Source organism: Copadichromis virginalis, linkage group LG5, assembly GCF_057382275.1.
Source record: "Copadichromis virginalis isolate Kocher_CV1m ecotype Utaka linkage group LG5, C_Virginalis_male_GT1.1, whole genome shotgun sequence".
NCBI classification, from domain to species: domain Eukaryota; kingdom Metazoa; phylum Chordata; class Actinopteri; order Cichliformes; family Cichlidae; genus Copadichromis; species Copadichromis virginalis.
This window is the reverse complement of record NC_140622.1, coordinates 38,461,392-38,605,570: the sequence shown is the minus strand read 5'-3', so window position 1 is coordinate 38,605,570 and position 144,179 is coordinate 38,461,392. Positions and strand designations below refer to the sequence as shown.

At 40.1% G+C, this 144,179-nt stretch overlaps 7 protein-coding genes and 1 long non-coding RNA gene across 13 annotated transcripts in view; all 8 read left to right on the top strand.

Annotated features, from left to right (window-relative positions):
* The window catches only part of LOC146710317 (E3 ubiquitin-protein ligase TRIM35-like), a 3,483-nt gene extending 73 nt beyond the window's left edge, over positions 1-3,410 (top strand). The window contains exon 1 of the mRNA XM_085457726.1: positions 1-3,410. This exon is cut by the window's left edge and continues 73 nt beyond it. Within this exon, the coding sequence (XP_085313852.1) occupies positions 118-1,560 (1,443 nt within the window). The 5' untranslated portion in view covers positions 1-117 and the 3' untranslated portion in view covers positions 1,561-3,410.
* Positions 3,411-23,761: 20,351 nt separating this feature from the next.
* Positions 23,762-28,212, top strand: LOC146710316 (uncharacterized). Of its 2 annotated transcripts, XR_014920588.1 has the most exons (3): positions 23,762-24,453; positions 26,473-27,966; positions 28,060-28,212. It is a non-coding gene; the product is annotated as an uncharacterized LOC146710316 (long non-coding RNA). The 2 variants fall into 2 exon arrangements; XR_014920587.1 differs by lacking the exon at positions 23,762-24,453 and having other exon boundaries at positions 25,874-27,966.
* A 9,361-nt stretch (positions 28,213-37,573) lies between these two features.
* Positions 37,574-51,892, top strand: LOC146710315 (protein shisa-4-like). Of its 2 annotated transcripts, none has more exons than XM_085457725.1 (5): positions 37,574-37,928; positions 38,605-38,731; positions 39,272-39,432; positions 47,381-47,572; positions 50,295-51,892. In XM_085457725.1, exons 1-5 carry the CDS (start codon positions 37,862-37,864, stop codon positions 50,462-50,464), a joined length of 717 nt encoding a protein of 238 aa, XP_085313851.1. In that variant the 5' UTR covers positions 37,574-37,861; the 3' UTR covers positions 50,465-51,892. The 2 variants fall into 2 exon arrangements, with proteins under 2 accessions (XP_085313851.1, XP_085313850.1); XM_085457724.1 differs by having other exon boundaries at positions 39,269-39,432.
* Positions 51,893-61,055: 9,163 nt separating this feature from the next.
* On the top strand, positions 61,056-71,453 carry LOC146710314 (uncharacterized). Its single transcript, XM_085457723.1, has 5 exons — positions 61,056-61,301; positions 61,985-62,120; positions 62,791-62,957; positions 67,917-68,210; positions 68,913-71,453. The coding sequence occupies exons 1-5, from the start codon at positions 61,235-61,237 to the stop codon at positions 69,086-69,088; spliced, it is 840 nt and encodes a 279-aa protein (XP_085313849.1). The 5' UTR covers positions 61,056-61,234; the 3' UTR covers positions 69,089-71,453.
* Positions 71,454-73,494: 2,041 nt separating this feature from the next.
* LOC146710313 (uncharacterized) lies at positions 73,495-76,669 on the top strand. Its single transcript, XM_085457722.1, has 5 exons — positions 73,495-73,634; positions 73,783-73,936; positions 74,016-74,158; positions 74,481-74,588; positions 75,819-76,669. The coding sequence occupies exons 1-5, from the start codon at positions 73,559-73,561 to the stop codon at positions 75,956-75,958; spliced, it is 621 nt and encodes a 206-aa protein (XP_085313848.1). The 5' UTR covers positions 73,495-73,558; the 3' UTR covers positions 75,959-76,669.
* A 5,755-nt stretch (positions 76,670-82,424) lies between these two features.
* Positions 82,425-91,470, top strand: LOC146710312 (uncharacterized; the record flags this gene model as incomplete). Its single annotated transcript, XM_085457986.1, has 5 exons — positions 82,425-82,617; positions 89,289-89,442; positions 89,524-89,684; positions 90,048-90,137; positions 90,984-91,470. Coding segments are annotated over 5 exons (759 nt in total), but the record flags the coding sequence as incomplete, so codon positions are not given.
* Positions 91,471-96,112: 4,642 nt separating this feature from the next.
* On the top strand, positions 96,113-136,879 carry itga7 (integrin, alpha 7). 4 transcript variants are annotated; one of them, XM_085457721.1, is made up of 25 exons: positions 96,113-96,605; positions 114,115-114,242; positions 114,685-114,764; positions 115,001-115,256; positions 116,760-116,867; positions 122,493-122,700; positions 123,653-123,849; positions 124,188-124,276; positions 124,392-124,519; positions 124,637-124,732; positions 124,875-124,936; positions 125,242-125,411; positions 125,591-125,737; positions 126,251-126,366; positions 126,783-126,969; positions 127,058-127,132; positions 127,223-127,302; positions 127,404-127,481; positions 127,975-128,077; positions 128,455-128,661; positions 129,257-129,373; positions 129,534-129,647; positions 130,329-130,427; positions 130,531-130,656; positions 135,162-136,879. In XM_085457721.1, the coding sequence occupies exons 1-25, from the start codon at positions 96,388-96,390 to the stop codon at positions 135,315-135,317; spliced, it is 3,345 nt and encodes a 1,114-aa protein (XP_085313847.1). In that variant the 5' UTR covers positions 96,113-96,387; the 3' UTR covers positions 135,318-136,879. The 4 variants fall into 4 exon arrangements, with proteins under 4 accessions (XP_085313847.1, XP_085313846.1, XP_085313845.1 ...); XM_085457720.1 differs by having other exon boundaries at positions 129,254-129,373; XM_085457719.1 differs by lacking the exon at positions 116,760-116,867 and adding an exon at positions 115,996-116,127.
* Positions 136,880-139,342: 2,463 nt separating this feature from the next.
* Positions 139,343-141,380, top strand: npffl (neuropeptide FF-amide peptide precursor like). Its single transcript, XM_085458106.1, has 3 exons — positions 139,343-139,598; positions 140,260-140,375; positions 140,945-141,380. Exons 1-3 carry the CDS (start codon positions 139,449-139,451, stop codon positions 141,063-141,065), a joined length of 387 nt encoding a protein of 128 aa, XP_085314232.1. The 5' UTR covers positions 139,343-139,448; the 3' UTR covers positions 141,066-141,380.
* The last annotated feature ends 2,799 nt before the right edge of the window (positions 141,381-144,179 follow it).

The following is a 144,179-nucleotide window of genomic DNA, read 5'->3' as shown; positions in this document are numbered from 1 at the left end:
TGATTCCATGTTACAAACAGAAGTTTTACAGAAGTCACAGCTAAAAGGGAAAGTAAGTTTGAAGAAACTTCTTGAGTGGACGCCTCATTGTTTTCATTGTTGTTACTCAAGGACAAAATGGCTTCTCAGTCGGAAAAGGATCTCTCCTGTCCCGTCTGCCATGACATCTATAGAGATCCTGTCATCCTGTCATGCAGCCACAGCTTCTGTCGATTGTGTTTGCAGACGTGGTGGACAGAAAGAGATATAAAAACCTGCCCACTTTGTAAGAAGACAAACCTGTCAAATGATCCGCCCCGTAACTTGGTGTTAAAGAACCTGTGTGAGGCTTTCTTACTGCAGAGAGATAAAAAACCTTCTGCAGTGTCTGAGCCTCTCTGCCGTCTGCACCATGAGAAACTCAAACTTTTTTGTTTGGATCATCAGCAGCCGGTGTGTGTCATCTGTCGAGATTCAAAAGCACACAAAGACCACAGATTCAACCCAACTGAAGAAGCCGCCCAGGATCACAGAGAGGAGCTTCAGAAACACCTGAAGCCCTTACAAGATAAAATGAAGGTGTTTGAACAAGTCAAAGGAAAGTTTGATCAAACAGCAGAACATATAAAGGTCCAGGCACAGCAGACGGAGAAGCAGATAAAGGAGGAGTTTAAAAAGCTTCAGCAGTTTCTACAAAATGAAGAGAAGGCCAGGCTGGCTGCTCTGAGGACAGAAGAGAAAAAGAAGAGTCAGATGATGAAGAAAAAGACTGAGGATCTGAACAGAAAAATGGAAACTCTTTCAGAAACAATCAGAGCCACAGAGGAGCAACTGAGAGCTGAAGACGTCTCATTTCTGCACAACTACAAGGCTGCAGTCAACAGAGTCAAGCAGCGCCCCCTGTTGGATGCTCCACAGCTGGACTCAGGAGCCCTGATGGATGTGGCCAAACACCTGGGCAACCTGACCTACAACATCTGGAATAAGATGAAGAAGATGGTCTCCTACACTCCTGTGATTCTGGATCCAAACACAGCTCATCCACAACTCATCCTATCTGACGATCTGACCAGTGTGACATTTGGAGGGAGACAGAAGGTTCCTGATAATCCAGAGAGGTGTCACTGTTGTAAAGTTGTTCTGGGCTCTGAGGGCTTCGACTCAGGGACTCACATTTGGGATGTTGAGGTTGGAGAAGAGGGATTTTGGGCCTTTGGTGTTGTAAATGAGTCTTATGAGAGAAAGGTACAAGCACTGTCAGGATACTGGCAATTATGTTTCCACGATGAAAAGTACATAGTAACAACAGTACCAGGTACATATGAAGTTTTGTCAGTAAAGAAGCTGCAGAGGGTCAGAGTTCAGCTGGAGTATGACAGAGGGAAGCTCTCATTCTTTGATCTGGATGCCAACACACTCATACACACCTTCGAACACAATTTCACTGAGAAGCTGTTTCCTTATCTTTTGACTGAGAAGAAACCACTGAAGATATTACCAGTGATCTTGAAAGTGGACAAGCATATAACTCCTCTATCAACAGGTTTTTGGTCTTATTTTGATACCAGTAAAAAGTCCTAGCATTAATAGTTCCAAGATACTAAGAAAGAGCAAAAAAAGAATCCACACACATCCTCCTCATCCTGTATATATTTGTTTCCAGGCTTTAACAACATGAAGATCCAGTTACAGAAATATTCAGCTACGGTATTTGCTGCTGAGATTTTAACAATATAATATAAAATACACCCAACAAACTCACATACACAACTTTATCTGGGAATAAGAAAAAAAAAACATGTAGGTGGTTCCACCTACATGTTTATGCCTAACAAGCACTGAGTTTAAAGCCTCCACAATTATTTTAAAAAGTGATTTTGCCAAACTGGGAAATTGAAAAACAAATGTCAGTTTTATTCAACTACTAAACTGTCTTCAATAATCTGTTGTGTGTAAAGACTTTTATTTTTGGCCTCTTCAGCTCAACTTCAGCTTTTTGTTTTCCTTTCCAAGAAGTAAGTAAGTAAGTAAAATTTATTTATATAGCACATTTCACAGATAAAAATCACAAAGTGCTTTACAATAAGATCAGACATACAAGTTAAAATTAATTAAAAGCCCGTTTGTATAAAAGAAAATGTCTTCAGCTGCTTTTTAAAGGAGTCAGTAGAGTCTAGACAGCGTAAAGACAACGGCAGAGAGTTCCACAGCCTAGGTGCCTGAAAAGCTCGATCCCCACGTGTTTTAAACCTAGTACGTGGGACCACCAGTAGCCTCTGACCTGAAGACCTAAGTGCTCGGGATGAAGCATGAGGTTTCAACAGGTCAGAGATATACTGGGGAGCTTCACCGTGCAGAGCTCTAAAAGTTACAACTAAAATTTTAAAATGAACCCTAAAATTTACAGGCAACCAATGAAGAGAAGCCAAAACTGGAGTAATGTGTGACCTCTTCTTTGTACCAGTTAAAAGTCTTGCCGCTGCATTCTGTACAGACTGAAGGTGAACCAGAGCTGATTTGTTGAGACACGACACAGACTGTCAGCTGTTCACTTGTGCTGGGCTCTGAGGGCTTTGACTCAGAGATTGTGATCTTGAAGTCAGAAATGATGAGGACTGAACCCTTGGGCTGGTGACAGGGTCTTTTCTAAGAAAGGGACAAACACAGACTGGATTCTGGGAAATATATTTGTTTGAAGGAACTAACGCGGCAGCCTCTTCATCACTTCCATGTAAAGTTGTTTCAGTGAAGAAGGTCCCGAGGGTGGGAGGTTAGCTGGACTGTAACAGAGAGATGCTCTCATTCTTTGATGTGAACATTAACACACACCTAGTTGTTTCCACACTGTTGTGATTGAAAATGTTTGATTTATTTTACTAAATTAGGTGGTTATAATCATTTTCATACATTTACTGCAAATGTGCTCATAATGAGTTGGCGCTCAGTCTTCTGAAGGTCAGAAGCTTTGTTCGGCTTTACTGTCCGGACTGATATATTGTAGGAAATGACTTAGAGTGCAGAGGGGTAACTGCAAACACGCTTACACACATAGATTATGTTTAGAATAAGTCTTTGGATCAGAGAGTTCTGAATATGATATTCTAAACCAACTTTGAATCACTAGAAGAACAATGGATAATAGCATTAGATTATCAAGGATAGGCAGAGAGGTGTTTCGCTTTTCTGTCTCTTACAGAGGAGGGAGCAGATACCAGACGAGGTCATGGAGATATGAGGATGCTTCGGAGCAGACACCAAGACTGCGTCCATGCGGGAGGAAGTTAGCTGTTATAATCTATGTTTTTGTCTCACTATATAATGTACAGCCTGTTTGGGGGTCATCCTTTTTGTCAAACATGCTGTTGGTTCACATAGAAGTCCGCAGCACTGTGTAAACTTTCAACTGCAAAAAGCAAAATAAATCCTTTTTAAAGAGACATACCTTTTTTCTGAGATTCCTTCCAAAATTATGAACACAACAATACACAGAAACCAAAGCATGAACCACAGAAGAAATCACCCCTCACTCAGAGTCTCATGACCCCTTTATCATCAGGTTTTGGGTTTAGTTTCAAAACCAGCAAAACGTTGCTTCATTCTTCTCAGGAGAAAACAGAAATATAACATGTTCCATGTTTAAAAAAGTGCCCGAAGATACAATTTATTTATACTATGTTGTCTGTTATGTGCAAACACACCTCTGGGCAATCCCTTGAGTTAGGGGACTTGTTATGCTTGAATAAATAATTTACGATTTGTCACAATGAGGAACATTTTGGATTTTATGTCTTTCATCTATTTTTTATTCAAAAAAGAAAAGAAAAAAAGAAAACTGAGGTCAGAGCAGTGAAAAAAATGCTGATTGACTACATTAAGGAAAACATAACATGAGACAGCTGCACAATAAAAGCATAAAAACCCCACAGTGCTTGGGTTGTGTTACTTTGCTTAACAAAGAACAAAGTACATTATCAGATATATCCAATAAAAGCTGATTTTTACAAAACAGCTAAATTAAGCTGCAGTGTTTTTTTAAACTGACCAATAACACAATACAAATAGTCTAATGTTACAACAATGTTAAACAGCTGACTTCAGACAACAAGAAAAAAAAATCATTTTGTCTCATTCCCTTATTGACCCTAGAACTGAAGCTTTGAGTCTCCAAGCGACATAAAGAGATCCAGACGCTTTTTTCTTTCCAAGCTCCTTAGATAATTTTGTCTTATTCCGTTTTTTATTGGACTTTAGATCCCTGGTTAAGTCTCAGGAGACAGGTGGAGTTACTCACTGTAGCGACCTCTTTTTACATTAACAATCAGTCAAAATATGTTTTCATGCTGTGGTAAACAAAGTACAAAAACAATACAATTATTATAAAAAGAAGAAATGAAAACTGTACAATAGGGAAGCTTTAAAATGAAATTTAAAAATAGAGACAAACAGTTTAACTAATCCAAACATATTTACCAGCGTATTTCATTCTTGTGCAGGTTCATTTACAGAGGAACTGCAGGCATCATGAAAAGCAAATTAAACATCAGGAGAAAAGTGTAACAAGCACAAGCAGAAATTATTTGTTTTGACTAAACAATTCATCCACATTTGAGAAAACTTTAAAACAATGCAAAAATCCCGTCCTGCTGATATTAAGCTGCACAGAAAACAAAAGCTGTAAAAATAACATAATTTTATCCATCTGTGGGATTTAGAGCATAAATGCACCAAAATAATTGTTATTTTGTATAATCTTTGAGGTGTTGGTGTTGCTTACAGTCACAAAAATTCTGTCATGTATATAAAGATGAAAAGTTCCACTCAGAAAACTGTTTGATCCGCTTTCTTTGGGGTATTTTCTCGATTGCATGAGTGTTACGTTTTTTAAATACTTTTTTCTGGAAAGTGTAACAGAGTGCTGAAACACACCACTGTCACTGAAGGAAACTTGGGAGTAAACAAAGTAATTTCCCTCCTTCGGAATGGTAAGCCCTCCATCTTTGTCGATCATTCCATGTAGAGGGTCAGATACATCCCTGCGCATCACTGCCTTTTCATGAACTGCAGCTGATCCAGCTGTAGAGATTAAGAAAAAAAACCACACATAAATAGACAGTTTGTCACTGTACTGGGTCGTGTGACCCAGTGTGTGGGTTTTAATGTATTCGTTCAATTTTATTTATGTAGCGCCAAATCACAAAAACAGTCACCTCAAGGCGCTTTATATTGTACAGTAGATCGTACAATAACAGATACAGAGAAAAACCCATCAATCATATGACCCCCTATGCGACAGTGGGAAGGAAAAACTCCCTTTTAACAGGAAGAAACCTCCAGCAGAATCAGGCTCAGGGAGGGGCGGGGCCATCTGCTGCGACCGGTTGGGGTGAGAGAAGGAAGACAGGATAAAGACATGCTGTGGAAGAGAGACAGAGGTTAATAACAGATATAATTCGATGCAGAGAGGTCTATTAGTCTCATAGTAAGTGAGAAAGGTGACTGGAAAGGAAAAACTCAATGCATCATGGGAATCCCCCGGCAGCCTACGTCTATTGCAGCATAACTAAGGGAGGATTCAGGGCCACCTGGTCCAGCCCTAACTATATGCTTTAGCAAAAAGGAAAGTTTGAAGCCTAATCTTGAAAGTAGAGATAGTGTCTGTCTCCCGAATCCAAACTGGAAGCTGGTTCCACAGAAGAGGGGCCTGAAAACTGAAGGCTCTGCCTCCCATTCTACTTTTAAATACTCTAGGAACAACAAGTAGGCCTGCAGAGCGAGAGCGAAGTGCTCTAATAGGGTGATATGGTACTACAAGGTCATTAAGATAAGATGGGGCCTGATTATTTAAGACCTTGTATGTGAGGAGCAGGATTTTGAATTCAATTCTGGATTTAACAGGAAGCCAATGAAGGGAAGCCAAAACAGGAGAAATCTGCTCTCTCTTTCTAGTCCCTGTCAGGACTCTTGCTGCAGCATTTTGGATTAGCTGAAGGCTTTTCAGTGAGTTTTTTGGACATCCTGATAATAATGAATTACAGTCGTCCAGCCTGGAAGTAATAAATGCATGAACTAGTTTTTCAGCGTCACTCTGAGACAGGATATTTCTAATTTTAGAGATGTTGCGCAAATGGAAGAAAGCAGTCTTACATATTTGTTTAATATGTGCTTTGAAGGACATGTCCTGGTCAAAAATGACTCCAAGGTTCCTCACAGCGTTACTGGAGGCCAAGGTAATGCCATCCAGAGTAAGAATCTGGTTAGATACCATATTTCTAAGCTTTTCAGGGCCGAGTACAATAACCTCAGTTTGATCTGAATTAAGAAGCAGAAAGTTAGCGGCCATCCAGGTCTTTATGTCTTTAAGACATTCCTGCAGTTTAAGTAATTGATGTGTGTTATCTGGCTTCATGGACAGATAGAGCTGGGTGTCATCTGCATATGCTATGTCTTCTAATGATGCTGCCTAGGGCAGGGATCGCATGTGGCTCTTTAGTCCTTAAAGTGCGGCGCCGCGTGGTTTGAGAAAATAAATTAGTAATAAACAAGTATTTAGCTGAAGTATATTTTATTTATGTTAGTTCTTTTTTTTAACTTGTAGTTCTAAATTGGAAGATTATTGTGATATTGAAATATAAAAATTAAATTATATTCTATTATTTTTTCATCGCTCAAAATAAGCGTCACACTTGCGGAAGCCGGTGTACCCGCCGAAACGCTGTATATTTATCGAGACTTTCAACCCCAGGTAGGCCAATTATGGATCTTCGGATCCACGTTATGTCAGCAGCTCCACTGTGAACTATGTTAAAAACAAACACCGCTCACGCCTCACAGATGACAGCTTACAGACCTGCTGTTCAAAGGTTCAGGAGCAGAAGTCCCATTGTAAACATATCACGGCAGACCCGACGATGTTTGCATGAAGATGCTTTTCAGCATCTCTTTATTGACCACTTTTCACACACGGTTGCTGTACGCATACAGCCGGCTGTAGCTTTTCAGCTCACAGCCCGACATATACCAACAACAACACAACAGCATAGATGGCACAGACGTTAAGGCGGCGAGGCGTGATTGCGGGTGCCGCTCAAGTGTGTCCGCCTTCCCTGCAGCGGCGCTGCAGACCACACCCCGCCACACACATTAACCAGGTTAGATACATATTTAGGAAGAAATTTCAAATATCTATTTTTCTTTTTTCAGCAGCATAGTGCTTTTCTTTTAAATTATTTTTTAAAAGTCAGGTCAAGGCTCCAAAAGCCCAAAGGCGATATGAGGGTGGCGGCTCACAACAGTTTTTGTTTGCTACATGGATCATTTTAGTTCAGCTGGGTGTCTTTGCTTTTGTTATATTTCTTTAACAGTTCAAAATGTGTTAATTACATAAATAAAATGTAATTTTCTCTGTAGCACTTCATGGATTTCATAAGCAACACACCTTAGTTGTTCCCACAAAGCATAAAGGTAAAAAACAATACATACAGTGTTATCTTCATTTTAGATGTTAAAAAGTATTTGCGGCTCCCAGTGTTTTCTTTTTCGTGGGAACCGGGTCCAAATGGCTCTTTGGGTCCTAAAGGTTGCAGACCCCTGGCCTAGGGGAAGCATGTATAATGTAAACAGAATCGGTCCTAGCACTGAACCCTGTGGAACTCCACAATTAACCTCAGTGTGTGAAGAGGACTCTCCATTTACATGCACAAATTGGAGTCTATTAGATAGATATGATACAAACCACTGCAGTGCAGTACCTGTAATACCTACAGCATGTTCTAATCGCTCTAATAGGATATTATGGTCAACAGTATCGAACGCTGCACTGAGGTCTAGCAGGACAAGCACAGAGATGAGTCCACTGTCAGAGGCCATAAGAAGATCATTTGTAACCTTCACTAAAGCTGTTTCTGTGCTGTGATGAGCTCTGAAACCTGACTGAAACTCTTCAAATAAACCATTCCTCTGCAGATGATCTGTTAGCTGTTTGACAACTACTCTTTCAAGGATGTTTGATATGAAAGGAAGGTTGGAGATTGGCCTATAATTAGCTAAGACTGCTGGGTCTAGAGATGCTTTTTGAGTAAAGGTTTAACTACAGCCAGCTTGAAGGCCTGTGGTACATAGCTGATTATTAGAGATAGGTTGATCATATTTAAGATTGAAGCATTAATTAATGGCAGGACTTCTTTGAGCATTTTCACCGGAGCTACAGCTACAGAGTCGTACATAGTGAGGAGGTAAAATTATTAACAAGATAATCGACCTCTGTTGGGGTAGCGTTCAGGTAGCTTCTCTGCTCTATGTTGGTACAGGGCATTGAAGATGATAACAGTGGGTGGATTATATTCTTAAACTTAGTTACAGCGCTTTCAGAAAGACATCTACTTTGATAAAGTCTACTCCCCACTGCTGTGTAATCAATTATTGTAAATGTTATCAGGAAATGATCAGACAGGAGAGGGTTTTCAGGAAACACTGTTAAATGTTCAGTTTCTATGCCATATGTTAAAACAAGATCTAGAGTGTGATTAAAGTGGTGGGTGGGTTCTTTTACATTTTGAGAGAAACCAATTGAGTCTAATAACAGATTAAATGCCATGTTGAGGCTGTCATTTTTAGCATCTACATGGATGTTAAAATCACCCACAATAATTATTTTATCTGAGCTCAGAACTAAATCAGACAAACTCTGTAAGGCCCAGGTGGACGATAAATGATAACAAGTAAGACTGGTTTCTGAGTTTTACAGCTGGGGTGGACGAGGCTAAGCATCAGGCTTTCAAATGAATTAAAAGTCTGTCTTGGTCTTTCATTAATTAATAGGCTGGTGTGAAAAATTGCTGCCACACCGCCCCCTCGGCCTGTGCTTCGAGGTTTCTGGTAGTTAGAATGACTCGGGGGTGTTGATTCATTTAAACTAACATAATCATCCTGCTGCAACCAGGTTTCTGTAAGACAGAGTAAATCGATTTGTTGATCAATTATTAAGTCATGTACTAACAGAGACTTGGAGGAGAGAGACCTAATATTTAATAATCCACATTTCACTGTTTTACTCTTTGGTTCAGATGTGGATACTGTATTGCTCTTTCTTTGTGATTGTTTATGTTTAAGTTGTTTGTTGCTGGTTTTTAGTTTGTTTTTTGTCTGTTCGGGAGCTGACACAGTCTGTGTGGAGATTTTATTTTTTTTTTGGGGGGGGTAGCAGGAGGAGAGAAGCCGCACAGAGGCGTGTAAGACTGCAACTCTGCTTCCTGGTCCCAACTCTGGATAGTCATATTTTGGGGGGGGCTTAATAAATTTGTCTATATTTCCAGAAATGAGAGCTGCTCCATCCAAAGTGGGATGGATGCGGTCTCTCCTAACAAGACCAGGTTTCCTCCAGAAGGTTTGCCAATTATCTACGAAGCCCACATCGTTTCTGGGACACCACTCACACAGCCAGCAATTTAAGAAGAATATCCGTCTAACATGTCACTCCTGGTCTGATTGAGGAGGGGATTAGAGAAAACTACAGAGTCCAACATCGTTTTGGCAAAGTTACACACCGATTCAATACTGATTGTGTCATTAATGCTGACGTGAATTTTGATTTTAATGAATTTATGTTTACCCTTAGCCAGCAGTTTTAAATTTCCTTCAATGTCGCCTGCTCTGGCCCCTGGAAGACAATTGACTATGGTTGCTGGTGTCTCTAGCTTCACGTCTGAGAACAGAATCACCAATTATCGTGGCTTAAGAGTTGGGAGTTCGCCTTGTAATCGGAAGGTTGCCGGTTCGAGCCCCGGCTTGGACAGTCTCGGTCGTTGTGTCCTTGGGCAAGACACTTCACCCGTTGCCTACTGGTGGTGGTCAGAGGGCCCGGTGGCGCCAGTGTCCGGCAGCCTCGCCTCTGTCAGTGCGCCCCAGGGTGGCTGTGGCTACACTGTAGCTTGCCATCACCAGTGTGTGAATGTGTGTGTGAATGGGTGGATGACTGGATATGTAAAGCGCTTTGGGGTCCTTAGGGACTAGTAAAAGCGCTATATAAATACAGGCCATTTACCATTTTACCAATTACCAGAGTTTGACCCCCGGCGGGTGTGTCGCCGAGTGGGGAAAAACGGTTAGACACATGAACAGGTTGGTGGTGTACCTGGGGCTTCTGTTTAGGACTATGCTTCCTCCTCACCGTTACCCTGCCACCCTCTTTCACCAACTGCTTGGGGTCTGCCGGGGAACAGCTAGCGGGGCCTACGCCATATTCGGCTGCACCAACTACAGGGGCCTGGCTAGCTACGGGTGAATGAAGGGTGCGAAGCAGAGTCTCCAATTCAGTAATCCTGGCCTCCAGAGCTGCAAATATACTACATTTGTTACAAGTATCAATACTGCTAAAAGAGACCAAGGAGTAACTAAACATCTGACACAATGCGCAGGAAAGTGCAGGAGGGACAGGTGAAGTAGCCATGGTGCTAACGAGTCGGCTACGAGCTAAGCTAAGCTAGCAAAACAGTAAAGAGTGAGTGAATACTTTGGCTATAAATTAGGTAGTGGGTACACAGAAAGTGTGCTTCGAATGAAGCACGTGAAGATTATATTATGAAAAAGAATGTAAAAGTTTTTAATTAATTTGCTAAGCAGATAAGCTACTCAAAAACACCACTGTGTTTGAACAGGAAGTAATACTCTACCGCAGAGAGAGCAAACACCAAGTGACAGCACCACCAAAACACCTCTCAGTAATTGCCATGGCATCATTTTGTATTCACTGGTGTTCTAGTTTCAGTTTAGCTAGTGATGTGTCCTGTATGTCGAAGCTGCGAAGCGTGCGTGGGGTAATCTCGGGGGAGGCTTGCGTTGATTACGTATGCAGTGACGTTAGAGGCCTCGCGGGCAGTCCGTACCATGTGACTGATTCAGGAAGTGGCTCGCCGGTTCGCGCCAGATGCAAAATAAAATGGGCAGCAAAACACAGCTGATTTCCCCCATCACATTGTGTCGTGGAATTGGATTGCGTACGTGCTACATAGTTACTTGAGCATTTCTTCTTCGGTGGAACCAGCAAGGAAGATTTTTTTTAAATCTCATCTCTCCTAATAAAGTATGCACACAGTAATAAATGTCACAAATGATAAGTACCATAATATAAATAAACAACACTGCAGATCCTATAATCTGATTTCTGTCTTTTAGTTTATTAAAAAGTGAAGCACCACACACTAGTTTGTGTTATTTCCCAGATGTACATAAGCATGATTACACAGTTACACAATCATACCAAAACTCTGTCCTGATAGTTTCCACTTTCTCTTTTGTATCAGACATACTGAGACAATATTCGGGATAAATAAACATGAAAATTTTTATTTATTCAGTTTAGAGGTTTTTACATCACATCATTATAATCAAAGGGCCTGTTTCACTTGAATCATCCACTTGATGGCGCAGTACAGCAAATGAATCATCACAATGCTTCACACCATGAGTCGACGAGTTGGATGGAAAGCTTCAGTTCATCATGAGGCTTCATCTCACCATCAATAGGTTTAGCTCATTTAGTTAATTTCCAGGTTTCTGTTTAGGCCTTTGTTTCTTAATTTCTTTTGTCAACTCCCCTGTACTCAGTCTCCCTGGTTCATGCACTTACCTGACATGTGTCATGTCTGTGTGGTCTTTGGCCGTACCTGTTGTCTCTGTGGTGAGATGACCTTTGCCTTAGTAGAAAGGATTTGTGTTTGGAAGTGGACAGAAAAGCCAACTGAAGGTCATTCACCTGACGACTTTGTCATACTTCCTAAATCATCACTATTCATCTGTTTTTAATCAATAAATTTTAACTTTTATTCTTTGCCTGTCTTGATTCTTCTTTATTCTTCCTGACTATAGTTTTCCATCCCCCCCTGCATGCATGTTGTGGGTTTTTATCTTATTTACACCCAACTACTATTCTGTCTTTATTTTTTGCTCTCAATAAACATGCTACTTCTTGCTATTTTCACTCACAAGCTCAAAATCTATTAGTTGTCCTTTATGTAAGACTGAAGACAAAAGGGGACCTATCCTTTCAGCCTGGGGCACTAAGGCTCTGGAACAGTAATAAAATCAAGCAGATTAGCTCTGCAGCAGTATTATTACAACAGGTACTGAAATGCATTCAATTATTTTAAATTTAAAGACAAATTACTGTACTGTTGGAAATAAACACAGTATAATTAAAAACATCAAGCACTCTACTCGAAAATCTTTTATTTACTTTAAGCTTCATATATGAACTTTGAACATTTTTCAACAAACCAAGTTGACTAAATATTTGGTTAAGTAAATATTTCAATAAAGGAATTCCTGTAACACATTTTGCATAGACAAACAGAAAAAATGCATTTCGTAGAAAGAGGATGATAACAATGTACCTACATTTTGGTTATATAACCAGACTTTCCTCTTCCAGTCCACAGAGCAGCAGGATGATTGTGAAGATCCTGCTGGGTGTCTTGTATCTCTCAGGTCAGTTATTTATTTTGTCTCCCTTTACTAGTCCTTATTGCTGTGATATGTTGTAATACAGTCAGCTTACATGTTGAGAGATGTTTATGATTTATATTTTCCTCACAGGGTGGCTCGTCCTCTCCAAATGCCGTCGGTACCACTTTGTTAATAAGTCTTTTACTTGGTATGAGGCTCAGAGCTACTGCAGAAAGAACTATGTAGGCCTGGCCTGCATTGAAAACAGTGAAGAAATGAACCAGTTTATCAATACAGTTTCATCTGCTGGTTACAACTCTGAGGTCTGGATTGGTGTTTACATTCATTTACAACGGCGTTCTGCATCTCAGAATGATGATGATTCCTGGAACTGGAAAAAACAAATTCAAAGTGAACCTTTCTTAGTTTCCTATTTTTGTAAAAGCATTTCAGTGAGTGGACAGTGGTATACCAACTGCTCAGTGGAACATCCATTCATCTGTTACAATGGTGAGAAAATAGCAAAGCGCTGTCTTTTCCAATAAAGACTGTTTTGATTCATTTTCATTTACCCAGAAAACTCAACATGACCTGTTCCTCTACCATTTCTAATTGCAGGAACTTCGCAGAGTCCTCAATATGTTCTTGTTAATGAAAGCATGGACTGGTTCCGAGCTCTGAGGTACTGCAGAGAGAACTTCACAGACATAGCCAGTTATTCGATATCTGACAGTCAGTTGCAAATACTGCTGCCAAATGGGGATCGAGCGTGGATAGGCGTCATTTCACATCCTGAAATTCGCCAGAGAGATTGTGGCAACTCCTCATTCAGATACTGGGATGACTCTGGAATCATTCCCAGCATTTTTCGCTCATTGTTTGGTGTTGCAGATTTGCAGAGGTCAGGAAAATGGAGGTTCATTGAGTATTTCACAAAAATCCCATTTGTCTGCTTTGACAACCTGCCAGCTCCTGGAAAGGAAAATGTTCAGAAAAAAGGTACGTACATATTAAGAAAATTTTGCTTTAGTTTTAGTGATAATTTAGTTATTTTTTTGTCATAATTTAAGCATCAATATTATTTTGTTAGTCTAGATTTAACTGAGTAAATATCATAAGATTACAGTAGACTAAATCAAAAGTTGTTTTAGTTCTCTAACATATAAAGTGTTAAAGCTTGCTGTGTTTTTACTGTTGAGAGTTGCTTCACAGGGTTTACAAAGAATCTCATTTTTTTTACATGAGATGCAAAATGTGTCCATATGTCTGCTCTTCTCTTCCTCCAAACATTAGCATTTTATCATATCTTTTTGAGAAACTGTGAGCAGGGGAGTTAGTGGTACTGCTTACAGTGGGCAATCAAATGTACTCCTCGATGTCATGGTCCCAGGACTTCTACTTGGTATTTTGTGTTTCATTTGATGTTATTATGTTTTAGGTCCACCGTTTATTCTAAGGGTCCCTAGGTTGTTCTGTTAAGGTTATTCGATTTCCCCACGTATCTGTGAGTCCCCGTGCCACGTTTCTCCTCCTTGTGTTTTATTCCACGTTTTCCCCAGCCCGTTATGTCTGTGCTCTCCCCGTGTTCTCTCCTCCCCTCCTGTCGGCGCCTCTGTGTACTTCCTGTTTAACTTTGACAGTCTCCCGTCAGTATGAGTCATGTTGTGTTTGCTCCTGGCCTGTCTCGTTATGATTATCTGTGTCAGCTGTGTGTTCCCATGTCCCTCGTTATCCTTCTGTGTATTTATGTCCACGTCTCCCTCCATTCCGTGTCGCATCCTCCCTCATGACTGTGAGCCCCGCCGTGTGATTCCTCATGAGTCAGTTCCTTTAGAATCTCCCAGTTTAGTTTTATATTATTTTGTCTCGCCTTAGTCTTCTGTTAGCAATGAAGCTGTATTTAGAGTTCAGTCCTGTTTCCTGTGAGTTTGCGTTTGGGTCCAATTCCTGCCTGCACACGGCCTGATCGTGACACTCGAAACTTATTGCAGATTATTTCTGATTGGATCACTTCCAAACTTTACGTGTCATTATAATTTTGTCCTTGCGCATTCGTTTTTTGTTTTGGTAATGTTTTCTTTTTGTCAGAAAAAATGTTATTGATTAAAAACTATTTTGAAAATTATTGGTCAACAAACATTTTGAGACCCAAAAATAAAACTGAAAACTCGTCATGATTTCTTTTGTCTTCTCTTTCTCAGTAATAAAAATGAGCTTGAATCTGGAGGACTTGTCTGTGGATCTGAATGACAGAGCTGTCAAAGCAAACCTCCTAACAAAGGCAAGTCTCTGCAAGTTCTATAAGTGACAAAAATATTGTTAGGACTTCGCTGTAATAATGCAATATGATTTTGTGCCTTATCTAAATGCTGAGAGCTGATAATTTTGATAAATCCTTCAGTCTTCAGGACCTTTGCTGTCAGAAGCAGCCTTTGTGTGAGGTAAAAGCCTTTTTTGTGTGTTTTTAGTCACCTGGAGGCTTTAAATTGTTTACTGTTTGTGTTTCAGCTGCAGGACAAACTGGAGGAAAAAGGAGTGAATGGAGTCAATCTGAAGTGGAGAAAGCTGCCTGATGGAGCAGTCTTCCATAAAGAGGAGAAAAATACTAAGAAGGAAGAAAAGAAGAAAACTGAGCTGTGAAATTTAAAACCAACTTTACTGCCACTTACAGCTTAACAAATTTATCAGAGCCCCATCCAGTGTAAGGTTGCTGATTCTCATTCCCACTGCTTCTCGACAGGGCCATTTACCAAGAGCTACGTCAGAAAACATTCTGTAAAGAAAAACATTTACTGATGTTACTGAACGACGAGGACCCAGTGTTGAGAAAACTGACGGTCGATATCATTAAAAATCACCTGATCGACACTATGCAGAATCCAGCCGTGTGTAGCTGAAGAGGCTGAAAATTACAGGTTATCTGTGGAAACCTCTATCAAGAAGGTGGTGACGCGTGTCATTAAAAATGCCAGTTCACCTTGCTGTACTGAAAAAGTTGATGCCATCACCCAACGGCTGTTCATAAAACTCTGGCCTAGACTTAAAAAAATCAAAATCGACAATGTGATATTCCTCAGTGATATGGTTTACAGCTCTTTAATAGAGAAATGGAAAGAGCCAGATGTCATACTGACATTCATGGAATTAGGCCACAAACATACAGATGATGTAATTGTAAAGGTTTTCAAGGAGGATGCCATCACTGTATTGGAAAGAGAACATTTCATCACAAGCTTCTTTCTCTCTGCGGGTCATGCTGTATGGATCGCAGGCAGAAAATACTTGGTTAGTGTTTTGTAAGTCCCTAAAAGTAGATTCTGTTCATCTGGACGTAGCATTTTCAGTTTCAATTTATTTAACATCTAATCGATTCAGGGTTTTAGAGTGCTTTGTAATGATGTGCGTCCTGTGACGTGACAATATTTAGTCGCTTTGAAGCATGCCTATAGCATAGCCCATCAGTGGTGTCAGTTTATGTGTGGGTATATAAAATATTTTTATATTGTTAAAAAAGTACATCAATGTAAAAAATTTAAAATGATAAATGTGTAAACTAAAGTCAAAAGCTGTGCGGTTTATGATGTCAGTGTGGCCCCCCGCTCCTTTTAATATTATCAGTTATAGCCAAAACAACGAATAGGAGCAGTACTATATGGTACTATTTGAGGTGCTAGTACTAGGGCTGGGCGATATGACCCAAAATTCATATCTCGATATTTTTTAGCTGGATGGCGATATAAGATGTATATCTCGATATTTTTTTAAAGCCATAAGGTAAGAACAAAAAGAGAGTTCTTAGTCAAAGCTGTGTCCCAGATGTCACATGTGCACTTGTATTAACATACAGCATAGATGTACATGAAAAAAACTACTCAAAAATAAATTATGAGCATTTATTTATTTATTTATTTATTTATTTATTTATTTTTTCCTGTCCCGTTTGGCTCTTTTGCATCAGAATTGTTGTCTAAAGGCAAAGAAAGATGCCCAACGGATTTACTTTACCAAATTGACCATCCCAGCCTTGCCGTAATGGTCCATTTGATTCACCTTTTATTGTTTATTTTATTTTCACTTGCTGAATACGGGACAGACTTGACTGGGGGAAAGAAGGGGAGAAAGAAAGAGGGAAAGAGAAACAGCTGAGAAGAGGGACGGGGGAGAAGGGCAAAAGACAAAAACCAACAGAATGGGCAGAGAAAAAAAAAAAGCATATATCAATCACCTGGATCACCTGCTGAGAAAGAAAAAAGAAAACAAGCAGAAGAGAACAAGAGTAATAGAATAAACAGCATCACAATGATATATGGGAATATGACAGTAAATACTAAATGTTAAACATTATTGTGCAGCACATAAGATCAACAGAACACAGTATGCTTTGAGGTAGGAGCCAAAAAGGGTGTAGTTTGTGGGTGTGATCACCCGTGTGTACACCTGTGAGCATGGACATGCTTGTTTTTTGTTTTTTAAAAGGTTCCTTCATGTAATAATCTGCTAGAGGGTGTGGGGGGGCCACAGCCCCGTCCTCCAGGGCATGAAGCAGGTATGGAGGAGATCAAAACTCCAGACATCCAGAGGCCCCCAGAACACAAGAGACCAAGGAAGACCAACAGAGGGGCAGCCGCGCCACTGTCCCAGAAAGAGCTGAGGAGAGTCCCAGATGAGGGCTCACTCAGCAGCCGCGGAGCAGAAGCCAGGGGGAGTTGCAGTGACGCACTCGTGAGCTCCGCCGGCAGCCAGCCGTGGCTGAGTGACCGAGCCCCAGGCCGAGAGGCCGGGGGCACCCCACCTCCGAAGTGGCCCGAGCGAGCCCCAGGCTCCAGGCCCCGATAAGCGGCCGCCAAGGAGTGAGCCGGTGTGTACCTGGACGCCCATCCCCGGACACAAAGAACCACCAACGCACCGATGTCTGAGGGAGTCCACCACTGGCAGGGGAAGTGGTGGTAGGGGGAGATAGGCCTCCAAACCTTGGAGGGCCTGAGATGTCCCCAGAGAGGTGGCGCCTGACACCCAACCTGACATATAGACACAGACATACAGGCACACACAGTTACAAACATCCATTCCCACCCTCATGCTCTCATATGCACTTACTCCACACTCAACCAACGTGGAGACAGACATAAAGAGACGCTGTACACACGATCACACTCCCCAATCGTACTCTACAAACCGGGTCTAGGTACCCTTGCCCCTGGAGGGGGGAACTGCACCCAGACCCAGGTGGTGTTACCCTTTTCCCTGCGGTGGGAGGAGGCAGACCGCCCCGACTCCGCAGCAGCAGGAAGGCCCCACACTCCAGACCAGATATGAGCATTCATTAAATAATAATGCTCCATAAATAAAAGAAAACGATGTTGTTTTTGTGCATAACAAAGAGCTCACAATTGTGCAGTCAAAATGTAAACTAAAAGACGCTGAGCATAATAACAAAGACAGATTTCACAGCTGCTCTCTTTCCAAGTTCGTGACTGACAGCCTGGAGTTTGAAATCCGCTTCATAACCGTGTCTCTTAACAGGTGCCATTTATGGTCCTTATACACACACAATACGGTAATATTACGTTGAAGCACAGTACGTATCACTCCGCGAGGCTCCTCGGTAGCAGTGTTGCCAACGTAGCGACTTTGTCGCTATATTTAGCGAGTTTTCAGACTCCCTAGCGACAAATCTGGCGACTTTTTCTGGTATTATTGGAGACTTGTTTATGACGACTTTTTGACGTGAAAACGCGTATCGCTCTAGATCTCACCCTGGGTCAACACACCTGAATCACATGATTAGTTCGTTACCAGGCCTCTGGAGAACTTCAAGACGTGTTGAGAAGGTAATTTATCCATTTAAATCAGCTGTGGTGCATCAAGGACACATCTAAAACCTGCAGGAAACCAGCCCTCTTGGACTGGGATTGGGGACCCCTGCTGTAGCTCAAACAGCATATGAAGCATTTAAATTCAGACCAACCTTATAAGCGTATAACACCGATGGGGAACAATGTGTTCTGCAGAATACTCTTGATACTTTAAGAGCAATTTGCCAATAATACAGATTCATGTGTAGTAAGGTGGTCTCATTGCTACTTTTATTAAAGGAGTGCTTCTAAAAATTGAGGTGGTCATCTCCGCTTGCATTTCTGTAAAAGCCACAGCATGCCACCTTGGGTAAGAATATGTATTCTTAACATTTTGCTGTCACAGTTTAGCTGTTTTCATTTCCACTGACACATCAGCTCCTAAGACCACAATACTACTACCAAAGTACTACAAGGATCCGGAGAAAAGGACAGAGGGGGGATATAAAATATACCAAATGTTTCTTGAATTGTTAGCACAAGTGTATATGTGTATGTATCTAGTCGGGTTTCTATGCAGTAGTGCTCACTTGTTTTCTTTCATTTTATTACTTAACTGTATTTCATGTAAGTCATTGATATTAAATATTGACTTTACAGAGGGGTGGTAAGAGTTTGGTTTGAGATTTTCCTGTTAATATTTGGATATTTTTCTTGCATTAACAATTTTTTGATTAGAAAAGCAGAATAAAAACGTGCAAATTAGCTTCATTTATAGTTTGTTATACTCCTTCCCTCTAATACAAATATTTCATTTCTAACTCTGAGTGTAAGTGCATAATTTAATAATAAGTGTTTCTGCTCACAAATGTCCACGAGCACAGACATGCACGCAAAAACTGCGTGACTCCTCGCTGGCTGTAACTCACCGCGCGTGTTCACCTGGAACGTCCTCTAAGAAGACGTGTGACCATTCTGATAGCCGTCTGTGTCTGCAGGTGAATGAGTGAAGCTACATAAACAGTTAAATTAGCATAGCTTACCAGCCGTAAACCCGACAACAACACAGTGGGTGAGGGTCGGAGGGGGGGTCGCTTGGCATTCTAACTTTAAAGGAAGGATTTTAAAGAGCTAATAAATGCTGTTATTACACGTGCCTCCAAAGAGGCAAAGGTGTCGCCGTCTGACATGATTCAGCAGCGCCTCTTCACAGCTCTGTGGGCACAAGTTGAGCAAAAGCCTCTCAAAATCACACAAAGGGGGATTAAAAAACTTGAAAAGGGGATTTTTAAAGACATCACCAAGCGGCTGGACATTAGCCCTGATCTCGTGATCATTGCGCTAGCCGTAGGTCAGCCGTACCTAGAGGTGATCATTTCCATATTTGAAGATCACCTCTTCCGTAAAAACCTACTGGCAAGGTTCTTCTCGTGGTGCGTTAGAGCCGAGGATGACGAGGACGAACAAACTAAAGCCATTTCTCAAACACTTTTAGAAGAATTTAAAAGTAATATATTTCCAATAGTGGAGAAAAAATCATCATCTGGCATTACTGTCAGCGATTATGATGATGATGAAGAAGAATGTGTGAGCGCACTCATTGATGCTGTGCTCACACGGGCTGCGAAGAATTCGCACTACAAACCTTCTAAAAAACTCCACAGGTACCTGTTAAAACACGTGTTGTCTGACAACAGGATCAAAGATCTGCATATACATGAAAAAAAAACTGAAAGATCTCGACAGGGCCATTTACCAAGAGCTACGTCAGAAAACATTCTGTAAAGAAAAACATTTACTGATGTTACTGAACGACGAGGACCCAGTGTTGAGAAAACTGACGGTCGATATCATTAAAAATCACCTGATCGACACTATGCAGAATCCAGCCCTGTGTGATGCTGAAGAGGCTGAAAATTACAGGTTATCTGTGGAAACCTCTATCAAGAAGGTGGTGACACGTGTCAATAAAAATGCCAGTTCACCTTCCTCTACTGAAAAAGTTGATGCCATCACCCAACGGCTGTTCATAAAACTCTGGCCTAGACTTAAAAAGATCAAAGTTGATAATGTGATGTTCATCAGTGATATGGTTTACAGCTCTTTAATAGAGAAATGGAAAGAGCCAGATGTCATACTGACATTCATGGAATTAGGCCACAAACATACAGATGATGTAATTGTAAAGGTTTTCAAGGAGCATGCCATCACTGTATTGGAAAGTGAACATTTCATCACAAGCTTCTTTCTCTGTGCGGGTCATGCTGTATGGATCGCAGGCAGAAAATACTTGGTTACTGTTATGTAAGACCCTAAAAGTAGATTCTGTTCATCTGGACGTAGCATTTTCAGTTTCAATTTATTTAACATCTAATCGAGTCATTTTAAAAACCCTTGACCGGTCGAGGCAGATGGCCGTTCCTCACTGAGCCTGGTTCTGCCGGAGTTTTCTCCCTGTTAAAAGGAAGTTTTTACTCCCCACCGTCGCCTAGTGCTTGCTCAGAGGCAATTGTCAAATTATTGGGGTTTTGTTTTGTGCCATCTAATACACAACTTATCGTATTGGGCACTCTAAATGTATTTTTCATCAATAAAAAGATCCAAAAAAGATTATATTGTGAATTCTGCGTGTTTTCATTGTCACACAAATGTATACATTTTCAGCTTAGACTGAACGTGTTTGTTTGTCATTCCTTTCAAATCAAAGATTTTAGTAGCAACTATTGTATTAAAACATTGCACAGGCGTTTTACTCTGATTACACAAACCTTATGTAGGAGTAGGTCACAGATAAGAGGTATTCATTTGTAAATTTGACCTCTGACCTCTATTTGTACTCTAATTTTCAGACCATAAGGCGCACTCAAAATCCTTTAATTTTCTCAAAAACTGACAGTGCGCCTTATAATCCGGTGCGCCTTATGTATGAATTCTGGTTGTGCTTATTGACCTGGAACCGATTTTATGTGCTACACGGTGCTCAAAAATCTGTCAAAAATTGTTTTAATACGACTTTGGATCTCGTGATCATTGCGCTAGCCGTAGGTCAGCCGTACCTAGAGATGATCATTTCCATATTTGAAGATCACCTCTTCCCTAAAAAAAAGAAATCTACTGCCAAGGTTCTTCTCGTGGTGCGTTAGAGCCGAGGATGATGAAGACGCAGAGGCTAAAGCGGTTTCTGAAACACGTTTAGACGAATTTAAAAGTAATATATTTCCAATACTGGAGAAAAAAATCATCATCTGGCATTAGTGTCAGCACACTCATTGATGCTGTGCTCACACGGGCTGCAAAGAAATCGCACTACAAACCTTCTAAAAAAACTCCACAGGTATCTTTTAAAACACGTGTTGTCTGACGACACAATCAAAGATCTGTACATCCATGAAAAAAACCCTGAAAGATCTCGAAAGGGCCATTTACCAAGAGCTACGTCAGAAAACATTCTGTAAAGAAAAACATTTACTGATGTTACTGAACGACGAGGACCCAGTGTTGAGAAAACTGACGGTCGATATCATTAAAAATCACCTGATCGACACTATGCAGAATCCAGCCCTGTGTGATGCTGAAGAGGCTGAAAATTACAGGTTATCTGTGGAAGCCTGTATCAAGAAGGTGGTGACCGAAAATGCCAGTTCACTTTCCTGTTTTGAAAAAGTTGATGCCATGATTTTTATAGATTTTCAAAATGTTTTTTAAAAAACTTCATTATTTGAAAAACAGTTGTTTGTTTTTTTTGAAGGGTCAGTGTGAGGCATGAAAATGTGGTTTGTTGCCTCAGGGACACGCTATTCCGTAGAGGATTATTAAACTAATTTTCAAAATGCTTTTTAAAAATTATTAGTTCAAGGATTAACATTTGGATTAGCAGCTGGATTAACAACTTCATTTTAAAAATCCTGTTTTCAAAATAACCAGTCATCACATTACTCTAGCAGTACAATTCATTTTGCTAACAATACTATATACGTTACTTTCTTCAACCAAACTTTAATGCCAAGAGTTTAAATACACACACGTGTACGTGTACGTGTATGTATGTGTGTATATATATATATATATATATATACACACACATATATATACACACACACATATAATTTCTGCTTGTTTAAAGAGCTAATAAATGCTGTTATTGCACGTGCCTCAAAAGAGGCAAAGGTGTCGCCATCTGACATGATTCAGCAGCGCCTCTTCACAGCTCTGTGGGCACAGGTTGAACAGAAAATTCCAAAAGTTACACAAACAGGGTTAGTAAAACTTGAAAAGATGATTTTTAAAGACATCACAAAGCGGCTGGACATTAACTCTGATCTCGTGATCATTGCGCTAGCCGTAGGTCAGCCATACCTAGAAGTGATCATTTCCATATTTGAAGATCACCTCTTCCGTAAAAACCTACTGGCAAGGTTCTTCTCGTGGTGCGTTAGAGCCGAGGATGACGAGGACGAACAAACTAAAGCCATTTCTCAAACACGTTTAGAAGAATTTAAAAGTAATATATTTCCAATAGTGGAGAAAAAATCATCATCTGGTATTACTGTCAGCGATTATGATGATGATGAAGAAGAATGTGTGAGCGCACTCATTGATGCTGTGCTCACACGGCTGCGAAGAATTCGCACTACAAACCACCTAAAAAAACTCCACAGGTACCTGTTAAAACACGTGTTGTCTGACAACAGGATCAAAGATCTGCATATACATGAAAAAAACTGAAAGATCTCGACAGGGCCATTTACCAAGAGCTACGTCAGAAAACATTCTGTTAAGAAAAAACATTTACTGATGTTACTGAACGACGAGGACCCAGTGTTGAGAAAACTGACGGTCGATATCATTAAAAATCACCTGATCGACACTATGCAGAATCCAGCCCTGTGTGATGCTGAAGAGGCTGAAAATTACAGGTTATCTGTGGAAGCCTGTATCAAGAAGGTGGTGACCGAAAATGCCAGTTCACTTTCCTGTTTTGAAAAAGTTGATGCCATGATTTTTATAGATTTTCAAAATGTCTTTTAAAAAACTTCATTATTTGAAAAACAGTTGTTTTTTTTTTTTTGAAGGGTCAGTGTGAGGCATGAAAATGTGGTTTGTTGCCTCAGGGACATGCTATTTCGTAGAGGATTATTAAACTGATTTTCAAAATGCTTTTTAAAAATTATTAGCTCAAGGATTGCCATTTGGATTAGCAGCTGGATTAACAACTTCATTTTAAAAATCCTGCTTTCAAAATAACCAGTCATCACATTACTCTAGGAGTACAATGCATTTTGCTAACAATACTATATACGTTACTTTCTTCAACCAAACTTTAAGAATGCCAAGAGTATATATATATATATATATATATATATATATGTATATATATATATATATATATATATATATATACACACACATATAATTTCTGCTTGTTTAAAGAGCTAATAAATGCTGTTATTGCACGTGCCTCAAAAGAGGCAAAGGTGTTGCCATCTGACATGATTCAGCAGCGCCTCTTCACAGCTCTGTGGGCACAGGTTGAACAGAAAATTCTAAAAGTTACACAAACAGGGTTAATAAAACTTGAAAAGGTGATTTTTAAAGACATCACAAAGCGGCTGGACATTAGCCCTGATCTCGTGATCATTGCGCTAGCCGTAGGTCAGCCGTACCTAGAGGTGATCATTTCCATATTTGAAGATCACCTCTTCCGTAAAAAAAGCCTACTGGCAAGGTTCTTTTCATGGTGCGTTAGAGCCGAGGATGATGAAGACGCAGAAGCTAAAGCAATTTCTGAAACACGTTTAGAAGAATTTAAAAGTAATATATTTCCAATACTGGAGAAAAAATCATCATCTGGCATTAGTGTCAGCACACTCATTCAGTGTGAAAAATCAAACTTGCTTACAGTCATTTCTTTCACAATTCAACAATAAAAGCTGAGTTGCCCCATAAACTCAAATACATTAAGGGTTTCAACTAATCCTTTAACGTTTTGGAGCAAAGGTTGGTCTCAGATTAACTTTATTGCTGGCAAAATGAATGAATTCAAGTTTTACATGAGTTGAAGCTGTTGGCGCCTTTCTGTGCCTGAGCACGCATGCGCATGTCATATTTTTGGATACTACGGGGTCTACAATGCACTTTTGCAAGGACTGAAAGCCACCTGGCCGTCTGCCTTAATGCGAACACGAGGCTTTTTACGCCAGGAGCTGGATCCAGCTAAGGTGTTCATCTCAACTTTCTGAAGGCAAGTACTGTTTCTTTTAATGTGTATTTATATGTGTTTACTACCTCATTTAAGATCCCCCCTAGACTGTTTTACTCAATCGTGCTGCTTGAATGCCCTCGTGAGCAACTTTAATGTTTTCCATCATGAAATAGTGCTTTAAAGTTTTCGTATAAAAATCGCCATGTCACAAAATAATGTAAATCCGACAAGCATCCCTTCCAAACAGGCGCGCTCATGTCTGACAAGCCTCCGCGACACCCCCTACGTGTATTTCATGTAGGGGGTGTTCGCCATACCACCGAACGAAAGAAACCCGACAAAATAAGCTAGCTCGCTCATGGCTGACGACCAACAGCGGCAACCCCCCCCCCCCCCTTTTATTTTTTATTCTTAAATAAATAAATAATTTCGGGGGCCCCCGCTGCCATGTTGTTTAATTTGTTCAAATCATATTTAGCCAAAAAAATGTGGTTTAGTTTCTGTGTGAACGGGGTGGTGGAGTCCTCCACCGAGAACACTCACGTTAACTTTATCGAGTGGGGAAAAAAAAGTTAGCTTGTTTATATTATGCTAACATAGCTGTGTCGCTAGCGGTCACGTAGCACATCATTATATACCAGCTAGCCCAACTTCAGTAACCCTACAAACGTCACTGCTGTTTAGTTTCCTGTCTTCATTTATGCTGGAAGTGATAACAGCTGTAGGGTTTAATTTGTTTCCAAAACCCCGCAGTCAGGACATGCTATATTGTATTTAGATAGAAGTTAGCAGGGAGTTAGCTTGCTAGCTTCTAACCCCGTTAAATGTCATAAATTCCGTTTTCATGGGTGCCTGGATGTTAAACTCAATTGTTACACCTGGTAGAACAGAACGCTGATCATTTTATTAAAGATGAAAGACTTTAGACAGTTTTTCAACTCTCAATAATGCCATAGTGATCGTTTGATATGTGAACCTGCAGCGGAGTTTAGGTCCAGACACGGCTAGTGACGTCAGACTGAACAACCGGATTGGTGTTAGAATTTACCATGTCAGCCAATCAAAAAAATGATATGGCAACATGCGGCACTTGGTTGTTTAGGGAGAAGGTGCAGTTTTAGGAGTGACACCCGCGACGGAAAGCGGCGAGCAAAAGAAAGAGCGCAAGTTTTCATATGTGAGACATTAGTGATGTTTAGCGTTTTTGGAGGCTAGAGTTGGTGTGTAGTGTAGTTATTGTTTTGTATTGTGTCAGTTATACTGCTGAATGTCACATTTGCTCCAAAAAAGCCATCAAAAGCAGATTCTAGTGTAAATGCTGTTCCCACAGGGAAAACAGGACTGATACACCTCCTGTTGTCAGACCTGCAGGGTTTAGGCCTGTGCTGTTCTCTTCTGTCTTATACTGAACACAAACTTTTTTTTCCTTTTTTTTTTTTAATTTTTTTATTTTTAGGGTTACTGAGGTTGGACTAGCTGGTACATAATGATGTACTACGAGATCACTAGCGATACAGCTATGTTAGCATAACATAAACACAGTGAAGCTGGAGGATGAAAGCTAACCTTTTTCCATTCGATAAAATTTATGTGAGGGTTCCCAAAGGTTAGGGACGAATTCAATCGCATGGCAGGATGCTGTTGCAGATTAAACAGCGCCTCTTCACAGCTCTGTGGGCACAAAATAGAAGTACTACAAGGACATAGGGAAAAGGGACAAAGAGGGGAGGGATATAAAATATTCCAAATGTTTCTTGAATTGTTAGCACAGTGTATATGTGTATGTATCTATCCATCGATTCACTTACGCCAGGGGTGGGCAAATCCAGGCCCCGAGGGCCGGTGTCCTGCAGGTTTTAGATCTCGCCTTGGGTCAACACACCTGAATTGCATGATTAGTTCGTTACCAGGCCTCTGGAGAACTTCAGGACATTTTCAGGAGCTAATTTAGCCATTTATATCAGCTGTGTTGGTTCAAGGACACATCTAAAACCTGCAGGGACACCGGCCCTCGAGGCCTGGAGTTGCCCACCCCTAACTTCCGCTTTTCCTTTTCAGGGTCGCAGGGGGTGCTGGAGCCTATGGCAGCTATCTCAGGGCGAGAGGCAGGGTACGCCCTGGACAGGTCGCTAGTCTGTCACAGGGCTAAACATTCGTACTCACATTCACTCATACCTATGGGCAATTTAGATTTTTCCAAAAACAATGGGCAATTAAGATTTTTCACGTGCCTCCAAAGACGCAAAGGTGTCGCCGTCTGACATGATTCAGCAGCGCCTCTTCACAGCTCTGTGGTCACAAGTTGAGCAAAAGCCTCTCAAAATCACACACAGGGGGATTAAAAAACTTGAAAAGGTGATTTTTAAAGACATCAAAGCGGCTGGACATTAGCCCTGATCTCGTGATCATTGCGCTAGCCGTAGGTCAGCCGTACCTAGAGGTGATCATTTCCATATTTGAAGATCACCACTTCGGTAAAAACCTGCTGGCAAGGTTCTTCTCGTGGTGCGTTAGAGCCGAGGATGACGAGGACAAAGAAACTAAAGCCATGTCTGAAACACGTTTAGAAGAATTTAAAAGTAATATATTTCCAATAGTGGAGGAAAAAATCATCATCTGGCATTAGTGTCAGCGATTATGATGATGATAAAGAGGAACATGTGAGCGCACTCATTGATGCTGTGCTCACACGTGTTGAAAATAATTCGCACTACAGACCTTCTAAAAAACTCCACAGGTACCTGTTAAAACACGTGTTGTAATTATAATAAAGGTCAATCAAATGGACCAATATGGCAAGGCCATGATGATCCACTTGGTAAAATAAATCCGCTTGGCATCTTTCTTGGCCTTAAGACAACAATTCTTATGGCTAAAGATCCAAACGGGACACACAAAAAAACACATGTTGTCTGACAACAGTATCAAAGATCTGCATATACATGTATATAAACTGAAAGATCTCGACCGGGCCATTTACCAAGAGCTACGTCAGAAAACATTCTGTTAAGAAAAAACATTTACTGATGTTACTGAACGACGAGGACCCAGTGTTGAGAAAACTGACGGTCGATATCATTAAAAATCACCTGATCGACACTATGCAGAATCCAGCCCTGTGTGATGCTGAAGAGGCTGAAAATTACAGGTTATCTGTGGAAGCCTGTATCAAGAAGGTGGTGACCGAAAATGCCAGTTCACTTTCCTGTTTTGAAAAAGTTGATGCCATCACCCAACGGCTGTTCATAAAACTCTGGCCTAGACTTAAAAAGATCAAAGTTGATAATGTGATATTCATCAGTGATTGTCAGGGTCCCTGAGCAGTTATGAATTTTATTATTATTATTATTGTAGTATGTATATTTGGTGTTGCTGTCCTTCTCCCTGTTTGCGTGTGTGTATATGTGTTTCAGTGGGCGCCTTCAGGCCTGGTGGGTGTGGCCCTGCTGATGGTCTGGCCACACCCGAAGCCACACACCTGCTGCTGGTCAGGCCTCGTCGGGGGTGCTACTTAGGAGAGTCTTGGAGCTCCCACCGACGCGGGATCATTGCGTGAGTCTCCACGTTAGTCATCCATTTGAACTGAGTTAGTGTATGTATGCCCGCGGTTATGTGTCCTGACGGCTGCGTCTATTGTGTCCCCAGGAGAAGTGTGGAGCGCCAGACAGCAGCCAGCACGAGGAGTGCTGAGACACGGACTGGTCACGGAGAGACACGACACGGGAGTCAGGGGAAACCACGGGGATTTATTGTTGTTATTTCCACACACTGTAAATAAACGTACTGCTTGTACATAGAGCACCGCGCCTGGGTCCTCCTTCCCCACACCCCCCACGGTTTGCCATGCCAAACCGTGACAGTGATATGGTTTACAGCTCTTTAATACAGAAATGGAACAGAAATTATTCACTGTCTACTTTAGCAGAAGGTTTTTAGCTGAAGATAGTTTAACCAGCTGTTTTGCCAACACCTTCATTTTTATCATTTAGCATCATTTTAGAATATAATACATTACTGTAGATCAGGGGTCCCCAATCCCAGTCCGCGAGGGCCGGTGTCCCTGCAGGTTTCAGATCTCACCCTGGGTCAACACACCTGAATCACATGATTAGTTTGTTACCAGGCCTCTGGAGAACTTCAAGACGTGTTGAGAAGGTAATTTATCCATTTAAATCAGCTGTGGTGGATCAAGGACACATCTAAAAGCTGCAGGAAACCAGCCCTCGCGGACTGGGATTGGGGACCCCTGCTGTAGCTCAAACAGCATATGAAGCATTTAAATTCAGACCAACCTTAACCGTATAACACCGATGGGGAACAATGTGTTCTGCAGAATACTCTTGATACTTTAAGAGCAATTTGCCAATAATACAGATTCATGTGTAGTAAGGTGGTTTCATTGCTACTTTTATTAAAGGAGTGCTTCTAAAAATTGAGGTGGTCATCTCCGCTTGCATTTCTGTAAAAGCCACAGCATGCCACCTTGGGTAAGAATATGTATTCTTAACATTTTGCTGTCACAGTTTAGCTGTTTTCATTTCCACTGACACATCAGCTCCTAAGACCACAATACTACTACCAAAGTACTACAAGGATCTGGAGAAAAGGACAGAGGGGGGATATAAAATATACCAAATGTTTCTTGAATTGTTAGCACAAGTGTATATGTGTATGTATCTAGTCGGGTTTCTATGCAGTAGTGCTCACTTGTTTTCTTTCATTTTATTAACTGTATTTCATGTAAGTCATTGATATTAAATATTGACTTTACAGAGGGGTGGTAAGAGTTTGGTTTGAGATTTTCCTGTTAATATTTGGATATTTTTCTTGCATTAACAATTTTTTGATTAGAAAAGCAGAATAAAAACGTGCAAATTAGCTTCATTTATAGTTTGTTATACTCCTTCCCTCTAATACAAATATTTCATTTCTAACTCTGAGTGTAAGTGCATAATTTAATAATAAGTGTTTCTGCTCACAAATGTCCACGAGCACAGACATGCACGCAAAAACTGCGTGACTCCTCGCTGGCTGTAACTCACCGCGCGTGTTCACCTGGAACGTCCTCTAAGAAGACGTGTGACCATTCTGATAGCCGTCTGTGTCTGCAGGTGAATGAGTGAAGCTACATAAACAGTTAAATTAGCATAGCTTACCAGCCGTAAACCCGACAACAACACAGTGGGTGAGGGTCGGAGGGGGGGTCGCTTGGCATTCTAACTTTAAAGGAAGGATTTTAACAGTATTTGCTGTGGGTTACAGCAGTGGACCAGCAGGCTACATGTTTGAATCCAAACAAGTTTCACTCAATCCCAACAACTGAGGATCGCCATTGTATAGCGGTCGCTAGGGTAACGTCACGTCGCCGTCATATCGGATGTGGGCGGGGCTTAGCGCTAGAATCCCTTTGATCCTTTCATGTCTTGTGTGACATCACCTTGGTAAAAGTCTATAAATAGAACCATTTGCACAGGGTTAGTCACAAGGTAAGTTTAGTAAGAGGGAGTAAGAGGCATTAATGTCTGAGACACAAACTCAGCAACTTACACAAAATTCAGAATCAAGTCCAGATTGTAAAAAAGTTGTATCATTTGAAAATATGAATTCTGCCATTGAAACAACCGATGCGATTCAAAGCTGCGCCACTGAAGACGACTCTGAATGTAGTGTCGTCCCTGGCGTAAACATTTTACGGAGCGACGAGGGGAAATCGAAGCACTGTGTGTGCTGCCCTCAGTCATGCAACCAGCAACAGAATCCGGGGGATCCAGAGTCAGTTGATCTCCAGGAACCTCCGGTGTCAGAAGAACAGCTGCTCGTTAAAGAGCTAATAAATGCTGTTATTACACGTGCCTCCAAAGAGGCAAAGGTGTCGCCATCGGAAATGATTCAGCAGCGCCTCTTCACAGCTCTGTGGGCACAAGTTGAGCAAAAGCCTCTCAAAATCACACACAGGGGGATTAAAAAACTTGAAAAGGGGATTTTTAAAGACATCACCAAGCGGCTGGACATTAGCCCTGATCTCGTGATCATTGCGCTAGCCGTAGGTCAGCCGTACCTAGAGGTGATCATCTCCATATTTGAAGATCACCTCTTCCGTAAAAACCTACTGGCAAGGTTCTTCTCGTGGTGCGTTAGAGCCGAGGATGACGAGGACGAACAAACTAAAGCCATTTCTCAAACACTTTTAGAAGAATTTAAAAGTAATATATTTCCAATAGTGGAGAAAAAATCATCATCTGGCATTACTGTCAGCGATTATGATGATGATGAAGAAGAATGTGTGAGCGCACTCATTGATGCTGTGCTCACACGGGCTGCGAAGAATTCGCACTACAAACCTTCTAAAAAACTCCACAGCTACCTGTTAAAACACGTGTTGTCTGACAACAGGACCAAAGATCTGCATATACATGAAAAAAAACTGAAAGATCTCGACAGGGCCATTTACCAAGAGCTACGTCAGAAAACATTCTGTAAAGAAAAACATTTACTGATGTTACTGAACGACGAGGACCCAGTGTTGAGAAAACTGACGGTCGATATCATTAAAAATCACCTGATCGACACTATGCAGAATCCAGCCCTGTGTGATGCTGAAGAGGCTGAAAATTACAGGTTATCTGTAGAAGCCTGTATCAAGAAGGTGGTGACACGTGTCAATAACAATGCCAGTTCACCTTCCTCTACTGAAAAAGTTGATGCCATCACCCAACGGCTGTTCATAAAACTCTGGCCTAGACTTAAAAAGATCAAAGTTGATAATGTGATGTTCATCAGTGATATGGTTTACAGCTCTTTAATACAGAAATGGAAAGAGCCAGATGTCATACTGACATTCATGGAATTAGACCATGAATATGCAGATGATATAATTGTAAAGGTTTTCAAGGAGCATGCCATCACTGTATTGGAAAGTGAACATTTCATCACAAGCTTCTTTCTCTGTGCGGGTCATGCTGTATGGATCGCAGGCAGAAAATACTTGGTTACTGTTATGTAAGACCCTAAAAGTAGATTCTGTTCATCTGGACGTAGCATTTTCAGTTTCAATTTATTTAACATCTAATCGAGTCATTTTAAAAACCCTTGACCGGTCGAGGCAGATGGCCGTTCCTCACTGAGCCTGGTTCTGCCGGAGTTTTCTCCCTGTTAAAAGGAAGTTTTTACTCCCCACCGTCGCCTAGTGCTTGCTCAGAGGGAATTGTCAAATTATTGGGGTTTTGTTTTGTGCCATCTAATACACAACTTATCGTATTGGGCACTCTAAATGTATTTTTCATCAATAAAAAGATCCAAAAAAGATTATATTGTGAATTCTGCGTGTTTTCATTGTCACACAAATGTATACATTTTCAGCTTAGACTGAACGTGTTTGTTTGTCATTCCTTTCAAATCAAAGATTTTAGTAGCAACTATTGTATTAAAACATTGCACAGACGTTTTACTCTGATTACACAAACCTTATGTAGGAGTAGGTCACAGATAAGAGGTATTCATTTGTAAATTTGACCTCTGACCTCACAGAGATCAAATGTGACAGGATATTTGTACTGTCATTTTCAGACCATAAGGCGCACTCAAAATCCTTTTATTTTCGCCTTATAATCCGGTGCGCCTTATGTATGAATTCTGGTTGTGCTTATTGACCTCGAACCGATTTTATGTGCTACACGGTGCACATAACATTATGGCTACCGTAGTCAGGAGCCTCGTGGAGTAATCTGGGTTCAAACCTTCGTCTGCTTCAGGTCCCGAAGTCAAAGGAACACTGCGGCATCACTGAGAGGTAAAAACGGTCGAAATTCTTTCATATTTAATAAAATGATCCAGGGGCGATTTCAGCCCATTTTTGGGGGTGCTTCAGCACCCCCAAAGATTTCTTACTTTGTTGACAATATTTGCTGTTCGTGTGACACACTACTAAAAATATAAAAGCACACAGTACTTGGTTGAGACGTAACACTTTAACAACAAAAGTATAGATAACCCCCCCTCCCCCCTCCCAAAGTGGTTTGTTCCAGCTCGTCTCTCCCCTGCTCTGGCTCTAGCGCTCTTGCTGCCAGAGCGATGGTGGCTGAGACGCAGCGGAGGTGTTAGTGCCTGGCTTAAAACAGGACATGTTAGCTGCATTTAACCTTCAGTTACTCTTTATATAGTTGGTAGGAGTCAGACCATGTTTCTTTTTAGCTGAAAAACATTACACCAGGTAACCTGCAGTGTTGAAAACGTGTTTTCCAACGATGTTGCTACCCTACAATCTGTCCTGCTCTGTAGTAAAATCAGCAACATTTGACCTTTCTGTTGCTCCTATTGAAATTTATATAGCTTATTTAAAATCTAAAACATAAAATTGTCCGTAGCCTACTGTTGTTACCACCCTGTTTGAAATGGATACTAACTAGCTGACTGACTGAATGCCCATTAACCTTATAACTCCTGTTGTGTGTGTGTGTACAGAGACAGCCAGGTTCATAATGGATATGAGGAAGTTTTTTCAGAAAAAAGGAGCCACATTCAGGTAAAAGTGTAAAATCAAATGATCCGTCAATCAAGAATAATGTTGGATCAGTGTTTCAATATTTATCTTTCATTAGATGTTCGTGTGGTTTGGTTATTTGCCTTTTGGTTGAAAGTACACTGAGAGAGGACTTTTTGTTAGTGATCTTAATAGTATTTTTTTTTATATTAATTTAATTTGTCATCTAATTGAATACAATCTATTTGTGTATGATTGTCAGTCCAAAGAGGGAGAGAGGAAAGAGGGAACGTGAGGAGAAAGTACAAGGTCAGGAAGAACCAGGTAAGAAAACAGACAGGGAACAGTGACAGGCACAACAGAAACTGTTAAACTGACAAAGAGAAAAAACCTGATTTTACTCACACAATCTGGAAGTTGTGTTCTCCCTATATTAAAGCTGCTGTACAGAATCTGCAAAACAAACTGGGTTGAAACATTTTTATCCTCTTTAACAACATTCCAACATAACATTATCATTGATTGGGGAGATTAAAATTAATGTTATATTTTTATGTGGTTCAGCCACAACTCTTCTAAAACCTCAGCCAGTAATAGGTCGGCCAACTTTTGGACCATCCAGTTGTCTGTATGACTGCTGCAGTACGTACATCACATTTGCACACAGAAAGAGCCAAACAGCCCTGGTGGAGTGAGGAGCTGTAAAGAGAAGCAGATGCTCTGTTTATATTCTAAAAATGTTTTAAGCTTCTTTCAAAGATTCTGTACTGCAGCTTTAAATGTTTTCCAAAAGCACACATACACTTATCAGTGTTTCTCAAACCTTTTACAGTGTGGACCACCTGATAAAAATGTTAAGCTCTCCTAAGTACCACTATGAAAGCATGAAACTCATAAATCTTACAACACAAAATTAGTATCTGCAGTAAAGATTTTTTCATACATTGTATACATGCTACCACAGGCAAAGGTGCCTCCATTTTTATAGTTTTTATTAATATGTTGTAATAATTTATTTGTAATAATTTATTCTTTTTTGGGAGTGTTTTTTATGTGTTTGCATTATATTAAACATACACATTAAAAGTGAATCTCTGTCCAAAAAATGAACTCAGTTTACTTTTTACTCACTATGAGCATCGTTCATTATTCTTCCCCAGTAATTAAGGTTAGGAAATGTTTTTCCATTCCATTCAGAATCCATTCTTCTTTAGCAGCATTTAAATAACCTTTATCAGATTTGATGGTTTTGTTACAGACTTTTCAAAAAAGTGTTTTGCTTTTCTTTCACAAATGTGGGGATTAAATTGTTAAAATGTACAAAACAGTGATGTCATGTTTTGTGATGAGGACCCAGGCACATAGAGATTGATGAATTTAAGAATCTTATGATTTAATAAAGAAATTTGCAGACTTGCACAGAGATGGTAAAATTATGATGACTGATAACGGAGACGAAGACAACAGACGATGAGGACAGGGAGGATGCAGGATGAGTAAAGTGTATCTTAGCTGGCTGGGCAGCTCTCTGGGTGCTCAGCACCCCTAAAGCTCTGATCCTAGAATCGCCCCCGAAATGATCAGCGTTGCTGCTTTACAAGGTGTAACAATTAAGTTACACAACAATTAAGTCTCACTGCACTGGAACTTTAAAATCTTCACTATTAACTATTTTGCTGCTCAAAGCTAAAGCTACACATGACACAATGCATTTAGGTTATCTCGTGGAAATTAAACTTTCAGTTAATTTTTTGTTGTTACATTGATTTATTTTATCATCCAACATAACTCTAATACAAATAAATATTTTTCTTTTAAACGTTGAGGGGCTTTGTGAACTTAAAGTGCTGTTCAGTCTGCACTGAACACATAACCTGATCCAGAGCAAGTTTTGCTCAGAGTTTAGGTTGAAATCACATTTTCACAGCAGCTCTAAGCATGATACTAAATGAAAAAACGGTTAATGCTTATACTTTTGAGTCACACCTGACTGAAACCATAAACCTAACTCATGTGGTTAAGTTACATCAGTACAAAATGCGTTGCATAGTTACAGGAATTTGCATACTGCCAGGACTGATTTACATAACTGGAATTACAGTAAACAGAACGATTTATCAGTACTGTGTCTTTTTATCAACACAAATATTCAGTCAAATAATTTCACTTTGATCTGGCAACAAACTAAAGAGATTTCCTTCATGAGACTATTGTAAAGCACCAATCAGTGGCCTGAATACAGCGAGTAATGTTAAAGTTGAAATGTTCAGAGAGTTAAACGAGCGGCTGAAATAAAAAAACCCCAAAACATTTATTTATATATACATTCAGAAAATTAAGAGTCTACAGGATTTCTCTCGTTTTGTTTGGAGCCACCAGTGTTTTCATTCATTTGTTTATCTAGTTTTTTATGTTCTTTACAAATTTCTAACTACATGTTCATTTGATATGACTGAAGTAGAACACATTCAGTTATTCCATTTTGTAAAGAGTGAAAGGTGTCAAACACCTCCTTTTCATCCAGCACCTGTTATTTCTACTCAGGGTTTTATGTTTTCTTGAAGCAGCTAACACAAAGAAAGCCTCTCTATGTAAAACGTGTGCCACGCCTCGAGGCTTGCTTGCGTCACAGTATTGTCTCTGTCCGAAGCCACATCGGTGTTTGTTTTCTTGTCTTTATATGGAGTTTGTCTTGGAGTCTGTGTTGTGCCGGGAGGCAGGCATTTGATGACGTTGGACTCCATTGCTAAGGTAACATTGGCCAAAGTGACCCACCTTTTTCAATAGGAGCAAGAGAGAGGTCTTGAGCCTCAAAGTAGTTAGAATAGTCCCGTCGTAGAGTCAACAAGAGTCTGTTACATAGAAGTTAAACGACAAGCTATTAAAGACAACCAAGATAGTTAAGGAAGATTGATAAATGATAGGTGGACTCTACAGTTGGCTACAAAAGCAATAATCAGTAACATCTACAAGTAGTTTATGTTGTTGACATGACATGCAGTTATGCAGTAACAGCTACTGCATAATAAAAGCCTAGTAAACCATTTAAACAAAAACACAAAAGACAAAACAGTCACTCATCCACCTACTGGCTAAGAATGGTGGCAATAGCTGCTGCTTCTCATTCTGCATGTGACCATGTGCAACAGTTGGAGAAAGGAATCCATTGCTCGTCGCCACGGCCTTGAATACCAGCCATCGAATATAACAAACATCAACATCGTTGTCTAAACATGACTTGTAAACAGCCATGTGAAACCGTTGATCTATACATTATTCACTGCAAATGGATGTAGCCATGGCTACATTTGAGACATTGTGACTCATACTGAGTTATTTGAGCCGTTTAAAGTGTTCCTCTGTTCCATCTGCACTTAGCCTGCCAACTGTAAGAAATGTCCAACCCCTGTACTGCACACAGGCGTTTCTCCACAAAGCACTAAGTCATGTTTTGCTTGGGGATCTTATTTATTTCACTCAGTGACTTGCAGATTCATTTTTAAGTTTTATGTGATGCATACTTTTTTCTGGATTCGTTTGGTTAATATTCTGTCTCAATGAAAGCACAACACCATTAGAGACTAAGCTATTGCCTCATTAAATATGGTCTCAGTGGAAAGGTGGCTGTCAAGAAGCCATTTTTAAGGAAGGGAAATGTGGGCAAAGAGTCCGAGTTATGTTCATCACACATAAAACCGGACAGAAAGTCAGTGGCAACAGGTTTTGTGGAGTGCTGAATCCAAATTTAAAATTGTCAGTATGTATGCAGGATGTCAGGAGAGAGGTACAACAGTGAATGTAAAACACATCTGTAAAACATGGTGGAGGCTCTTTCATGCTTTGGGCTGCATTTCAGCAGGTGGTGCAGGGGATCGTGTCAAACTGACGGAATAACAAGTGCAGAAAAAACACATTTTGAGACAAAACACAATATTCAGGTGTCTCATTGGCAGTATTTTCATTATGTAGTATGACAATGATGGCAGGTACACTGTCAAGGCAGTAAAAGCATTCCTGGTTAGCAGTGTGGGAGCAGTATGGGACCATCTTGACTGAGAACAGAACAAAAAGCACCAACATGCAAATAAAAGCTTTGAATGTCCTTCAAAAAGCCTGCAGAGCTTTACATGAAAGCTGCCTTATTTTAGGCTGTACTGAAGAATAATTAGAATTATACAGACATTATTTTTGCCTTATATACTGTATACTTGCACATGTGTAAGCACTTTTTCCAAAAACATCACTACACCCATTTCCCCAACATAATGAAATGACAAGTGGCTCAAAACATTTACACTGTACTATAAAAATACGACTACAGGCAAAATATTAAATTTTAAAAACAGCTTGTCCAAAATGTAATGTCTTATGATTTAACTGTTAGGTAAAAATGCATTTCACTGTGGTGGTTTGTCAGAAACAGCAAAGAGTTAAATGTACAATATTTCTGAAATATTGCGAATTACAAGTCTGTAAACTACTTTTTAAAATGCATAGTAATAAGATAGTGTAAAATAATTCACTGGTATTCAAGCTAGTTAGCACTGGGTAATATTACTATTCGGATACCCGAATAAATAAAATACGCAATAATTTTTACATTAGTATAAATTGTAAAAAAAGAGGGAAAAAGTATTTTTTTCATCTGCTCAATAACTCACCGGAAAAAGACGACAAGAGGGAAGAATAACTTCCGCTCGTGTCTGCAGCCTCGTCTCTTTAAACATTTCTGTTAACAATTTCTTAAAAGACTTTTTGTTCGCAGCTCGTAACCGTGTGTAATGATGTGTTTACAGACCCGTGATTCTGCACAGTCCGTGGAATAAGTGTGTCAGTGGGCTGGAACACGACCTGAGTGAGGCGGCTTCGTGTATAGACGATCTGTGCAGCAGTCCGTGCGGAGCAGAGTAACTGTCGGGGAAGATTCCCGGGTCCGTGAGTGAATCCGGGAAAGTTTTACACACGGACATGGCGTCAGGCCTGTGTTCTGCTGCCGTGTTGGCTCTGTTTGTGATCCTGTCCCCTTGTGTATCCGGTAAGTTTAATTATGTTCATCCTTAAACGGCCGCTGTGTTTTCTTGTAGCCGCTGACCATCAAGCAGTCTGTGATGTTACTTCAGACCACGTTTAGGGCGAAGTCAGTGACGTAGCGTCTAATTATCCGAAAACTTTTCATTTTTATGACAGGCCATAAAACTCATCAAGACATGTTTTCTTTTGTTTTTTTTAAGTTACAGCTTGTGTTTTAAACCTTTTAATAACACTGTAGGATTAGTTTGTTACAGACCCATAAAAAAAGAAATGAAAGTCATTTAAAAATAATATACAATCAGTCAGTGTCAGTGGCTATTTTCACATGTTTTAGGTTATAGTTTTTATCCACTATATTCTGGTCACTCGAGCTGCCCGCTAATTAACAAGAAACGCGTGAACGATCATTTAGCAGCAGTACAAACTACATCCTTCAGAGTGACCACCAAGTGGAAGCAGCAGGGTTTCAAACTCAGGGCTGAGCATAGATAAGTGTGTGAAAACATCACCTCTGTACAGCGTAGTACACTTTCAAGAGCTACAGTGACAGTGAATCACCAATTCCCTAAAAGTCAAAATGTTGCAGTGCTGAAAAGTTAATTTTAATAACTAATTGATTGACCTGAAATGAGCTAACTTTTGCTGCCCCTCTCTGATTTTCTCGGTCTGCTCTGTTACAGCAGGGGACGACTGCCTGGCTTACAGTGGTAAGGAAGCCCAGGAATGCCATAGAGGCTTTTGCTGTGGGGACTGCAACAGCAGATATTGTTGTTTAGATCCGTCAAAACGCTTTGATGAAGAAGAGTGGTATGTTTTCATTTTCAATCTGCAATCCACAAAAAAACCTGCATTTAGCTAGTTTGTGTAAAATGAACAATTTCCTATTTTAGAAAGTGATTTCTTTTTAAGTCTCTCTTTTCTCCCAGTATAAATGTGTTTAAGGCCACATTTAAGCTGTTAAAAAACAGGACACAATGTCTTCCTGCGCACGGCCATCAGCATAAAGCCAAAGTGCACTAGACTGAAACGAAGGCCTTCATTCACATAACATTCATCAGTGTGCTGCTTTGCTTACTCGCTGGAGGACTGACAGGGTATCTGGGTAGAAAAAGGGCTTTTGCATGCTGTGTGCTGGTTGTTGGAAGATAACACACCTACACCTGTTTTTCAGTCAGTGTTGCAAAAAACGTAGCAGACACAACTATAGCATGAGGAGTTGTTGCATAGTTGGAAGTTTTGAAAATCGACAGTAAACAGACCGTAGGCCAGCTGTAATACTTTGTTTTATTTTTGTTTTTTTCCTATTTTGTTTTGGGCATAATCCCTACTTTGCTTCTTTTTCAGCAGCAAAGATCCTGAAAAAAATTTTCAGGATCAGTTAACTGCTTTCAACAACAAAACATTACTCATTCTCATTGTTGGCATGAGCATCATCCCCTTTGTATTCCTCATCTTCTGCTGCTGCGTCTGCCCCAGCTGCTGCCTGTACAAGCTGTGCAACAAACGTGGTAAGTATTACTAGAACTAGTACTTTAATTTGGGTGATGCTTTTTTGACTGTACTCTGTTGTGAGCAAAGACAACTTTCGTCATTCGTGTGAAACTTCTGGAAGGCACCTTTACATTTACTACAGTTGGTGCATTGTAATGTAAAGTTATTGCAGTCAAAAAATATTGGCAGTTACAGATACATGAACAGATTCTCACACGCTTTCTCTGATGACGGATTTTACTTTACTCAAACCTCAGCGGACACAAAGTATAGTCAAGGCTTTAGATATAGATCTGAAGGCTGTTGTTTTGTGCCTTTTGGCATTTACAGAATATTTCAAGCTCTCAAAACACAATTTTCATGCATTGATGCCTTAAACTTAAGAGTAGGCACTGTGGCATGACGGAGTTTAAGGCACCTCATTTGTTTCTATAGTGGCTAAAAGATAAAACCCTATGAAAATGCGAATTAAACGTTCATCAGTAGCTGTTGACTTTCTTTTTTTTTTTTCTTCTCGATGTCTTTTATCAGAGATGAAAAAGTCCACAAAGACAATAATGTGATTATCTTTACTCACTGGTAGGGCTGCAACTAACGATTATTTTCATACTCGACTAATCTTAATTCCTTCGATTAGTTGACGAGTCAATGATTATTTAAACAAATCTCTGCTTCCTGTCGGCAAAACTTCTCATTCTAGTCTTCAGTAACTCAGCTGCTGAAACCTGTGAAACGTATCCGTCTTCTAGAACAAACCTGTTAGTCAACTAGAAAAGACGGCTGAGTTCCTCTGAATAGAGCCATATTCACAGTAAGTCGGAGCCTTGCAGGACAAAACATGTCAAACACTGAAAAAGATTAGTGATGCTGGATTTCACCTCCTGCCTGTGTGATGCAATATGCAAAAACCTAAAGTGCCCGGCTCAGTCAAATGAATGAAGTACTTGGAACACTTCATGTGAACAAGGACCTACAGTATTAGTGTGAGTCTGACATTTGGGTGATTTCTCATACATTGCAGTGATTGACTGGTGAGTTGGAGCATTTGTCTGAGACCATGAGGGCCTCGTTTGTAGACTGTTGGCTCACCTACCACATGACTTTTATTACCTCAGCAGTTTGGTCTGACAAGAAACAAAACAACTGAGATACAGAGCCTCCCCTGACCTAATGTTTCAGAATCACTGCAGTATTGGAGGCTTTGTAAACTTTTCAGCTCCTCATTGGTGTTTGATTAGGATTAGGTTACTCACTACAGCCTGTACATACTTATAGTTATAGAATATTCACAACATACTTCATACCGTGTACATTATAACATACCATAATAGACCCATTTCTGTAATATACTCACATATCTATATTATTGCTAATATATATTGTAATATATCTATATCACTAAAGCACTTCTGGATGGATGCAACTGCATTTCGTTGCCCTGTACCTGTGCATGTGCAATGACAATAAAGTTGAATTCTATTCTATTCTATTCTTTTGCCTTCCATTGGTGTTCTTGGTGAGCGTATATGCCACAGGGCAATGAGTCAACACGTCATCAGCGATAATTGGTGTTTAGAGTTTGTGCCTAAGTTTGATGCTGGTGTGATTTTTGGGGTCATGTCTTTACTTGATTTTTGCTTCTGCTTACTCTGAGTGCTTTAAATTCCTTGAGCTCAGCCGTATCAATTTTTCAAATACCAACTTTAAGGCGCTCAGAAACAGCTGTGTGGGGCTTTGAACTCTAGCATCTTTATTTTGTTTTTTGTTTTTTTCTCAAATGACATGAAAAGATCAGAGCCAGCAGTTAACTGATCCTACTGAGTATTGTCTCTGTAGCCAGAGAATCATTGTCAATATTTCAAACCTGTTAGACACAGCATAGCTGTAATTAGAGCTGGGCGATAGAACGATAACGATATGTATCGCGATATAACTTTTACTCGATAGAGAAATTAAGCTATCGCGATAGACCTCGCCGCTCTTGTCCTCTTAAAAAAAAAAAAAAAAAAAAAAAAGGTCAGCCGATCCAAATTAAGTAGCGCAGAGCCGAACCAATCACAGCCGCAGCGTCACGTCGCGTGACTTGTTACGTACAGCACAAGTGCCAAGCCGCACGTGTGTTTGTTTGGGAAGCAGCCAGCGGGTAATGGAGCCAGCGGGTAATGGAGGAAATGAGTGTGCCGACTAGAAAAATCAACCGAGCGTGACCGAAGAGAAAACAGATGATGGTTCCAATGCCGGAGAGATTGTCGAACGGAAGAGCCAAAGAAGTTCCGTAGTGTGAAGGTATTTCGGCTATTTCAAGTCTGACAAAAAACAGAGTAGCGTGCACTGTAAATTGTGCTGAAAGCAAGTCTGGAAATACAATAAACTGGTGCATGCGTCACACTGTGCGCCACGTTATTGTTTCGGTGAAATGAATTTCTACAATACTGTTAATTCTACTCTGCAGTGTTTAAATGCTTACATATACACACAGTTACTGTCCCTCCACACATACGACTCGGTTCTGCTTCTATGCCCCAGCTTTGTTTACTTTTTCCCACCGAGGCTTCTAGACTTCTGATTGGCCAACATTTCTGCACGGTTAGGAATCTAGCGCCACCTGCTGCTTTGGCATGTTCATAGCAGCGTTTTCCTTCATTTCTGCCTTTATGTGTGGACGGGATTATTTTTTAAAACGAAAACGGAAAATCTCCGTTTTCAAAAATACCCGTGTACGTGTGGACGTAGCCTCAGTCTCTGACTGGAAGCGCTAATTCGTCATTCGGCTTTTGTCAGACTAAAGTAACTGTTAAAACTGTTTGAAAAGCTCAGCTATACAACAAGGAGAGATTGAGAATTTCCTTTTAGTTCTCAGTTTATTTGATATTGACAAAAGTTAGTCAGTTTTGTCTGTTCTTCTGTAACACAAACTAAGATTTATATTTAGAATTAATATTTTGTTTCTAAGTGGAATTGACAATTTAGTCTGTTTCGTTTGTTCTATTTTGAAACTTAAACGCTTTAGCGGCTGCCTTTTGTGTAGTTTGCAATATTTGCCTTTATTTATCTGAAAAAGTCTCATGTTCCTTAAGTACATCTACCCTGTTGAACTTATTATGGGAAATAAATATTTAAATAAAAACAAGCTGCTGATTATTTCACATTTTACTTGTGAGCAACGGCACATTTAAATCTTACAAATATAGTTATTTGGCTTATATCGTGATAGATATCGTTATCGCCTGAAATGAAAAAAACATATCGTGATATGAAAAAATCTCATATCGCCCAGCTCTAGCTGTAATGATTCTATTATCCCCAGTCAGCCGATATTTACGAGGAGCAATAATAGTAGCAATAATGCTAATAGCAATAAGGATTATGTAATGCTGGATAAAATGCAGACTAAGATTTTATAGATTTTAATAATGAACGGGAATTTTGTTTGTTTTTTTACAGTTGTTATTTTCAGTAGGAATTTGAATACCATGTACTGTGCAAGGAAGCCTTGTGTTTTCATCACTTTGTCAATTCTTGACAGTAATGAAATTGCAAAACCCCTAAGGCTGCACAATTATAGCCAAAATGCTAATCCTTATCATTTTGCCCAATCTTAGGATTACTATTATCACGATTAGTCAATATAAACTAAATTAGGCCTTAAAATATTCATAATAAATTTAGAGACATCACATAACACAGATTTCATGTGCATGTCATGCTGTGATCCTGCTACTTTGCAAATATGTGTGCTGTAATAAAGCTGTTACTCATCATTCATTTAAATTCAGTGCCTCTCTTTGAGCAAAAAAATTACGTCAGTTTAAAGAAAATTGTACAAAAACTTAATGCAAAATTACATCAACACAGCCCTGCTTTCCCCATTGTGCTATATTCTTCTTAAATAAAACTTAATTGCAGACAAATAAGATATTTATTCATTTCCTAAAAGTAAAATATAAATTCTTTCACTCCATTCTTGGCATCTGCGTGATGGAAACTCATAGCAAAGTACTCAACCGATCTTAGAGCTTAATCTCTTTCCCCTTGGATGCTTTGCATATAGTGCCCGCATTGGCACTTTGGAAAGGTTATTCCCATGTAGGGCTTCTCGATTATGGCAAAAATGATAATCACGATTATTTTCACTGAAATTGAGATCACGATTATTTGACGATATTTATTTAACCCTTTAAGACCTAAATGGTAAATGGTAAATGGCCTGTATTTATATAGCGCTTTACTAGTCCCTAAGGACCCCAAAGCGCTTTACATATCCAGTCATCCACCCATTCACACACACATTCACACACTGGTGATGGCAGCTACATTGTAGCCACAGCCACCCTGGGGCGCACTGACAGAGGCGAGGCTGCCTGACACTGGCGCCACCGGGCCCTCTGACCACCACCAGTAGGCAACGGGTACTATAGAACCAAGTCCACCAGAGCTTATATTATTTTTTTTACATGCTGTAGTGCCATTTGTGGGACCATTTCAAGTTGCTATACATCAATACAACTGTTATAGCCCATATTTTAATAATATGTATGCATTAAGTCCATAGTAATTACATAAATTGCAAAAAAGTGCAATAAACTACAAAAAAAATTGAAAATCGCTTTTGTTTTGTTTACATATATTTCTACTTGGAGAAGTTTAAGAGGTTTATCCCTCAAAACTTTAAATACAATAAAGTTGCAAAAAATAGCTTACAACAACAGGAAATTTATTTTGAGTGTCTTCATAGTTTTATTTTGGAGATACAGTTTTTATATACTGCAGGAAAAACAAAAAACAATCCTATGATGCAAATTTGCAAAGAAAACAGCAAGTGCATAATTTCACTGTGGGAAGTGTTACGAACAGCTGATGGATCGGCAAAGCCTGTTTCTGGAATATTATGTTTTTGTTCCTGCAAGCGCTTTTTATGCAATTTTTGCAAAGCTTTATGTGGAACGAAACCGTGACCGAGGACAAGCTGATGGCATCAGATGTAAGTACAACTCCTCCGGTTTCATATGCAAAACAAATTATTGCGCTAGCTTACACGGTTCAGGTTCTACAGGGATTTAAAAATAGTTACACAACACGAAGCGTGCTGCTCTGACCGGCTTTAAAGGGTTAACAATGACTTTAAAAAATAATATAAAATAGTGTGCAACACCACTGAAGTTTTTTTACCTCTCTTTTCAACCAACAGCAGTCACTCTCCTCTCCAAATAACTTCTGCTTAGCTTTCCGAGCTTCCCTCGGGTCCTCTTAATCAGCGGTCTCCAACCTTTTTTGCGCCACGGACGGTTTATGCCCGACAATATTTTCACGGACCGGCCTTTAAGGTGTCGCGGATAAATGAGGGAGGGGCTAATAATCGGCTCAGTCATTTTTAATGATCGTTGAAAGCCCAGATCGTAATCGTGATTAAAATTCGATTAATTGAGCAGCCCTATTCCCATGGATGTTTTATTCCTGCATGGCTCTTTAAAGACGTTTTCCCTTCTATTGGAACTCAGTCCTTGCTATTATAAATAGCAGTATTACTTCCAGTGTGGTTCCTGATGGTTTTAAACATGCAATTGTAAACCCTTTATTAACAAAAACCTGGCGCTGACCCCTCATTTCAAAAGTTCCATTCTTCTCAAAGTTATTGGAAAAAATAGTTTTTATCCATCTGAATATAGATACTAACGGTATGATGGTTTTAAACAGCTACACTCCACTGAAACAGCACTTTTACGTGTTTTTCTTTTTAGCTACTGATTGTGGAATTTCGGTCATCCTCGTGCTTTTAGATCTTACTGCAGCGTTTGATACTGTTGACCACAATATTCTTATCTCCCATGTGGAACACCTGGTTGGCATCAAAGGTGCTGCACTGAATTGGCTTCATTCATATTAGAGTCGCAGAACTTTCAGTGTTAATGTTGAAAAAGTCCACCTCAGCCCCATTTTCTTGTGAGGTGCCCCAGGGCTTAATCCTTGGCCCTCTTCTTTTTTCATTATAGGCTATTATGGGCAAACTTTCTGTTTTTAAATGTGCTATATTACCTAAAGCCTTAATTACTTACCTTGGCCAAATGAGATTGTGCTTCTTTGTGAGCTCTAGCGATACCACGAAGAGCTGTACAGGTTCGCTTTTATGTACATCTGAGTTGATGTTGGGTGATTAACCTTAGCAACAATTGCATTTTTTTTACTTCACCTTGCAGGTGTGTTTTCAGGTGGTTGAATAAGTTCGCTGTGCTGCTTTGTGGTCCTGACACAAATCTACAGCACTCTTCGCAGATGATTTCTTCTTGGTTAACATGATTGTTCTAAATCCAAAACAGCAGACCTGCTTTTGGAAGCAAGCTCGCTTTCTGCTGCTCCAGACATTTGATTTTTGTTTTGACCGTCTGTTGCCTGTCTTTGATGTAGTGTTACTCCTCCGGGCTACGATGCAGTGAACAGCTGTGATTGGCGCACAGGCGTAAGGTGTAGCGCTGGGATTTTGGAGTGCTCAATTTGCTTTGCGATCTGTTGGAGAAGCATGCATTTTCAATGTCATTCAAATAATTCTACATTCCTAATCTCCACCCCTGCCCATCAAATGATTGCTGAATTTGCTTTTTTTGGTCCCTTCTACTTGGGACAAAATTTCTTTTTTATTTAAATAAGCAGGCTGTGCCTTTCCTGTGCTTGCCTGTAGTTTCTAGTGTTGTTTTTACGATGTACATGAAATGTGATCGGTGCAAAGAATCTGCAGATCTACCTCTGAGCAGTAAACACTTAGGTTGCTGTGAGGATTTCTTGTTGCTTGGTTGTGACCAGCCCCATTAATAGGCTGTTGTTTTAAACATGTTAGTCAAAAACAGCTGAAAAACAGCTCAGATGTATGTGCAACCTACAATCACAGGTCCATCTACTTCTCAGGTTCAGAGCGTATCAGCATGTTCGGTGGCCTCCAAAGTTTATTCATCGCTAATGTTTGACTCATAAATGCATAATTGTCCTCACACATGAATGTTTAACTCTGAGTCTCTAGACTTTTATAAATAGACAATGTCTTAATCTTAATTTAACCCCCTTAGTGCTGGTTAGATCCCATGTGTTCATTTAACATGTACATATAGTGTTTATGTTTTTAAATCATTACTACTTGTTAGTTTTGTGTAAATGTGTTCATGTGACATGATAAAGAATGGGTTACTGTACATAACGTAATGTAATTACATGGAAATGCGTGACATGATTAAATTATGTTCAACCAACAGTTTGTCGTGTCAAATAAACACATTTCTATTTTGCAAACTGGTACTTTAGCTGACTGTTGTCAGTATTTACAGTCAACCATTTTTACATTTCCGACTTCCTGTCAGTTTGGTCAGCTCGTAAATGTTTTGCCGTTAGGGGAAGTCCTTCTGGCAGAGAGGCTACAATAAAGTGAGGAACACAATGTGGCATCTTTGGCTTAAGCCGCTGCATGATGGGATCAAATCCAGGAATGTCAGAGCTCCACCCTGTGTGACTCATTGTTTCCATGACAACCCCACGTCATTTACAGGAAGTGGTTGTGATGACACCCACTGTTTAAAGACACCTTGTTTTCCACAAGTTTTCTTTTTTCCTGTTCTAAGCAGTGCCTTTTCATTTTCACTGTACTTACGCAGAGATCAGTTTACACTCTGACGATGATAAAAATCTCTCAAAGAGTTTCTTTGAGTCTCTGTAAACTTCAAAAGTGTAAATCTGTGTATATTCAATAAGCAAACGACATCATGTTTAGTTTCTTTGATGCAGACCTTAAGGAGAGGATGATAAATTATGTATCTTAACTCAAAGTGCACCATTTGCTCTTCTCCTTCCTTAAAAATTTATTTTTGAATCTTTATTAGAATATTACCTATAAATGACAATACACATTAAAGGTGTTTTGGATAATATGTAGCATGTTTCTCCATTTCTAACTTTTTGTTACTTATTTGCTTACACCTGTGATAGAGGCCACTACCCAGGTCACAATGGTCAGCAACACTCCTCAGCATCCAACGGCAGCACCTGGGCCCCCTGAATCCTACCAGGAAATGCCCCACCATCTACCCCAGCCTGGCTACCCAGCTCAGCCCATCCTCACACCGCCCTACCATGGACAGTCATTCACAGTTGGACCACCGCCATCTTATCAGGAAGCCAGTGAGTGTGGTTTATGATTTGCCTTGAGCTCTATTCCAGGAAGCAGGTTTAGCTAAGAAGTCTGAGTTTGTTAACTGCGAGCTGAGAGAAACTCCTGTTTTCTGTTAGTTACTGGGAACAGACCCTGAGCTTCTCTCTGACTCCTCCCGTCCTGCTGGACCTGAACCACTTGTGTGACACACTGAGTCATTTTCTTATTCATAAAGTCGCTGTCAGCGTTCACAGCGTGGAAGTGTACATTTTTACAGAAACTAAAACGCTATGGGATGTTTTGGTATTTTGTGTAATTAACGTGAGAGCTTTGACAGCCATGAATAAGTGATGACAGCAATTACATCACTGTTTTATGATCAGCTCAGAATAAAATCTATATAGTCTATAACTTGGCCAGTAATGTTTTCAGACTGTCAGCCAGTTTCCTTGCAAAAGCTAAGACTTTTCTTATAACATGTTTGTCTCTACTGATGTGATTTTACATTCATTAAAGACTCAGAAAGCTGCCTTGCTTTTTTCAGTTCAATGTGATAGTGCTATGGCTGTAAGAGCCATTATCTATCAGTGAAGACTGAAATCAGATTATAACAGATTAAACTGGGGAACATTTTTTCTGAGAATCTCATTATGCATTTCTATCCAGTAATGGCAGAAACACAAAAAAGGAAAAGAAAAAAGAAAGAAATGTTTAGAGAATAATTATTCAAACAACAAAATGGTCATAACCTGCTGTGAAGGCAGGTTTTCATTTAATAAACTGACCTGAAGGTGGAGTCTGTTGCTGTCTGGGTAACTAATATCACAGATCCATCAGTAAACTGTGTCTAATGAGTTTCTGTAGATTTTTATCATCAGTTCCTGGTTCCTACATTTTGTCCCTGTCAGGTTACAGCTGAATAATTAGAAAAGATTGATTTAAAAATCAAATGCAACATTTGGATTCCAGCTTTCCAGCAGACATTAAAAGTGATGATGAAAGAGGGACGATCAATATCCTGCTCAGCACTGAGTGGTCTTCATATTTCTCATGCTCTTTATTTACCTGTTGCCATGGTGAATCGTGATGCCACAACTCCATTGATCATGGCTTTCTTTCTTTACTAATGCAGATGCTTAACTCTGGGTGAATATACTCAAGATTGATTGAACTAAATCTGATCAGCTGTTCTGAAACAGGAAACTCAGAGTTATCTCAAAGTGAATCAACTCAGTTTATTTTTAAACTTAGTTTTTTGTAAATGCTTCCTGGAAAAGAGGCCCGTATTTAACTAAAGAGAATATATTTGTTTGCAGAACCAGGTGAAAGGTAGGCTTTGAAACCCAAAACTGCGCATCTGTGGAAATATTAATAGTAGGGCTGCCACAAACGATTATTTTGATAGTCGACTAGTCACAGATTATTTTTGCGATTAGTCGACTAATCAGATCATCATCCATTGGACGCACAGCTTATTGCACCAGCAGCATCTGATCTGCTCTTATATAACTATCATTAGCTTACAGCTTTAAGTGTTTAAGGTCTGTGCTAACTAAAAATAAAGACAAGATGATAGTTTATTAAATTTTAATGAAATTTGCAGATTGTTTCGGTGAAGTTTAATAAACTCCTTGCTATCTAAAATATAACGGGACACCGGAGTATATTCTCGAGCATCTCACACTTCTGATAATCAGTTGTCTTCTTAATGTTTATTCAGCTGTGTAAAAACTTTTTGGCTGAGAAACTTTAAGCTCAGCCAAACCGATTTACTCAGGAACAAATAAAATACTAAAAAAAAAGCCAAACAATAACATTTTGAAGTTATCTAAGTGACTTGTATATGTTTAACCTGAGTAGCGAAAGATGGCAGTGGGTTTGAAAACGATCTGCCGGGAGTCTGGTGTTCTCACGGCTCTAGTGAGCCTGTAACCCCGGCTCGCTATCGAGCTAGTGGGTAACAGACGTCTCCGAAAACGTCGGAGCGCTTTTGAAAATATGTGGTGTCCTGATAAACTGAGCAGATATTTGAGGTTTACACAGCTACATTCTCACCTGAAAATATGCTAAACGTTTATTTTGTGACCCAGAAATAATAATAAGAGTAATATTAAAATTAACTAGCTGCCGCCATTGTTGGAAACTGAGCTGGGCTGCGCTATGAATTCTGGGACACAGCTTCTTCTTCTTCTTCTTCTTCTTCTTCTTCTTCTTCGGGGTTTAACGGCAGCTGGCATCCTTGTACATGCAGTGCTGCCATCTTCTGTTTCAGTCCGTTATTACACTCTTAAACCCTACTACTTATTCCTGCGTCTTTTGGGATCTTACAGAGCTTCAAACGACGCGTCGACTATTAAATCAGTCGTCGACGATTTTGATAGTCAACGTAATCGTGGCAGCCCTAATTAATTTGAAGCTCCTGACTCGGGGGGGGAGGAGCTTCAATGTACAAAATATTTCTACAGAAGTTCATTTAGCCTCTGAGGCAGAAGCTTGTTTCTGTGAGTCATGTTGTGTAAAATACTGCGACTGGCTAAAGTAAAGGTGATGAATCTGCGTCATCAAAATATACAATATATATATACAGAAAAAAATATACACAGTAAATAAACACAAATAAACACATCCATTACTGCCAGAGACTTTTTTTAATATAATATTTCTTCTTATGCTACAGAACTTCAGCTGTGGTTACTTTTTTAGTGCTGTCTGCATGTTCAGTCTCATGTAAGCTCTTTTTTCACTTTCCAGTCAGTCCTGCCTATCCTCCGATGCCTTATGGCCAGGCTGCGTTCATGCCCCGGCAGCCAGCATACCCCCAGCCACCGTGCCCCCAGCCGAAGCCCAGTGCTCCACCTGCAACTCCAGACTTTCTTGCTCAGCCTGCATATAATCCAGGTTTTGCTTCATCACCACACTAGGCTGGATCGTGGACATCAGTACAGCCCCAGGAAGTGCTTTGAGCCTTTTTCCCTGTACTCGCATGTAAGTCACGTTACATGGGAACAAAGTGCAATATTTATCATTTCAGGAATACATATATATTAGTTTAGCCTTAATGTTGCTTTCACTGATATATGGCAGTGACCTGTGTCATGTAACTTCATGCTCATATCAAGCTTGGTGGTCTCCCCTCTTTTAAACTTGGATAGTGTTACTGAGTCCATGTTATGATTTCCTCTACAGAACTGTGCTAAGTGATAACAGATATTGATTTTTTTTTTTCCTTTGTGCTTTTGTGTAAAGCAATTTTTCCGGCTTATCTCACTATTTAAATTCTATTATGGAAAATGCAGTGCCTTTAGACAACTATTGTGATTTCCTGCAAATATGACTTTCTTTGATGATTTAATTGACTAGTTTTACATTGAGAAGTTTGAATTGTTAATTTGCTGACTCTGTCTTTTCCCGAGTGTTCCGTTTCCTGTTCTAAAACACTCTCTAAATCTTTTAGCGATGTTCCAGTAATGATTCAGTTTTACATAAAGTCCCAGCTTTGTTAAAAACAGGACTGAGCCAAAATGCACTGCGAGGTTTACCAAAGGAGTCTTTTATGTTCAGTGAACTAAACATCAACTTGATTGACGCGTGTTAAATATGAGAAAGACTTGTGCCTACAAAAAGCATGCATGGAACTTAAAAGAAAAATATTTTAAAGCATTTTATCTCATTTTATTCTATTTATTGATCCATTTGAGTCACAAAATGTTGTCACATTTACTCGGCTATCTTAATAACAGCTTCACTCAAATGAGCCTTGATGTTTTGCAGCGTGCAGTTTTTTTAAATGCTGCCATCGAACCTGTTAAATGTTATTAGAACACGAATATTTCTTTTTTTTGTTGTTATTGTTTAAAGTGCCCCGTACGAGTGAGGGTTTGTTCGTGTGTTGTTTCACTGTTGTTATGGAAAAAGAGCCATCACTTCCGCTTTCTGTTGACTGAAGTTACTTGAACATCATTTACAGATGTGACCTTTTTCTTGTGCATCTGCTGACCCAGCAGTACAGTCACAAACTCGTGTGCCAGTTTACATTTTGATGTTCTGTGAAAATCTCATCATCTTTCTTTGTTTAGACTCTTACATTTCAGTGTCGCTTCTCTGTAGACACCATCTGCCAGTTAATGAAAGGGATGCAAGGTCACATGTTTGTAGTTTAGACCATTGATGTAAGAAGTATTTTAATCCAAAAACACTTTGTAGTATGCTTTCCTTTTGTCTAAACTGTGTATGTAGGAATACTGTTTATTTGTTTTTTTATATATTTTTGGTTAGTCATATTTCAATTTTGTGGAGAAAAAATACTTTATTGTGATGTTCATTAAAATGTATGTTTTCTTTTTTCCTCAGTTTTTGGTTCTTGAATATTATTAATGATGGTCATACTGCAGTGTGTTTATTCATAATGCAGTACATGAATGATAGCAGATGAATTAGGATGTTAATGTGTGCATGAACTACACACATTTCTCCCACTGCATCTCTAAGAGAAAAAAACGGTAATGGAAAGTGTTGCTCTCTCGCTGTCTCCCTTTTTCTTGTCGATATTTCCTGTGTATTTTTCTGGTTTTGAGGATTTTTTTTTTCTATTGCTGATGCTTGAATATACAGTGGAACCCCGACTTACGAAATTAATTCGTTCCCGAGGGTCTTTCGTGAGTCGAACATTTTCGTAAGTCGAAGCACCCATCGCGCGTTTTGAGTGAGGCGATGCTGAACGATAGGCTATAGGCTAATTGCTAACTAGTACAACAATATGTCGTTCAAGTGGAACAGCGAAGTGCAAGTACGGAAGCCAAGGGGTTGTCACATGATTCGGAAGGCATTGTGGGCATTGTAGGCTCAGCCAATCAGATCCAGTGGATTTCGTTACGCGGGCATTTTGCCGTAACACGGGCAGAAATATTGCCGTTCAGAGCCTTCGTAACTTGAATTTTTCGTGAAACAGGGTATTCGTAAGTCGTGGTTCCACTGTACTTTTAATTGCATTTAATACATGTTTGTTTTTTTCTTTGTACAGTGGCGTTTTGGACAGAGTGATTTCCAGAGACGATGCATTTTTAAAAACATTTTAAAATGTTTTAGTGTACATATTTAATCCATTCATTCTACGTACTTATTGTAAAAACTCCCACTGCTAAATTTATCCAGAGAAAGAATTATCTCAAAGGTTTTAAGGCTTAAACAAGCTTTATTTGTATAAGAAATTACATTTTTGTAGTTTGTAGCCTTCCTCTTGTGGATGTACTGGTGCGTGATGTAAGTGCATGTTTCAACATAAGCATATCAGTAAGTCAACATTTGCTTGTGTAGCTAGGTGGAGAAATGATGGGTAGATGATTCTCCTGTCCACTAGTGGGCGATAGCATGCTTTGAGCATCTTCTGTGGTTAGTAGCTGAAGGGGGACAAAAAGGACAAATACCTGGACAGGAAACAGGAAGTCCTTTTTTTTTTTTTTTTTTTTTTTTATTAGTAAAATTAACATACAAACAAAATGCACCATATATTACACATTCAGAGAATAGACATTCCTTACATATTAGCAACTTTCATATATAGGAAAAACAAAATATAAAGATGGGGTCACATAATTTAACAGATTATTAACTCACTAAATCAAAATCTTCCACAAAGGAAACAAAAAGAGCAGCCTTTTTCTTTTTAATTAAAGTCAAAGATTTAACCAACAGGTTTAAGTCGTTTTTTCCAGTAAGCTAGTGTTGGTTTGGTCTTAAAAAAAAACAACATTTATGTATAAATTGCTTGCACAAGATTAATAACACATTGACACCATAATTAGCTTTCTTTTCTTTCAAAAACACTCCAAACATTATCATATTTAAGGTAAATGGGGGTAATTTGAATGCCACTGGAATAAAGCCAGGTATGAAAATCCAACCAAAAAATTTGTTTAAAATTGCACAAAAATAATAGATGGTCCAAATCCTCCTCTTCTGTTTCACAAAATACACAATTACCAGTTTCTATTTTGAATCTATCACCAAGGAGTCTATTTGTCGGGTAAATTTTATTCAAGATTTTAAATTGGACTTCTTTCCCTTTAGGAGGGATAGGGAAGGTGATATAATCAGTTCTTATTCTTTCAATTTCTTCCCTTTGGAAATCTTTTAATATGTAATTACGTCTAAGTAAATTTGGGGAATAAAGACTCCTTAATGAAGATCTTAGAAACTTATTATTGCATTTAACATCACAAAACCGAATACCATCTATATATAATTGCCTTAACTTGGGGGAGAATATATTATATCATTTACAACTATGTTTTTAAGTGACAATGGAATGGATTTTATAACCCAATTAAATTTACTTTTAGAACATTGGACATTAAATTTTTGGCAAAAATCTTGATGTCCTAAAACATGTCCTTCCTCATCTACAAAATGGGCAATTGCCCAAACACCTTTTGATAACCAATCTTGAATAAAAATAGATTTTCTGTTCGGAAGTCCTTTTGTTCCTCTCAACCAGGCCAAGGAAGAGGGCCAACACCAGTGGTTGTGGTGTTTTGCTGCCCTCTGCTGATCTGTTTTGTCTTTAGGAGTGTTTGTTGAAATTTTACCCACATGCAGTTCTGTCAAACTCTTTCATTTAAATCTACAAAAATAGTTACTGAAAGTCAGAAAATATTTTATCAACTGAACGAGGAGTCAAACATTAAAACTGAAAGCTTTTATTTGTACTAACTGTCTACACAGAACAGATTTTGTATACAAAAATCAGAGGAAACATTTAGATGTAAACATGCTGGAAGAAATCCACGGCAGACCCGGGTGTACCTTCATGCTTTTTAGCATCCTTTATTATCTCGGTCATGGTTGCTATACACACTCTGCTGCAGCTCTGCCTCTGCCAGCCATACACATCAACAAACAACTCCAAACACAGGACTCTACACAGATTTTAAGCTGGCGAGGCGTGATGCAATGGTGCACAGGTGCCCCCGCACACATTCCTTTCAATTTTGCTGCTCTATAGTAGATGTTTCGACCCCAATTCTCTCATAATTACACCAGGCCTTTTAAACTGTTAAAAAAAAAAACTTAATTTGTAATGATGGTCTGGGCAGTCACAGATTTAGCTCAGAATCAATATAGACTAAATAAAATAATTGACTAATATTATCCCGGATTACAACTGAAACAATTCAATAGTTTTAGATATAAATCTTCTCAGCTTTTAAGATTAGGATGACTTATTTTCTCTTTACTAAAAACTGTGTTTTGTGCTGAATCAGGTGCTGGGGTCAGTTACTAAGTAGGGTAAGTGCTGGTGGATGGTGCGATCTAGTGGTTTACAGCAAAAAACAAAAAGGAGGCGAGTCGTTGAAGGTTAAAATGGTTTGTTTGCTCTGGTTTTCATTATATGATACTTGGTCAGTTCTAAGACAAAAAGCTTTTAATTGAAAGCAGTTATGAATAAAACCCATTCTGATCCCTGAATTCTGGCGAACATGAGGCAAGTGATGATTTCAGCTGACCAGTCTTCATGAACTATTCTAATTTTGATGAAACTGAGCTGCTATGAACTGAAACTGCATCAACTATCAAATGTAATTGTCAGAGTTCAAATGTTATATTATCTCTGTTATACGTGACCTCAGTGTGTGGGTCCAGTCATCATTTATGTTATGTTATGTGTGTTTTTATGTTAGCATCTTTAACCTGCTTTCTCACTTCTCTGATTTGTTCTCACTGCTGAACAAATCAGAGAAGGCGGAGCTTGGTGTTTAACAGCTGGTGTCAGGGTCTATTTCTCCCGATCTGCACCTGCATACCTATTTTATATTTCTGTTGCATTTAAAGCTTCATTTAGGTTGAGTTGGGATTCAGCGGCACTTCTGTTTTGGTTTTAACGTACACTGAACAAAAATATAAACGCAACACCTTTGTTACTGCTCCCATTCCCCATGGGATGGACGTAGAGACCTAAAATTCATTCCAGATACACAATATAACCATCCCTCCCAAACAGTGGTCACAAATCAGTCCAAATGTGTGGTAGTGGGCACATCTGCCATATTGAGATAATCCATCCCACCTCACAGGTGTGTCACATCAGGATGCTGATCTGACATCATGAGTAGTGCACAGGTGTACCTCAGACTGCCCACAACAAAAGGCCACCCTGGAATGTGCAGTTTTTTGCGCTATTGGGGGTCTGGGGACCCAGAACCGGTCAGTATCTGGTGTGACCACCATTTGCCTCATGCAGTGCAACACATCGTCGCATGGAGTCTATCAGATTGTCAATTGTGGCCTGTGGAATGTTGGTCCACTCCACTTCAATGGCTGTGCGAGGTTGTTGGATATTCGTGGGAACTGGTACACGCTGTCGTATACGCCGGTCAAGCACATCCCGAACATGCTCAATGGGTGACATGTCCGGTGAGTATGCTGGCCATGCAAGGACTGGGACATTCTCAGCTGCCATCTGCCCTGAACAATGTGAACCATGATTCATCCGTGAAGCGCACACCTCTCCAACGTGCCAGACGCCATCGAATGTGAGCATTTGCCCACACAAGTCTGTTACGGCGACGAGCTGGAGTCAGGTCAAGACCCCGATGAGGACGACGGGCATGCAGTTGAGCGTCCCTGAGACGGTTTCTGACAGTTTGTGCAGAAATTGTTTGGTTGTGCAAACCAATTGTTCCAGCAGCTGTCTGGGTGGCTGGTCTCAGACGATCTTGGAGGTGAACCTGCTGGATGTGGAGGTCCTGGGCTGGTGTGGTTACACGAGGTCTGCGGTTGTGAGGCCGGTTGGATGTGCTGCCATATTCTCTGAAACGCCTGTGGAGACGGCTTATGGTTGAGAAATGAACATTCAATGCACGGGCGACAGATCTGGTTGACATTCCTGCTGTCAGCATGCCAATTGCACGCTCCCTCATTGCTTGTGGCATCTGTGGCATTTTGCTGTGAGACAAAACTGCACATTCCAGGGTGGCCTTTTGTTGTGGGCAGTCTGAGGTACACCTGTGCACTACTCATGATGTCAGATCAGCATCCTGATGTGGCACACCTGTGAGGTGGGATGGATTATCTCAATATAGCAGATGTGCCCACTACCACACATTTGGACTGATTTGTGACCACTGTTTGGGAGGGATGGTTATATTGTGTATCTGGAATGAATTTTAGGTCTCTACGTCCATCCCATGGGGAATGGGAGCAGTAACAAAGGTGTTGCGTTTATATTTTTGTTCAGTGTAGTTTACCAGAACTAGTTTCAGGGACAACCCTGAATCAGACAGCCTATCATGTGTTTGGTTCATGCTCTTCTTCCTCCTCTGTTTCTTTTAGCTGGGCTCTCATCTCTTTTTCGCTTGTTAAGGGCAGCAGCGTTGTGCCATCTTGTGTGTTGGATGTCTTTAAACCATAAATTTAGAAACCATAACAATCTCTATTTGACCTTTAACCTCGGTTCTGACCTGAAGGAAATCTGCAATGCCAGAAAATAAAGTTACATTTCTTTAAACCATATTAAAATATCCCACACAAAGTATTTTTCATATTCTATCACACGATTGATGCTTTTCCTCTTTTTGTGCCTTTTTTTTACCTTTACTGTTACAAAAAAGTTAACAGACATCCATACAGAGAAAATGGTTCAAAGGGCACTGACACAGCAAAACAACACGGCAAGTAGAGCAGATTAACTTAGACTGAAGATCGTAGGGTTATGTACAGGAATACCTGTGTGTATGAGAAACAATATAGACTGAGAAGAGGAAAAAAAACACCATCCAGATTAATCAGATGTCACGGCCAGAGGCCAGTGTGGGAAACGGACTCTAAGGCAGGCAGCACATCGGAGACGCAGGAACCAAAAGTGACAAAGCTTTATTTAGAGTGGGTGCAATAGATGGAAACAGCGAACAAAGGTAAGAGGTGCTTAAAGTGCATACCATAACCTAGAATAGCTCAAAGTTATCAAGGAATAATAATAATCAAGGAATGTGGCGGCTCCGTCCGGGGGTGGAAACGCTGGTCCTGTGGGTCACCTGGACCATGACATCAGGTCAGTGTAACCACAGCGGTGAGTGGTATAAGAGGATGTGATGATTGTGGTGGTTGCATTTCAGTACATTTCAGCTACTACGTCGCTGTAAGAAAGACAAGACAACCCCCCCCCCCCCCCCCCCCTAAAAAATCCTATCTGAATCACACTAACAGTAAATATAATATCACTGCATAACAAAGTAAGCAATACATGAAAAAAGGTTTTTATTTCAGGTTTGAAAGAGTATGTTAGTTTTTTAAACAACAAAAAGGACTGGTAGTCATAAGAACTAGTCAATCCTGTAACAACCCAACAAAATCGATGAGAAGGGAGGTGGTATAACACAACCTTAAAAGAAAACAAAAAGAAAAAACCTCTCCATTATATAAAATCAATGTAAATGCATATAAATAAAAGAAATTACATTTAATAAGTGATTTTGAAAACAAAACAAAGCAGAAAAAGCCAGTAGAGGTTCAGCAGGGTCAAAAATATTTTTATGTTATTAGGATTTTCCCCTTTGTTACCTCAGACCTAACAACAGAGAGCTGATACAGTGATTCAGCCACCCAGCCATGAGTAGATGTAATATGGTAGATTAATGGGCCTGTATTAATTCATCTCCATATTATTGTGTGAAGTTGCACTGGGTTGGGAGTGTGAGTGTGTGTGTCACATTTCTGGTAAGCCAATGGCTGTAATAGGGTTGGACTAATTAGAGGCAGGTGTAATTGATTGCTCTGATACACTAGCCTACTTGTAGCCCACAGTACAAATACTGCTGTGTTATTTTATCTCTCTGTGCAGGTATGTAATGGGAGGAAAGCTGATATGTTTGGGATGGATGGGTTTTGTGCTATGAATTATATAGTGAAGGTGTTATTTTGTCTCTCTGTGAAACTGGCATAGCTGGCTCTTTCCTTGGGACTGTGTTTTTTTTTTTTTACTTGATCCGCAAATGGGACACTGGACTGTTTTATCTTTTATTATTGTGTCAATAAATTACCTTTCAGAATTGTACTGACCATCATCTTTTTGCCCGCGGCTGAGACGGTTGGTCAGACTTAGAATCTTTTTGTGTGTGTTAGTTACATAGATGCCAGATAAATGTGCTGTTGGGATTCTCCCTCTAATACAACCTACCGGTGTTAAGTGTTGCTCTACATTCTCTAGGATGACTTCATTACATCTTCAAGTCTTTAAAATATTATGAAACATTTTCCTCGATAAACCCTGCTCTTAACTCAAACGACGTAGACATCCATGCAGAAGAAAATGTGGCAAAGATCACTGACATAACAAAATACAGCAGATGTGAGTGAAGTTGCCCCCCCCCCCCCCCCCCCCCACCTTCAAATCCAACAAAATTGATGTCAAACGCTTGTGCTGGTTTGTGCTGCAAAATTTTTTGTGTGTGCCGCTATCATTTTAAAAATATTAATAAAATAACATCCTGATGCGTGCTTAGTCATCCAGGTAAGTAAATCCCAAAAGGTTGATTCTGTTCATCTGGACATTTTCAGTTGGAGAAACATTTCGTCACTCATCCAAGTGACTTCTTCAGTCTCAGCTGACTGCAGGTTTCTCCAACCTTATAAACAGTACATTTGCATAGTGAAGGAAACTAGCACCACTGAATGAACAATGTGCTGGGGGGTTTCTTCCATGATTATTAGTATGCAAATTCTTATGACCATTGATCAATGACAACTAATCAAAGCCTATTGATCAATGGCCCTGAGTACCATTCACAGAAAGTGGGGAATGGCTACACAGCATTGTATGATGGCGAAAGATGTACCCTTGGGCCCCCCTTCTCGATTCAGAGATGGCCAGCATCCTGACAGCCCGATGGATGAAGCTGTCTCTCAGTCTGCGTGTTCTGGCCCGGAGGCTCTTCAGTATCCTTCCTGATGGCAGCAAACTGGAAGCACAGTGGTTAGCACTGTTGCCGCACAGCAAGAAGGTCCTGAGTTCAATTCCACCATCAGGCCGGGGTCTTTCTGTGTGGAGTTTGCATGTTCTCCCCGTGTTTGCGTGGGTTCTCTCCGGGTACTCCGGCTTCCTCCCACTGTCCAAAGACATGCAGTTTGTGGGGATAGGTTAATTGGATAATCCACATTGCCACTAGGTGTGAATGTGCGAGTGAATGTGAGTGTGAATGGTTGTCTGTCCCTATGTGTTAGCCCCGCGACAGACTGGCGACCTGTCCAGGGTGTATCCTGCCTCTCGCCCTATGACAACTGGGATAGGCTCCAGCGCCCCCCGCGACCCTGAAAAGGATAAGCGGAAGCGAATGGATGGATGGATTAATTAATGTGGGGGGGCTGGTTGACCTCTGATGACCTCTAGAAGGTTGCCGGTTCGAGCCCCGGCTCGGACAGTCTCGGTTGTTGTGTTCTTGGGCAAGACACTTCACCTACCGCCTACTGGTGATGGCCAGAGGGGCCGATGGCGCGATATGGCAGCCTCGCTTCTGTCTGTCTGCCCCAGGGCAGCTGTGGCTACAACTGTAGCCTCCACCAGTGTGTGAATGTGAGAGTGAATGAATAGTGGAATTGTACAGCGCTTTGAGGACCCAGAAAAGCGCTATATAAATGCAATCCATTATTATTATTAGAAATTTTTATTAATATCTTTAAAATGATAGCAGCACAAACGAAAATTTTTGCAGCACAAACGTTTGATACCACTTCTGTTGGATTTGAAGAAGGTGGGGGGGGGGGGGGGGGGGGGTGGGGGCAACTTCACTCACATACACAGCAGTGGCTTCCACGTGGTCTTTGAGTCAATCGACTACTTTTCTGAAAATAAATGATCAAGCTCTGCATGTGTGTACAGCAAAGACAATATGAGCAACAATACAAACTTTGAGAAACTTCTCACGCTCTCAATACCGTGTTTTCACTGTATTTATTTTTAAAGTTATGATTAAACAAAGAAATAAATGCACAATTTGCGACGATCAACCATTTCCGTTGAAATCGAGTCAATTTGTGACAGTTATTACTTAGAGATAAATTACACAAAAAACTCTTGTTTGCAGGCTTGTTGGAGCCCCTTCTGTCACTGGGGCTCTGGGTAATCAGCCCCAAATTAATTTAAATATTGTAAAATGTCACTAAATGAGCACGAAAGAAAAACAAAGCAAAAAATAAAACAAAAAAAATAATGATCAACTTCCGCCGCGGAAGTACTTCCTGTGGAGGTCTGCCACATTGTCTGCAGCCGCTTTAAAAACATCCGTTATCGTTAAGTTCTTTTCCGTATTTATTGTAGTTTTCACGCTTCGTAAAACGTTTTTATACAGAACATCTACGGTCGTAGCCAAAAACTGCGTATAAAGACGTATTAATATGCTCACGAGCTACTTTTAAGCATCTTGTAATCGTCGTTCCAACACAGTGTGTTTGATTTGATTCGTAGACCCCGAATATGGTGCCGCGCTCCCACAATGCATTGCGGCGTGACGTCAACTCCAAAGCCCTATAAACAGTCCATGAATAGAAACAGTTTGGCAGTGGGCTGGAACATGAACCGAGCGAGGCAGCTCCGGGAATAGACGAGCTTTGCCGCAGTCGAAGAGTCCATCACACCTCCTCCTCCTCCGGAGCTGTCGAAGACTCTCAGTTCCTTGACTGAATCCGGGAGTGTTGGAGTAGACATGGCGCCAGGCCTGTCCACTATTGTTGCGTTGGCTTTGTATGTGGTCCTGTTCCCTTGTGTTTCCGGTAAGTTTGACTGTTTTAATCTGTAAACGGTCGCTGTTCGCATTAGCTATCGAACTGCGTGTTGTCTCAGGCCGCCACGCAGTCTGTGATGTTATCGTCACATCGATATTAGACCGCTGTTTGGGCGATGTCACAGACGGTCGTCGTTAAAGTTACAGCTCGTGTTTTAAACCTTTTAAAAAGACCGAAAGATTAGTTTGTTACAGCCTCATTTTATTTGTTGAAAGCCATGTGCACGGTAATGGGGGTTTACGTACGGCTGTTTTCTAACGTTTCAGCTCATAGTTACCATCAAGCATAATCTGGTCGCAAAAGCTGCCAGTTAATTAGGTACAGAGCAGGGTACAGCTCGGTTGTAGTATAAGAAACATGTGAAAGATAATTTGGCAGCAGTGGAAACTACATCATCCAAAGTACCCACAAAGTGGAAACAGCGGGGTTTTAAACTGAGGATAAATAAGGGTGTGAAAACGTCTCTGTACAGTGTCGTAGACTTCAACAACACCCAGAGCTACAGCCTCTGAAATGAAACTGAAGGTGAATCAACAGTTTCCCAAAAGTCACCAAGTTGCAGTGCTGAAAAGTGAAATTTCATAACTAATAATTAAACTAATTGATTTATTTGAAATGATTTATTGACGATTGAGCTAATTTTTGCTGCCCCTCTTTCTGCTCTGTTACAGCAGGGGACGACTGCCTGGCCTACATGGGCCAAAGTGTCCAGAAATGCTATCCAGAATATTGCTGTGGGAAATGCTATTACAGATATTGTTGTTCAAGTTATTACAGTCGTTTTAAAGAAGATGACCAAAAAAAGTGGTATGTTTTTCTCCTTCAATCTATTTTCGATGTTGGTTTCATTTTTCCCCCTTTTCTCTGTGTAATTACAGCCAAGTGTGTGTTTTAGGCCGTTAAGAAACAGGAAGTAAGGTTTTCCTGTGCACGACCACCAGCATAGAGCTGAAGTGTGAGTCAGCTACAGCTTGCACCGAGGCCTTCATTCACATTATCCCTAAGATTAATAGACCATACTCCTCCACATGCCTGCTGTAGCACTGACAGGTTATCTGTTCTTTTTGAAACCACTGAACTACAGTGAATTCAGCTTCTCATAAAAATATCTCCCAAAGCCCAGAAAAAGGACCTTTTGTATGTTTTCTGCTGGTTTATGAAAGGTGACACACCTGCAAACACAAACTCTGAGGAAAGGGAGGCAGCACCGTGGTTCTACTTGAACTATAGTATCAGGAGTTGTTTTTGTTGTGTAGTGCTTTGAAGGTCTGGAAATTGTAGCGTACTAGTAAATACATGATGGCCTTGTTAATTATTTCATCATACTTTGGGTTTGTGATTAATTCCAGTTTTAAAAAGGTCCTAAAATGGTTAAATTTGACTTGGTGACTTGTAAATGTTTCCTTTTTCTGTTTTGTAGTAAGTTAATGTCATGTAAAGACAATTTTTCATACTAATTTCTTTTTTTCCTTTTCAGCTCCAATAATGTTGATAGCTTCAACAGTGCTAGTTATGAGTATCATATCGATAATACGTTACCCATGGTGGCTGGTATTGTGGGCTCCATCATTTTTGTACTCATCTTCATCTGCTGCTGCGTCTGCCCCTGCTGTTGCCTGTACAACATGTGCCGCAAACCACGCCGTAAGTTTTACTAATTCTGTCTTTGATTGTTTAAGCCAAGAATGGACAATATATTTTCCCAAGGGCCGCAATAAGGGTCTAATTGTAGCATCTGCTCTTACCAGTAGCAGTTTATGAAGAGTTAATGTGCTGAATTGAGTTCAGCTCATTCAGCTGGTGCATTGTAATGTGAAGACCCTGCAGAAAGGTCAGTGCAGTTGAAAACAGCTGGCAGACACGTGGACGCTCATTGTGTGATGATTACATCAGTCAGACCAGGAAGACTCGGAGATGCAAAAAGTATAACGAGGGCCTTAGATAAATAAATGTAACGGCATTAGTCGCGTTGCACAACTGGTGCTTTTAAATCTTTCTATCACCTTTATATCGAGGACCCATTAGCGCGAGTCATACTGTCGTGTATGCACATTTTCTCTGCAGACTCGGGGAACAAGCTTACACAAGTCACATACCTAAGCTCGTCTACAGCACATCCCAAACCTCATGTGGTCTCTGATTCAAGAAGCTTTTTCATGGCACTGGGAGAATCTTCTACAGTTCAGGGGATTTCTGACACATTGAAGTAATTGTTACTTATTGGCAATTATTGCACGTAAAGTAACCACAACCTTTAGCGGTGACACTTCCTATTTTTAGTATGTAGACAGCGTGTAGGCCCGTGCTGATGCATCTGCAACATGTTGCTGCACTTTTGCAGGTTGTCTGCTCTCGGCCAACAAGCAACACTTTTTAAAAAAACAGTCTGCTGTTGAGCTTCTCACCTACATAGACACGAATGTCTGCTTTTTTTGCCATGTCTTAAAGAAGCCAGACTCTTGGTTTCTAGTGAGTTGGAGGATTTGTCCGTGTAGTTTTTGAAGCAGATCATGAGGGGACTCATTTGAAGACTGTTGGCCCACCCACCACATGACTTTCATTATTGCAAAATGTAGCCTGACGACTAACATCACAGCTGAGGCACAGTGCACCACCTGACCTAATGTTTCAGAATCACTACAGTATACAGAGGCTTTGTGAACCCTTCAGAGCTGTGAAGTTCCTCATTCTCACTTTGTGTTTCTCTGGTTTGTTGTACAAGTTTTGGCTTTTCAGTGATTCTCTTGGTGAGAGTTTACCCCTCAGAACGATGACTCAGCATGTCATTAAAGATAATTGCTGTTTAGAGTTGGTGCCAAACTACGATGCTGCTTTATTTGTTTCTCTTCAGGGGTCATGTCTTTACTTGACTTTTGAATCTGCTTACTTTGAGTTTCCCACAAATGGAAACACCAGCTTTAAGTTGCTTAGAGTTAGAGCAGGGCGATATGACCAAAAATATTTATCACGATATACATTTGAAAATTTGTATATCGATATAACTGACACTAGACAAAATACTTTACAACTCCACAACTTTATTAGTGCAAAAAACCCATCAATGTATTTTTACTTGAACAAGCAGCTGTTTTCTAAGTGCATTAAAGCGATATAAAAAATTTTACCGTGCAAATGCAAATTTCTCGCTGACAGTTTAACCAAAAGGCATTTCCAGTGGAAACTGGCCGACATATCCTCAGCATAACCATGTATAATATCCACAAAACTTAAAAACAGGTTATACACACACAATACAGTAACATTATGTTGAAGCTCAGTACGTATCACTCCGCGAGGCTCCTGCCTACGATAGCCGTAATGCTCAGACAATCCATCAAGCGGTGCGGCTTCGTAGCTCAGCAAAGTCGTACTGAAACATTTAACAGATTTTCGAGCGCCGTGCACATAAAATCGTTTCGAGGTCAGTAAACACAACCAGAGTTCATACATAAGGCACACGGGATTATAAGGGGCTCTGTCGACTTTCAGAAAAATCAAAGGATTGATTTTAAGTGTGCCGTATTTTCCAAACAACACGGTAATAACGACGGCCTGCTAGCATGCGCTACCAAAAATAGTGCTTTGTTGTGTATCTGACGGACAAAGGCTAAACCAGTTCCACACCAGTGAAGTTGCAGCATTTCTACAAACCAGTTCTGGTTCATCAGTTTCATTCAACGATCCGCTTTCGCTCTCCTCATTCTCCGTCACCGCCATGCTTTTTCCGCCATGTGCGTATGAAAACAAAGGCTCTGCGCATGCGTGTTTTATCCATATTCTATTGCGATATTTCATTTTCTTATCATTGCCCAACATTTTACCGGTATTACCGTGAACAGTATGATATGGCCCAGCCCTACTTGGAGTCACCTGCACAGGTGTTTATGTCTGTTTAACCACAACTCCAGCATTCCTAAGTCCTAAGTGTCTTTATATATTTTTTCCACTCTCAAATCTCACCCAACTACAGCCAGAAATTAACTGATGCTATTAAACCAACTTTGGCATCATCACAACACTTTGCAGAGGACTGTGGTATATCTGGATGTGTTCTCTGTTTGTGTTAGCGATCCCTCAATGGATCGTACTTTGACCCCTCTCCACGGGGTGACCTACTGCCTTATTTTGCTGTTGGCACCACTCTAAACGAGGCTCCTGGATACACCAGATTGTTAGTCAGTATGATCAACACGTTTTTGGGGGAAATACTCACATAGCAAACCAAGAAAAACTTATACTATTAAAGACAGCAAATAGCATTTCCCAGTGTCGTATTAACATAGCGAGACTGTTTGAAGTTGCTTAGGAATTCAGTGCAATGCAGATTTATTGTGATAACCACATAGGTTAAGTGTAGCTTATGTAACATTTATTCTTTTCTCTCACCTCAGAAGTTTGTTTGACTGTTTCTTTATTTTTAGATCACAAATCATTTTTGTGATGTCGTGAAGCTCTCTCTATCATATAAATAGTTGACCCAGGCTAACTACTACTTTCCTCTTCACCTTCTTTGATTTCTCTCATAAAGCATCGTTTTTTTTTTTTTTTTTGTTTGTTTTTTTTCCTTTTGGATGGATGTTTTTCCAAAGGCGTCTATTTATCTGTCGATAACACATTCACATTGAATGTAAATTCCAGTTTATCCCTTTTCCTCCTGTTCCACTTTTTCCTCACAACAGACAAAGACCGCTGAAAGTAGTTCCTGAAAGCGTCACTGTTTAGTCCAGAAAATGCAGATGAATATTTGACACATTTTTAAACTAAACAGGTTTCTTTTGGGACCTTTTTCTTTTTTTAACCCTTGGTATTTGAGTGGGAAGTGTGATGTCACACACTGTGTAGGGAAGATGGAACATTGTGGGCTTTTCATTGGCTTTCTTGAGAGTAATGAAAATATCCCACATCATCAGTCTTGTCCATTAAATATCTGGCGAACTGGCCTTTTTTCTACCTGTAACTCTACTTAATGTGCCTTATTTACTTTCCTCAAAAATACATCAAAATCACAGGCTTAAATATACAGAGGAGGAGGTTGTTGCATTTCTCAGTTAGTGAAGGAGAAACGAGGAGAGAAAGAGGAATCTCCCATATAGGTGAAGAGGGCACCGGCCTTCAATAGGAAAGAGAAAACTTTGACAGATTATTTTGCCAAGAATGCAGCGCTCAACTCTTTATCTGCGGTAGATTATAAACATTGTATTCCACTTTATCCTCCTTAATTCCACAATTCCCTGAAACAGTTCTTTCTACTATCCTGTGTTTTTGAAACCGCTAATGTCCATGGCCACATCTTGATCCGCTTCCCTAAAAAGAATTTAAAAAAAATTCTGCTCAATAGAGGAAAGCATCTGACTCCACACGTCCATATTTATGTTTACAGAGACGTGCATTCACCATAATGAACGCTCTTCCCAGTTCTTGCACCTCCTGTCAGCTTTGTCAGTCGGCTGGTTAATGTTTTGCTGTTAGGCGACAGTCTTCTGGCGGAGAGGCTAAAATGCAAGTGAGGAACGCAGTCTGGCTTCCTTGGCTGCCTCAGTTCCAGTGGTATGATGGGATCAAATCCAGGAAGTCAGAGCTCCACGCTCTATGACAACCACAGACTGGAAAGAAGGAAAAAAAAAAAAGAAGAAAAGAAAGCCATCCTACGTCATTTACAGGAAGTGGTCGTGAAGATGTTGAAGAACATCTTCGTTACACCCCAGGTGGTTTTTTTTTCCCCCTCTTTCTTTCATTTTTACTGAGCTTACACAGCGATGGGTTTACACTCTGAGTGTGACTATGGCAGGGCTGTTTCTTCATTAGGCGAAGCTAGAGAGGATGATCGAGGATGTTTACTTAAGACTGCACCCTTTTCTTGTCTTTCTCTGATTAATATTCAGTTTTCAGTCATTCTTTATAAGAATATTATCCATACATTATGATACACATCGAAGACGTTTTGGATCTTGGCTGTTAATTATTTGGCTAATTACCAGCCAGGATATCCTGTCTTCTGTGTTTAAGCTGTAGTGTTAGAAGATCCATTTGCAGGAATCGAAACTGTAAACTATTTTTGCTTTCTTTTTTTTTTTTTTTTTTTCTTGACAGCTGGGTTTTTACAGTTGGTTAATTGCAGAAGTTGCGTAGCTCTTGCCTCATATTTGTCCAAGGCAAGTTACTTGTGTGTTTAACTTGGTGGCATGTTCCAAACAAGTTCAGGACATTTGGATCATTTTATTTGTGCTGTTGGTTGGTCTGTAATCCTCTGTTATCTCATATCCTCCTGGATACAAACAGAATAGGAAGTACAAATACCTTTGACTCTACTGGAATCTCTTTTGAGATCGTTTTTCCTGATGTGTTTAAATCTTTCTGCACTGGCAATCACGACAAAGCCAATGTGGATTTAGTACATATGCCTATGGAGTGTGTTATGTGTGTAATAAACATTTATAAGGGTTTATGAGGATGTGGTTTTTTTTTTTTTTTTTTTAAGTGAAACTAGTTTGAATCCTTTTATCTCCATACCTGAATAATTCCTCCTGTAGTTGTACTCCTACACTGCATGTAAAACAGCCAAAGTTTTCTATATTTCTAATCTATTTGTTTGTTTAATTGCAGCTGTGGTAGCGACCACTACCCACACCACAGTGGTCACCACCACCACTCCTCAGCGTTACCCGCAGCAACCAACTGCAGTACCTGGACAATCGCAGTCCTACCAGGGAATGCCCTACCAGCCAGTACCAGTGCAGCCCGGCTATCCAGCTCAGTCTGGTTATCCAGCTCAGTCTGGTTATCCAGCTCAGTCTGGTTATCCAGCTCAGCCGGGCTATGCAGCTCAGTCCATGCCCACATCACCCTACCATGGACAACCATTCACACCAGGACCACCACCATCTTATCAGGATGCAAGTAAGTGTGAATTTTCCTCATCCCTGTAATTAACAAACATTGTGTTGGTCTAGCTTTAAATAGGCTTTGAACACCAAAACAGTGTGTTTGAGGAAATGCTGATTGAAGCTTCTAACTGGGAAAAGGAGCTGCTCTGTCCAAAAATATCTCAAACAAACAAGCATGCCAGTATTTATTGTGATTTTCACAACAGTATAAAGAATTCTTAATCACAAAAATGCAGAAAATGCTAAAATTTTAATTATATCATCATAAATGTTCAAACTTTTTATGCAAATCAAGGATGTTTGAGCAGAAAGCCCTGTTGATTTGAGACTGAATGACTGTAATTTAATTGTAGCCACTTATAAAATGCAGGTTAGATGTTTAGTTTTTATTGTAGAAGAATATTCTGAAGGTGTAGCTTTTTCAAACTGATCTGTGCGAAACAAAGGTTTTCGGATAGAATTAAAGAGTTTTTTAAAGAAATGCTCGACATTATTAACTATTGTGTTTCATTAAATGTTTTCAGATTTAGCAATAATATTTTGCAATTATGCAAAACAGCTGTATTCAATGTAGAGGTGGAAACTGCGGTTGCATAGACGTGGGTCTTTTTGAGGTTTTTCTAAAAAGGGAAATGAAACATTCAAGCTGCAGAGCTGCAGAGCTGAAGTTGAGGTTGTGTTCATTGTCACGTCAACTTCATTTTTTTGTTTCCAGCTGGCCCTGCCCATCCTCCACAACAGATGCCTTACAGCCAGGCTGCGTTCACACCCGGCCAGCCGGCGTACCCGCTGAAGCCTCCGACCCAGCCGCAGCCCAACGTTCCACCTGCAGGCGCAGACTTCCTAGTCCAGCCTCCATACAACCCAGCTTTTGTTGCACCACCACCCTAGCCTGGATAGTGGATGTCCGTGCTGCAGCACTCTGCTGAAATGGAAGTTTGTTCTTTGAATCAAGAAGAGAAACCTCAGAGTAACTTGGTTCATTGTTGCCTGTATTTGGGAATTTTAGGGCGGTGCTGATTCAGCAGTTCTGTTGAACAGTTACCAAGTGAAAATTATGTTTTTTACTTGCATTGCATGGGCATGCAATATGCATATTCTTTTTTTTTCTTTTTTGGGGTCCATCTTTAGTTATTTTGAGAAATGAAACATGAGACCACTGTTTCTCACTGCTTTAAGTACTTTTTTCAGCCTCATTCCTCAGCGTATCCCTCTTGCCTTTACTATCCACCAGCCAAACTACCTGGCCTCTACAGTGACTGCAGTCAGATTCAGTGGTTGATCTTAAGGTGTCTCAGTGTCTGTAGCCATTTTCCCACTGCCATCTGGCAGCTGTTTGCAGGTCGATGAAGTGCTTTGATCCTTTATTCCCTGTATTTTCCTTGTATCACCTTGTAAATAATGTTACATGGGAACAAATTGTAAGTGTGCAGCATTTATCACTGGAGGGTTTATACCTTAAAATTATTTGTGTTATGTGAGTTGACCAGAAGTGTTTCCTGAGCACACAAATTCCACGTAGTTAACAAGTGTTCAGCACACACTCCAGTTCCAATTCACCGAAACACGCCTCGCACACAGGGATGGTTTGCTTTACATTTTGATGTTTACGTACACAGAAGAATTGGCATTAAGATGTTGTTTCCCCGTCATTACTCAGGTTTTATTTGCCCGTCCTACAACCACATTTCCAACCGGGCTGGGATGCTGTGTAAGCTGCAGAAAAATGCTGAATGCTAGCTGTAACGTGTGCGCTAATGTACCAAACATTCAGATGGGCTCGCTCCCTTAAATTGTGATTGGTCAGACAGCAGGAGCGTTTTCCACAGCCCATCTTAAACACGGGCCCAGAAAATCCTGGAATAAGATGAACTCTATATTAATATAGAGTCCAGCAGTGTTGTTGAGCCCATGCAGCATTTTCCAGTATAAAACTGATATTTAATTTGTCCTTTTATGTAAAGAGTTTCCCAGTTTATCAGAATGTTTTTGTGATATTAGGTAAAATACACTGTCTCCAGATGGCTATCGTGATTTGTTGCTCTTAAGAAATTGTTGCTTATTACATTGACAAATATTTTAAACTGTTTGCTTGCACGGTCTTTTAAAGAGTGCCGGACCGCTCTCCATTTCCAGCTCTAAGTCTAAGTCGTCTAAATCTTGCCAATGCTCTTTTTGAATCCAATCCTTTGTTATTGCCAGTTAGTTGAATTTATTTATGAAGTTGTATGTAGCATCCCAACTTTGTTGTAAACGGGGTTGCACATCTAACTGAGCTGAAATGCGCTGGCAGCTTCTGGTTACTTTACCAAAGGAGATTCTTTTCTTTTCAGTTAACCAAACAATAACATGATGAGCGCATGTTAAACACAAACAATTGTGCCTTCCAGCCACATTACCTGCAGAAACATACATGCAATTCCAAATCATTTAAAATATCTTTTTCTACTTATTATGGAGTCTGTTTGCTTTATGTCACCATAAAGGCTTGAATGATGCACAATATTCAGCAGTGTCCTGTTTCCTGAGTCGTGCCATCAAACCTTCTCTCTAATGTTCTCACAACATTAAGTTTCTTTGGTATTGTTTAACTTGTGGTGTGTGTGTGTGTGTGTGTGTGTGTGTTCAAGTGTTGATTGTGGAAAAGAGCCACCACTTCTGCTTTCTGCTGGCTGAAATTACTTGAAGTGACTTTTTTTTTTCTTCTTCTCGTGACTCAGCTGATTCTGGAAAAGTACAGTTACAATTCATGTGACGTCCAGACCTTGACCTTCTCTGACAATGTATCATCCTCCTTTATTTAGACTTTGGCTTAAGTCGAACTCTGCGGCAAACTTTACATTTCAGTGTGCGTCAGTCACACCTCTGCAGCGGCCTTTGGGATCTACTCATGTTTGAGTCCCTGAATGTTAGCTAACGAAAGGGATGCAGTGTCACGTGTTTCTAGTTTTGTTTGTTACATCAGCTGACGAATAGAAAAACACTTGTTGGCTTTCCTTTTTCCTGCTTATATTCGTGTTCTTCCTGTGGTTTCTGTTCTCTGGCCAGTGTTGACTATTTTATTGATGCGTGTGTGGATTACAGTAGATTATGTTGTTTTCAGAGATTTATTCTTGCTCCAGTTCCCCCCTTTCCTTTAAAATCTAATAATTCCACTTTAAGAGTATATGTTGGACTTTCTTTGTGTGTTAATGTCATATTTTGTGAAAAAGACCTTATTACAAAGTTCAATAAAGTTTATTTTTTCTTTTCTTCAGTTGCTGGTTGTTTAATTTTCAGTTTGGTGAATTTGTGTTAATATATTATCGACAGCTATGAAATGGGCGACAGACTCAAACGAAAGAAAATGAACTGACATGTTGGTGAATACGTTTTAAAAATTATAAATAAAATACAAGTTAGTTTGGGGAGTGAAAATAATGACTGCACTAATATTTATGTTTAATGTAATTTATGTTTAACTTCAAAAGACTTCATATAATGGCATCTAGTCTAATTAATACAGGGTTATTGTTTAGTCTATATTATTTTATCTATTTTAGTATTTCCAGGGGGTTATTTAACACGTAAATAGGAAGGTTTCCACGTAGTTTGTTACAAATAGAGCTCAACATCAACCAGCTTGTTTCAGGGCTCCAGTTCTGACGTGTTTCCCACTGATTTTGGTCCATATTGATATGACATCATCACACAGTTGCCACAATGATGCAACTTTGCTGCCTCATTGGAAACAGATCTGGTGACTTTAAGGCCGTTTGAGTACAACGACCTCACTGTCATGTTCAAGAAGCCAGTCTGAGATGACCTTTGTGGCTGAGCACGTTATCCTGCTGGAAGCAGCAAAAAGATGGGTACACCGTGGTGGTGATTAGATGGGCTGTTGATCACTTACTTGTAAAAAAAAAAAAAAAAAAAGATGAGGAAAGGAGTTGAGTGTCCTCTGCTCTGCATCTGAGCTTATCATGGAAAACAGGCCAAGCAACATAACAGAGTTATGATGTGGATTTAAGGCTTCACCACCAGTCCTTGTTTTAGTACCTGCTAAACTAGTTTTCATAAAGTGGAACATTCAGAAATACATTTTGGCATACATTTAATAATGGTGTTTATGTGTGTGGTTGGTGGGAGTAAGGGGATGGGGGGGGAGTGTACAAGGATATGATCTAAAAGCACAAGTGTAACCAGCCCAATCAGCGGAGACTGGGTGGAGACAAGATAAAAAAAAACAAGCAGTAACTGGTTCAGAGAACGTTTGGGTGGAGCTGCTTAAAAGTATTCCATTCACATGTTGCACAACAACAGAAACTCACATTTAAACTGGTAATGTGAGACTTCATTTTGTTCTGAGTCTTCAGGAATTTTTTTTTATTTTCTAGATTTTAGATAGCTTAATGAAGTAAATCTGGTTTGATTTCAAAGTCTTATATGGTATAGCAGCAACCCAGTGACTACAGTACTGGTGTCTGTAAATATCCTGAATTTGTTAATTTATGTATCGACTTATCTAGGATTCGATGCTGTTTTAATTAAAAGCCCATTGTTCCTTCAGTGGGCTGCTTTCTGTCATTATGCAAATATACTGTTTACAAGACTGGGGAAACCTGCAGTCAGCTGAGAGTGAAGAAGTCACCTGGATGAGTGACGAAACGTTTCTCCCACTGAAAACGCTACGTCCAGGTGAACAGAATCAACCTTTGGAGATTTAACTATCTGGATGATTGAGCATGCATCAAAAGAAAACATCTGGGATGAAATGAGCAATTCTTGCACATCTGTAAATGCATCATCAATGGCTACTGAGATTACTTCCTTATCAGGGAAGGTGATTCTTATCTCAGAAAGTCAGTGTCAAGCATGCACATAGTGCAAAACGATGGCTCTGTACTAAAAACGCATGTAATAAAAGCTAAAGTGCAACTTTACTGCTTGACTGATGCATTTTAGCTTGTGGCCTCGATTGTTCACATCTGCTACCCGAGGAAAACTTTTGACTTATTTGAAACCAAAAATATGACCCCAAAATAATGAGGAGCTTTAATCTAATTCTAAGAAAGAATGGGAAGCTGTTTTGATTTCAGAAGTTCGGTATATGACTGCTTTAGTTCCCAAAAGCTTAAAAACTGCTGGCAAGAGATTACAAAAAAAAAAAATCTAACTGTTAGGATTAACCTTTGATTAATACACTTTGTACTGTTTTCAAAGGGTTTATTTGCAAGTAGTTGCACTCTGTTGATCATCTAGTGCTAAGTCATGTATGCTATTGAAGGAATGTTGTTGGGTTACCTTTTACAGGGTGTGACAGACACACAAGTAGGAAGAGTCGTCCCTGTAAGTCGAGCTCATTTCCTTTTACACGACATCATGTCTCTTATAGTTTCGAGTGTCTTACCTTGTCTTGTGTGTCTTTTGTGTGTGTTTTTGGTCCCAGCGGAATCAGGTGAGTTTTTATTATGATATTTATTTCATCAGGCCTGTGATCTCATCGGTGTGTTTGTCTCTCTCCGCCATCACTACAGCATCTGTCTACCAGATCTTTGGTTCAACTCTTACCCTCTCTTCACTTTACCCTCGTTCATGTCTTACAGACGACTTGTGCCATAGCTATGTGGACATGTTCGGTGTCTCACATGATGCTGAAAAATGTAGCAAGTACTGCTGTGGCACATGCAATCGAAGACACTGCTGCAAGGATAAGCCCAAGCAGCTAAATCAGGAATTCTGTTCTGGAAGTTTTCAAAGGTGTGGTCTTCTATTTAACCTTTTTTCGTGATACAAATGTGAGTAGAAATTAAAGCTTTTTTTCATGTTTTATTTGCAGTACAAGCCAAATCGGTCTGATTGTAGGAATCGTCGTAGGGAGTTTAATTCTTCTGCTGTGTGTGGTTCTCATAATCTGCTGTTTGGCTCCTTGCTGCCTTTGCTACATGAAATGTCAAAAAAGGCCGACTCAAAGACAGATAAGTAAGTTGGTCACAGTTACAAGCAGTGACACTGTAATTAAGTCAGCATATTATCCAGTTGTTTCTTGTTTGAAATGAGTTTTACTTCTCATAGACATGTGCTGTCTGTTTTGTGAGATTTTATGTGCCAGACACCTTCTCAGTTGATAAGGTGGGATTTTGGAGAAGTTTTGGAAACAAGAAACAGTCTGATGCACGAACAATAAAACAGCAATCTGTCATTTTTAATGTTGGATTTTTTGAAAAGATTAGAAAAGATGGGAGTTTTCCCAGATGTCTTTAAACTCATTTTCAAGCTGAAGTAAATCTTTGACTTTTTCCAGTTGTGATAAATTCCAACACACCTCAGCAGCCGCCCCACCCAGGCTACCAGGCTGTGCCTTCAGGCCCGCCCATGCCCACAGCTCCACCACCCTCCTACCAAGAAAGTAGTAAGTTGTTTCATTCTATTTTAAAACATAATAAATATGTCAACTGACAACTTTTCCCGTTTTTAAAGTTGGCAGCAAGCTTGGCTGATGACACCCAGGTGTTGATGAAGCTATGTATCTGTGTTTGTGCTGTGATTTAATATACACTCAAGTTGCCTTGCTGGTACGAGTTTGAACCCCTTTTGCTGCCTTCAAAAAGGTGCTGCAACCATTCCTCAGAGATTTTGGTCCATATTCACATGACACCATCCCAATTTGAGAACAGTGAACTCACTATAATGTTGAAGGAACCAGTTTGAGATGATTTGAGCACGTGATAGAGGATGTTTTCATGCTGGAAGGAGCCATCAGAAGATGGAATTGACATAGTCAGCAGTTACATGGGTTCCGACATTTAACTGATAATGAATTTATGCTTAGGTGCCCAAAGTGTACCAGGAAAATATTCTGCACACTATTACACCACCATCAGCAGTCTGAACTGTACATAAGGCAGGATGGATCCAAGCTGTCATGTTGTTCACATGAAATTCTGATCTTAATATCACAGTAGAAATTGAAACTCATCAGACCAGACAATGATTTCCAAGCTTCTGTTGTTCAGTTTTGCAGTGTCTGTTTGAAATGTAGTCAACATTTCCTTTCCTTAGCCGAGACGAGTGGTGCGGTCTTCTGCTGCTGTCACTTATCTGCTTCAAGGTTCCAACATGCTGTGCATTCAGAGACGTTCTTGGTTGTAACAACTGGTTATTTCAGCTATTGTTTCCTTCCTGTCAGCTCAAAGCACTCCGGTCATTCTAAAGAACTGTTCCTCACTGGATATTTTCTCTTTTCCCACCATTCTCTGTAAACACTAGAGATGGTTCCAGCAGATCAGTAGTTTCTGAAATACGGCGTGCTTAAACGCGTTGAGTTGCTGCCATGTGATTGGCTGATTACAGATTTGCATTAGTCACCAGTTGAACAGGTGTACCTAATAAAGTGGTCAGTGATTTCTGACTAATTTTCATTTAAAAACAAGAGGGAGCTGATGGTCCATTTGATCTATTAGACAGCACGTTTCTTTGTTCTGTTACGTGGATCAATACACAGTTATAAAGGAAATTATTAAATTTGTTGACTCTTCATACCATTTACTATTAAAATGTTCATATGGCCTAATGAGTTAGAAAAAATAATTTGATCAATAACAATATAAACATAGAAAATCAGTTTCTTTTGTCTTTTCAGCCAATCCTACTCACCCAGTGCTGTTCACCGGGGAGCCGATGTACCCTCTGCAACCTGCAAGCCAGGCTACTGCACCGCCACCATATTCAGAGGACGCTCAGCCAGCACCGTACAACCCTTCTCATAATCCAAGGCCTTAAATGTATATACAGTTTACCAGACTGTTGCTACGCCACACTACAGCTTTTAAAGACCCAGGGATGAATGTATAAACAATGCTGTGTATGCCTATCCAAAACAATATTGTGTATGATCAGGTAGATTCTTGGTTAAAATACATTTTTTAGGTGAATTTGTTTTTTAGGTATTTGTAGTTGCTACAAATGGCAGCCATGCCTATTGTGTGTACTGACAGCTGCTTTGTGTTGTTCCTGTATGGCCTTCGCCTGGGTCCTTTGCTCGGAACTTACAGAGCTTCCATTACTTTTGACCTTCAGTAAATTTTGTGTGTGTGTGTGTCTGTGTGTGTTGTTCCAGTGCTGAGGTCATCAAATGTGTGATAATGTTATTTTCTGGATTAATATGCTGGATTGACACTAAGGTAATCACTTCTAAGTTGGGTGGAACCCCATGTTTAAATCTATCCTTAGCTTTCATCCAAATAAATACACAAACAAAGATTGAACTAAGAACCAAAAGTATGTAATATAAAGATGTTTAGAAATGAATGTGTATACCTTTGTATGCTTTTGTATTTAGTTTTCTTAGAATAATACAGTGTTTTTGTATCTGGTCCCTAATTGAACCTCGGCTCTCAAAAACATGTAAAATCTGTGGATTACGTTGTGTTTACATGAGGAGAGCTCCCAATCAGCATTCACACAATTAAATAAGTGTTCCTAATTTCTGAACATGTTTGTGTTGTTGCTTTTTGAAATTTTGCATCAGTAATGTTAATTCCTTTAACTTTTTACATGACTCAATGATGAATTTCTTATTCTTTTTTTTTAATCAAACAGATACCAAAACACACATATCGACTCAAATAAAAAGAGGAATCAAATGAAACCATTTCTACCTTGTCGTGGCCACAGTGTCTGTGTTTATGTAGACAACTGTCCCTCTGTAGTAATTACAAATCTCACATTCAACAATGTTGATGAGGATCAAGTTGTGGTATTTGTGATGAAACACCATTAACATGATTCATACTTAACAAAACAAAATCCTAGAACTATAACTACATGCTATTAAAAAGTGTATTAGTTAACACTTTATTTAAATAGCATTATTCCACTTTAATATATCCTTTATAAACAAGCCTAAGTAAATCATTAATAACATATTTCATGTGTATGAAAGCACAGCATTGGACGGTTTAAATTATTTGTTTATTTCAGGAGCCTGAACAGGAGCCTTTGTTGTCCTGTGTTGTGTTCACTGCAGATGGTGTTTGTATGACCACATCCCTGCCAGCTGGATATCTTTATTAGGCTGTATCTTGTCTTGAAACGCAGTGAACAGTACTGTTGAAAGAAACCAAAAATAAATTTAATAAAATTTAATACAAAAATAAAATAAATGAAACAAAGCAAAATACTATACAAGTCATAAGTGCAACCTGCCAGCAGAGGTCGCCCCTGCCCAATTTATAGTTTGTATGTAAAATAATAAAAGTATTACAGCATGCCACACACAGCTGATTTCAAATGTGCAGTGCTGCGTAAGAGCCAACCCTAATTTTTTATATTTTGCCAGGAACATGGGAAATAAGTTTTTTTTATTTTTTATTTTTTTATATTGATGGGGAGAACCTCTTTAAGACACTCTTCCACAGTTTCTACAATGGATATAAGATAAGACGACTAGAAGACAATAAGATATATAATACAATACAATATATACAACAGTAGCTGAGGTTCTATGTACATGCATACCCAGAATGTGTTATAGATAGATGGTTGTACAAATATGCAAGAAATAAAGTTTTAGAGTCTAACTGTGCTCCTTCCTACAGCGAGGGTGTTTCAGTCTCTGACTAAAGGAGCCGCTCAGCACACTCAGACTCATGGAGGGTGATGTGGGTTGTGCATGATGGAATTCAGCTATACTAACATCCTCCTCTCGCCCACCACCTCCACAGACTCCAGAAGACATCGGAACTAGACCTCTGCATCAGTTTGTCAATCCTGCTCCTGTCCTTGTCCGTGCATCTGCTCCCCCAACAGGTCACTGCATAGAAAAAGGCGGCTGCTACCACAGTGTCATAGAATGTCCTTGACAGAGTCCAGCAGACTCTGAAGGACCTCCGATATTGTCTGGCTTTTATCCTGTTTTCTCTCTGGACGATCCCACACCCACATAGCAAGCAGGTCTGGCCCGGATCTGGTATCAAGCCGTATGTCAAGAAGACGTATGTCATCCAGATGTGGGCCAGGCCTGGCATAGATGGCACTGTCTATGTGATGGCATGCCATATCTGGTCCGATTGTGGTTTGGTTTATGTGGCCCAGGCTCATAGAAAACAGGTCTGGCCCGGATCTGGCATCAAGCTGGCACTTCTGACTGACTGGTGTCATGGCAGGTTGTATGTCAACCAGATGTGGGCCAAGTCTGGCAATGATGGCACTGTTTATGTTCCTATGTTCCTATTTTAGTTAGAAGACCCAAATGCCATGTTGCAATACTATACTGCTATGGTAGCCAACGTTTCAAATGCAGGTTTGACAGGTTTGTGAGTGTACACTTTATCCAAAACCTAGTGACGGTTTACTCATCTTTGCCAGTGGGTGGCTGTAGCTCAGGTCATCTGCTGATCGGAAGGTTGGCGGTTCGAACCCTGGCTGCATTTCAAGAGTATGAATGTGTATAAATGTAGTTAGGAGGCGCTCAGTTGAGTGAATGTGGGATGTTGTAATAGAGCACTTTCAGTAATCCTAGAGAGTAGAGGAGCGCTATAAAAGAATCAGTCCATTCACTGTCTGAGCAGAGTGTTGTCATGTTACTTTTGCACTATTATGTTCCGGCACATGTTGTTATTACATGGCTTGATTAAGGTACACATTAGGCTGACATCTGGGGCCAGAGCTGAAACTGTTCTGGGCCAGCACAGGACTACCAGTGTGTCTGCAACTGGCCTTGTGCTGGCCCATGTGTGGGCCACATCTGGCAAAACAGATCTGGGCCACCAAAGGGCCATCATTCTTTGCGGTATGTGAGCCATGTGTAAGAACATCGTGTGGGCCAGATCCGGGCCATAACAATTTTGCTATGTGGGCAGTGCTTTAAAATTGTTGAGGTCCAGCATTTGTGTTTTGTGCTCTCTTCCCTCTTTTCTCTTTACAAAAACATCACAGAGAGGCTGACTCTTTCAAGAGTAAAGACGAGGAGAGATTCAATATGTGACAGACCAATGTGCGATGGAACACTTCTACAAACTGCTGCTACTAAACACATTTGATTACATTTGGTTTGATCTGACATACAAGTCAAAATTCAACAATTCAATACCTTCACTTTCTACGGACTTAAATGCAATTTAAATGACTGAAGTGGCCTCAGCACATCGTGGCCAAACCGTCTCTTGGACTACAGGAACATATAGCATTAACTATTAACTGTGAATGACACTTGGAGGTTTTGGAACTACACATGGTGACTCTGAGATTACTTCCTTTTGGGGAAGGACTTTCTTATTTCAGTAAGATGACGCCAAACCTCTGCACAGACTGCAGCAGGATGGCACTGTAATGAAAACATGTAGGTGCTAGACTAACCTGAGTAGATGTTTCTGGTACAATTTCACTTACTTCCAATGTAGATGGAGTCTTAAAATCTGAGAAGGACAAAGCTCCAGCAACAATTACAGCACCCTAATGTTTTAAGAAATATTGAGTATCGAGGTATTTTTGGAGGTTATGTATCAGAATTTCAAGAGCGGGACTACGCCTCCAAACACGCTCCTTCCGGTTCTCATCTATATATTTCTGCAAGCTGTTCATCCTCGTTTACGTACCCCTCCCTCCCCTTTTCAATTCTTTAACTTCTTCACTTCTATTTAGTACATGGGGATCTGCCAGGCCCGGGAGTCCTCGCCAGTCTCCTTCAAAGCCTTCCCCAAACCGCAGCTCAATTCATGTCCAAGCCATTCAACTTTACCTACTAGAACGCTGTCAAACCTAAAATGAGGACGTAGGCCAAGCTAGTGAAATGTGAAGTAAGGAATGTTGTTGGGTTACTCACACTCTCATTACACATACATATAGGATCTTGGGGGTGGGCACGATACACGGAGTCCAAAGTACCATCAGGGTGTACACCCCACCCCTGGCATCGTTGCCCACCTCTCAATTTTAAATACACATAGACATTGAGGGCTAGCAGGAGGGACCATGCACTTACCTGCTGCTCTCTGGCAGGTAGCTCCAAGCCCTCCTGGGTTTTAAATGCACCTTAGAACACACATGCATCAACATTACAATGAGCGGGTGGAGGGAGGTTTGGAGTCTTCTCTCACCCCCATTCTCTGCGACCTGCTGGAGCAGGGGGACTAGGAGGAGGAGTTGGCCGTCCGACTGCGGTCTGGAGTGTGGGGCCTTCCTGCTGCTGCAGAGTCGGGGCGGTCTGCCTCCCCCCACCGCAGGGAAAAGGGAAACACCACCTGGGTCTGGGTGCAGTTCCCCCCTCCAGGGGCGGGGGCACCTAGACCCGGTTTGTAGAGTACGATTGGGGAGTGTGATCGTGTGTACAGCGTCTCTTTATGTCTGTCTACACGTTGGTTGAGTGTGGAGTAAGTGCATATGAGAGCATGAGGGTGGGAATGGATGTTTGTATCTGTGTGTGCCTGTATGTCTGTGTCTATATGTCAGGTTGGGTGTCAGGCGCCACCTCTCTGGGGACATCTCAGGCCCTCCAAGGTTTGGAGGCCTATCTCCCCCTACCACCACTTCCCCTGCCAGTGGCAGACGCCCTCAGACATCGGTGCGTTGGTGGTTCTTTGTGTCCGGGGATGGGCGTCCAGGTACACACCGGCTCACTCCTTGGCAGCCGCTTATCGGGGCCTGGAGCCTGGGGCTCGCTCGGGCCACTTCGGAGGTGGGGTGCCCCCGGCCTCTCGGCCTGGGGCTCGGTCACTCAGCCACGGCTGGCTGCCGGCGGAGCTCACGAGTGCGTCACTGCAACTCCCCCTGGCTTCTGCTCCGCGGCTGCTGAGTGAGCCCTCATCTGGGACTCTCCTCAGCTCTTTCCGGGACAGTGGCGCGGCTGCCCCTCTGTTGGTCTTCCTTGGTCTCTTGTGTTCTGGGGGCCTCTGGATGTCTGGAGTTTTGATTTCCTCCACACCTGCTTCACGCCCTGGAGGACGGGGCTGTGGCCCCCCCACACCCTCTAGCAGATTATTACATGAAGGAACCTTTTAAAAAAATAAAAAACAAGCGCGTCCATGCTCACAGGTGTACACACGGGTGATCACACCCACAAACTACACCCTTTTTGGCTCCTACCTCAAAGCACACTGTGTTCTGTTGATCTTATGTGCTGCACAATAATGTTTAACATTTAGTATTTACTGTCATATTCCCATATATCATTGTGATGTTGTTTATTCTATTACTCTTGTTCTCTTCTGCTTGTTTTCTTTTTTCTTTCTCAGCAGGTGATCCAGGTGATTGATATATGCTTTTTTTTTTCTCTGCCCGTTCTGTTGGTTTTTGTCTTTTGCCCTTCTCCCCGTCCCTCTTCTCAGCTGTTTCTCTTTCCCTCTTTCTTTCTCCCCTTCTTTCCCCCAGTCAAGTCTGTCCCGTATTCAGTAAGTGAAAAAAAAACAAAACAATAAAAGGTGAATCAAATGGACCATTACGGCAAGGCTGGGATGGTCAGTTTGGTAAAGTAAATCCGTTGGGCATCTTTCTTTGCCTTTAGACAACAATTCTGATGGCAAAAGAGCCAAACGGGACAGGCAAAAAAAAAAAAAAAAAAAAAAAAAAAAAAAGGAATGTTGTCTGGTTACTCATGTACAGGTAGGACAGACACAGAGCCCTATAACCAGCCAGCACTCCACAGTCAGGTTCATTTCCCCCCTACACTTGTGGACAAGAGATATTTTACTTTGTATTCTTATGGTGACATTTTATAATCATAACTATCATTGATCAGTCATTCATCATTGTTGAATCTGATGACAGTATAATCTTTGTTTTATATCTATGGTAATCTGAGTAAAGATTAATGGATGCATATTATCATCATTGTAATCAAGTCTCAAATGGTATCCACAGCATTGTATTCACCGTCCAAACTAGAGGGTCCAGCAGGACCTTGTTCTAATTCATTTGCAGGCCTACATCAGAACATGCACATACAGAGTTATGTAAACACGCACGTTCGCATACACACTTATTTACACAGGGAGGTCATGTCAGGACATTCTCTAGTTGGACACACAGGCTCACAGAACTGCACAACATGACATGTCACACACTTGTTTTTCTCTAAAGTATCATCTGATGTTTGTATAAGGAGAACTTTGGACTATGGGGAGACTGTTATCATTTCCAGTAAGGTCTAACTGTGTGATGTCATCATGGGTTATATAAGGATGGGGAGCTGTCCACTCTTTGGAGAATCTGTTGCAAGTTTTCTTCCCACACTTCTGCGCAGAGTGTGTAATTAAAGATCACTATTTTGACGCCTCCCTGGACTCAGCCTGCTTTCTTCTCTTACCCAAAACGAACGAATCTTAACAATTCTTGGTGCCGAAACTCCGGCTGGGGAGGAGAGGAGCTGCGGCTGCTGCGTGGAAGGTGCCAAAACGAACGGAGATCAGCAGCTTATCTGAGTGACAAGCCAGGCGAAATAAAAGGTGAGGGCCACCTGTTGATGTTTATCCAAAGGCGCTAAAATTGGAAGTTAAAACTAAATTTAATTAAATAATATTCACTCAGTATGGGCTTCTTATGTCTGTTCATAGTGATCTTTGGTAATTAGTGTTAAAAATAGGGAATATTGGTCTGTCTAAATTTATTGCTGTTTATTTTGGGGGTGAATTTTGAGCTAAGAGGTTATATGTGTTTAAGACAATACGGTTTAAAGTGTTTAAAGAAGAGGTGGGTTGACTGGATGCCAGCCAGATGCTCGGTAGTGTAGGGAATTTGGTTTTTATTGAGTAGCAAAAACGCGGTTTTGGGCCTCAGGTAATTAAACTGGGGGGGCAGAGTGCCCACAGTGAGGCTTTTAAAACAATTAAAGGTCTTTAGAACTGGGGACGCGGTCCCCTAAGAGCGCAGCTGCTCAGCGCCGTGGCGGCGACTCCTGATCGCGGACGCGTGGTTAGGCTATTTGCTCGGTTGGTTGCCGGGGAAGTTCGAGCATCCCAAACAAACCAAAGTGGTCGACGGAGACCACTTTCCTTACTGCGCTAGATTGATTGACAGGGTCGCGGACCCGGCCGTGACCAGTCAACGTCGTTGGCCTGTGAGCTTTAAGTAAAGCTGAAGGCGTGGGTTTGATACTAGCGCCAGAGGTGGAGCTCCTTCCCAGCTGCGGGAAACGGTTATAAATTAATTAGTATTTAGAAATTAGACCGCGGCCGGCGAGGGCGTTCCCGACGCGTGTAATTGATCAGCAAGGCGCGGCCTGGGCTATAGATGCTTTTAAATTTGTCTAAAAGTCAGGAATACCGGTATAGAAATAAGAAGTGAAATAAAAAAAAATAGGCTGTTCTGGCATATGGTGTTTTCTTATGTCTATGCGGGCCCGTGTATGTAAATAGGATATAAACTACCCGTGTGTGTGTAAATAAAGTGAAAAGTAGTTGCCTGGAAAAAGGCAGAGGTGTGTGCTTTATTCTTGAAGTTGTGTATATAAAGTTTTTAAAGATCGGTTGAGTCTCTCGCTATAAGGAGGGAAACGGCGTGTATAGTAGATTGATGGGATTATTTGCATGTGTGAAAACTTTGTAGTTGTTAGGGGAGTGAATGTGAATGTGAGAGTGAATTTTCGCTGGCTTCAGGTGTTTAAACTGTTACAGTGCGAAATTTTGTTGTGAAAGGAGGATTAGAGTGTGTGTGTGTGTAGGTGTGTCTGTGAGAGAAAGACAAGGTGGGGGCCGAGTGCTGTGTGTGTGTGACTTTCTGCATGACAGAAGAGGAAGGAGAAGTAGGTCAGTTGATTTTCTGTTAAATAACAATAGTCAAGAAAAAGGGGAAAACAATAAAGTGTGGAAGTGTGAGTGAGATATTGTCTCTGACTGGGGAAGCAGTGAGAGTAGAGGTCACCTTATTCCCCTGCTGGACACAAGAGAGAACATGATTTGGAGTGTTGTGGAGGAAAATAATTAGTAATAACATCAAGCAGTTTTTGGGTTTGCAGTCAAGAACATATGAAATTTTTACTTGTGGGGTTTAAAGTTAGTAAAGAGTTAAATCTACCCTCCTCAAGACTAGGAGTGAGTGATAAATACGGGAAATGAAGCAGGATTTATAAGGTCTTCAACTGATGCTTGGTTCAGTTCAATAATATAGGCAGTTATGTTTATACAAATACTAAGTGTATGTTTAGTGTATTCATACAGGTGGTTTTTTCTTAACCTGGAAACCTGAGTACGGCAGAAGAAGACAGGCCAAGCTTTGGCTCAAAAATTCACGGCTGGACACCAGAGTTGTCCCCACCCGGGAAAAAGAGGGAAGGCAAGTTTTAGGCAAGTTTCTCTCGCTGAACTGCTCTTGGTGCTGTGTCCCTGAATCTCACCAGTGTTAACCTCTGGCGGAAGACATGGAAAAAAGGAAAAGATGTTCCTGGTAAATGACTGAAACAAATTAAACCACACACAACCAGAGAAAGGTATGAGAAGTGTGAGGAACAGACACATGTGCGTGTTAGAGAAATGCCTCATTTGAGAAAAAGTTAAATTAACCCACATACAGACGCACCCACACATGCAATGAAGAAACAGCTTACATACGTGTGCACGTACAAGCAAGGTTAAAGTAGCGACACTTAACATACACCGGTTTTTAAATGATATAGTTTATCTACTACTGACAAATAAACTCTCTGGGTTGCAGGACAACAACTTAACTTCAAAAGAAAAGTCACTGGTCTGACCATCCAGTGAGGACACGACAAATTTAGTGGTTAAAAGAGTCAAATTGGCAGAGGTGGGACCAAGTCATTGTTTTGCAAGTCTCAAGTAAGTCTCAAGTCTTTATCCTCAAGTCTCAAGTCAAGTCTCAAGTAATGTCAGGCGAGTCAGAGTCGAGTCTCAAGTCACTGGTGTAAAAGTCCGAGTCAAGTCACAAGTCTGAAACTTTGAATTTCAAGTCCTTTCGAGTCTTTAAAAAAAACAAAACGAAAAAATAATGTTGCAGTTATGCTAAATGTAAATATTAGACCATGTAATTTTAAAATCTGTGTTTTTCTCAACACATGACAAAATAGTGAACTTAGAAAATATACACAAATTGTGAAATTGCACCTCTTTAAAATGCAGCTCAATTAAACCTAGCTCCAAGAATAATTTTCACCGACAGTTCTGAGATAAGCTGCATGTTATTCTTGGATGCGGTTGTAGGACCGGCTTTAAAATCGCATGACAAAAATATCATACACATTAAAAAAAACTGTATCACCAACGTAGCCTGGACAACATTTGCTAGTTAGATGAAGTCAGCTATCTCATCGTAGCATATTTATAATCATACGGTTCTTGGAGTGAGTGCACACACTCATGAAGTTTAGTAACTTCCGGTCACTGCAACAAGCCCAGGTACAGTTTACCGACGGATGGGTGCAGGACCTTGAAATGCACCGTGTAGAACGAAAGACCATCGTACGTATCATAAGTTTACCAGTCTCACAAATCGTCATCATAAATACACATTCATTAACCGTTTATTAATAGGACCTTTGAGCTCAACGGTAATTAATTAGTAGTGGAAATAATTTCTGGTACCCATCACAGAAATGTAGCAGTGACAATAATACTGTATGCTGTAATCGTACTGGGCAATTAGTGATACAAAAAACCTGTTTTATCCTGTGAATAAAAGTATATGTTTTTGTCAATGTACCATAATAACAGAGGCGAAACGCAATATTGTGTCAGGACTAGAGATGGCACGATACCACTTTTTTATGTCCGATACCGATACCGATATCATAAATTTGGATATCTGCCGATACCGATATGAATCCGATATAGTGTTTTTTAATCAACAAAACTGTTTTTTAAAATATCTTGCTGCATTTTGCAAGTCTGCAAGTTCATACTCAAGTTTAAAACAACAACTACACTAAAGCTATTCTGTTATACCTGTATACAAAAAAAATATTTCATAGTTCAGCAATACTGATCAATCTAATAAACTTAGACCTACACCATCCTCCCTATTCTGGTATTTTAAAGAGTACTTAGCGTAAATATTAAGCAACCTAACTAATAGGGTTCCAACTCCCAGCAACAACAAAAATAAATAAATAAAAAATGGGGAACCACCCCTCACGCTCCACCTCATGATGCTTAATCAACGTAATCAACCTTAATTTGATGCAGTGTGAAAAAAAATGCACAGAAATCAATTATTTTTCAAGAAATATTAAATAGATTCAACATCTTTCTTCAACAAAATTGCAGACTGCACAGATGGTACCTTCCCAAAGGAAAAAGTACTATAGCTTACTAGGGTATATATATTAGACTTCATAGTCACTATATACAGTAATTGACTTCTATTCCTTTTACATCAAATTAAAACTTTGGGTGTCAGATAATTATTTATTAAAAGCTAGACATTTTAAATGAGAATAAGAAAGAAAAGTATGTCTTTGTGCCCCCTTTTCCCAGTTAATGCCCTATCGGCCCCCCTGGCTAAACTTTGCTAGATCCGCCCCTGCACAGTTACCAGCCGTCAGCTACGTAGAAAAAGATCCTGGTGTAGAAAGTAATATTAAATAAATTCTAACAACAGCTTATCAAGCTTAAACGTGCTGCTGTTGTTCAGCCGCTGGTTTGCTCTTTCTGGTGTAAAGTGGGCCAAAAACAAACAAGAGAGACGGACTCGCGACAGAAAAGCCGATCAGCTGATCATTAGCAGTTTCACGATTGAAGTAGCAGCCGGAGAGCGAGAGGCAGTCGCTAGTTAAGCTTAACGTGGGAATGCTTTACAAACATTCAGAGATGGACTTACACACTTGCTTTACTTCTCTCGGGGATAACTTTGTCGGAGATGAAATGCCAGGTTGCTAGCGAAGCTCTGCATGCTATCCAGACCACCGACAGGTCCCGCATGCCACAGCTGCTCTATCACGTGATGCATACTGCTCCGACGTTCTGAGGCGAGTTACGGCGTGTTGCAAGTTTTGTGAGGTGCTTTCGTGATATTTAATGGATCGGATTACATTTTTTATTTTTCTCCGATATCCGATCCAGTAATTTAGGTCAGTATCGGACCGATACCGATACGTAATATCGGATCGGTCCATCTCTAGTCAGGACAATTCACTATTTATGCACAATAAATAAAGGAGCATAGCGCGACCATTTCTGTTCAGCGCCAGACTTGCTTGTAACCTATATCACTAATTATGTTAAGAAAAATGACGTATTAACTACTAAAAAACACTGACCTTCGTGTAAATGCTTGGAGCAGACTAACCTGTGAGCTGGAGTGTTCTGGGACGTTATATTTGGTCTTTGAATGGCTGCAATCCAGGCCATCCGTCGCGTCTTTGTTACTTCGGAAACATTGTTCAAGCCATGTTTCCGAAGTAACAAAGACGCGACTCAGTAGTCTACCTGGGGAGTTGAAGAAAGAAGAATCCGAGGGCGTTTCTTCGCTCCAAGAGGAGGTGGCAAAGAGGCCTGAAGCGTGACAGGCTGAGACTCGAGTCTGAAGCTAAAAGCTCAGCTGGGTTGTGGGGAAATTGGAAAATAAAGGGGGTGTTGACATGTATGAGTGTTGCTACATGTTTGTTTGTTTTTTGACAGACGGGTGAATTGCCCAGACGCAGAGGTCTACCCGCTCGAGAGTCCAAATTGATTGAGTTGCTACGGATGGGATGGCTCAAATTGCTAAAGAACAGCAAGTAGATGATTGACACAGTTTACTGAGCCCGCTCCTCTGTATCCAGAGGATGATTGGGGTTATCAGTGCACTTTGAAATTGACTAGAGAGGCTGTGGACACAGGTAACTGCACCACCTTATCAGGGTTATATCCGCGAATTGACAAGCGTACGCAAACACGTCGATCCACGCCTAAACGAAATATTTACACATGTCTTGAATTTGCGACGGACGTGGTGAAAAACACTTTAACAATGTATGTACATCCAGGTGTGAACACGGCGCTGGAGGATTGGATGACGTCTGTGTTTGGGCAATGGAAGGGTGTGTTTATGTCTGCCATGTTTTCTTTTATAGTTTTTCTAGGAATATTGATGATCGGGTGTTGTCTCATTCCTCTGGTAAGGCAGGTGTTGGTAAATCTGGTAAGCAGGGCCATAGACTCTGGTCCAGCTGGTTCAGCTGGTCCGGGGTATATGATGCCGTTGCGAGAGGCCGCCTGGACGGAGGAGTGAAACAAATTTGGGTAAAGGTTGGCCGATGGCCAAAGAGGAGGAGTGTGGACAAGAGATATTTTACTTTGTATTCTTATGGTGACATTTTAACTATCATTGATCAGTCATTCATCATTGTTGAATCTGATGACAGTATAATCTTTGTTTTATATCTATGGTAATCTGAGTAAAGATTAATGGATGCATATTATCATCATTGTAATCAAGTCTCAAATGGTATCCACAGCATTGTATTCACCGTCCAAACTGGAGGGTCCAGCAGGACCTTGTTCTAATTCATTTGCAGGCCTACATCAGAACATGCACATACAGAGTTATGTAAACACGCACGTTCGCATACACACTTATTTACACAGGGAGGTCATGTCAGGACATTCTCTAGTTGGACACACAGGCTCACAGAACTGCACAACATGACATGTCACATGTCACACACTTGTCTCTTTCTCTAAAGTATCATCTGATGTTTGTATAAGGAGAACTTTGGACTATGGGGAGACTGTTATCATTTCCAGTAAGGTCTAACTGTGTGATGTCATCATGGGTTATATAAGGATGGGGAGCTGTCCACTCTTTGGAGAATCTGTTGCAAGTTTTCTTCCCACACTTCTGCGCAGAGTGTGTAATTAAGGATCACTATTTTGACGCCTCCCTGGACTCAGCCTGCTTTCTTCTCTTACCCAAAACGAACGAATCTTAACACACTGCATCACATCAGCTATGCCTTCAAGTATCTTGTCCAGTCTTGTGTGTGTTTTGTGTGTGGTTGTGATCCCGGCTGTATGGGGTGAGTTTTATTTTTAATATTTAAAATAACAAAGTGAAAATAAAATATCAAGCTAAGTCATCTTAATTCTCTATTAGTGTCTTTGTACAATATCTGTCTGCAGGATCTGTAATGCACTGCAACTTTAAGCTCTCATTCTCACTTTGCTTCAACATGTGTGTCTTACAGCTGATCACTGCCACAGTTACTGGGACACGAACGGTGTCTTCCATGATACTCAGGAATGTGAAAAGTACTGCTGTGGGGACTGCAGGACAAAATACTGCTGCAGTGACATAAAGTACAACTTTACTGAGAAAAAACAGGAACTCTGTTTCAGAAGGTGCGCTCTTCATTTTAGCCTTTTTTCCCCTTCAATGCTCCAGAAATGAGCACAAACTACAGCTTTTTTTTGTATTTGCAGGTCTGCTCGAGTGAAAAGAAGCTATCATGTAGCGTATGTGGGAATAGGGGTTCCTGTTCCCATTCTCGTATGCACGGGTCTCATAATCTGCTGTGTGACTCGTTGCTGCTGCTGCTGCTGCAGGACATCCAAAAAGAAAAATCCCAGACGAGAAATAATCAGTAAGTTTGCTACAGCTGCAAGCAGCCACACTGGCATATTATCCAGAAGCATCTTGTTTGAAATTATGTTTAATTCTTACAATGGAAAATGGCTGTTTGATGAGCTTTATGTGTTAGAGCTCTTTCCAATTGGGATGGTGGCTTACAGGAATTCTTGAAAGCAAGAAATAATCTGATGCACAAACGCTCACGAAACTGCAAAACTGTCAGTTTTACAGTTTGTGCAGGGTACATAGTAAGACACAAACACATTTTTTATCCCCATTGTCTTTAAACTTTTGATTTAAAAGTTCCGTTGTAATGACGGGAACATCAAAATTTGCTTTCATTTTCAAACTACATGAAATCTTTCGCTTTCTCTAGCGTTAACCACTGTAGTTAAAACGGTCTATCAGCCTGTACCAGCAGCCACACCCATGCTCACAACTCCACCACCCTCCTACCAGGAAAGTGGTAAGTTTTTTCATTACATTTTAAAACACAATAACTACGTCAGCTCAAACGTTTTGGAGTCTCATTGAGAGAAATTGTTAGCAAGCATGGCTGATGTCACCCAGATTTTGAGGCTAGTCATCAAATGAAGCTAATAATCTGTTTTTGCTGTGATTTTAACACATATTTGATGGCATCTGATTTCCATTATTGATGCAGTCACACCAAGGGAAACCAAAATTATTACAATCATGTAAAGAACTGGCGATTTTATTGCCTTTGATCTGATTGCTTCCATGACGGGGACCACGTCTTAAAAGCAACTTTGGTTTGTGAAGGCAACAATAAAAGGGCAATAAGAAGTGAAGTCTGTCGGCTAGCTGTCGGTAAAAGGGGGTCAAATTGCCAATAACATGTAATCTGATAATGTGGTGATTAACTGTGATATAATCAACTCTGTATACACAGAGCTTCACACTAAAGTGACTGCAGGCAGTGCAAATCAGATTGTTTGAGAATGAATGAATTTTATTCCAGTGAGACTAAACTGTAACACAGGAGTGTTTTTTCTTACCATTATGTCAACGTAACGATGCTTTTAAAAAGACAAGTCAGAGGGTAATACACTTTTATTTGATCAAGACTGGTAGAAAGCTCAAACAAGAAACTAAAGGTCTTTGTCATGGACCTACACCAAAATCCAGAAGGCGTGAGGACTTTTGGAGGACCAGTCCCATTTTTTTTTATTATGTAGCATATTTCAGACTTCAAAAGTATATTCAGTAAATTTGTTTACTTCCTTTGTTCTTTACTATTAAAGGCATACTTAGTAAATACAAACAATATATTGCTTATTTGTCTTTTCAGTCCCATTCACACAATCGCAGCCAATGCACTCCTTTCAACATCTCAGCCAGCCTTCTGCAGCAGCATTACATTCAGATGAGCTGGAGGAGCTTGAACCTTGTCATGGGCCACAATCTGTAAAAAAGGCTAAGATCCAAAAGAACTCATCTATATACGTCTAAAAAGGGACTTCATGTTACAAGATACACGATAACACAGAGTTCAGAAATATTTACGCGTGACTGTGCTAATGCTAAGAGGGTAGAGTTCGTAAGAGAGTATAATACCTCACCATGAGCAGATAATCATTGTGAACAAAGTTAACAGCTGCTTACAAAGTCATGTTCTCTTTGGATGTATTGCTATTTATCCGGGGAAGCAATGTTGAAGTGGTGACTGGTAGATGTACAGTCTCAGCTCTTTTGATGAGTTTTATTTAGTTTTGTTTTAGTTTAAATGGGTTTGTATGATTTATTGTGAAAGATATAATAAAAAAACAACTTCTGTATATTATATTGTGATGTGTTGTGATTGAGCTACATGTTTTTCTCTGTCCAGATGCTTAAATAAATATTCCATTTACAATGTAAATTATGGGCACTGATTTTTGTGTTGTTCATTTAGCAGTAAATGAAGAAAATATAACATTTACATTTTTTTAACGGGTCCATAAAACTGCACCTGACTAATGGGACTCATTGGTTTGGTGAAATAACGAGAGGACGGTTGGCAGTCTGTGGCAGCTTCAGACGACCCGTCTATCTGCAGAGAGCATCTGCTGTCACACGGGTGCGGTGTCAATAATATGTAGTACAACTAGTCTGTGGGTTACTTTTTCTTGTGTTGTTGTTGAACCGTCAACTGTGGAGAAGAGCTGAAGTGAAACCAAAAGTTAAAACTAATGAGAAATATTCAGACTTTACTTTTCTTTTTTTAATTTCTCCTATAAATGGTGAATTCTGCTGTTGCTCGTTTTTCTGCTCTGATCTGTCAATAGATCAGCATTCGACTGATTCACAGCATCATCCATGTCGAGCAATGTACAGCTGAGATTTTACATGGGATGATGTTTGCGGTGAGTGAGTCGACCTCTCTCTGTACAGACACAACTGTGGTAACATAAATTAAACACCGGCAAGTTGATTAAAAGCTCGCCGTGACCACTTAGCCTGATTGGGTAAGTGAATCCAGATAAGGGAATTCTGGGAATGAACTTTGCACTGGTGTCATTTCTGTATTAGCTCTGTCTGGGACCTTTGCTCTGATACTTTTTCACATTCAGTAGATTTTTTTGTTGTTCGTTATTCTAGAGCTGAGCCAAACATTTATGTCTCAATTTTACATCTGGGGTAAATTTGATTTTTCTCGCTGGTGCTTTTACTGCCATGACTGTTAGTGAACTGTGGTTCAAACAACATTTTTCTGTGGCTCAAACAGAAGCAGTAATATATATTATATAATAATAATAATAATAATAATAATAATAATAATAATAATAATAATAATAATATAACCTATTATAATAATATAACCTCCTGGACAAGAGTCTATTCAACACTAAAGATGTGATTAAAAATCAAGTTTGTACAAAAGCATACAAATTCAATTCATTTCTGAAGAGTTATAACTATTATTATCACCTTTACAAAACCACTGTAAAAAGCACAAAACATATATAACCCTTTTAATGAGCCAGGCACACCGGTTCAACAGCTGTTGACAACCTGATGATGTGACAAAACTCACATCATGCAAAACTGGTTTCTTAAATATGAATGGTCTCCACAGAGCACCTTTGGGAAGTGGTGGAAGATTTACATCATGGATGAACACAAATCTGCAGCAACTCAACTCTGTGATTCTGTCATGTCAATACGGACCTGAGTCTCCAGTGCTTTTTAAATCTATGCCATGAAGAGTTCTTAAGGCAAAAGCTAGTCCAGCACCGTACTAGCCAGAAGTATATAATGATGTTTTACCATCATTATATACTTCTGGCTAGTACGGTGCTATATATATATATATATATAAGAAAGAAATAAGGCTTAATAAAACATCTTACTTGAATGAATGAATGAATGAATGAAGTTTAGTTTTTACATCCATAAACGTGTGATTACATGTTTTCACCAGTACGAGAAAAGCCTTCCCAAAGTGCACTCAGACAGATATAGCCAGAATGGGCATGCTTGGTTTTAATCCCATAATAACCAGCACCAACTCCCTCTTATAGCATCTTACACTGTCCATAAATCAATACAGTAATAGTGCTGACTGCAGCAATCTCAGCCATTGAAGCAATGTGGGACTAAAACGGGAGAAATGACCCTGACTGTGTGCACTGCTGCTGCAGTCTACTGTCTAAAATAAGCTCTCTCCTTGGAGCGTGGCTCAGACTGCTAATGAGCACTTATGTGGGAATGCCAGTGTCATGGATAGTGTGGCAGATAATCTTTACAGCCAGCTTCACTGATTTCTTTCTCCTCGTCTCTTTCTTCTTCTTTTTTCCACTTTCTTCTATCTCAGCCTCTGATTATGCTTTGTTCTGTCAAAAGGCATTCTTGTCTGGCCTCCCGCCCGAGCTGCCTTTAAGATATTTCAGCATTTTCTCCACATCCCACACCCACATTTTTCCTTCTCTTCTAAGTTCTTCTGGTATTTTTTATCTCAAAATGAAGCAGCTCATCTCTCACATAATAGACAGAAGGAACACTGCTTCATTGAATATAAAACCACCTTTTTGATCTGGTGTTAGATAATATCTGGGACTCTGCAGTGAACCAGTGAGCTGTGTGTGGGAGCTCCGGCTGACAAAAGCACAAACTCCCCAGTGCCGGCTCTCGCTGTGGCCAAGGTGCTTCAAACAGACACCGAACTTTTCCAAATGGAAACACAAAGAGCCACAACAGCCTCCATGTTTTTAAATCAAAGTTAATGTCACATGTGTACAAAGAGAACGGAACCAAAAATGAGGAAACATCATCATCAACTGTTCAGATCCAGATAAACTTCTGAATTTATGAAAGGTATTTCTTGCTTCTTGATCCTTTTGACTAAATACACAAAACATATATACTTTACTATTTAATTAAAAAAAATAAAATAAAATGTTGTCATGCTAAAAAAAATGAAGGTGGTCTATGGTGAGCAGAGTCGAGGTTATACCTGGTAAACATGAGCATGTTAGCATGCTGCTGCTAGCAACAACAGAGCATATTCAGTGTGTGGTATCGATAACTGTTCATCCAGGATTAGATTAAATGAAAAGCAGTTACTATGTGTAACCCTCAAGTTATAATGACCAAGTAGTAGTTGTTATACAGGAATACTTGTTGTATTTATCTTTGTCGTACCAACATGGTTTCTTTAATCTATCATGCAAAAGGCATGTTTATGTCTTATTTTCTGATCTAGAGGGGATGTATTGACTGAAACAGCACTTGCCTCTGAAAGCCTCTGTCTGTTCATCCCTGTAAAGATCAGAAGAGGGACGAATATTTTAAGTAACTGAGCTACAAACATTCTCCAGATATCTCTGAAACAGCAAATTCATCCTTGGCCTGCACGTCTCCTCAGGCTGATTGAGGACATCTCTGATGCTGTTAGCCGCGATTCACTGTGAAATATTTCCAAAGGGGAATATTAAAATAGATCCTAAGTCTATTTAAAAAATACTGACCTCACACAATTGTGCTTCCATTAGTCTTGCCACAGAAATGGGTTTTAAAGTTCCTTTAAAAAATAAATTAAAGCATCTGTGAAAAGTTGTTGAAGATGTGTAAAAATGTCTACAAAAACTCAGGTATAAACATCTTTTTAGGGCTAAATGTGCTCATACATGGGATCATTTTTAAATCCCTCATAAGGGCAGCAGGGGGCAGAGAAAGTTTAACAGCAGGTTCATGAAGCTGGTTCATGATGCCAGCAGGTCACATGAGAAGAACTGAGCCTCATCCTGCTGGAAGCTGGTGTATGTAGACACTGATAACACTACCACAGATGCTAATCCTAAGCTTGTTTCAAAGTTGAAGTCACACTGACCAACTAGTTTAATCAGCAGGATGATATTTGATCAAAATGAGATAAAACTCTTAATTATAAAAAGGAGCTGTTTTATAATTACTTTATTCTGGATTTAAGCTTTAAAACTGAAAGAGTTGCCTTTTTTCTTCCTTTTTCCTTTTAGTGTATTTGACTGCAGCTCAATCACTGATCCTTGTAAAAAGTTACACTCTTCTGTACACTGTATGTGTTAACTTGAATATATCCAAAATGTATATTAATTATGTTGATATTTAGCTTTCTGTCCACATAAAAAAAAAAGTATTGCGTCAAAAATGGAAACTTTGAAAATCCTGCTCAACCCACATTAATGCGTCGTCACCTTTTACAATCAAATCTGAACGAACCCATCCCGACAGACCTCCCCCCCCCCCCCCCCTCCCCACGGGGAAACAGGTCCTAAAAACCTGTAAACTCATTCCAAGAATGCCACCTGTTTGTGTAATTAATGTGCAACTGTTTGCGTGACGTTTATTGTGTGGACAGTTGAGGTGACACGCTGACAGCTGCGCGCAGATTTGACCTCAGAGAAACAGAAATTTGTGTGGGTGTAGTCCCACTTTGTTAGATTATGTCCCTGTTGGCACTGCTTAGTCACAGTGCATACATTATTCCACTCTGTCTTTTCAGGAGAGCTAAAGGCCTGAAATAAAGTTTCCTGGGTCACTGTGCACATTTCTGCCCCTTTTGTCCTCCAGATACGTTCCAGAGATGTCGGGACTTTAAAGCTAAAAGAACATTGAGTTTCTTGTATGCATTACTCCGATGTACATGCACCTGCAGCAACAGGTGGTCACAGAGGGAGGCGCTTTGGAGCGTGTGAACTCAACAGATAAAACAGTCTGCTGTCTTTTCACCCGCTCTCGCTCTGTTCAATGGCCTCCAAGTATCCGGACAACCTTGCCTGGTATTTTGGCACAAGTCCCTTGAGTGTTGATGTCAGCTGAGAGAGGGGAGAAAAGGAGGGAGGGAGGGAGGAAGGGAGGAAGGAGGGGATGAAGGCCTGAGAGAGAGAGAGGAGGGGGAGGAGTGAGCGGGCTATTCAAGGCACTTGTCCTCTGTCTCCCTCTGAGCACAGAGGAGGGGGAGGCGCACATGCATTGAGGGAAGCACACTTGCACACATAGTAGTAGCAGCCGCATTTTCACAGGCTGCTCTCCAGACTGACAGCAGCAAACGGAGTTGAGAGGCAGCGCAATAGAGCGAGGGAAACAAGGCAGGCATCCAGAGAGGAGAGCAAAGCAGAGGAGGCTCACGCAGGGTTTCCCCTTACTGCCCTTTGGCTCTCTGGGACCCACAAAAGGAATCTCCTCTGTGCTCTTCTTGAGTTGAACTTGCTTTGCCAGAAGACCTGCACCCCACTATGGCAGCCCTGGTGGGACATGGGAACCCTTGTCCCCTCTCATCTGATTCCTCTAAACTGTGGACTACCTTTATTTTGGGTGTGTTGACCCTTTCGACTCAAGTCTGGGGCTTTAACTTGGATACTACTCACACACTGCATAAGTTGGGAGACCCTGGCACCTTCTTTGGCTTCTCTCTTGCGCTTCACCAGCAGCGTAATCCAGACCCTCAGAGCTGGTGAGTGTGAATGCGGCACAGAGCTCGTCCTGTGTGTCCTGTGTGTTTCTGACTCAGGTCAAATATGTGATGTCTTGTGTGCGCACCTGCTTCTCATACAAAAGCTCATCGTGAGTTCATTCTTAGGGATCTAAAATGCTAATGCCAACACAGCCAGCATTTCTGCACTGCATCAATTTGTCAAATCACTGCTTTGCTGCAGTAGTTGCTTATGTGCAGCGTCTGCACTGAGAGGAAAGTGGATGAGAGCAAGCTTCCTGAATCAGAAGTGAGGATCTGATTTCTCTAAAAGGTAGAAGAGTGTTTTTAAGTCATTCTCTTGGAGGAACTCATGTCCCATGAAGTATAGAGTGAGGAGTCTTCAGTCTGTCTGGTTGTGCCTGTGAACCCAAAGTTAAGCTGTTCATGTGTGTTTGCTCTCTGATCTGCTGTTTGCCGGCAGCTGTTTTGATGAGTCTTCCAGTGTGACCGGAACACTCACGAGTCCTGTTCCAATCCTCCAGCAAGTCATGAATAAATGATAACAACAAGCCTGCGTGCAAATCTTTGGACATGTTTACGACAGGACCGCGAATAAAAGGCTGCCCAAGTTTAGCTGTCTGGATGCTTTGTGGTTAATATTGACGAGATCTGTTCCATCTGATTTGGTGGTGTATTTTCTTTTAGTCATGAATTTGGTGCTGCTTTTTGTCAAACAGTCTCTTCTTAGATTAATACAGCACACACTATCTGGTGAGATTCAGAAGCTAAGAAGTAAAGTTGCAGAATTGCAAGAAAAATCATGCATATAAAATAATTACATATATCACAGCACTCTGTATTTTATAAGATCCTAACAGAGAAGAATACACATGTATTCCAAATCTTAACCAACAGTTGAACTATAGCTGTAAAATAAATATAGCAGCGTTTGAGGTAATATCTTCCTCTGAAATTTACTGATAAATAAATGTAATGTTAACTCCAAACCCCAAAATAGCAAATGCAATATTCATATCACATGTCTGGTATAAGGGAAAATTAATGTTTAAGGATGAGGGAATTAACTTGCTACAAGCTCCTGTTTTGGAGCTCCATATTTAACTGCGGGCTGCTTAGTTTACTCGGGCTGGAGTCACCCTGTCGCCTGGTAAGACCAGGGGAATGACATCAGACACAGTCATGTCATCCCTCTGAAAACCAGCGTGCTGTCCAGCAGCATTCCTGGGACTTATTTTAAAAAGCAACTACCAGAATACTCATTGTATCCCTGACTGCTGTGTCCTGAGTAAACAAGGGATAAGACTCCAGCAAAACTGTCCATCAGGGATGTTAGAGCCAGGAGACAGTCAATAAAACTCTGACCTGATGTGCTGATGTGATGATGCATCTACTGGAAGAGAGTGGCATGAATGATGTTGCTGCCGGTACGCTGGGAAAGTACTTTGTGTTTGGATGACTTTATGGTGATTTCATCCTCAGTCGGTCTGTGCAGATGACTTTGCAGGGTGTAGCCAGCCAGGGTTTTAGAAATGTTGAATAATGGGGCCCAAAACAATTTGACTATACACAAAGAAATGTATAGTATTACAAATTTTGTCAACTTTCAGCTTTGTTACTCTACATTTTTTCATGAACACCAATGTCCTTTAAAAGTGTTTAGCTCAAGAAATGAAATCATTAGGCCAAAAGGTAAAGCAGCATTTTATGCCCACTTTTGTGGAGGAGAAGCAGTCTGAGAACGTTCTGCCATTTCAGCAAGTTGACAAAACGATTTTAGAAAATATTATTTTTAATAATGGCCACACTGACAAATGCAACGCTTTTAACTCTGTTTTTAGTCTTTACTGTCTCCTGAAGAAAATACACGACTCTTTAGCCGCTCTCAGTCCACCAGCTACAGCTGTGTCTGTTAACCTCCTAAGACCCGAACTCTTTCATGGCGTTTTTAATTTCTCTTTGCTATTTGGGCTGATTGGGACCTGATGAATATAAAAACAAAGAAATACCAGATTTTTGTTTTTGACAAAAATGAGATCCACATTTCTTTTAAATTTTGCTAGAACAGTGGCAGTATAATGTCTTCGTAAGTGGACATCAGGCCCTTGTAGAGCAGAATTGAGTATTTTGGTCTAGACAACCCAAAATGTGATGTCCACATATGTGGACGGCAGGTCCTAGGAGGTTAAACAACTTGTTCATGAACTTATTCCCACAAGCACTTTTTAAGCTGTTTATAAGTGCTGCCTATCTAACATTCACACATGTATTCACACTCCGATGGATGCATTGGAGAGCAACATGGGGTTAGTATCTTGGATATTTGGATATGCAGACTGGAGCAGACTGGGATCAAACCACCAACCTTCCGGCTAGTAGGTGAGCTACTACCTGAGCAACAGCCAGTAGCGATGTGATGTCCACATATGCGGACGCCAGATTAAAAATGCACAGAAACTCACTGCACTTAAAAACGATGAGTATGGGCTGCAGAAACAAATGCTAAGGAGTTAAAATCAGATATTTTGGTAATACAATAAAATTTTATTTTCTTTGTAGTCGTTTGAATTTAACATGTAATAAAATGTGACATTAATGTGTTAATAAGCCCACATTAATAATGTATTCCACATTGTTTTTGCCTTAATTATTGTGTGATAAGTAAATGTTATGACATGGTTATTGCCTCTGTCTTTAAACCACATTATAACCCCACTATTACCATATTACTTTAGAGCTGTAATATAAAGTAGGGGAGACCGGGGATAGTTGTAACGTGGGTCAGTTGTAACACTTCCAATTTCTCCAATCAGGGCTAAGTTTCAAATGATGTGACTCATCCTGTGCATGCCTAATTCAGTTCTGCTATCACATGTGAAAAATCAGCACATTTCGTCAAACACAGACAATTTAACACGAAAAAAAGTAATTTGTACGCCAAAAAGTAAGTTTTTCTACTTTATTTCAATTTCTAATAGCATTATCTGCTTTGCAGTTAAACTCATCAAACTTAAATGATGTTATTTGTATGTCTATGGGGATATAATCTGTGTAGGTCTTTAGTGCTAATGTTTTAGCCGTTGGCTGTAATGTTAGCTAGTTCATGGCTATAGGAGTCTGGGTCAGTTGTAACAGCAACAGTCTGGGTTAGTTGTAACAATAATGCAGATGTTACAACTTACCACACTATTACTTTAACTTATATTAAACAAGTTGGGGCAACGACATCAGCAGAGAGAGGTTCACTGGTCGCTTTTGTATATGCGGTTAATGCCTGTTTGTGTTCCCACACATACATTATGCAGACCTCTGTGTCAGAGATGGACCAGTAGGAAGTACTGGTAGTGGAAATAAATCAGGATGGGTGCAAGAAACAGATTTCCTCATCTTTCTGAGGCACTTTGCAAACCACACCAAGGTAAGCCAGGATAAAAAGTAATGGAACTGCGATGCTGGTGAACAACTACATTTTTTCAGCTTCATTGTTATGTTCAAAATTGGTGCAAGAGTTGTAGGTTATAATGCCCACTGAGCCAATGAGGCCAAACTCAAGGAAGACCAACCAAAATTAATGAAATATTCAGTTGCAGAAAATTCCATAATTTGTCTTTTTTGGGGGGTTGGAATATGTTCAAAAGCTAGATTTCTGCATTCTGTCACACACACACACACACACACACACACACACACACACACACACACACACACACACACACACACACACACACACACACAGCTACATTAATGGCTCTAAGTGTGTTACATTTCACCCCAGGATATGTTACAACTAACCCAGACTATGGGGTTAATTGTAACATTTCACTCTTTGTGTTTGAGGCCATACCATGCAGTGGGTAATTGTGCTGCAGAGAAAATAGCTGCACTATTTAATAGCCGAGACATGTAAATACTTTGCATTACATTTTGAAACCACTACCTTAAAAGAGCTCCAATTTACAGACAGAAATGTCAAAAATGTTACAACTATCCCCGGTCTCCCCTACTACCAATACTTTTTATCCTTCTCAGCGTGTGTTCTGGGATCACCAACACAAAATCATTCTGTGCCATTTCGCATGCTTTTAAGTCATGTTTTAATTAGATTTGAGGTAAAATCATAAATTGCATTAAAATAAAAATCCTCTTAGGGTCTATGAGACTTTTTGGAATTATGTTTATTAAAAGAAAAATGGCTTTCAGCGGGAAATGGAAACCATCTAGTGTGTTACACTCTGGACAATCCTGACATGTTGTTTTTAGGAACATAATGAAAAAATAATTCTTCCATGTATCTTGGTGGGAAATTCTAAATATTAGAGGTTTTAATGCCCCTTCAGAGATGTATTATTCAGAAGCAGCACAATAGTTATGCTTCCTGTCTGAATAATACATTTCCATTAAGCCTTATTCCCTCTGTGTTATTACATTTCCTATTTGGTAGTTTAGTCTCCAGCCCTCGTGAAGCCGTCTGCCTGAAACTTATTGTAATCAGATGCTACTGACTCACTTTCTTTTTCTATGATGAGGGTTTGGGTTACTGTCACCTGTGGCCATAATGTTTTACAGTCATTGTGTGTTATGTCACTCTATTCGACTGAGAAAATGATATTTTTCTTTGATGCTCTGTGCTGTGCTGACTCATGATTAAATCATACTATAAAGTAATGCGAGTGCTAATACAGATCAGCGTAGTCATACTGTCGCCCCTGAAAGAGTTTCACCGCCAGCGGCTTTGGAGTTTCACAGTTTATCAGAAGCTCAGCAAAGATCAGAAAAGGCAATACTGTTTGGAGTTGATACCGCGTACACAATGACTGCCTTTTTGTTCAGTTTTGCAGCATCAAACCTTGCAGCTTATTTTCAGTATGGCAGTAAAGGTCAACCCATGTGACACAATATTATCATACTGACTCACATACTGTGAGGACAAGCAGGTCGTTGACACGGCTGAAGTAAAACTAGGCCACAGTTTAGAGCCTTTTGTAAACCTTTGTTTTTCTTCCTGAGCACAGGCCAAAGCTTAAACGAGAGAATTTCATCTTTTGCTGCTAACGCCAAACAGAGGATGAGACGTGATGGGTATTTGAGTCTGAGTTATGTGTACATCTGCTATTTTTAATGCTAAGAGAAGTGCTTCTGCTATTAGTGTACTGCCTGGTGAAGACGGGAATCTCCCTGGGCTTGAGCCCCCCACTGCCTGTTTACCTAAATTTAAATAATAAACATCTTTACGCTGTGGTAAGTCTGCCCAAAATAATTAAGAAAAAGTTATTCCTATAAGACAATATGCTCTAATATTGTCATAATTCATTAATAATGTACAGATTTCTGAGTTTCAGAGTGCTTAACACATGTCCAGGCACAGCAGTCCGTCTTTGCTAATCCTAGCTTGCTTTTTTCACTGAAATATCTGTAACATCACTTGTGCATTATCAAATTCTATATCAAAGTCCAAATCTATATAATAAATCCATATACAGTGCGTGCTGCAAAGCCACACATCATTGACAATACTGTTAGACTGTGATTTATCCTACAGTTGATTTACAATTGACTGCGTTGCAAAGCATTCATAGGAAAAGTAATAAAGTCTCAGGTTGCAGTAGGGGTCATGTTTACATGTGGTACTGCTTCTGAGAGTAGGCGCAGTCTGTCTCAGTGCCTGGGGGGGCACAGGTAGCTGACATAGTCACAGACATGTGTCTGGAGTTTGGTTTCATTGGCTGAATATGAATCCAAAGCAATGCTTTTTGAGGCCGAACAAATCCTCCTCTTGAACCGAAGGCATGATTAACACCCTAAGGAAGACTGGGACATAGGGGTGATCACATGCTGAATTCCAAAGGCATACAGAGTTTGCAAAACAAGAAGGGTTTGACATTTTGGGAAACATCCCCATGTACTTTGTTGTTCTGCTTTGGAGAAGAGAAAACATCATAATTTCTAAAAACATCATAAAACCTACATAGGGATTATAATTCTCATTCTGATTTCAGATCTATACAGAAAATGCACCGAGCAACAGATTAGACCAACAAACACTAAAAACTGGGGGAAACAGGTAGTCTGTGTCTGACCTAATAGATAGTCACAGTATTGTGACTGCCTGCCACACTGCCGAATCGTGACGCATCCATTGAAGTCATAGTGAAAATTTTAAGTGGAAAGTGGAACTTGTTCCAACATCTGCTCAATGTCTTTAATGAATGACTCAACACAGGAATGTGCTTTATATAATTAGTAATTATATTTGTTAAGGGGCATCTACACAAGAAGTGATTCAAAATTACATGATGACCAGCAACTGTATAAAGCCACTGACTTTAAGTGATAATGGGTGAAATGCATGCTAGTGACAGTTGTTGGTTATCAACACTGAGGCAACCAATTAAAGCAGCTACCACCAAAAGCTAAAGATACCATTAACTGATATACAACAGGGTAATAAATACATTTGAGCATTACCATGGCAACAAGAGCCAAGAAGGTCATGACCAACTGTTTTAGTAATGAGCAACGACTGAATCGCTTCATGTTTGGATGTCGCTTGAGAGAGGATCTGACCAAGAACAATGTAACCATCTTGCCATCTGCCTCACTGCCACAGTGCGCTCTTTGCTGTAAAAACCACAGTAAGTTATGGCTAAGGAGACAATGTCACTGTCACAGTGATGTTTTCTGGAAAAAGCTACCTACCACCGTATAAAGTCATAAACACTGTGTAGAAAGACTGAGTTTCCATTTCATAAGTGCAATGAGCTGTTCACTGACAGATTGTTACCTCGAACCTGTTTGTCACCTCATTTCTGTTACTTCTGTTAGTACTCCATGTGTTAAACTGTGCACACTAGAAACTTGTGAAAACCTTAGTGAACACTGCAAGTTATGCACTTATCAGAAATGATGAACTTCTATAGTGAAGACAACAATTCAAACAGCAACACATGATCAATATCTGTTCGCCGCCCTGTGTTGATGACGTGTCCTTCTCCTACTAGCTGAAAATTGTTTGGCGGTCCCTCACCTTCACCTCGACAGCCAAGATCAGTCTTCCACATTTTAGACAATATTCCTGATTTTATTTGATGAATTATGACTCATTCACAGTATTCTCCATCCCTCCCTGTGGTGTTTCACACATATATATCTATAAGTGTTTTTAAACAGGACACAGCAGAACTTCTTCACACATTTATTATACAAAGAAGAATTTATGGGTGCTCATTTACATTACAACAGGCAGATAAAAGCTGCTTTTTCACCCTGGCTTAAGAGTTTAGAATGAAGCGTCCCCCCCAGAGGCGGAGCCAGACATTTGAAACACCCGGGGCTTAGCCCAAAGAGTAGTATGCATGTGGGATTTTTTTTTTTTTTTTTTTTTTGGGGGGGGGGGGGGGGGGGGGGGGTGTAGAAATGACTTAAAGATTAATAGGCTCTGTTCAAAAAAGAATGACTTCATATAGGGAAAAATATATATCACATGTGCAGGACACCTTAAACTAGTTTTTTAATTAAGCAGCAAGGCAGAACAAGGTCAGGGCTGCATCAAGACATGAGGACTAAACCCCAATTCAACCAGACCCAGAACTGATCCAGAATTAAAACAGGACTACAACAGTTCAAAATCAGGACTACTGAGGACTTAACCAAGACAGAACCACAATCAGAACTAGATGATAGCACTAAAAATCATCATAGACCTGCACTACACTTATTTTTTTAATTCTACCAAAGTACAATATTTCGATTGAGAAAAGTTTATATAATTATTTAGCCTTGTTGTGCAAACAAGCCTGCAGAACTTAATAAATACAGAATTTGAAAAATAACAAACCTAAAAAGAAACACTAGGTACGAGATACATGAGGACCTGTGATACGGTGATACTTTTGGTAAACAACCATTTGACTAACATGTGTGTCTCACCTGCTCTTGTTCATCTGTTCTGTCCTCGTTCTCCTCTCTCTCCCTCTTTGTGCTGACAATCATCAAATATACAGTTGAAACCAGATATTTACTCTTCAGATAAAAACACTTTTTTAATTGTAACATCAAATCAGACTAAATGTTTATTTTTTTAGATTGATAAATATAAAAACATATTTGTTAACTTTAAGAGTAAAGAGAGAAACTATCTGTATTTCTTAATTGCAAATGGCACCAAATTGTATTCAAACTTGAGCCACACTTATGGAGCTCCACAGTTCTTTTTCTGGTGTTTTGTTGACATCTCTTGATGTTCCCATGTCAAAGAAACAGGCTCTGTGTTTTGCCTTATATGCATCCACAGCTGTGCCACCAGTTTACTCACATGGACTCTACTAACCTATCAGAAGCTTCTTCAGCTCAGAATGGAATCGTCTGGAGTTTTCTTATTAATTAACAATAAATTTAGTGTACATGTACTCCTAAATTTGATGAAAGTGATAAAAATAGCTCTGTCTCTCTTTATTCTGAAATTTAACTAATTCAAAAGATATTTCAATATTTATCTAAAACAAAAATTTACTCTAAATTGATGTTGTACAGTAAAAATGTTTCATGTTTTCTCCCTAAAGTGTATGTAAATATCTGGTTACAAATGTGAATATCTTGCTGTGTACTGAAATCCCTCTTGTTTTGCATAGAAATATACTGAACAACATACAAAGCATAATATATAAAATAACATTTACCTGAGTTTTTTCTTTGAAAGAACCCTCGAATGTCCATTCTTATGTTTCAGTACATAACTGAAACCGATTTAGTCGGGAGGGTAAGAACAGAATATGAAATAAACACACGTAAGCTAAGACTCTAAAAAATAGCATTTGTTCGGCTTTTCATTTCGCCATTTGTTGATTCACTTGAAGAGCAAGTAACGTAATATTGGTCAAGTGATCAGTTTCATATCAATCTTTCGTGATGCACCGTCATATTTACATTATTTGTACGGTACGAATGATTTGCTTTGGTACCTGGTCAAACTTAAGCTCTCCTTAGTATGGCTGGCTCCGTCTCTCCAACAGCGCACTCACGGGCAGCAGCTGCCCCGCCCCCTCGCTCAGTCGCTTAGTGCCTGAGCTTGGATCATACCAATATCAGGGGGGGATTCACGCACAGTCGTAAATTCCCACAGTGTGCACTATGTGCTTCGAATATTGTGTGTACTTTTTGTTTTATACAGTTGTCAGCCAGGCATCTAACTATGAAAAAATTACACTCCAAAATACCCCGGGCTTCTGACAAAACAACCCGGGCTTAAGCCCCGTAAGCCACCCCCCCGCTCCGCCCCTGGTCCCCCCTTTCCCCTCCCTAATTCAATTCATGATTTCTTTTCCCGCTCTCTCTTCCCCCCTGTAAGTTGATCCCACAGTAACTTTCTCACTAAATCTCCAAGAGGCCATTCATGTGAAAGCCTCATAAATCTAAGAATTGTTGCAGTGCTTATTTATATGAGGGATCAGAAAAAGCAAAGGCTATGCAGCACGAGCTTTACAGTCTCTCGTGCACATACACTCGATTAATGCCCTTTTTTCTACCTCCCAATCACTCTCTGTCTATTTAGCATTCCTCTGTTCCTCTGCTGGACTGCCTGGGCTTGGACAAAAGCTCGGTGGGAAGCAGCATTGCCTGGTCCAGAGCTTTCAGGAATATTACTTTGCAGACTGCGTGCACACTGAAAGCTGATGCACAATCTGCAGCGTCAGGCTGAAACATATAACTTGGATCTGATGGAGGCAGTGCTGCAGAAACTGTTTCTGCATCTGAATTTCACAGTGAACAGATAAAATCTTGAGGTTACACATATATGCTTTTAATTTTAAACATTTTGTAGCATTAACTGCATAAATAATGATCTGTAATTTTTGACTCTGACCTTTTGCTTTCCTTGCTTTCCGATAAAAATCTTAGCAATACGTTGAGCTGACCCCAGCACTCACTTATGAAAACGGCACGATCTGAATGTGGGGGAGGTGTCGAGGGTCTGATGGTAACGGGACCTGCAGGGATGAATAAATCATTGCATGCCTTCTCTTTGATTAAATGTGTGTGTGTGTGTGTGTGTGTGTGTGTGTGTGTGTGTGTGTGACTGATAAAGAAGCAGTTTAATAAATCACCTAGATAGTAGCTCGACTTAGAACTGATGGGCCTCTGATCTGTGTCCAGAAACACACCGTGCCATGCAAACCAGACCAGAGCAGGAAATTATGAGAGATGTTGATGCTTTTTGTTTGGAATTATTAAACTAGATTTTCAATTAAATTTTTCAATTTTGATGGCAGTGATCATATAAAGTGAATGTTTTATTTGTTCTTTAATAGATAATTGTTGCAGTGTCGTATTGAGACTTGCGTCAGTAATTTCAACAGATATGAGCTGAACTGACGAAGCTGACTTACAATGAAATGCAGAATAAAAAGGCACCATGCTTTGAAAGTTGAAATGTAGTGTGTTGGCTAAGTTTATGCATCACTAAAATTAAGCTGTTACATATATGAATAAACACATGTGACTAATGGGCTTCCAAATGTGATCACAAGCATTTTTGGGATATTAACATTGAATTGACTTTTTAACTGCTTTTGGTTCACTATATTCTGTAGATTCGAGTTTCCAGAGAGCCCAGACAGCTTATGCACCAAACTACCAAGAAACTGCAGTTCATTAATGAATTAAAGAAAAACAATGACAATGGGAAATAAATAAGACACACTAAAAATTAGCAGTGGAATTTGAGAACCCTAATAGATAAGTACAGAGACGGATCAATACATGTATGACCAGCTAATGGCAGGGATGGGGGACAAAATGAGAATATAAAAGGAACAGACAAGGGATGGTATAGTACCCGAGGGCCATTATTTACCCATCTATGCCCCGAAATGGCTCTTCATTCATTGATCAGGGGGGCAGGTGGTGAGTTTGGGGGTTGTTAAAAATGCATGTGCAGTGAGGATGGGGTTACCAAGTACTTCAAGAACCATTTCTGCCTCTTCTTGCTGTCGTGAGAGTCAGCTAAAAAAAACAAATCTTATTTTTTGTACATTAATGCACCACGATTGTGATGTTCACATACAGGCAGGACGTTGAGTCACATCCGTGGGCAGTGAACCACAATATCCCAGAGGAGATTTGCAGGAACTGGCAGCTGTTTCTGTCTCTCTCTTTTTGCAAATTATCGAGTAGTGCCCAACTCTCTGCTCGCCTGCCCATACTGGAAATGTTAAAACAGGGTGATTCACAACTCGGTCACCTCGCTCTCAGCTGTTGTTTTCTCGTCAGCAAGAAACTGGAGTCAGGTGTTTACACAAAAAGTGCCATTTGGCTCAAGGTTCACGAGAGTCGTCACCTTGGTCGACACTGTTCGACAGCCTGTGTGTAGGCCTGTAATTCACAGTCTGCGTACTATCTGCATGAGTATTAATGCATTTTTCAGCCATTTATACACACGATAGCATATATTTTGTGAATGTGTATACAAGTGTGATGCGTGAGTCTGTGTATTTCCAGGTCAGAGGTCACAGTCTTACTCCAAGATAACAACAGAAGGTCTAAAAAGCCTCTGGGCCCCATGCTGATCTTTTATAGCTTCTGTCTATAGAGCAGCAATCTCACGCTGCTCTGTTGTGGAACGATGTTTGAGGGTGTGAGCACACAGACTCAGAAGCACTAGCAATAATGCAGTGAAACAAAACACTGCAAATATTTGCAGCATATTTGAGTCATTTCACAAATGTGATTATGCTATTAAAGCCCATGGCTGAAACATTCAGAGAAAAGGGTTGGGCTTCAGATAAAAGTATCTGCTGTTGCTCTTTAAAACGATTAAATGGACAAGCGTGAAAAGTGCCAGTGCTTTCTCTTTCTAAACAAACAATGCAGGGCTTTGAATTCAGCTCCCTGCAGATGTTTGCATCTTCTTCTTCACTGCTGTATTGGTTTGTTTACAGACTGGCATGTCAACACTTTCCACCCCAAGTATTTCTTTCACAACAAAGAAAAGGCACCCTTGTTTTTAGCACGAGTACTAGTTAATTTATGAGAATATGAATTTCATTGTAAGGGTTCGGGGAATTTTTTCGCCAAGCCACAGAGGAACACGTGATCCTTCAACAGGAAGATGGACACTACCAAAATTGGTATAAACAATTTAATAAGCTGCAAGCGCGTGGAGACCAAGTCTGTGGGATAGGCCAACCCTGCTGTATATATAATACCATTTTTGTGCCCTTTCTTTGTTATTTACTGCAGGATTATTGGTCCAAATTGCAACATATGTGATGGATTTCTTTCAACTTGATCACATTGTTGTCCTGGTTCCCTGCTGGTCTCACTGGCTGCTGTATGGGAGGCTAAACAGAGAGATGTGACTCCTGAAAGTGGGGGAGGAGTGAGGGAGGAAGAGACCGTGTGTGTGGACACCCAACCTGGATGGGGGATGGGTGGATGGGATAGTGGAGAGAGTGTTGGGGTCACTGCACATGCTCCCCTCAGCGAACATATGAGCGCAGCATAATGAGTGTCTGTGTTGTTTTTGTGATGATCAGCGAGTGAAAAAGGGGATGATGGCCTTGGAGTGGCTGTAAATCACAAATCAGAGCAGAGGTGTGGACATTTAAGAGGTTTTGGAAAGGAGCAGTAATAACTGTGCATTGGTATTTTGTTTTGTTGACAACATTTTTTCATTTTTTTCTGTACATACTCTAAATTCTCAAGTGCAAAGAACGCACTAATTTACATACAGCCTTGTGAAGTCGCCCCTCCTCCTGCTTTCTGTAATGGGCAATCTGTAATTCTCTTCGAGCACTGTAATTACTTGATTAAAAAATGACTGACGGTTTGTTTTCATGCCCTTCTCAAACATCAGTTCAGGATTTTATATGTGTGATGGGAGATGTTCCTATCTTATAGCACCAAATCACAACAACAGTCGCCTCAAGGCGCTTTATATTGTAAGATAAAGACCTCACAATAATGCAGCTTTTGTACTTGTGCCATACCTGCTGGTGTAACCATGCCGGTCTGACTGACTACTAGTAGAAGCACAGCTTTGTTCCAATTGAAGTATGTCAGCAAATAATGGATGCATTTGGATGCACACAGCTAACAAACAACCTAACAGTCTTCTACTTAACATCTGTAAGTTAACACTGCATATGTGTTGTTAAAGTTTAGCGGTTCTCCAAACCTTTCTGACACGCCACACTTCAAAAGCCAAAGAAAAATCACATCCCACACTTTTTTAATCAACCAATAATAATAAAACAGGAGCCAACCTGAGTTTGTGTTAAGTAACAGTCAGCAGAATGGTATCAGAAAATTCTTATCTGTTTAGTTTTACCAAGAAAATTCAACTCATTCAACTTACTTTTGCTTCGTGCTTTCCCCCTCCTTCTCCACCTGCAGTGGTTTGTCCCCCACCAGTATGAAGATCACTGGCATGTAGAAAAGCTATCCTCAAGTAAAGCTTCATATGAGGCTATAAACAGGTAGGGGCTTCTGTCTTCTCTGTCTCCTGCTGTAGACAGAACCCAGGTGCCTTATCTAATCTATGTGTTCAACATGGCAATGTAATACATACACATGCATGCTGGTGCTGAATCTGCAGGGCCTGAGTTCATGTGGGTTTTCTACTAGACCATCACATCAACACCCTGATATCTCCCCCAGGGTCAGCAACAACACACCTCCACACACAAAGGCACACATGCACACACCATACCAAATGTGGGTTTACTGAGAGAATGAGCTTGGCAGTGAAGCGCACGATCAGTCTGAGTCAATCCTAAACAATGATATGAGTTAGAAGCAGAGTAAAGGGCAAATAAATGAAAGCTCAAGTCAGCCAACAAGATTTATTCGTGTCAAATTTGGTACATGTGTCTTCAGAATTCACTTACAGGAAAAGGTCACAACACTTTTTGCTTAATTTTGCAAAGGTGTAATTCCAAACAAATTTCATGTAAGTAATGAAAACAATGTTGAATCTCTGCAAATATGTTAATGTAGACAGTTTTCTAACTTGAGGCTTCAGCCATTTGACTTAAATAAATAAACCTTTTAGGGCATATAAACTTTTTCTGACTTGTTTCATCTTATATTTATGAGACATAAGAGGTTATGAGATCATTTCTGCAGAAATAATTCCTTCTGGCTTGCACAGCTTTCCAGTTGAAGGAAAAAAGTCTTGTTATTATTATTTATTTATTTTTTACAAATAATAATGCTATAAGAGATAATCAGAGCTTCTAGCTTCACATCCTCACACCTGCCCATGTATCTGAGCATGTGGGGGGAAGTGAGGTATCACCTTAACTCTTAAACATAAACCAGAGCCTCCTGGAATGTAGCGCCGTGAGAGGGATCGGATCTTATCAGTTTCGGGTTTTTTTCTTAGTGATATGTTATTCCTCTTTGTTATACGTGTATTTGCATCGGCGTAACATCACTTGAAGATTTAGTTTTTCTTGCATGTGCATCACTGGTGATGTGAAACATCATTTCACATGTTTGCGCTCTGTGGCTGTTTTAGTTTCTGGTTGTTAAGGTGAGGGGAATCACTCCTGAGGCATGCACAGCTGCACCTCACCAGAAGTACTTGTCAGGAAAGAGACGACAGGAGCAGAAAATAGAAAGTTAAGCTGTCTGGCAGTCTGGGATGTGTCAGCGGTAGTTTATGTGAGTAGACTGTAGTAAAATACAAATTGTGAGATACTTGTACATAAGTATTGCCATTTGAGTCTACTTAGTTCTTATACATCACATTTAAAGGGGAAACCACTTTACTCCAACACAAGAAGGTGACAGTTCAGAGTAGGATTAGTAAAGTAGGTTACCTAACTGCCACAATGACAACCACACAGGCTAATGCATTATTAAATATATCAGTTTGAGTAGAGTGTGTCTGGTTAATTATTGCTTTTGCTACTTTAATTTAATTTTACAGCGTTTTATATTTTAAGATCAACATTTTGAACATTTTGGATCTTATGTGTGCTTTGCTCAGCCAGAATACTACTATTATTGCATTGTGTTACTTAATTAATAATGTTACTTAATTTCTAACACTACATATTATATTACTTTTGCATTACCTAACACGGCCTATTCATATAATTACTTTTATCTTTTAAAAGATAAAGTTAAGGCTGCAGTTTCACACACTTGCACAAATTCCTGTCCTAATGAGCACCTATGCAACAGCTGCTTTTTAGTGTTTGAGTATGAACTCAAAGCCAACAGCAAAGCTGGAAACCATCCCAAAGTGCGTTTCACAGCATTTGCCATTAATTTTACTGCAAAAACAGAGGCTATGTTTGAACCTGACTCACTGCCTTTGTTACCCGATGAAGATCAGGGTCTGGCTGCTGGACTCGGGTCAGCATACACTCAGCTTCAACATCACTCTGGGATCTTCCTCACTAGCTTCATGTTAGCGTGCTCTCTTTATGGATGCTTGCCAAAAAAAACAACCAACCAACAAATAAACAAACAAACAAAAAACCCAGTGTCCTGTTAACAGTGTATAGTTGTTTCTGCCCTGGATGCTGTTTGCACATTACCTATGCGAACTTGCTCTTTTCTTCAATAAAAAAATAAAAGTTTTGTCTGTTGTGGAGAATGCAGACCATGAAAGCTCTGCAGAAGACTCGTTTGTAATTTGATCATATCTCATTTCCTTTTAGGTGAAATGATATTTAAATAATATAGCATTTTATGTTGTCCAGCAGTTGATTTAGTTTAATTGCTAGTGTGTGCCTGCTAGTACAGCTTTTTTGTGACAGGAACACCCTGTCTGAGTATGGAGCCAAAGTCACAACTGGCACATGCAACAACTTGTTATTAGCCCGCAGTTAGTATGTCAATGTGCTATTATTAGTTAATTAGTCATGCACTGTATAAATACCTGCAGGTATTAATGTTTGCAAGGTACATTATCTAAATTCTGTTGATAGCGTACATGTTTACATGTTACAGTTACAAAATAACCCTTAGCTTTTTTGCTGTTAGCAATTTAGTGACGTGAATGCATCCTCAGCTCCTCTGGGATCACAAATAATAATTCAGCAGAGCAGAATTTAAATCTGGATTAACTGTCAGAAGGCCATGCTGCTTGTAGCTTCTTCTTGATTGTCTTCTATGGACAGACGGTTTGTGTCCACAGAAGACAATCAAGGAAAAGCCAAGTGGTCATTCCTGTTATATTTCTTTGAAGTCCACCTGGAGAGGATGCGCAGGTGGTGCATTCTAATATAAAGTCTTGGATTAGCTGGTCCACATTGTCATAAAACACTGGCAAGCACATGGACATCTGCATAGACCTCCATACTCTCTGACTGATGACGAAATTCATGTAACTTGATCCTCATCAGACTCACTGACGCAAAAAGTATAATTAAGGCTTAAATCTTCATAAAACTTAGAGAGATGCATTTAAATACACTGTTGTGATATCAAAAAGACTAGATAAAGATCTTGATGACTAGATAGGCTTTGTGTTATTCCAGTAATGTAATAATGTCTTGCTCGTGTGCCTGACGCCACATCCAGCTTTACGCGTGCTACAGATAAAGCTGGATAAGGTTGGAAATGATGCACCTTTGATCCAATTACTTTACCAGGAGCAGAGTGGATGCAGTGCAGTAAAATGTATGCAGTGTACGCTATCGAGCATATTTTGATCTGAACTATCCAGTAAAGAGGAGTTGCTCTGCACCTAGCATTGTTGTTATAGCTGCCTCGTTGTAAACACTGAGACACCAGGTTAGAGTTACTCTTGGCTGATCCATGCTAAGCTTCTAGCTTGTTAAACTCTATTTAAAGTCTTCCCTCACACAGTGATAGCTCTAATTTAAGTGTGCACATAACAGTAGATAGTTAGGGAGTAGATAGGAGGAGAGCTGTTGGCTGGAGCATTTTGCACAGGGTGTATTTGCACAGCTGAGCGTAGCACTGACATAGCTAACATCACTGTCATAATTAGACCTGTAGGCACAGTTCGGTGGCAGTGCAGGGTAGACCTCGGTATCTGTTTTTCAGGCTTCCTGTTCTGCTCTTTATTTTTTGCTTTGTCTTCTGTGTTTCCCCATGTCTCGCTTCCATGCATATGCCATGACTGACAGTGTTGGGTGGAATGTGAACATTCGGTTTTTAAATAGCATCCTGGCCTGAATCAGCCACTCCTAATAAGGCAGAGGGCCGTGACACTGGCCCTAAAATATCAGCAACCACCTCACTGAGAATAAAACTTTTCTGGGCCTTGTTATTTAGGGACAACTGATAATAGCTGTTGGATATGAGTGCAAACAAGGTACACTAGATATAGATTTCCCAGAGCTGTCATAAATATATTTCAGGCAACATAACATACTCTACTGAATGTAGCCTCGTGTTCAGGGTGTCTCTTGAACTGCACGTAATTGTACTTTACAGTAATGGCAACTTAAGGTGAAGAACAGCTTTGAGGAAACCTTAATTTGTATTATGCACTATCAACGTTTGACACCAGGTTTTACAATTAACTTTCCTTTCATTTTCCTTTATTTAGGATACTGGTGGGAGCTCCAAGGGCGGCAGGGCAGGGTAAGTTGACGGGCAGTCGACCAGGAGCCCTGTTCAGGTGTCCGATCACACCAGAGGAGTACGACTGTGAGAGGGTTGACATCGATGGAGACGGTGGGTTTCAAGTGCAGCTGAAACAACTTGTCGGTTAATTTGTCAATTCATCAACCAAACTATGACGTGACTTTTATTCTTGGTGTTTCACTTTGTTCTCTGTACTGTGAAATTAAACACTTCAACCAAAGACAAAACTTTAAACACATCAACTTGGGCTTTAAGAAATCTAAATAACACCTGGACCTCCGTCGGTCAAAGAGAATTATCTTTATTATAAACTACATTATCCCAGGCAGAATATTAATGACATCATGGAAATATATACTGTTACTGTATCATATTTATAAAGATACCTGCTTCATTTTTGTGAAGTGAGAAGTGAAATAACACTTCTAATAGGTGAAGTGAATAAATAACAAAGTTCTGTTTGCTTGTAACCAGAAAACAATACAATATAGAAGCCGTCATGACTGACAGTTCACTCTGTGTTCTCTTTCAGTGAGGTGGGACAGAGAGAGCAAGCACAACCAGTGGCTGGGAGTTACAGTCAAGAGTCAGGGCATTGGAGGGAAGGTTGTGGTGAGTACCAAATGCCCAAATTGGGTAAATTCACGTTGTGCTGATGATCAAGAGATATAAGAGCAGACATTGTGCATTTCCAGCTTTGGTTCATCTGCCAAGTTGTTGTTTATAATGATGAAGACTTTAAGACTAATTTGGTCATTACACTGTTGCATAGTATCATATTCTTTAAAAAAAAATCAAAGGCTAACTGATATCCAGGAAACCCTAATGCGTTTTTCCCCCTTCACCAGACCTGCGCTCATCTATACGAACTGAGGCAACGTGTAAACCAGTCGTCAGAGACTCGGGATCCCATTGGCCGTTGCTATGTCCTGAGTGAGGACCTGACTAATCGAGATGACCTGGACGGAGGAGAATGGAAGTTTTGTGAGGGTCGGCCACAGGGACACGAGCAGTTCGGTTTCTGTCAGCAGGGCCTGTCTGTCAGTTTCACCCCAGACAAAAACTTCATTCTGTTCGGTGCTCCAGGAACATACAACTGGAAAGGTAATGTGACCGACTGATAGAAGCCTTTATTTAGAGTTTCATGTTTTACTAATCGGAAGACCAGAGGAAAACCTGTGTAGTGTGATTTGGGATTGAATGTACTGCTCACAAAAATGCATGCAAGGGGTGACGAAGGGCTGGAAATCATCTTTCAGATGGATCCCTTCTTGACATGCCCCGTTTCATTCATAAAGATGAATGCTAAGCAGAAGGAACTGGCAGTGGGTTTTTTTGTCTTTAGTATCTACTGATTCCTTCTCTTATGCCTTTCTGAGTGTTGTTCTATTACAGTGCAAAGACGATTTACCACGAATGTAAAAGAAATATGAGAAGAAACTCCTGTTGCAGCTAATGCATGCTAGAGAAGAAAAGCAATGCAATGAAACTGTCTAATTAAATAAGTACTACTAACAGGACAATCCAATTAATTTATAGGCCAGTCTATTGATTGAACACTGAAATTATGCAGCACAGCTTAATCCATTTAATATAAATGGTCTAAGATATATTGGATGCAAACATCAGTTTCTGGATGATTCATATTTTAATAAAAGGCTGCTTTATGGAACAAAAGCTGAATTTACACAACGCCTGTTCTAAAATGTCTAAATTCTGTCACATGCTGGATTTGGGAAGCAACACGTGAGCATGCGTATCTATGACCTTGTCCCTGTCGTTTAAGATAATGTGCAAATCTGTGTTTGTCACCGTGCTGTGCCCTCACCTATTTCCTTTCCAGGCGAGATGCGTGTTCAGCTCCTAAACCAGACTCTGCTTGACCTCGGTATCTATGACGACGGACCTTACGAGGTGGCAGATGAAAAACAACTTAATGCCCAGCTCATCCCTGTGCCCTACCACAGTTACCTGGGTAGGATTTGCCCTCCCTGCTCACTGCTGCCTGCGCACAGGAGAGATAGAGAGGGCCGGGGGAGGATGACACCAGGACTTAGACTGTACCCCAACACGGCTGACTTAACCACAGGAATTAGCAACAGTAGCAACAAAACTGCCTCTGATTGGTTGAAGAAAATCTTGTAGTGTTCCTACTATTCCTGGACATGACTTTTAGCTCAGCAATTTATGACTCATGAAGCCCTGAACAGGACTCCACCTCATTTTTCCAGCCTTTGTTTGACTGTGGGTGGACATGTAGCCTGACAGGATCAGTCCTCATGTTGCTACTATTTGCTCACTTTCTTGGGAAAACAAGGGAAAATACTTGATGTCATCCTCATTCCAGCTACCGCCCATTGTCTGAAAATGCCAGTGGTGTACAGTCTGAGCCTGACGTGTCATCTCTCCACCAGGTACCCAGTGGTTTTGCAGGACAAACCACTGTAGCACCACACAGAAAGCAATCAATCACAACCTCTCACCTGCACCTCCCTCTCCCCTTTTCTTCCTCTTTCCACCCCCACCACCATTTCACCATTCCATCACACCCTCCCCACGCTCCTCTTTCTGCTTCTTTCTGTTTTCTCCTCCTGTTTTGGGCCATAGGGCTCTTGTTCATGGCTAGCCCCGTTGAAGATGCGCTGCTGTACAAAACTCTGGAACCATCAAGGCGGCCCACATCGTTTGAGGATGTAGCTCATAATAGCTACCTAGGTTTGTAGGCTTGAGGTGCTGTCGTTTGGACCGGACTGGGCTTGTAGTGGACATAGTATCTTGTTTTTCTCCGTCTTTGTCTTAATCCTTTCTGATCAGTTACACAGTCTGTCTGTCTATATAGATTTTAGTGTGTAATCTATGTTAAAAAGAGACAGCCATCCAAAGTTATACTTCCTTTTTTATTTCATTTTTTAAATTTAATTTAATTTATATTTTTGGCACAGTTATATAGTTGCAGAAGAGATGGCCTTCTCTTTGGGTAGCAGGAGGTGTTTGTCTGTTGTTTGTCGATCTCTTTTGTTAGTTTGCATGTGTCTGTCCGGATGAAGCTTTCCAGGGTATCTTGGTGGTGGTTTCACTTTAAGTAGTTGCAGATATACTAAACCGAATTGTTTTAAATGGTTTAACTAATATACAAGACGAGTCCACAGCTGTGCGAGGATATACCGAGGCACATCATCAGCATGCTAACATATTTACAATCAGTGCTAAATGTTTTAACACGTTAATACGCTAACTTTTGCTAACAAGCATTGAACCCAACTGCAATTGAGGTGGATGAGAATATTATATATATTTGTTATGTGTGGTATTTTTTCATTACTGACTATTGAAATCTGGATGATGGCCTGAGGGCTGATGGAGTTTTTGGCATCAACATGAATGGCTAGCAATTAAGTTTCATTAAGCTCTATTTAAAAGCAAAAATACCAGTGTAACAGCGGTGAAAGAGGAAAAGTAACTCTGGTTATCACAAATGTCTGTACAGGATTTCAAATATAATGGTAAGAGGCCTGTACTACGAAGACTTCTGCTTACCCCGGATGCTTTGGGGTTGTTGTTTGTACAACAAAAGTGGTTCACTTCTCACTGGGGTATATCAAAAATGGTAATTCAGGCTGTGAAGCAGTTCCAGATTAGAGATCAACAGGTGCAAAATCACTGCCTATTGACCTGCCAGGTTACCAAGAAGGTTACCAGTTCTTGAAGATCCCTTAATCCTCTGTTTCTAAAGTTTTTTAATAGGTTCTAATGTCTTTGATGAGTATCAGTAAAAAATATTGATTCTTCGAAGTAACTTTAAACTCTTTTCCTGTTGGCTTCAAACACTTTTACAACACGTTTATTATTTTATAAGCATTAACTTATGAACCTAAAATAGGACACCTGCTTTTACTTTTGGGCTTAATTTGCTCGTAGTCTAAGGGTTGAATACCACTGGGGCAGCAGCTGAGAGATTAAAAGCTAAAACTGTCCTTTACATATTAATTTAATGAGATTCTTGATTGTAATCTATCACATTCTTAATGAGAGTGTTGTGAAGTGATAAGTCTGTCGAGTTCCACCATCAGCTTTTTTGCCAGCTTTTCTTCCAGGCTTCAAGTAGGCTAAACTTTATTAATATAGTCACTCCTTTCTCGTCTTACTGACCAATGCGCTTAAAGCCCATACTTAAGTAAAACTGTATCACTCTACAGTGCTCTTCCTCTCACACATACTCTTACTGCTTTATCTGCAGCAGCTTTGTTGCCTTAAATCTGTATTACATGTTTGAACTTCATATTTTCTCCAAAGTACAGCTTCATTTCTCTTTGAAGAAAATCGAACGGGTCTACTGTGAATACATTTATCCATAATTATGATCAGTCAGATGCCGCTAACACCACCCTTTTCATGTGAATGTGCAGGCAAAATCCTGGTTTAGTTTAGCAAGTTGATACCTAGCTTCATGTGACTGCTTATCCTGATTGGATAAGTGAATGCCCTCGGTATGATGAACTCACTTTGTAGTACAGGCCTAAGGTCAAATGAATCAATAGTGGTGCACTGTCACACTGATATTTTCATTCAAACAATAGATACATTTTATCAAGATAATGATGTGATGCTTTGTGATGAATTTCTCAGTATTTAGTGTCAGTTGTTAGTGATCCACAGTCTGCTGAGCAGGAGCTATTCATTGTTATTTTGGGTTTCCGGTCATTATTTTTCCTCTAAGTGTGTGGATCTGCTATAAATCTCTTTATTCACATTCCTCCAATCCTGCTTACCCTCCTACTCACCGTATTGAGCCGTCTCCTTGACAACACTAATTCCCACATGACCTTTTTGCCTTCATTTATAACCCACGTGCTTCCATTGATCCTAACCAGATGATACAACACACCTATGCATGCTTACTAAAATGACAGAGACTGTTGTAGGAATTTGCAGCTTTTGTTGGATCTGAAATATCACTGTATTGTGTCCAATAGGAACAGTAAAAGTATTCATTTAAAGAAGTGACGGCCTGCTGAATGAAAAGAAAGCTTTGTTTTTATCTCCATCAAGGCCAAATCCAACATTACACATAGAATCTCTTCATTACAAGCTAAAGGGACTAATGCTGAGGCTGCACCCGAAGAGTAGTCATAATTAGAAAAGTCAGCGTCGAAACAACGAGTACATAGAAGCATCAACATTTACAAGTATCATCTTTGGCTCTTTATCAGGTAAATTCAGTTTTAGTCAAAAGAAGCTTTTAGTCAAGAAATAAACTCTACTTAAAATGTATAGCCATGGCAAAAAGAGTTATGATAAATAAAATATAGCAAATACATCTTAAGATGAACATCACACATGACATAATACACCATGTGATTTATTTAACAAAAATTATGCCAAATGCAGAAGTGGTATGTGTAAAAAATACTTACACTCATATTGCATCATACAGCAGTTAGTTATTGCAAATCAAAGGAGGTGTGAGCGCCTTTATTTTATAGATAAAACAAAATAACATCCTTTATTGTCAGCTACTGTCTCTCTGGTCCAAAGGAGGAAAAATATAAACATAAATGAAATAAAATGTGGATAACAAATTATATATAGTAAGAGTAGGACACTAAGGAGTACATCATTGGAGACTAATCAGTAGATACAGTGGGGCAAAAAAGTATTTAGTCAGCCACCGATTGTGCAAGTTCCCCCACCTAAAATGATGACAGAGGTCAGTAATTTGCACCAGAGGTACACTTCAACTGTGAGAGACAGAATGTGAAAAAAAAATCCATGAATCCACATGGTAGGATTTGTAAAGAATTTATTCGTAAATCAGGGTGGAAAATAAGTATTTGGTCAATAACAAAAATACAACTCAATACTTTGTAACATAACCTTTGTTGGCAATAACAGAGGTCAAACGTTTACTATAGGTCTTTACCAGGTTTGCACACACAGTAGCTGGTATTTTGGCCCATTCCTCCATGCAGATCTTCTCGAGAGCAGTGATGTTTTGGGGCTGTCGCCGAGCAACACGGACTTTCAACTCCCGCCACAGATTTTCTATGGGGTTGAGGTCTGGAGACTGGCTAGGCCACTCCAGGACTTTCAAATGCTTCTTACGGAGCCACTCCTTTGTTGCCCGGGCGGTGTGTTTTGGATCATTGTCATGTTGGAAGACCCAGCCTCGTTTCATCTTCAAAGTTCTCACTGATGGAAGGAGGTTTTGGCTCAAAATCTCACGATACATGGCCCCATTCATTCTGTCCTTAACACGGATCAGTCGTCCTGTCCCCTTGGCAGAAAAACAGCCCCATAGCATGATGTTTCCACCCCCATGCTTCACAGTAGGTATGGTGTTCTTGGGATGCAACTCAGTATTCTTCTTCCTCCAAACACGACGAGTTGAGTTTATACCAAAAAGTTCTACTTTGGTTTCATCTGACCACATGACATTCTCCCAATCCTCTGCTGTATCATCCATGTGCTCTGTGGCAAACTTCAGACGGGCCTGGACATGCACTGGCTTCAGCAGCGGAACACGTCTGGCACTGCGGGATTTGATTCCCTGCCGTTGTAGTGTGTTACTGATGGTGACCTTTGTTACTTTGGTCCCAGCTCTCTGCAGGTCATTCACCAGGTCCCCCCGTGTGGTTCTGGGATCTTTGCTCACCGTTCTCATGATCATTTTGACCCCACGGGATGAGATCTTGCGTGGAGCCCCAGATCGAGGGAGATTATCAGTGGTCTTGTATGTCTTCCATTTTCTGATGATTGCTCCCACAGTTGATTTTTTCACACCAAGCTGCTTGCCTATTGTAGATTCACTCTTCCCAGTCTGGTGCAGGTCTACAATACTTTTCCTGGTGTCCTTCGAAAGCTCTTTGGTCTTGGCCATGGCGGAGTTTGGAGTCTGACTGTTTGAGGCTGTGGACAGGTGTCTTTTATACAGATGATGAGTTCAAACAGGTGCCATTCATACAGGTAACGAGTGGGGGACAGAAAAGCGTCTTACAGAAGACGTTACAGGTCTGTGAGAGCCAGAGATTTTCCTTGTTTGAGGTGACCAAATACTTATTTTCCACCCTGATTTACGAATAAATTCTTTACAAATCCTACCATGTGAATTCATGGATTTTTTTTTCACATTCTGTCTCTCACAGTTGAAGTGTACCTCTGGTGCAAATTACTGACCTCTGTCATCATTTTAAGTGGGGGAACTTGCACAATCGGTGGCTGACTAAATACTTTTTTGCCCCACTGTACAACCTCGAGTATTTGCTGACTAAACCAATGGCTAGGACATATTTAGCAGGTAGGTAAGAGAATATTTAAAATAAAGAAATAAAAAAATAAATATCGGAAATTCCATTGTGCTCTCCAAATTGTCTCTTTTTTCTGTCTAACAGTCTAACTCAAATAAAAACTAAGCAATTTATTAAGATTAACATTGCAAAAACTTTTTTCCTTATCCTTTCATTCCTTAATTAGCTTTATAGTTTCTACCATGTTGCAAGCTTGTGAGCTAAAAGCCTGCGAGGAAAAAGTTGCAGCTTGTTCCCACATCTGCTGGTTTTATAGAAGCTGCAGTGCTGCATTCCCCACCTGCCACCCTGGAGCTGCTCACTGTTTGTCTCTGTCTTGTCTCCCTCTGCATGTTTACTCAGGACTAACAAATGTCCTTCATGTCCCGATGGAGACAGATTGTCCTCACTTTTTGCACCAGCTGCCTGCTTTTTAGTCTAGTATAGCGAGTGCATGTAGAAAATGCCTGCGTTCAGGAAAAATGTTTCATATGTTTTGTGTCATTTTTCACAGCTTGATCAGAAATATTCCGCACATGATGCAAACATCCTTCCTCCTCTATATACACGCTGAATTGCTTTACCTGATTTACATGCATGCGCATCCTCAAATTCCTCCACACACATGCAGATTATCTTTTCACAAAGCACACTCACAGAAAAGAGGAGATGCTTCAGGCGATAAATCTGCTTAACGTCCACCCACCATGTTTACACTCCGCCTTCACCAGAGGCAACCAGTGCAGAGCTTTGGTATCATGAATCTCAGGAGACATTAGGCCAACGTCAATACATCTCATGTTACTATCACAACCAGCCTTTTTGCTTCCACTAGACACACAGCCTTTCACACGCACAGCACACAGGACATTTACACCCATCATGAGTTAGGCACAAAATCAATAGTCACTTAAGGCCCACATTTCATTAGTAAGAAGATGAGAGGAACATGGCACACTCAGAGGAGGTGATCCTCTGAACCCCACGGTCGATATTAACCCATAACACTTCCTTCTTTCCTTCCTCCTCTGCTTTTCTTTTCTTCCTCATCTTCTAGGGTTTTCTGTTGACTCTGCCATGGGAATAATGAGTCTCGGAGAGCTAACCTTCGTGGCTGGTGCTCCCCGAGCCAATCACACCGGGGCGGTGGTGCTGCTGAAGAAAGACAATGTGTACCGGTTGGTGCCACAGCACATCTTCTGGGGGGAGGAGCTGGCCTCTTCATTCGGATATTCAGTTGCCACCACAGATCTCAACAGTGATGGGTGAGCAAAGGCTAAATAGGAAGTCAGTCAGGATGACCATCACAAAATCATATAACCCATAGAAATCAGAATTAGAATCAAAATCAGAATACTTTATTAATCCCAAAGGAAATTAGGGTTACAGCAGGCAGCACGCTAATGGCGTATGCACACTTACAAAGGAACCTTCTGACCAACTTCACACAAACATCACATTGGAGAGACATGTCAGAGAATTAGGCTGATAGGAAAAAAACAACGAAAATACATAACATGAGGTAAGAGGAGGAGAAAAAAACTCCACTTAGACTGAGCTCCTAGTGGGAGAACAGTTTGATAACAGAAAAAACACCTCAGCACAAAAAGCACATGACTATCAATACACCATAGAAACACAAGACAAGCAACAGGGGCGGGTAAAGGGTGAGAGAGAGCCGGTGTAGACGGCGCATCCGGTCCTGCAGCATGTCTGCGCTGGTCCAGTCGACTGCCATCTTCCCTGGTGGGGCACAAGCATCGAAGGCGTTTGGAAAGGGAGGGGGGATCAGTCTAAACACAGTCGTTATGAGGGTGTTTTGTTCAGCTCCAGCCTTGAGGCCGCAACTGGTGCCGAAGGGGTCTCCGCATGAATTGCATTCAGAGACCAGTTTAGGTTTTAGAGAACAGACTGTGAGAGAGTGTTCCAGGGAAAAGTAAGTAAAAACACAAGACAAGGACATAAGAAGCTAAGCAGCGAAGATAAGGGCAGGAGAGGAGAAAAGTGCGACCGCCGCACGGTCATGTTCTACACAAAAATGTCAAATTCATCTTAAAGTTATAAACACAAGATCATATTTTTAACACCTAAATCCTGCAACAGCATTTTCCTGTGTAAAATGCATAAAATGCATATTCAAGGGCAACTGTGAATGTAGATTAGAAGAGACTTGTTCAAGGAAGTGTTCATTTCTACTTTTCCGCCTCTGTTTGCTAGCTGGACGGACCTGATTGTTGGAGCTCCTAACTTTTTTGACCGTAAAGCAGAGATTGGTGGAGCTGTTTATGTGTATCTAAACCCGTTTGGTCACTGGGATGATCAGGCTCGGCCCATCCGCCTCAACGGGACATACGACTCCATGTTTGGGATGACAGTCAGCAACGTTGGAGATCTGGACCAGGACGGATATGGAGGTACAAGAAAAACTTTTTTATTGACTCAGAATGTTTTAATCTTAAAAGGTAACTTCTGCTGTTTGATTCGCTGAATGGAAAACCCAACGACTGTGAGTGATGGTAAATATAAGTCACTGACTGGATGATGATGGTCATGTTTAATATGAGCATTCATCAGGATATAATAGATGTATAACAGAATATAAATATTAGAAAATAAGGGAAAACATTAAATGGTTCCAGCAGTGAAACAGTTTAATGTGTTGAAAGTCTTCTATATCAAACTGTGGTTTATGGTTTAAACCATTACAATAAGAATGTAGTGTTGGAAACCAGTTTGTCTGACATCTATACAGATATTGCTGTGGGAGCACCGTTTGATGGAGATGGAAAAGTTTTTATCTATAGAGGCTCAAAATCTGGAATTGAGACAAAACCTGCTCAGGTAAGTTTGCTTTGGATATGAGCGACTGCAAAAAAATATTAAAGGTCAAAATCAGAAGGAGTGAATGAGAGAAAGAGATGGCATGGATAAAACTGAGTGTTCTTCATCCCATTAGGTGCTGGATGGCCGGGACTTTGATGTGAGACGTTTTGGATATTCTATCTCAGGGGGTTTGGATATCGACAACAATCACTACCCAGATGTGGCAGTGGGCTCGCTGAACGATTCAGTGGTTCTCTTCAGGTGAGGAAAGATTTTGGTTGAACACCTCTGAAAACATTTTGATGACAGTGCATTTATCTAAGGGATGAAAACATATTATCAATAATTTATTAAAAGTTTTCTTTTTTTGTCCTCAAGATCTCGTCCTGTCATCCATGTGAAGAGAGACATAACTATTGATCCTCCACAAATAGATTTGGAGCAGTCCAACTGCAAAGACAGAGATGGAGTCTGGTACTCACTCACTCATAATGCACTAAACTTATAGGATAACTTAACCAAACAAACTGATAATAAAAACATTTAAAGTTCTTCTATAGTCCTGAAGCTCCTAAAGATCATGTCTTTTTTCCTCTTCGTGGTTTTCTGTTTTTAGTGTGGAGGTCAAGGCTTGCTTCACCTTCGTAGCGTACCCAACTCACTACTCTCCACACATTAGTAAGTCACACATCGGCTTTCACGACTGTTTCTGTCTTTTGCTCTCGCGGGGCTTTACATCACTCCCCACAGTGACAGGAGTCATTTCTATTTACGGTAGAAAGTAACCTTATCTGTGAGGTAACATTAGATCTTATTATGATTAAATCACAGCTGTGTAATACTGTACCTCCTCAGATGGGTTTAGTATATCTTCTGTCCCTGGTGGGTTCTTTAAGTGCTCTTTCGGTGTGTGTGTCCTGACATTTCTGTATTTCAACCCATCTGTCTCCCTCTATGTGCTCCCCCATTTTACTCCATTCAAGCCCTCGTAGTGCGCTTTGAAGCAGACACAGAGCGCAGGAAGGTGGGCCTCCCGCATCGCGTTACCTTCCTGGGCCGCAGTTTACTGGAGCCGGAGTACACACAGACAGAAGAAGTACAGCTAAATCGGCAGCGTCACGCTGTGTGCACCAACGCTGTCTTCCAGCTGCATGTCAGTAATTTAACTTCATGGATGTGTTTCTTTCTTTTACTGTGGAAGGCAGATTTGTATGGAGTATCCCAGTATGAAAAGGACGCTGAGTTGAATAGACATTTCTTTAATTAACTATTTCATTCTTTTCTGCTGTAACTTTGGCCAGAAGTTTAATTTTACATTTTCCCTCTGTGCAGGAGAACATCCGTGACAAACTGCGTCCCATCTCTTTGGTCATAACCCACACTATCAAGCCCGTGCCGCCACGCAGACACTCTGCAAAAAGGCTGGAGAAGCTGCCGCCAATACTCAATGTCTCCCCTTCCAATACGCTCCACTCTGAGGTCTGCAGCAAAATAGGAAAAGAAGTATTTCTAAGGATGATTTAATTTTTATGAGCTCCTGCTGCTCATAATTTACTACATAAACAAGCCAAAGCTTTATGTAATGCTTTCCATCAACATTGTGTTGCTTCATTAATTTAGACTCAGCAAGGATCATTTAAGCCAAATCTGTGACACATAAAATAAACTCAAAACAGAGCATTTAAACCTGTTCTTCTACTTGGGCTGCTTTTAAACTTTTTCAACTCAACTCAACGACAGGCTCCTCATTAAGCTTATCTCTTACTTACCTTTGCAACTGCATATACACTTTTGTAGCATACAGCAATGCACCCAGTGCAGTATTTAGTGAACTGATAAATCATTTAAAGCATAAAATGAGTTGTCAGCGTTAATCAAATGATTGACCAATTTCTTTGGCATAAGATTATAAAAACCCACAAAAGTTTAAAACTATAAAACCTCTTGAATTCCTGATCTCAGCCTAATATTTGTCTTTTTTAATCCCTGAAGGTGAACTTTCTGCGAGAAGGATGCGGCAATGACAAAATCTGCCAGAGCAACCTGAAGCTAAGTTACCAGTTTGGTACTCGACCCCTGAACTCTGACCTCTTCATCCCTCTGCCAAAGTAAGTATCTGCTGTGCAGCCCGACACCCCAACAGTTTTTTGTTGTCTGACTGAGATGATAGTGATGATTAATGGCAAATCTTCAGTATGGTATCATATCTTATTTGTTATTGTTTTAATTTTTTTTTATTAAATAAATAACAATAAATCTTACACAGAAGTAATGTTAAGTTGAAACAGTTCAAGCTTTTCTAACTAATCTCCCAAAAGCTCCTCTGTAGCTGTCACTGCAGATGAATGCATAGGCAAAGTGTCATATTGGAATAAAGAGTTTACAGTTTACAGGCCTACCACAAAAAATCTACAATTATCTTAAGATTGCTTACTCAGCTTATTTCTGCTCAACCTTCAGACTATGTTGAAATGCCTCTCTTTGAAAATGTTTTGTCTTTTTTGCCTCCTTTGCCGTCTTACAGAGATGAGGACGATGTGCAGGTGTTTTCTCTCTCAGATCAGCGGCTGGTGGTGCTGGACATCACCGTCACTAACATGCCCTCTGACCCTCTTTACCCCGAGGAGGATGGCGATGATGCTCATGCTGCTCAGCTTATTATCTCCCTGCCAAACACACTGTCATACGCCGGCTCCAGGATCCCAGAGCAGGTGTGAGATCTGCTAAATATAGTTTCAGACTATTGTTTTAGAGTTGATGACGTGTTCCTCTGATAGTATTTGTCTGATCTGACTGCAGATGAGATGTCAAGCAAACCAGAATGGCTCCCAGGTTGAATGCGACCTGGGAAACCCCGTCAAACGAAACTCTAAAGTAAGACAAAACTGTGTGTTTATTGTTAAACTCAACAAAAGAAGCAAAAACATATTTTAAAAAACTTTATTCTCATGTTTTTTCCCTCAGCTGAAATTTTCCATCAGTCTGAGCACAGCTAACATCACTATTGAGACCACCGAGCTGACAGCTGAGCTCTCACTGAAAACGTAAGTTTTCCACATTTTCCCTGATATGTGACCACAAAGATCACATTCTTACTTTTTATGTTTTGACTTTCATCTGAGTTCTTTCATCGTTTTGTCCTCAGCATCAGCGAACAGCCTGACTTGGTCCCTGTGACAGCTTACGCTAAAGTTGTGATAGAGCTCCCTCTGTCTGTCAGTGGGTGAGTAACACCTTCAGTCTATAAAGGAGTCTGTGGCAGTAAAGCTGCTTTATGTAGGTCTACTAAAACACCCTCACATGCTTTATGGTTGGTAAAATCATTTCATTCCACATTATCTGTCACATAAATTTGATCAGCTTGTTCCAACTCTTCGCTGAAGCTGTGTTTTTTCCACACTGAGGTTCAAGATTTAAAACCAGGACTTCATGTGTTTATGCCTGCACCATTATAAACAAGTGGAAATGTGCTCACTTTATACCTCTCTAACCAGAGAATGACCTTTGGAAGTGTGAAAATTTAAAATGAAACCACATGTATTTTAATAATATTTAGCTCATTTATTAAAGGTTTTTAAATTCAATTATGAATGCTTTGCTCATCAGTAAAAGTGGTTGAATAGTGAGGAAATAGACAGTGATGTAATGATAGTAATGTTAAGTTTTGTGTTTCCAGCCTTCTGACACACTGATGGTCACTGTACTTTCTGTATTAGGCGCGTCAATCCCGACAAGCTGTTCTTCAGCGGTGCAGTGAGGGGTGAGAGTGCTATGAGCAGTCTGGACGACATCGGCAGCGCTGTGGATTTTGAGTTTGTGGTGAGAAAAGAGTTTGTGGCTATCTGGGATGCTGTTTTGCCACCTACATGTAAAAAAGAAGAAGAAAAAAGTATATTATAAGTATATTAAAATAGGTTTCAGTGGGGCCAATAACAAAAGCATGCTCATTGGACTTGCTTTTACTGCACTGCAACTTCTTTATGTACCTTTAAAAACAAGAGAGAACTCAAAATGAATATTTACAAAATACAATACTATCTCCTTAAAAGTAAATACTGCCCAGAGAGGTTTGCCTTCTCTCAGTCCGTCTTGTTTATTTTATCTTTTCATAATAGCAAAAAAAAAAAGGACCCAAGACAGAAACGTCTATGAACATACTTTATTAAATGTAAGCTTCTTTTTTTTCCCTCTGTCAGGTTGCTAATCCCGGTCAAGCTCTCCAGACACTTGGCTCTGCCTTCCTCAACATTATGTGGCCCTATGAGCTGGCCAATGAGAAATGGCTCCTGTATCCTGCCAGCTTGACGTTTCAAGGCCACCCGGAAACACAGTGCAGCCCTACATCAGCCCTGAATCCTCTGAAGCTACAGGGCTCCTCACCTGCAGAGCTGGGCAGTCACGGGGTAGGCGGAGCAAGTCACTGCCGACTTTGAACTGGCTCATTTGTTTACACATACACACAAAAATATATATGCTGACTTTAACTAATTTGAGTACATGTTAATTTTTCATGATATATTGTTACATAAGTAAAATATAAAGCATTACATTTAATGGAATCTGGTCAAATGAAAGGTACTTGATTGGTATACAATTATTTTGTACTAGTCATGTTTCCCTGAATAAATAATAATAAATAATATTTCAGTTGCATTTTTTCTCAAAATTTTTTTTTTTTTAATTTTTCAGGGCAAACAATATTTTTGAAGAGCAATTTATTTCATTGGAAAAAGGCTCACAAGTCCATGTTTTAACAGCAAGTGACAGAAATAATAGGAATAAGATAAGGACTCAGTCACTCAGTCCAGAAGTCAGTGCTGAATGACGTATGTTAGCAGTTCATTTAATCTTCTCTTTTTCTGTGTTTTACACTGTTTTAGGAGAGAAGTTAATGAAAAAAATCCTTTATAATATATTATATGCTGTCTCTTTGTATTTTGACAAAACCTTTTTGAACCTTTTGTTGAAACATGCATATAAATGCATCTATTTCAGCAGGTTGGGCGAAAACGCCGCTCCCACCCTGAGGAGGAAGGTCAGATCATGACTAAAGGCAGCGTGGGACAGACCACGCCTGCTGTGGCAGCTTCAGACAGACGCAAGTCGCTCAAACTGGTAAGAAGGACAAGAAGCAGAGAGCCAGGGAAAAGACCAGAACGTGGGTTATTGATTTCCTGCCAATGCACTCAAACAACTCAACAGTTTTAAAATGTGAACACGTAGTCCTCTTTCATTTCCACAGCAGTTTACATTCAGGTGTGACTTTGTTTTCTAGGATTGCCTGCTGGGGTCAGCACGCTGTGTGCTGTTCCAGTGTCCTCTCCACAGCTTCTCCGGTCAGGCTGTGCTTAAAATCCACGCCAGACTGTGGAACAGCAGTTTCATAGAGGTAATATTACATCAGCACCTTTCTGAATATTACTCTCAAGCTCAGCTTCAGTCCAACTGTCACAGCTGCTGCAGCGAGCAGCGAGTGAGCGATAACTGCAGCAAACGCATTTACACAGTGACGACTGATGTCAGGAAGCTCGTATGTTACAGACGATGTCTGGCGACCAAGTCAAATGAACTTTCAATTTTCAATATTCACTGAGATCAAAGAGTAAGAATATGTGAATATGTTAGTTTGCTTTTCCATCAAACATCAATAAAATTGACTGGAAACTCTTTTTTAGTAGAAATTTATTTACAATTTTGAAATTGAATTTGTCATTAAATTTGCCTTGTTTGTATCTCCTCCTTGGGACGAGGAGAACAAGAGGTCACAAGCCTGGATAAATGATGTTTGCATCTGGACGGACTCCTTTAATCATGTAATGATCCCTTAGGAAATAAGGGATCAGCAAAGCACCTAAAGGAAATAGAGTCTAGTTTGTTTTCTCTTTAAATCTCACTATTTCATAGTTTTGGCTCAAACACTAGTTTTATTAAACTGTGTGAATAGTTTATATGATGTAATTAGTGGAGCAAACATTATGTTGCTTTGGCTAAAATTTTAATGCTTCTCTGTGCAGTTTTCCTTGTTTTAAACACAAACTTGCTACTGGCTTTGTTTCTGTCTGTCTCTTAGGACTTCCCAGCAGTCAGTGCTCTGGAGCTGCTGGTCAGAGCCAACATCACTGTGAAGTCCAGCATCAAACATCTGGTCCTTAAGGATGCTGCTGCACTGGTACTTCACACACATTCATTTAAAAAATAAACATTTTTACTGTTAAATTGCTGTTTGTGCATTGCTTCAAGCTTTGAGCTGAATATCTTTTCTTCCTTATCAGGTTTCAGTGATGATCTATCCCGAGCACGGTGTTACTGACCAGTACTGGATCCCCTGGTGGATCATCCTCATTGCCATCCTGGCAGGTGTCCTGCTGCTGGCACTGCTGGTCCTCATGCTATGGAAGGTAATCCATCAGATCTCAAATGGTCTGTCTTTACTTTTTCACTGTGTTTTTTGTCTTTTTATTCAACTGTAGGTCTTTATCATTAACAGTAGTGGAAAGATTAAAAAAAATCAAACAGGAAAATAAGACAGGTTTACATATAAATGTTTATATAGTAATGTTTTATGTGAAAAATGATGTCAAAGAAGAAAATAGAAGAAAATACATTAAAAATTGACAATTTACTTTTGGGTGGCAACCAGTGTTGGTCAAGTTACTTGAAAAAAGTAATCAGTAACTAATTACTGATTACTTCCCCCAAAAAGTAATCCCGTTACTTTACTGATTACTTATTTTCAAAGGTAATTAATTACTTAGTTACTTAGTTACTTTTTAAAAACACGATTTACAACCTGAAGAGGTGATAAAGCGATAGATCTTTCAGCCCAATTCTACTTTTTCTGCATAATCCATCATACAAAATGTAATCAAATGGAAAAGTCTCTTTTTAAAACTTGTTTTATTAGTTTTAATCTTTTAACTTTATGCATCAAGCAAACATTTAATTATATGCAACATTCTCTGACTGGAAGAAATTTGTTTTAAACATATTTAAACCTATTTTCTGCACATTCCAGCACATAAAATAAAATATTTTTTGTGTTTACACTCAGTCTTTCAAATAGATGCAAGTAAAACACAGCAGAAAATAAATAAAGTCAAAGACTAGCGGTCCTATTGCTCTATTTTCACCTGTAAAGCAGGAGTAGGGCAGGCGGAGGTTTACCCTGGTGCAGGTGTGCCGCAGCGGTCAGCGGAAGAATCCGCGAGTTTCTCTGTGAGTTTCCCATCACGTGGTAGAGCACTTGGTGCTTGTAAAAAGAAGTTTTCTTCCCACGCACAACGGACACTAATGTTTTTGTCACTTTTTATGGAATCAAACTTAAAGTAAGGTCAGTACTTCCACGCTTTAAACGCTGCACGCTCATACTCTCTCCGTACTCGATATGTGATCCACTGTTGATCTGCACACAGCTGTTGCCACGAACGTCGCACTCGCTTACGTCACTGTCATGAGACATTCTCGCAAAAGAATCACGGTTTTAGTAACGCAGTAACGCAGCGTTCCTACGGGAAAGTAACGGTAATCTAATTACCGTTTTTGCAATAGCAATCCCTTACTTTACTCGTTACTTGAAAAAAGTAATCGGATTACATCTCTGGTGGCAACTGAGTAAAAACACTTTCTTTGTAATACTAAAAATAATAATTCTTAATAATTTATAATTTAACAATTTACACAATTTATTAGAGAAAATTCTTATTCTGTATTTGTTTAAAGTAGTGCTAGCTAACTAGCAAGTGAGCACTTTTCTAAGATGGATTGCAGGTCATATAAGATGTTAACCCTGAAGCCAAAACCATGAAGATTTAGATGCACAAAAAATGAAATTATATATATTTGTACAGTCAATTTGCATTTATGCATTTATGACTTATTGTTTGCATAACACATGAGTATGATATTCTTAATGTATCATTTTTTGCAGTTCATTGCTCAAAAATTACTTTTACAATTTAAAAATTGATGATATAGAGGTCCAAAAACACGTCGGATACAGTTACAGACTTACAGGGTTCATTTGCACAGCAGTGGATTTAAAGCAGTAATAGTTCCACCTGAAATGCGGAAGAAGAGTCACAATAAACTGGAATATTTTAGTAAAGTAAGTTAACTAGTCCTCAAGTACTCTTTTCCTTTCCATCAAAGTTCAACAGCTGCAGGATCCTGAGTGACGTTTCTTTGATGTCACTGCAGTTGCCTTCACTCTGGGCCGTCCGTTATTGGTCTGCCTTGCTCTGATCTGTCCTGCAAATGTTTTATTCCTTCCAGCTCACTCTCACCTGTGCCTTTCCTCTTCTGTCCTCATGTTTGTCCTCTGTGTGACGCTCCAATCTGTGTTTTGTTCCCTTTTCTTTCCTCCTCACCTCTATCGGGGAATCCCCTCTGTTATATATCTGTGTTTTCCCCACTACCCCGCCCCAGTGTGGGTTCTTCAAACGCAGTGAGCGACGCCATCATTATGAGACGGAGTACTACCGTGCCCATTTGGGGGTCCAACCCTCGGAGGTGGAGAAGCAGGCGACAGAACAATAATATAAAGTATACCCCCCTCTGGCCTGCTCTCCCCTCCTCCTCTCACTCCAAGCGGTAAAAATCTTCACCTGCAGTCGTCTTTGTTCCTCAATTCACTCGAAGGCCGGTGGTGTTCATTACAGCATGACAGCAAATGTAGGCTCAGATGATCTCAGGTGGCATCATAGCAGTGACACATGAGATACAAGAGAACTGATCTCTTGTAAAGCCTTCTTTACCTTTGTTCCTGTTTATATTAGTAGAAAGAAAAACATTATAATGACAAAAAAAAAGACAGATTTACCAGATTCTTAGCATTTTCCTACTTTATTCTTCAATATAGACAAAAGGTGGCTTCTAGTTTCTGCCATCACTCATTTTTACAGGACAATGTTTGCAGGCAGATTGAGAATTAAAATAAGAGGTTATTAGCTCCATAAGGGGGTATAAAATTATTTATCTGGGTTATATTTTATGTGTCTGTTCATTTTTAAATTAAACCTTCATTAAATAGGTAAAACATTTATACTAAGCAACCACTTTATTTGGTACACCTCGCTAGTTGCACTCACTTTCGCCTTCAGAGGTGCCTTATTTTTTCATGACACAGATTCAAAAAGGTCCTGGAAACGTTCCGCAGAGAATTTGGTCCATTTTTACGTGATAGCATCACACACTTTGTCAGCTATAAACGCATGATGCTAATTTCCCATTTCATTACACCCCAAAGGGATCTGGTGATTGTTGCTTGTTGAGGCAACTCATTGTTAGGTTCAAGAAACCAGTTTCAGATTATTTGAGTTACATGGAACATTATCCTGCTGGAAGCAGCCATCAGATTATGGCTACACTTGGTCATCTGTCTTGGTCGCCTGACTCCAGCATCTGAATGTTGCAGCAGAAATTGAGACTCATCAGTTTTTCCAATCTTCTGTTGCCCAGTTTTGATGAGCCCGTGTGAAATGCAGTCTCAGTTTCCTGTTCCTAGCTGACAGCAGCAGCCAATGTGGCCTTTTGCTGCTTGAGTTCAACTACTTCAAGGTTCAGTGCATTGTGCATTCAGAGATGCTATCCTGAATACCTTGCATGCAACAAGGGGTTATTTGAATTTTGCCTTGCATCAGCTCAAAAGATGCTGGAAATTCTCCTCTGCCAACAAGGCAGGACACTGGATACTGTCTCTGTAAACCCTGGAGATGGTTGTGTAGAAAAATCCCAGCAAATCATCAGTTCATGAAAGACATAGATGTCAGCAGGTCATCTTGGCCATTTCTGTCAGCCTAAATATACGGAGATCTTGCCATGTGAGCGACTAATAAGACTTTTCAACTGACAAGCATCTGTACAGGTGTACCCAGTAAAGTGGCCAGTTAGCATATATGAACTGTGTTGCCTACATTCATGATTTGATCCCAAACTTTAAAAAAGCTATTTTCATTGTATTTAATTCCCCTAAAATGTATGAAATCATCATACCTTATTATAGAAACACATATCTGCTATCTCTACATAGGTGGCTAGTTGCACATATAGCCTAATGCTAGGTATTAGCCTAAATGTCTCCTATTTTAACAACAACCTTTAATATTAATGTCTCCCATGAGCAGCTACTTTGCTAGTCTCAGTTGTTGGTTCACTGAAACTGTTTTCGGTCTTTTGTTCTGTAAAATAATTTAAAACCTTTGTTTTCTAGTCACCTAATCTGTGCCTGTTGAACACCATCCAGCCATCTCTCCTTCAAGGCTTTAACATGCCTGCTGTGCTGTGTTTTGTGCCTCTTACTTTTCAGTTATCTGCACTTGTTCATTCTGGCATCATTCTCAGAAGACTGTTCATTTCTACGCGGTCCCCTCTTCCTAAAAATCTATTAACGATTTGACATGCATTCAATAACTGATCAACTTTTCCAGGTGCCAGACTGAACTTGTCGTTAGGATCAGTGGATGTCTTTGTTCCTTTTAATGAGTGTAAATCTGCTTAGCGGTACTTCAGTGTGTTGGTGTGTTAATCGCAGACACTTCAGGCTGGTGCAAGGTTATAAATGTTGAGCATGAGAGTGTGCTTTTTGGTTGGTGTGCTGTTTTAAATTTATTTTTTATTAAAAAGTCACTTTATTTGCAGCTGGTAATCAGGTAATCACTTTGCCTTCCTATCTGTGAGACACACTATAAAGCTTTACCTAAACGCAATGAATAAGAGTGGATACTTTTCTTAGAAGGCATGCTATTGAGTAACACAGCACCTCCTCAAACACAGTTTAACAACTGTAGTTACCACAGTCCCTTAAAAGTGGCACTGGTTAATTCTTTTTCCTTCCCTTCTGCCTCCTCCATCCATCTTTCCCTTCTTCTGTGTGCACTCCGACCCACTTTCCTCCCTGGGTCAATAGTGTGGCTTCTTCCGACGGGCGCACTACAAGGACAAACTGCCTCAGTACCACGCGGTCAAGATTCCTCGCGAGGACCGGCCTCAGTTTCAGACTGAGAAGTCAGGAGGCGTCCAAAAAAAGGAATGGGCCACACACTGGAGCGACGGGACCTCGTAACCTGCTTTGATGCCCTGACTTTAAAAAAAAGAAAAAAAAAAGTGCAACACTCATTGTCTTTGCTGTTGAATTAACTGACTAAAAAAGTGCACAGAGACTGGGATCACGAAACGTTGTGCACACCTCACTTCATCATTGCTTACATACTGATGCGTTTTCTCAATACTGTAGCCTACTGAAGGCCTTACATAGCTTATTTAGTCTAAATCAATATCATAGTATTGTACTGAAGGCCTACGACAACATTAAAACCAGTCGAGCTGCTGAGTACGTTCCCCAGCCCTCACTGCTGCTTCACTGTCTGACATCAGAAAGAAGGACTGAAAATCAAAGACATGCATAAGCACCACATGCAGATCCTAACAGACACACACAGATATACTGGACATTATAGTAAAGAAGCCAGTGCCCATGACAAAGACTACTTTTTGCCTTAAATACTGTAAGACTGAAGATTCATATGGGCAATGAAAAGAAAATGCATTTTTCTATATATAAAGGACTTTTTTTAGTACTGGTTAAAGCACTGGGTGGGTGGATGTTCGTGTTTCGATGAATGTGTTGTCTTCTGGGCTCGACGATTACTCTGGGTTGGCTCAAGAAGCCATTTAAAAAGTTCATTGATAGCATTTGTAGGGCTTTGTTCAATTGCCTGAGTAACTTGAATAAGAACAAGAAACCACAATACAACCTATAACATGCCGTAGCCACGACCAGAGCACTGTTGTCACATGTGTCAGATTAAAAAAAAAAGCAATATTTAAGGTATCGTGTGCTCTTCATCTGTTTATGAAAATTTCTGGTAGTTTTTTTATGGATGTCTTATGATGACATAACAGTGTAAAAAAAATCGAATAAGTATGAAAACTTACTGTAGCCTCAATTTAAAACCTAAACTGCTACGAATGAGTGAATTAGTTACAATGTGACGTCTGAGTGATGCCGCCATATTTTTCTCATGAGTTGTAATGTAAAGATGTTTCACCAGGTAACATCTTTTTTTTTTTTGTTGGACTGCATTAACCTGCTTGTCACACTGTTCTTGTTAATGTACGCCACTCGTACCAGTATGACACTCCTTTCACTTCATTACTGACACTTCTAATTGCGTACAAGTGCCTTATTGTAAAGGCGGCAGATGGTGTGCCACTGGTTACAAACGCAAGGCTACTGCAAATTAGATCATACTCCCCTGAAACATCTGTTGGACACCGGTGGACAAGTAAACATCCCTCCTGCACTGAAGCAACATGAAGACAGGGAAAAACCTTTGTTGTTATTTTTTACATGAACAAAGCAGCGCAAACATAATGTGTATCAGAACCAGACAAACTCTCTTTGGATCTAATCTGGGTTGATGAAGTGGATGTAAAGCATGAAGGGTCAGCTTGATTTTTTTAGGTATTGCTGGACAATCTTATACTAGCTGCATGTCCTTTTTCTGATGTTCCCAAATTTTCTGTTGGTCATTGTTCGGTGTTTTATTTATTGATTTCGTTGGATTGGCTGCACTGTTTAAAGGTTGTAAATAAAAAAAATAAAATAAATTGAGGTAAACCTGACAGACCGCTTAATTTGATCATTATGCAGAGATCACCCAGTGATGTACAGACAAAAACCAAGGATGTGTAAAAGCTGCAATTCACTTATATAACACCAGGTGGCGGTAACACTCTGAGAAATAAAACATTATTTCTGTAGTTATTTTAAATAGGAGGGAAAAACGAAAACACAACGCATGTAAATTTTGTAAAAGCTATAATATAACTACTTGTCTGGAATAGATTTTGTTTTTCATGGAAATGTTGCCCATAATGTTCTTGAGTATTTGTGCTTGTTAACATAAAGATGAACAGGACAGTAAGTAAGGGGTGCAGATGAGATGGGTTTGTCTTTAATGTTTGATTGTAACTCTTCTCGAAGAAGAAATAAAGCATCTTGTTTTGTTTATGTGACATAAATATTCATGGTCTGTGGTCGGCTTGCGCACTGGCTGATAAATTTTAAAAAGTCAAAAACGGAACATTAAATCTTACGATCATTTTCAAGTTTATTTTTAACTCAGACCCATTAGTGATATGAGTCTTTTAAATAGTTTTTTTTTTAGGTATTACATTTATAGAAAATAAATTATGTAAAACATGATATCCATACTTTAGAGTATTTCACCAGCATCTAACCTGACTCTGCATTATGACGGATTGGTGTAAGAAATAAAATTAGTAAATTGTATTACCAATAAAAATAGCCAGTTTTATTGTGCAAGTACAACACAATCAATTTAGAGAAATGTATTAATTCTGTGAGCTAAATTAAATACAGAGCTTGAAGCAGGACCGTAGCTTAGCTTAATAGCATTAAGAGTGAAAACAGAGTTTTAAAAAAATTTTAACTATACTTTAAAAAAAAAACTACCTTTCTTATTAACATGCTATGTTGTGATTATTAGAGCAACAAAAACCCAGAGTAATAAGCTCTGAACAAGCTTAAAGAAGCCTAATTACTAGCTTGAAGAAGAAGCTTGATTACTTGTATTTATGCTAAGCTAAACAGCATGCCCTGCACCTCTGCAGCTTTTAGATACACTGAAATTAAATTAAAAAAAAAAAAAAATCGACACACTGCTGGGGAACAGATCTCAGACCTATACTGCCCTTCTCATGTTTTACACTGAACACCCTCCAAAATTTCCAAAACACTGATGGAAAACCAGTGAAAGGCATAAAAGACATGAACTCATGTATGACCACAGTTTTATTTTTCTCTGGCCCTGTGAAAGCTGGGATAGACGTAAGAAATGGATGGATGATCAGATGGTTGAGCAATGGGATCACAGAAAACTAAACAAGGGTTTATTTTTGTCCTCTTATTAGAAACAGTATAAACTCACTTTTGTGAGTCAGAGTGAGTAACTTTGATTTTCATGTAATCCAAAAGCTTCTGATCTCATTAATGAAAACTAAAACTCTCAGAATCCATTAGATGTCATCCTGGTTGCCATGGTAGTTAAAAAGAGGCTGTATGTGCGTGCGTGCTTAAGCGGATTGTCACCCATTAGGCACTTTGATGAGCCAAATCTGGTGATGTGGAAGTGACTAATTATTACACACACACACACACACACACACTGAGGCAACATTAAACTGAACAAGTACCCCTAATAAAGCAAGTGTCACTCTCACTAATAAAAAAAAGCTGGTGTTACTTGGAAAGATAATGGAAGGAAGCGAGCTGACGTTTAACAGATGAATTGTTTCATTTTTAGGCATCGTTTGCTTCTTCCTAAAACGCCTTGATCTGCTTGTTAAAGAAAACTCTGTGTAAGCAAAGGGTTTGATGAGCCAGAGCCTTATTATTGACCCAAGGTTTACTTTACATTCATGTCAATAAAGCTTTGGAGAAAGCAAATAATCTACAGTGCATGAAAAGGAGATCCATTATATGGTCATCACAGGTCCACAGCTCTAGCTGTGAGCACAGAATCTCCACCCACCTGCTGTTCAAACCTTCTGTTTGTCAGGGGCAGCCAATCAGAAGAAAGTAGGATTAAAGTTCGGGTAGTTACAAAGAAAGCTTGTTTCATACAGAAGATGATTTAAGAGGCAACATCAAGGCCCAGAGCGCATGCATTTTATTTATTTATATTTTTTGGTAATTGTTGCAGTTCTTCTGAATACAGTGTGTGCTTTGAATTTCTTCCTGTATAACTGAAGTCACATGACTAATCTGTTATATATTGTATATGCTCTGTGCATTACCTTGGGATGGGTGGGTCCGGGTCCATTTGCACAGATTTATTTGTTTAATAACTGGTTTGTGCTGCACGACCCTGGGGGCCACATAATAACACACTCTGGTGCTAAGTCATCACTAATGCCTGATCCGAGCTAAATGGACCTAGTTAAGGCTCTTCCTCCATCCTGTCCCCTGTTCCCCATTGTACAGTAGCATCTTTCATCAGCTCTCCTGAGACATCCTGCCAGTGACCACGAGGTGTATATAAGACCCGCTGAGGATGTGACCAGCACTGAAGTTCGTTCTTAGCAAGTCTGCTTAGACAGCCATCTTCTTCTCTTTCCTCTTCTATATTTGTCATCAGTGTTTGTCTGACCTCCTCTCAAGTCTGAGAACATGGACACAGCTGCAGCGGTGACTCTTCTGGCACTGATTATGGCGATGGCTGGCGTCAGTCACGCTCTTCATATCCAAGCCGGCCTGGACAAAAATGACATCTTGCCTGGCAGCTCAGAGGAGAGCATGCCTGACCGCCTGTTGGGGCTGGTGAGACAATCAAACCACTGAAAAACTTGTTAATTTTCATTTCACGTACATGTTGACAGTCTATTTTATGATCATTTGAAGCTTTAAAACTGAAATCCTATCGCTGAAGCACATGTGGTGATTTTTATGCATACTTTGTGCCTGATTTAAATATGGACTGCCTGCTCTGGTACATGCCAACATTTTCTGAGAGGATTGTATGTAAATGCGACTTGAGCCTTTTATCAAATGAGACAGGATAAATCACACAGCCCATTTAGATTTCAGATGGTGTTCCTCTTCATGCAACAGTGTGAAATACACTGTTATATATTCTGGTGTGAGCAGATAGTCGGGGGCAGGATAGCGAATCAGATAAAGGACAAGAAGATCACGAGTACTAGATTTTCTCTTTGTGACATGCAGGGACGGACAGATCTGGGTTTTACTTTGCATAAAATGAAGCGAATGGATATTTTGGTGTGCACCATGTACATCTCTCAGCCTTGGTGCCTTAATATCTACATCTCAAGGCTTTTTGCCACAGTAGGACAGACTGTTTGGAGTCATCAGCCTTTTAAGTTTGTGATGTTCTTCATGTTCTATTTTTAAAAAAAAGAAGAAAGTTTGACACGACGGTGTGTGCTTGTGTAGCCTTAAATGTGTCCTGGTGTGTTTCCAGGAGAGTGAAAACAGAGATAGCGACACTGATGATCGCTTGCTGACTTCATTGCTGAGAGCCCTGCTGCACGGAGCTCAGAGAGAAGCCAGGGAGTCTGTCCTCCATCAGCCACAGAGGTCAGTGGCATCACATCGCCTGTATTAATCTACATTTCAAGTTTTCCTATCAGATGTGTTTACAGAAAAACACTAATATAGGAAGTTCACTGATGTAGTTTGGGCTTATCACCAAATCATTTTTTACCCATTCTTTCTTCAAAAATACACCATGTGGGTAGTTTGTAACTATTTAAAGGGATTATGATATACAGTAGGTCGCACCGTGTACTGGAAGACAGGAAGAGGAAAATCCATTTAGCCATTTGCAACTACTTTCCATATCTGAATTTTAAAAGATCAAAATGACCCATTATGTACTTGAAATGTCCGTTTGTAAAAATCATTCACAGTCAAAACGATTCTTATGGCAAAGCTGGGTTCATTAAACTGGTCTCATCTTCAAGCGACCTTCCTCTGTAACAGTCCTTCAAGCTCAAATGTAACTGAGGCCCAGCTAAGATCACAACATCAACATCAATATTTTGTATTTTCTGGTCTGCGTTTACAGATGTTTATTTATCTAAAATCATAGTTTGGAGTTGAATTAATTGAAATAATTCCCACTCTTGGTGCTTTTCCCGTCACAGGTTTGGCCGCAGCTCCGGAGGGCAGGTTGTGCTGGAGGATCAGATGCATTCCCGTGACTGGGAGGCTGCCCCTGGTCAGATCTGGAGTATGGCCGTGCCTCAGAGATTTGGCAAGAAGTAATGTTGCAGTCATGCGGTGTTGCCCTGGTGGAAGGTCAAGCAGCCGAGAGTTATAAAGATACTAGATTTGTTCCACTCTAAGCTCCAGCCCACTAGGCTTGACTTTACACCTGGTGTCCAGTGAAAGATGACACTAGCTTAATCTTTCATGATTATGATTGTTGTTATTTTCTTTGAATTTCCAACACTGGGAAGGAAGCACGGTGACTGGTGATTGTTTGGATCGGCATGTTAAGGACTGAAAATGTTTGTTGTAAATTGTTAGTTGCTATGTTTTTGTTGTTCTTCCGTTCAAATAAAAGAACTTTAATCTTGTAATGCTAATTTCATCTGTATTTGTGTTCAGTGTTATCAGTGTTCAAATATCACAGTAATCCGTTAAAGAAAGGTGGGAACAAACAGATGTTGAAATTTTATAAATCCAGCTGTTGAGTTCATTTAAATATGGCCACTTAATCTGTTGCTAATCAAGTTTTAGTTTGTGAAATGTGTGTAAAAATGGCAAATCCAAGTTTTCTCAAGCCAAGGTGAGATCTTAAAGTGTCCTGTTTGTCCAAATAAACTCTCAAATCCCCCAAAATCTTCCACTTAAATATATAATATGATAAATACAATAAATGGTGTTTATAAATAGATAATGGTGAATTCTGCATTTTAGAAGCTATAACCAGCCAACATTTATTATTTTTATCGAAACTGTTTTATCAGCTCATAAACTAATAAATGAGGGGTTTTTTTAGCCTAAAAAGCTTAAAATCATTTAGCTTAAGTTCTTATTTCAGCACTTAGCGTTGGTTTTTTTTGTTTGTTTTTTCTAATATCAGCCTTCCTTGTTTTTAAATTCGATCAAAGGACAAATGGTATATTTTTTGTTTGTTTGCAGGACAGTGTTATATCTGCTGGATCTGCAGCCAGTACTCACATCAGCTCGGCCATAAACAAGAGCATAACTGAAATGTGTCTGTGCTGGTTCACTTAAACATCAGGGGAATGTAAATGCAGTGGAGACCACACACAGAGAGATGAATGAAATACGATCGTAATGTAAGTATTTTTCATTTCTCTACAAACAGCACCGTGCGGGGGGTTAATGTAGTGGGATAAGGATGGAAATCCTGTGTTCATTGTGCCGTGATGGTCAGCACTTCTCTGTGTCTGTGGCTTATTTACAGGCCACCTGGGGAAGCAGCATGCAACTAATTAAAACACAGCAACATGCAATTACTCTACACATTACTGGTGTCCACAGCTAATTACTGGGAAGGAAAGCATGTCAATCCCACTTAAAATGAGTCTTTTATAACCTCGAGCTCTCGTTCTGCTGCAACACCCCAGAAGACAAAATAAAGTAATGTTGTTGGGTTTTTTTTAAGACTAATGACCAATGATTCAGTCATTTTATTATTATTTTGGTTATTTTTAATCAAATGTAACTTTAAATTCTTGTTTATGGTTTAATCTGTGTTTGTTGTCGTAACATCACAGGTTTGAGCAGATTGCTCCCGGCCTCTGGACTCTGATCTTTACAGTTCTAATTAGAAATGAAACAAACAAACAAACATACAAGAACCATACAAATGAAAACCTTGTTACAAAACAAAAAGGGTAAGATTGACCGCAGAGCGTAACAAGACATTGTGGCACAGAACAAAGGGAACCTGTGCTGCACACAGAGAGCCCTGATTGGATGATTACTTACAGGTGATGATGACTGGAAGTAAAGCTGACTGGAATCTGAGTGCATTCGAAATAAAATGTGAAAATAAATGCAAATCTATGACAGTATTTACCTGTTAATATGAGTACTTTATCAAACAAAAACAGAGACTCTATATGAAATATGAGCAGCACTGCGTTAAGAGCTGCTGTTTCAAAGCATCTTTAAGCAAGTTGGTCATCATCATCTTGTTTTTACTCGTGACGAGAAAGAACCACATCTAACTTTAGAGATATGCGTGGCTTTGACTTACATCTGTCTTACATACCAGCTTTGACAATGAGACATAAATGTGAGATAACAAGAAACATATTGAGACAAAAGAAAACAACAGAGGCAGAGCAGGTGCTGTTGTCCACACAGCTGTAGCCTCTCATCAGCTTAACTGACTTAAAGAAAGTCAGCTCATCTGAATTTCATGAGTCTGCAGGGGGTTCAGGCAAAACATCTGTGTGTGCAGTAATTATACCAGAAAGCTGCAAAGAGAGCGAGATCGAAAACCCAGACTGACTGACAGATACACTGGGTATAAAGACTGCTTTAGACAGCTCCTGTGTGCAGCACTGTTTTACATACACACACACACGCACGCACACACACACACACACACACACACAGAGAGAAACCTTTCTTTTTTGTTTGATGACCTTTATCCGACCTCCACACTTCCACTTTCCCTCATGGTCATCATCTTGGATGGCAGCCATCTTGAACAGCAAAGAGGGAGGTCTCAGCCATTAGTGGTCATGGCCGTGACACAGCACAATTTGTCACACACACAACAGGCTTTAATGGCTACAGTGTGATCAAATGATCTTGTTTGGAGAGAACACAGGTAACTTTAAGGTTAAACGGGAATCTGTCCTCTGCTGCACGCAGTGGAAACTTTTGAACTGCACCTTTAAAATTTCACTATATATACAAAATAAATAATGTTGGAAACACTAAAAATAGGCAACAGTTTTTTTCCCATGCCCCTGCCCTGTCTTAAAGAACTATACTATTAGTGTTCCCTGTCACCTCTTTACTTGTTTTACCCACTAACTGTCAACTTAAGTCAAATTAAGCATATTTAAACTTGCATATGTATTAAAGTACACAAAGCTTTAACTATTGAAAAAAACAAAGAAGATTTCTGTTACATGCAGCAAAAAAGTATAAAGTGACAGCATGCATTTAAAAAAATATAGGAGGTCTACACTTTATTTAAAGAAGTTGAGACTTAAATTGGTTTCAGAGGTTCAAGTAGTATCTGAATTGTTTTTCTGTCTTACTTTGGATTCAATTAGAAGCACTCAATAATTTAGATTCTCAACCACAGCAGCAAATCTCAAACAGAATGACAGAAAAAGAAAAGATTCAAAGTGTTGCAGTGATCCAAAGTCCAGACTTTCAATG

Bases quoted from the DNA above. Each gene is read 5' to 3' on its own strand.
- LOC146710315 (XM_085457724.1), top strand. From the start codon at position 37,862: ATGGCGTCAGGCCTGTGTTCTGCTGCCGTGTTGGCTCTGTTTGTGATC. The intron at 37,929-38,604 runs GTAAGTTTAATT...GCTCTGTTACAG, and splicing joins CCTGTCCCCTTGTGTATCCG to CAGGGGACGACTGCCTGGCT. The intron at 47,573-50,294 runs GTGAGTGTGGTT...TTCACTTTCCAG, and splicing joins GCCATCTTATCAGGAAGCCA to TCAGTCCTGCCTATCCTCCG.
- LOC146710314 (XM_085457723.1), top strand. From the start codon at position 61,235: ATGGCGCCAGGCCTGTCCACTATTGTTGCGTTGGCTTTGTATGTGGTC. The intron at 61,302-61,984 runs GTAAGTTTGACT...GCTCTGTTACAG, and splicing joins CCTGTTCCCTTGTGTTTCCG to CAGGGGACGACTGCCTGGCC. The intron at 68,211-68,912 runs GTAAGTGTGAAT...TTTTGTTTCCAG, and splicing joins ACCATCTTATCAGGATGCAA to CTGGCCCTGCCCATCCTCCA.
- LOC146710313 (XM_085457722.1), top strand. From the start codon at position 73,559: ATGTCTCTTATAGTTTCGAGTGTCTTACCTTGTCTTGTGTGTCTTTTG. The intron at 74,159-74,480 runs GTAAGTTGGTCA...GACTTTTTCCAG, and splicing joins GCCGACTCAAAGACAGATAA to TTGTGATAAATTCCAACACA. The intron at 74,589-75,818 runs GTAAGTTGTTTC...TTGTCTTTTCAG, and splicing joins ACCCTCCTACCAAGAAAGTA to CCAATCCTACTCACCCAGTG.
- itga7 (XM_085457718.1), top strand. From the start codon at position 96,388: ATGGCAGCCCTGGTGGGACATGGGAACCCTTGTCCCCTCTCATCTGAT. The intron at 123,850-124,187 runs GTACAAGAAAAA...ACATCTATACAG, and splicing joins GGACCAGGACGGATATGGAG to ATATTGCTGTGGGAGCACCG. The intron at 124,733-124,874 runs GTACTCACTCAC...TTCTGTTTTTAG, and splicing joins AAAGACAGAGATGGAGTCTG to TGTGGAGGTCAAGGCTTGCT.
- npffl (XM_085458106.1), top strand. From the start codon at position 139,449: ATGGACACAGCTGCAGCGGTGACTCTTCTGGCACTGATTATGGCGATG. The intron at 139,599-140,259 runs GTGAGACAATCA...GTGTGTTTCCAG, and splicing joins CTGACCGCCTGTTGGGGCTG to GAGAGTGAAAACAGAGATAG. The intron at 140,376-140,944 runs GTCAGTGGCATC...TTCCCGTCACAG, and splicing joins GTCCTCCATCAGCCACAGAG to GTTTGGCCGCAGCTCCGGAG.